Raw genomic sequence first — 144,179 nt, 5'->3', positions numbered from 1 at the left:
CTGGAGGTGAGCATAAGGTTCCGTCACAGTTATTCAAACTTAACAGTATTTTCAAAGCAAAGGTTAGGCACTTAAGATCAGGAGATCTTGCTTATAAAATAGAAGTTTTTGTACAAATCCAGAGAACTCTTTATTAAAATATTTCTGGCAACAGAATTACATTCACCTGGGTTGCCTCCCTTTGACTTAAGATAACAGGCAAGTTTCCTCCCTTGCCTACCTGGCCACCTTCACCCCCACCTTCATTCTCACCCTGACACTCACACACTCAAGTCCACTGCATTCCAGTCACAGGATATGACTTGTGTTTTCTGAAATACAGAGTCACACTCTCAGTTGCATACCTTTGCACATGTGATCCTCAGAATGGATAATTTCTACCTGACCAACTGCTTAAAACTCAGCACAAGTGCAGCTTCCTTGAGGAAGCCTCTCCATCGTCCCTCCTCTCCATCTGGGTGGGTGCTACTCTTATGCGCTCCTATATATAGACCCCAGTGACTATCTCTTCTATAGCTTTTCGTGCCATTTACTTATCTTCTCCCACAAAACTGTTAACTCTCAGTGGACGAAGTTGTTGTTTTTTTTAAATTTCTGTATCTGCAACACCTACTCAGGTGCTCAATAAGTGATTTATAGATGAATAAATGAAAACAATCAAAAAAATCATATTGCCATTAGAACAGAATGATTCAGTTTAGAAAATTATATGTTACAGATAACTTAAATACCAAAGGTAGAGTTGGGGCTTGTCAAAAAAATTTCTAAACAGAGTAATGTATGGTAAAGGAAATAAAGGGTTGTGCCTAACTAAACAAGAGGCAGATTTTGGCTTAAGGGAGAACTTGCCAATACCTAAGGCTGTCCCATAAAAGAATGGTCTATCAGAGTAGGTAAATTATGCCTTTGGGCCAAATTCAGCCCATGGTCTGCTTCTGTAAATAAAAGTTTATTGTAACATGTCCACAACCATTTGTTTAAATATTGTCCACAGCTGCTTTCACAGGCAGAGTCAAGTAGATGCAACAAAACCCTAGGGGCTGCAAAGTCTAAAATACTATCTGGGTCTTTATAGAAAATTTTACTGACCCCTGGTCTGGTAATGAGGTTGTGAGATTTCCATTGTAGGATATACAAGCAAGACTGGGTCTCCCCAGGATGTGGGAGGAATATATTTCTTCAAAGAGAGAATGGCAGTCTTTAAATTTCCTCACCTCTGGGCAGGTCTATGATTATAGGCCTACTTTTCTATGACAAAAATGCATCAGACATTAATTTGTCTTTGAGAGTCCTATAATGAGCGGTATTGCCAGTTGTAGAAAAGGAAATCCGTCACCTACACAGCCTTGTTTTAGGTAATGCACCTGACTTTCTAAACACTGTGTATACTCTGAATAATGAGGGTAATACAGTTCTGACTTCAAGCACCACCAGGATGCCCTCACAGGGAGAAGTAAGGAAAGATTCAAAGGTAGCCAAGGGGACAGTAACCTGACCTGCTGCTGACTCTGCATTTCCCAACAGACTTAAAATGAGGCTCTCACTCTGGACCACAGGTATTAATCAGGGGGCAGCCCTTCAGCCTTTGCTGTTCTTTATGAGGCTATGTGGTCACAGTGGGAAGGGAGTCACCTATGAGATTACCTCTTCTGCTTGCTTTATTGACTCCCCTCAACATTGCTGGAGGTCAAGTCTCCAAGGCTGCTTTTTCATCCTTTAGCAGGTTTATTTACTAGGGATGAAAAATTTTCCAACTGAAGCCTTCTGGGTGAAAAAGAATTCCTTCTAGAAATGATCCAATTTCACATATTAAAACGACACCCGTGAAATGTTTTTGATGTTAAAGTAAAGCCACGTGCGTACCCCCACGGGGTGTTTATTAGGAGGGTTGAAATGTCTGTGTGCTTCCATACTTTCATTTCCAGAGGATGTACCTTTGGGTATATGAAGGAGGGAGCTGCTGCAGGAGGACAGAAGGCATTCCCTCGTCCTGCTACACTGCCAAAGGTGCTGCTGCAGGAAACTGGCCAAGGAAAGCAGGTCTGGGGGCAGGCATGCACTTGCTCCTGCCATCCCAGTCAAGCTCAGCTGTCAGTTCAGCCCATCTCTGGCATTACCAGGTTTATTGTTCTACAAATAAAGGAGGGACAGGAGCAAGTTCTAAAAACCCTCATTTTGTAATGGTTATTCAGGTTATCCCCAAAGACGCTTATCTTCAATAATCTCTCCACCAAGTCCAGCAAAACCCAAAGATGTTCAAAGATGAAGTCAGCTGAAAAGACCCCAACACATTCATAATGGAAATTACTTATAGCTGCTGCTTACTTTCCAGTGGTCACATTTACAGGTTTCTAGTAAATCCTCCACCTTTCCCGCTTGTCTCTTCATGAAATGATTCTCAGCTTGTTTATCATGGCTGCTGCGCCAGGGAGCTGTACTCCTGCTCTCAGATTTCTGCCGACTCTGGTTATCAGCCTGAATTGGCTGCTCTAGGAGGAAAATCTCTCCAGCATTATGTGGCATAAGGGAAGGGTCATTTAGGTTATAGCTGTCTGGGGCCAACTTGTACAGATACTTGGTCTTTGTTCTTTCCTTCCTTCTCCCTCTGCCCCCCTCCCTGCCCCCATGCTGGAGGGTATGTGCTATAATACAAAAAAGACAGAGAAAGAGAGAGAATTTGCTCCATAAAGCCTTACTGAAAAGCTCCACTGGAAGGAGTGACTGCAGGTCTGGAGGGGAAGCATTCGGTCAATGGAATTCAGAGTGACATTCCCTCCTCTGAACTCCTGTGGCACCAATTGACTGAACCAGTTGTTGGCATTTATGAAATCCTGTTCTGTTCTGTGTGTGTCTGCCCCATCCAGTCAAAGAGGGTATAAAAATTCCTAAAAAGGCAGTATAATCTCATATGCTCTCCTTTGGGCCTCCAATAACTCCTAGCAAAGGGTTTTTTTGTTGTTTGTTTGTTTAATGACCCTGAAGTTACTTGAAAAAAAATTTTTTATGGCAACACTCACAGCATATGGAAGGTCCCAGGCCAGGGACTGAATTCAAGCCACAGCTACAGCTGTGACCTACTCCAGATCCTTTAATCCACTACACCGAGCTGGGGATTGAACCCACATCTCCACAGACACCCCAGCCGCTGCAGTTGGATTTTTCTTTTTTTCTTTTTAGGACCATACCCACAGCATATGGAGGTTCCCAGGGTAGGGGTGGAATTGGAGCTGTAGCCACTGGCCTGCACCACAACCACAACCAATGCAGATCCGAGCCATGTCTGCAACCTACACCACAGCTCACAGAAATGCCAGATCCTTAACCCACTGAGCGAGGCGAGGGATCAAACCTGCATCCTCATGGATACCAGCCAGATTCATTTCCAATGAGCCACAATAACTCCTTCAGTTGGGTTCTTAACCCACAGTGCCACAATATGAACTCTTGAGAAAAAATTTTAATGTGCTACTTTTAATCCCAATGAACTAGCCTGAATACATTTTACAAATTTAAAAAAGTTTTAAGAGTAACTAGTATACATGGATGTGTAACTGGGTCACCATGCTGTATAGTAGAAAACTGATAGAACACTGTAAACCAGCTATAATGGAAAAAAATAAAAATCATTATATATTAAAAAAAAAAAAAGGATAACTAGGAACACAGAAGAGAAGGGGACAGACCTTTAAATCCTTTCCCACTGAGATAGAAGAATGATATTACTCTCAAAGATGACCAAGTCCTAATCCTCAGTGTCTGACAAACATGTTACATTACATGGCAATGGGGAGTTAAAGTTGCAGATGAAATTAAGGTTGCTAACTAGCTGACCTTAAAACAGGGAGCTCTTCCTGGATTATCTGGGTGGATTCAGTAGAATCAGGAAGGTCCTTAAAAATGAAAAGTGGTAAACAGAAGAGTTAGTGTTGAGTAATACTGTGTGAGAAAGACTCTGATAGCTTTTGCGGGCTTAGAAGACAGGAGACACAAGCCAAGTAAAGTGGGTAGCTGGTACAAGCTGGACTAGACAAGAAAACCAATATTCTCCAGGGCCTCCAGAAATAAATGCAGCCCTGCTGACTCCTTGCTTTGAGCTCAGTTCTAACTTCCAGAACCAAAAGATATTAAGTTGGTAGGGGTGTGTGTTTTTTGTTTTTTGTTTTGTTTTTTGGGTTTTGTTTTTTGTTTGTTTTAAGGCTGCACCTGCAGCATATGGAAGTTCCCAGGCCAGGGATCTTTTTGGGTTTTTTTGTTTTGTTTTTTGTTTTGTTTTTTGGGTTTTTTTGTTTTGTTTTTTGTTTGTTTTAAGGCTGCACCTGCAGTATATGGTAGTTCCCAGGCCAGGGATCGAATCAGAGCCACAGCTGCCAGGCTGCACCACAGGTACAGCAATGCCAGATCTGAGCCATGTCTGCGACCTACACCACAGCTCATGCTGGATCCTTAACCCACTGAACAGGGCCAGAGATTGAACCTTCGTCCTCATGGATACTAGTTAGGTTTGTTACTGCTGAGCCACAACAGGAACTCCTTGTCTATGTTGTTTTTAAGCCACCAAATTTATGAACAATTTGTTATAGAAAAGCATTAAAAAAAAATTGATACTCAACTACCCTAGACTTATGCAAAAGGAAGGAAAGTTGAAGGCATTTTCTCCCTGAGAGTTTCTGCCTCAAGGAGGATCTTCAGTCCTATTTGACCAGAAAGTTTCTAAGTCACATGGACTAAGAAGGAGACTATAAGGCAAAATCTTTGAGCTCCAAGTCCCTCGCATGTTTCTAGATAAAACATATTGTAGAAGGCAGCGCTGATCCTGCTCTTATATGAAAATGAGCAGTGTTATTCTGTAGTGTTATTTCACGAGGAATGATAATGCTTCCCAACCTACTTCCCCAAAAAAGTCCTTCCTGATTCCCCACTGGGCCCTGAGAACAGCCGCTTGAATAGGGTGCCATCCCTTGGCTTTTCTGTAAGGAAATTTTATATCTATGGATATCAAGGGTTTAGTTTTCACAATGGAAAACCACTTGCTATAGTGCCTGCACAACAAAATGTCACTTGAAAATGGTGTCCCCAGCCCTGATAAGCAGTGGATGCTGCCAACTGAGATAGGCTAAGAGCCAACGGAACTGGCTGGAAACACAAGGGGATGCGTGGGGACACAGGTATTTTCCAAGTCAGGAAGGAAAATAGAGATAATTGGGTTCCAAGATGATCTTTGCTAACATCTCAATTTCGCTTCCAACACTTAAAGGGGCAGGCTCCCCAATTTGGTCTTTATCAAGTTGATTAGCCTGGAAGGGCTACAAAGGCTGCCTCTATACATCCTCTGAGTGAAATAAGAACCTCCAGCGTTCTTGTAATTGTTCAGTACTGAGGTTCGAGTTGAACACATTTATGGGAGTTGGCCTCTAGCCCACTTCTTATGAATACACATAAACACACCTTTTATTGCTCAATAATGTTTTCCCTTTTGCAACTTTTGATGAAACACTAAAAAAAATGGGGCTTGTATTTTAATTATTTTAAGAGAAGAAACCACAGAAAAACCAAATCTTCCAAATGGGAACTTTTCTTGCCTGCTGCCCCAATCAAAAATTATTTGTCAAGGGAGTGTTGAAGCTTCAACATCAACAACTCAAGATATTAATTTGGTCCAAATCCAACTGAATTGCTCTGCAGACTGAGTTTCTGCATTCCTCTTTACGAGCCCAACCTCCTTCTCTGGGGTTTTTAAGGTGCAATGCAGCAGAATTCACTAGCTCTATATGCCTATGGGATATGCTCCCCATCGTCTCTGTTGCAAATCAGCATTCTCTCATCTTGGCTCCTGTCCAGAACAGGAAGCTCGTATACATCCATCTTTGCATTGCCACCTCGACACCATGAATCTAGGCCTTTGTGACCCCCTACCTGGCCCATTTCAAGAACTTCCTAACTAGTCACCCTGCCTCCAAATCCACATTCCCCAATTTATGTAACTACATTGCTGTCATATTAATCTTAAGGAGAGAATACTACTGTACTGCCCAGCTTAAATATTCCAATAGTTTTCCATTTTTCATCAGGTGAAGCTCAATTCTCTTCAACCTGGCATTCAACTTCATTCAGCCTGTGTCCGAATTCCCTTTCCAGAGGTATTCATCTCTACTCTCATGCATTCTGCACTGCTGAGCATCTGGAAAGTCTGGCATTCTGCAACATAAACCACAGCTGCCTTGTCATTTTGAGTTCCTTATTACAAGCCAGAAAAATTGACTTTGAGAACAAAGGGATGGGATGGCCTAGATATTTATCATGTTAGGTAAGTCAGAAAGAGAAAGATAAATACCATATAACATCACTTATATGTGAAATCTAAAAATACAATACAAATGAAACTATCTATGAAACAAAAACAGACTTGCAGACATAGAGAACAGACTTATGGTTGCCAAGGAGGCAAAGGTGGTAGGGAGGACTAGGAGTTCAGGATTAGCAGATGCAAATGAGTATATACAGGAAGGATAAACAATAAGGCCCTACTGTATAGTACAGGAAATTATATTTGATATCCTCTGATAAACCATATGGAAAAGAATATGAAGAAGAATATATCCATGTATAACTGAGTCACTTTGCTGTATAGTAGTAATTAACACAACATTGTAAATCAACTATACTTCAATAAAAATTTTTTAAATAAGCAAATGTAGATATTAAAAAGGGGGGGTGTGCTGAAAGGATGTGTAGAAATTCTCAGACTCTAGAAAACAAGGTACAGAAAGGACAGGACCAGATTTGTTCAGGAGTGTGCTCAGGGAAAGGAACTGTGAGACAATCTCTTCAGGGCACAGCCAAAGGAAATAAATGAGCCCCAGATTTTTTAGTGTTTTGTTTTGCCACTCTGATCACATTCTAGTTCCAGAGATCATCAAATCAACCTGGCTTTGGCTGGAGGCAATCAGAGTATCAAGATGGAGAATTTTATAAATACTATCCAATGAGAGAAGAGAATTCTTCAAGAGTAAATTAGAGCATTAGTACCAAAAGAACAAATAATAGAGGATGAGCAGCCAAACCCTTTCTTCTATCCACTGGGAATACTCCTTGTCTACCCAGCATTCTTTGCCCATCCTTTTATGACCCAGTTCAGCCATCATTTTGAAGCCAGAGCTCATCCCTCTTGTGGTGAACTTCTGGTTTAGAATGAGCTCCTCTCTTAGTCCTACTTACTTTCCTCCTTCTTTTGTAGTTTTTATGTTATATCTCTCTCCTCACTAGCTTTGTAATGAGGAAGTCACATCCTCTTTCTATGCTCCAGTTTCTGGATCTACAAAAAGGAGATAATAACAACCATTTCACATAATCATTGTGAGCAGGATGTGGGATTAACATCCATATGTAATGGAATTAGTTTCATGTCTGACACACAATAAGCCCTCCGTGTATGTGGTTTTTATTTTTTATTAATCTGTCATCATCATTATCAGTATTAACTCTTTTTTTTTTTTTTGGCCTTTTTAGGGCTGTTCCCACAGCCTATGGAAGTTCCCAGACTAGGGTCGAGTTGGCGTTGTAGCCACTGGTTTATGCCACAGCCACAGTAATGCAGGATCCAGGCCACATCTGTGACCTATGCCCCAACTCATGGCAAAACCAGATCCTTAACCCACTGAGTGAGGCTAGGGTCAAACCCACATCCTCATGGATAGTAGTTGGGTCTGTTAACACTGAGCCACAACAGGAACTCCCAGGATTAACTCTTTTAAACTGGGGACCATGATTTCTTCATCTTTATGGACCTAGTGAAATATTTTATCCACAAAACTATTTGCTACTTCTGGTGAATGAGCGACTTAATAAAGCAATCCATCAATGAAGGAAGAAAAATACAGAAGCTGAAATTGAAACTGGGATTTCAAGAGCTCTGCCCTTTCTATTTTTCCACCCAATAAGGAGACTCCACCATAGGTGCAAGGATTATCAAAATGTTAGAAGAAATAGACAGGAGAAGAGCTTTCCCTTGAACATTCTATGGTCCTGAGGCAGCTGGAGATACAGCCCCAGTTCTGTTCTTTTGCAGTAATAGCCTGTGTCTGCAGGAGATTTCAAATTGGATAATGAAAGGAAAGAAAGGAGGGAAAGAAGGAAGGCAGTGAGCAAGCATTAATAAGAAACTGAGGGTAACTCATGTGATAGGAAACAGATACTTTGCCAACTTTCTTGGTGGTCCCCTTAGGAGCCATTCTTGGTGATGGTGCTCTGTGCAATACTTAGGGATGCTCCTCAGCTCTCCTTATGTCTCCTGGTTACCATTATGGGTCTGTTATCTATGAATTTATCTAAATCTTCTTTAAAACTATGTCAATGTTTAGTCTTTGCCACCTTCCACTTGTATTAGGGTTCTGCTTTAAATCACACCTAGATGGGTAGGAGAAAACTAGAAAAAGTTCATCCTCCCAACAAAGAACTAGAAAAAGTTCCACTTAAATTTCACCTGTGCCACCCACTCAACAGCCTGGGCCAGGCATTTGCCCTCCCTGCTTCACTTTGATCCATTTAAAATTGATAGAATAATCTTCAGATTAGTGCATCAAAAGTTAATTAGATTTTAACTTTTTCATGCCACTCAGAAGAGGAAGGAGATTATATAAATGTGACATTTTATTATAGATTCTAGATAAGAATCCTTTCTTAATTTGACTAAATTTGTATCCTTCCTACATTTGTATCCTTTGATCACTCCTTTGTTCTCCACAGCATCATATTTTTCCCACACACTTTAGATAATCCCTGTTATTACCACAATGTGCAAGTATGTAGATAATGCCTGCGCTACTCTAGGAGGTGACATTCATATCCTGTTTATCATATATGTCAATTCATTATGAAAATTTCCAGACAAATATCAGTAAAGTGTCTTGAGGAAGGGGTACCTTTTTGTACTTCACACAAAAGATATTAAGACATTATGGCTGGATTTGAGACATCACTATGTCTTTCTTGACTTTATCCTTGAGTCTTTTAATAAACTTCCATTTATATTAGGAGGATTCAAAAGAGCTCAGTGGTATTTCAAATGTAATACATAGGTAGTCATTACCTCCTGCATCAGACTTCCCACTCAAAGCATACAGCCCTTTGATCTGAGCTGTTCATCATGAAGCTGGCTTTTGAGGCCCAGCATGTCCTCTTCTACCTCTGGTTCAGGGTCCATTAAGATGCACACTTTAATGTGGCCTATAAATTAATAAGGCTTAAATATCTTCACTCCATATTCCCCATTCTGGCATAGAAATCTGTTTTAGGTTGAGTAAGATGATGCTGGGAAAATCCCCAAAGTAGCATTAAATGTTCCAATTAACAGCATCCTTTATTTTCTCCTCAAAAGGAGATCACTCCCTGGATTTGGCTCCTTTGGGAGCACTGAAGAGTACATTCTTAACCTTCAAAGTAGAGTCAAGAAAAACATCTCTTGTTCCGTTTCTGAATTTAATATTTCAGGTGGATTTAAGAAAACAACAATTATTTTGCTCCGGGTGTGTGTGCATGCACCCATTTTGACAAGAATTGGTGTTATTTCACAGATTGGGGAGTCAGAATTCTCAGGATGATGCAAGAAATCATGAAGTATTTAAAAGCTCTTAAAACACTGCTTTTGTTGAAAACACAGGGAAAACAAAATCCCTGCCCCAGGATCAGAATGCAAAGATGTGCTAAGTTACTCTACTAAGCTTCATTTTTCTAATCTTTAAAATGATAAAAAAATATTGCCTACCCTACAGACCATTAATTAACTAAAATAGCAAATCTTCTAAGTTGCTAACATTCAACAAATGCTTATGGAAAACCTATTGCATGAATTAAAGAGAGAAGCAATGCTCCTGCCTTCATGGAGTTTTATTCTTTATAGAGTCTTTTTTTTTTTTTTTTTTAACTTCAAGAGGCTTTTGAGCAAGGGAGCAACCAGTGGTGTACCAGAGGCAGTGTGCACTGGCTCCCAAGAGCCAATTGTTAAACATTCAGAACTAGTTGCTAAACTATTGGTAGTTCGCAATGTGAACTGGTTGTTAAACTATTGGCTGCTTGAAATATGGAAGTATTTACATGGCAGAAATTGCCAAGCATTATAAATCAGCCTTCTCCCCCACAGTATGTCAGTTTTCTAACACATCTTTGAAAAATATGAAAGCATAAGTAGTAGGCATAGTGGTTAAGAACAAGGATCTGGAACTGGGGAGAGATGGATTAAAATCCTAATTCTACAAGCTGTAAGACCTTTAGCCACTCTAAGCCTCATTATGCTCATTTATAAAATAGAATAATACTGTAATCTACCTATGGTAGTATGCTCAGGCAGCCATAATAAATATAGACTGGGTGGCTTAAACAATAGCTCAGCTTTCTCACAATTCTAGAGGCTAGAATTCAAGATCAACTTGCCAGCATAGGCAGTTTATGGGGAGGGCTCTTTTTCTGGTTTGTAGATGGCTATGTTCTCACTGTGTTTCCTCATCAACTTTCCTCGATGTCTGCATGAAGAGAGTATATCTAACGGCTCTTCTTATAAGGACACTAACGCTTTCAGATCAAAGTCCCACCCTTAAGACTTCATTTAACCTTCATTACCTCCTTCCAGGTCTTTTCTCTAAATAAAGTCACATTGGAGATAGGACATATGAATTTTGAGGGGACATAAAAATTGTATCCATAACACTATCTCATAGGTTTATTGGGAAAATGAGATGGGAGAATGTACATGCCACGCCTAGTGCTTCTCAAATGCTTGATAAGTATTAGCTATTATTACTATTACTTGTTAGATGAGTAAGTCTGACTTTGTGAGATGGTGGGAAGGGAGGCTAGAGAAGGAAAGCCTATAGTCGAGAGGATCATTAAAGAGACTGTTGGAAAATATCAGACAATTAGGGTCTAGATGAAGACAAATCCCACTAAATGAAAAATTAACAAGATGTAGAAACTGCCTAGATATGGAGGTGATAAGAAGAAACGGTCAGAGTTTTCTCCAAGGAGCCTAGGTGAAAAGGAATTGATGGGGAAAGATACCATAAGATGAGAATCATTTTAGGAGATGAAATGAATCAACTGAGAATTTAAGATAAATGACCAAAATTATCTAAAATCCTCAATTTCAGATTCTGAGAGTATTTATGTATTGGCCAAGTATTTCTTGAGTTTTTACTATATGCAAGATGCTGTAAAGGATACAAAATGGCCAGGGTATGGTCCCTGTCTTTTATATGTCTATGGTCCCTTATGGAAGAGGACATAAAAAGAAAATTGTCACACAAGCTTGAAAGAGATTCAAATTAGGTGCAATAAATTTTCAAAAGAAAGTGAGATGACTTCCTGGGGATAGATTAGGATTTCATGGAGGCAGAGGGATATATTTGATTTAGATAAATAGAAAGATGTAGATGAGGTTAGAGAAAGGCTTCCTCATAGAAAGGTGTTCCTCAAGCATAAGAAAAATCACTGAGCCAAGAAAATATATTCAGGGGTAGTTCAGCTCAGTCACAGCATTGACAGTCAATTAGAGAACTGTAGAAAATCAAGCTAGAGAGGTCATCAAAGACCAAACTACAGAAGACCTTAAAATCTAAATTGAAGAATCTGAACTTGATAAAACATTGATGAGGAAAATTAAAGAAGACACAGATAAGTGAAAAGACATCCCATGTCACTGGACTGGAAGGATTAATATTGCTAAAAATTGTCCATATTACCCAAAGTGATCCACAGAGTCAATGCAATCCCTATTAAAATTCCAATCTCACACATACAGATAGCCAATAGGCACATGAAAAGATACACAACATTGATAATTAGAGAAATGCAAATCAAAACAACAATGAGGTATCACCCCACACCAGTGAGAATGGCTATTATCAGAAAGTCACAGATAGTAAGTGCTGGAGTGGGTGCAGAGAAAAAGGAACGCTCCTACTCTGTTGGTGGGCATGTAAATTGGTGAAGCCACTGTGGAGAACAGTATGGAGGTTTCTTAAAAAACTAAAATTAGAACTACCATAAGATCCTGCAATCCTACTCCTGGGCATATAAAACCATAATTCAAAAAGATCCATGCAACCCAGTGTCCACTGCAGCACTATTTACAAGATCCAAGATATGGAAGCAATCTAAATTGTCCATTGATAGATGAATGGATAAAGAAGATGTGGTTAAACATACAATGGAATACTGCCCAGCCATTTTAAAAAAGAATGAAATAATGCCATTTGCAGCAGTGTAGAGGGGTCCTAAAGATTATCATACTAAGTGAAGCAAATCTGACAGAGAAAGACAAACATTATATGCTATCACTTATACACAGAATCTAAAATATGATACAAATGAACTTAATTAGCAGATACACACTACTATACACAAAATAAACAACAAGGTCTTGCTATGTAGCACTGGGAACTATAGGAACTATATTATCTTGTAATAAACCATAATGGAAAACATGAATATACATATGTATAACTGAATCACTTTGCTGTACTGCACAAGCACAACACTGAATCTATAGTACACAACACTAGTATAGTGTACAATTATAGTACACAACACTAGTATAGTGTACAATTATAGTACACAACACTATACTTCAATAAAAACAAATAAATAAAATCCCAATCTCATTTTCTACAAAAATAGAAAAAATATCCTAAAATTCATACAGAACCTTAAAAGACCCCAAACAGTGAAAGCATCTCAAACAAGAAAACTAAGCTGGAGGCATCACAGTTCCCTATTTCAAAATATATTGCAAAGCTATAAAAATCATCAAAAGTGTATGATTCTGGCAAACATACATGTAAACCAATGGAATAGAAGAGAGAGCTCAGAAATAAACCTACAGTCAACTGCTCATCGTCAAGGGTAGCAAGGACACACAGTGGGGAAAGGATAGTCTCTTCAAAAACTAGTGCTTGGAAAACCAGGTATCCACATGCAAAAGAATGAAATTAGACCTTTACCTTACATCACGTTTTTTAAAAATCAACTTAAAATGCATTACAGACTTTAAGGTAAGACATAAAACTCCTGGAAGAAAACAGGGAAAACATTTTTGACATTGATACAGGCAATAATTTTTTGGAAATGACACCAAAAGCACAGGCAACAAAAAGCATAAATAGATAGATGGAATTGCATCAAACTAAAAAGCTTCTGCACAGCAAAGGAAACAACCAAGAGAGTGAAAAGGAAAATAACAAAATGGAAGGAAATATTTGTAAGCCTTCTATCTAATAAGGCATTGATATCCAACATATTAGAAACACATACAATTCAATAGCCAAAAATAGTAATAACCCAATTTAAAAATGGACAAATTATTAAGTTATTAGTTACAAGGCTACATTGTACAACATGGGGAATATAGCCATTATTTTGTAATAACTATAAATGGAATATAGCCTTAAAAATGTGAATTATTTGTATATATGTAACTTATACAATATTGTACAGCAATTATACTTCAATTTTTTAATAGACAAAGAACCAGAATAGATATTTCTCAAAAGAAAACATACATATGACCAAGGGGTATATGAAAAGGTACTCGACTTCACTAATCACCAAAGAAATTCAAATCAAAACCACATTTAGAGATCATCTCAAACCTGTCAGAATAATTATTATTAGAAAGATAAAGCATAACAGGAGTTAGTGAGCATATGGAAAAAGAAAAACTTTAGCACCGTTGGTGAGAATGTAAATTGAAATATCCTTTATGGAAAATGGAATGGAGTTTCCTCAAAAAATTAAAAATAGAACTACCATATATGATCCAGCAAGCCCACTCCTGGATATATATCCAAATTAATGAAATCAGTATGTTGAAAAAATATCTGCACTTTCATGTTCATTGCATTATTCATAATAGTCAAACTGTGGAAATAACCTAAGTATCCATTAACAGATAAGTGGATAAAAAAAAAATGTGGCCTTACATTCCATACAATGGAATGTTATTCAGCCATATAAAAGAAGGCAATCCTGACACTTGCAACACATGGATGAACCTGGGGGACATGATGTTAAATGAAATAGGCTGGACACAGAAAGACATATACTGTATGATCTCACTTACATGTGCAATATAAAATACTCACCAAACTCACAGGAGCAGATTATAAAATGGTGGAAATGGGGTAAGCGGGGAATGAGGAAATGTTAGTCGGGTTACAAAGTTTCAGTTATGCACTGTGATTAAGATCTGGAGATCTAACAATCTAACTGTAGTTAATAATTCTGTATTGAGTAAGTGAAATTTGCTAAGAGGGTAGATCTTCAGTGCTCTCACTACAAAAAAAAAATAGTAACTGAACTTATGTGATGTGATGGATATGTGCATTAGCTTGATTGTGGTGATTCTTTCACAATATAAATGTGTATCACATCAAGTTGTACACCTTCAAATATATCAAATTTTATGCTATTTTATTCTTTTGCTTTTTAGGGCTGCACCTGCAGCATATGGAGGTTCCCAGGCTAGGGGTCAAATTGGAGCTATAGCTGCCAGCCTACACCACAGCCACAGCAACGCAGAATCCAAGGCACGTCTGCGACCTACATCCCAGCCCATGACAATGCCAGATCCTTAACCCACTGAGCGAGGCCAGGGATGGAAACCAAAACCTCATGGTTCCTAGTTGGATTCATTTCCACTGTGCCGCAACAGGAACTCCATAAATACATCAAATTTTAATTGTCAATTATACCTCAATAAAGCTGGACAAAATTTTAAATAAAAACTGCCCCCCAAAAAAGAACTTAATTTAGTAGGAAGTGGTGAGTCACTACTACGTTGTTCAAATATAAACATCTTTCACCCCATCTACAATCGATATACTTATACCCTTACATTCTCCAAATCTCTAAATAACCTATCAGTTGTGCCAACTTTTCGGGTGCCTGACACCTAGCATTAACCCTCTTGTAATTCCTTCAACAACCAGGCTGTCCAAGATCCCAGAACTCTTCTTTATCTCTGGAAAATTAAACCATCTCCAGCTTTTAAGTACTTCTGCTTTCCTCATTTTTTTTTCCTCAGAATTTTGTCAAACTAATTAAGTACATGTCCTCAATTCTGCATGTTTTCCTATATGCAGTGTCCTCTCTGACAGAGCTCCATACACAGTCCTGGTCCTTAATAGTTATTAAGCAGAAGAAAGAGAAGCTACAACATCCAGGTGACTCATCAAGAACCTTTAGAAGGTCTCCTCTGAGTTCCTACTCTTTCTCCTCCCTGAGATTATCAGGGAAGAGGAATCAGAGGAAGAGTATGGAAGCCTACATTTGTGAGGTTCCGGACCACACACAGGTACACACTTACTGTCTCCCTCACAAGCATTTGTACTCAGCCTCTTGCGGCCACGAATCTCTGCAGAGCAAGTCCAATTCCCTATTTGTCTGCACCCTATGCAGGCGGAGGTTATCGGGAGGGCGCCACAGCTGGTCAGCTGGTTGCTGTGTCAGCAACCAGAGGCTCCTCTCCGCTCCCTGACCTTGGATTGTACAGTCCGCCCACTTTCCAGGTTTAAGGAAATTTACATAGGAGGCTTGTCTTGGGCTCCCACAGCTGGAGCCATGTTTCAAGGATGTAGGCTTGAGAGAGAACTGTGGTGTTGAGACTATCTGAACTGCTATTTCTGACTGAACCCAGTTACGGCTCTACAAAAAACTTAAAAAACTTGGCAGCGGGTTTAGAGATCTTCTTGTCCTGTGGCCGCCCAAGACAAGCCTCCTATGTAAGTTTCCTTAAATCTGCCTCCTACCAAACTGGAATGGTCTCCTCTCCTTAAGTCTCTCCGGGCCCCTCCATGTTGGCACACAGGTGAGGGCAGGAGGGCAGTTTCAAATTTCACTTGAGAAATTCTGAGGTTGTGAACCAACAATTGGTAAACTGAAGAAATGCCTTGGGAAAGAGGCAATCTTGGGGAGAAAGCTGAGTTGGCCATTAACCTCTCTGTGGGGAAGGGTGGCCTGTATGTTCGATGCCAAGTCCGGAAACGCCAAGAAAAAGCCAGCTGTTTTCTTGCATTTGTTTGAGGAACCATGAAGCCTGAGCTACAGCAAAGAAGGGGAAAGAACTGTTGCACGCAGTAGGCTGGACACTACCGCCCAACTAGAGGATGAAGCTTAGGTTAGCAAATTGGAAGAAAAGCTGAGGCTTGAGAAGGACGGGCAGCGTGCACTGCCTTGCTAGCTTCAGGGCTGGAGAACGAGGTGGAAGAGTCAGCTAATAACTCGGAGACTTTAGCAAGCCATCCTTAGAAGTTAGGAGAGCCCAAGCTGCAGGGAATTAAGGTCAAAGCGCTTGTAATAAAACCCAGTTGGGACGCTAAGAGGTAGAATCCCTGGGAACGTGAGAAGAACAAAAAGGATTCTGTGATGATTGACAATGAAACAGACAAAACGCCTTGGGCTGTCCAACCTCTGCAACAAAGGAAACCAGGAGCACAGGAACAAAACCCCAGCCAGCAGCCCCAACTCAGGAAATGTTCATGAAAAAGAATATACTCCCACTGAGTTTATTGATATAACTACCAAGTTCCAGCAGAAGGCCAGGGCAAATACCCAGGCATTGTTAGTGTGGCATGTGGTATACAGAGCACAGTGCGTTTCTGACCAGGCATGCAGAGAAAATGAGTGAAAGCACCACACACCCTGCCCTCTGGCAGCACCCCACCACCACCACCACCTCCGTGCTGAGGGGAAGGGGGATGGAGGGTTCAAAGGACTTTGACTTTTACAGGTTGGATTATGCTTGCCTTCAGGGAGGTTTGGCCCAATGAGGGGGAATTCCCTGGGCCTGTGTGACCCTGGAAATCAAGAGATGGTACAACAAATGCTTAAGGGTTTTGAAATGAGACAGGCCATCTATGCCTCTGTCTCTGAAGGCCCTGACAGGGCCACATTCATGCCAGGAATGAAAGTTAAGATCCTCCCATCCACCCCCCTCATCCCCCCCACCGCACCCCCATACCTGGTATGCGACCCTGCTATCCATGCTGGGTTCAGTCCTGGGAGAAGACGTTTATGGTGTTGGACAATCCGTGGCTGGTTTGGGAGAAGCTGGCAAATTCCCGGAACAGCTCCAGGCTGTGGGAAAGACCCAAGACAGAACGGGAACTCAAAAAGCCCAAAGACTGTCCGAATCACCTATAAAGGTTTCCGTAAAAGTAACCCGGAAGCATATGTGCTTTGACCTCATGGCTGAAGGGGCCCCACCTGAAAAGATAGACAGTGAACTCAACTCTGTGTTGATTAGCCTGTGGAAAGCCTTAAAACAAAAACAACTCAGATCTGTCTCACCTGCCCTTATACACTCTGATGCCCACCCTGCTCCCTCACAGGATTCAAGGATTCAGGCCCCAGGTATAGAATGTGAGCCAAGACTGCCTCCAGCTGAGGGTCATTGGAGCATATCAGAGGGAGGCCTCATTTTGAGTTCCTATTCACTGATCCCCCAGAAATAAAAGGTGACAGTTACAGTTGACGCTGGAAATGTCAAATGTCAATTACTAGAGTTACCTAATATCTTGGTAAGCAGCCATCAGTGGTTATGGAGGGCAAATGGCTATGGTCAGAAAGGTCCCTCTCACACTGCAAATTGGGTGTTCTCCTGCACTAGAATGTGAGGTTTTTAATCTCTTTGACACCAGATAATTGGGGATTGACGTCCTCCAAGGTCAAACTTTGCAAACCTCTGTCAGTGAATTCCCCCTCAAGGTTAAGGTAAGCAAACCAGTGTTAAGGGGAAACCAACTGAAACCAGTTAATCTACTACCCCCTTGGAAAATGGTAATAGTTAAACCATATAAATTGCCAAGGACATAGTAGGAAAAACTATCCAAGAACTGCACCGAGTAGGTATTGTATGCCCTGCCCACAGTGCTTTCAACAGCCCTGTATGGCCAGTGAAAAAGCCAAATGGTTCATGGAGGCTGACCATGGATTACCAAGGAATGAACAAAGAAGTGCCCCTCATCCATGCATCTATGTCCAACATTGCCACCATCTTAGATACTTTGGCCATCGCCTTAGCAGTGGACGATGCTGTACGGGACTTAGCAAATGCATTTTTCAGTGTAACCCTGGCTGCTGAGTCACAAGGTCAATCTGTCTTCACATAGGAGAGGCAACAACGGCCCTTTAAGGAGCTATCCCAAGATGAACATCGCAGCCCCACCAAATGTCAGGGGAAGGTTGCTTGACATTGGCCCCTGTCCTCTTTCCCCACATGAGTGAAATGGGCCCATTACATTGATGATACAATGCTACCATGTGAAGACTTGCCTCTGCTGCTGGGCCCTCTGCAGACCTCATAGGAGAAGTTTCCCTCCTGCGAGGGAGAGGGTACGCAGTGAACTCACAGCAAATTCAAGGCTGTGACACTATATTAAAGTTTAGAGGAATCATTTGGTTGTGTCTTGTCTCAAGAAGCTGTAATTGATAAGGTGCAAGCCTATCCAGCCCCTAAGAACAGAATTGCAATCTTTTGTATGGATTTAAGGGTTTGGACAGGCTTTTATCTCCCAACTGGCACAGTGCTTCTGTCCCTTAAACTGCCTGCTAAAGAAAGGGCACATGTGAAATTGAGGATCCGAGCAGGAAGCTGCCTGTGAGAAGGCAAAAGTACTAGTGACACAGATTAAAGCTCTGGGCATCACCTCCCAAACAGGGCCACCATTTGTTAAATGCGTCTGTGACTCTGGAAGGTATGGGTTGAGAATTATGGCAGAGAGAGCAAAAGGAGAGGGTACCCCCAAGGTTTTGGTCCCAGCTCTGGAAGGAAGTAGAAACCTGATATACCCCCATAAAACACCAGCTCCTAGCAGTGTACACAGCCCTCCTCCAGGCAGAGCCTCTCACAAAGGAACAGTTATCATGGTAAGAACTTTCCTTCCTATCCAGAAGTGGGATGAGAATATGTTCCATTGGCCCACCTCTGCCGTGGTTCAGACTCCCAGCCTGACCAAGAGACATGCCCATTTACAGGAGAGGAACATCCTGTCCACCCGCCCACTATCTCTAGAAATGTGGGTGCTACTAAGCCCTGAAGAGTATGTAGATCCTCCGAATGCCCCCACCCCTATTCTGGGGATAATACTTGCAGCTTGTTGGAGGGAATGGGGGAAATTCCCTCTGATGCCTGGTATACAGATAGGTCTGGTAGGAGCAAACAGCTGCGCATGTACTGTAGTCACTCTTCAGCCCAACACTGACACCATCTGGATGAAAACAGGAATAAATTGCAGGAGCCAGTGAGCTGAACTCAGAGTTCTTTGGCTGGTGACCCACTCAGGAGTCCTGACTTAACTCTTTGCACTGACGGTTGGGTTGTTCCAAAAGGATTAACTATGGGAAGCTGAAGGGTGGATAACCACGAATAAGCCCTTGTGGGGTCAAAATAAGTGGGAAGACATTTAGGTTTGCCTCCAAGAACCTAAGCTGTCCTCACTGCCTTCCACATCTCTGCTCACAAGGTGCTGACACCCCCTGGCAATCAGGAAGCTGATGTCTTAGCTCTAGCAACTGATCCTTCTGTAGATACAGCAGATTGGGTGGAATGGCATATTGCCAAGGATGCCGTATTGCCCTTGAAATACAGTGAGTTGATTAATGCAGTAACAGCATGTCCCATGTGTTCTAAACAATGCCCAAGGCAACTGCCAAAGGAGTCTGGAGCTATCCACTGGAGTCCCCAGCTGGTGAGGGATTAGCACATTGATTATATTGGCCCCTTCCCTCCAAGTGATGGTTCTAAATATGCCTTGGATCTACATGGACACTGTGTCTGGTCTAACTCAAGCTTTCTCCTGCTGCTGGAAACCAGGCTGCCGCTATCTCTATTAGGGGATTAGAGATATTGAGTACATGTCTGGATACCATCATCGAGTATACAGTTAATGGGGGGTCGGGAGTTTATACTGTGGCTCAGCGGAAATGAATCTGACTAGTATCCATGAGGATGCAGTTTCGATCCCTGGCCTCGCTCAGTAGGTTAAGGATCCGGAGTTGCCATGAGCTGTGGTGTAGGTCACAGGTGCAGCTTGGATCTGGTATTGCTGTGGCTGTGGTATAAGCCAGCAGCTACAGCTCTGATTCAACCCCAAGCCTTGGAACCTCCATATGCTGTGAGTGCAGCCCTAAAAATACACACACAAAAAAAGATTGGGGGGGTCACATTTCTTTGGTCATGGCTTCCACCTGTGGGGTGGGACTGTTGCACTCTGGGTTTTCCCTGGGCACAGGGGAGAATCCACCCCATGCTAACAAAAATTGCCAGCCGCCCTCTCCTCAGGGCCAGATGGGCATGTCCTGTTTTCCACCGTTACAGTCATTTGGCCACCATTTTGCCCCCTCCATTGGCCTGGAGGACATTATATTGCACATAGAAGCTCTTCCTAAATTCACCCAGCAAGACTTAAATGATAGCCAGCAAAGCTGTCCTCGCTGAACACTGAAATGTCTCTAATGAGAAACGCTTTCCTCCAAAACACAATGGCCTTGGACATTATCACTACCTCACAAGGAAGCCCTCGTGCCACCTCCCGAGCAGAATGTTGGGTGATCATGCCTGATGAGTCGGCTAAGGTATCATATTTATCAAACCACACGTGGACATGAGTGAAGCCCTGAGTGATCCGATCCCCAGTCTAGGAGACTTATTAAATCAGTGGTTCTTATCATGGGGCTCCTGGTGGGAAAAATTGCTATTGATCTGGGTGTCACTGTCTTAATCTGTGTTTTTCTTTGCATGTGCCTCCTCTAATGTTACTGTTGTATCTGTCTCCAATGCAGCCAGACAGTCACCAGACTAACCACCTCCATGGTAGTGAAACCCCTTGCTGATCACTCAGAGTATATCACAGAAGAAGAGGCATATGTGGTTGTAAAAGCTGGACAGAAGGAGTAGGTGAGGATGTGACTGCCGGTTGACCTGTGAGCTGAACCCATGCCATCAAAGGCTCCCTTGTCCTAGGGATGCACGTTCTGCCCACTGTTTTTCACAGCTAGAGCCATCTTCAAGGATGTAGCTTTGAAAGAGCAATGTGGTGTTGAAGCGGTCTGGATGGTACACATTACTAAACCTAGGTGAGGCTTCTATATAAACTTTAAAGATTCTCGCAGGTGGGTGTGGAGATCTATGCGTCTTGAAGCTGCCCAAGATTGCATATTAAACCTGCTGCCCACCAATCTGGAGTGGCTTGCCTCCTTCTTCAGCCTCTCGGTGCCCTCCTTTAAAGGGGCCAGTTTCAGATTTCACTTGGGGAAGTTCCCTAGATCACAAACCAACACCCCAGCACCTGGCCTTAGCTCTGACACAAAATAGGCACTTAAAGAATGGCAGCTGAAGGAAGGAATGGAGAGAGGGATGGAGGAAAGGGAAGCAGGAGAGGGGCAGCAGGACAGTCAGGCACTGAGATTTTCAGGGCTCTATTACTTGGGTGTAAGCTTGCCGCCACTTCTAGTTTTGAGCTTAATAACAAAGATCCTAATCTAGAGTCATTTTTATACTCTTCCAGCCCAAATGCCCAGCATAGTATCAAACACATACTGACCATTCAATAAAGGTTCACTAAATTGAGCTACCTCAGTGAAGTGAGTCTGCTTTCTTCCTTCACTTTTAGGGAGGCTGATGGTTAGACATAGTTTTAAAATCCACAGATTTTTGTAGATAGGGAATTTTTATTTATTTTTTTATTTTATTTATTTTATTTTTTTTTTTTTTTACTTTTTTTGGTCTTTTCTAGGGCCGCTCCCACGGCATATGGAGGATCCCAGGCTAGGGGTCGAATCGGAGCTGTAGCCGGCCTACGCCAGAGCCACAGCAACGCGGGATCCAAGCCGCGTCTGCAACCTACACCATAGCTCACGGCAACGCCGGATCGTTAACCCACTGAGCAAGGGCAGGGATCGAACCCGCAACCTCATGGTTCCTAGTCGGATTTGTTAACCACTGCGCCACGACGGGAACTCCAGGATAGGGAACTTCTAAATTCAAAATTATAATGGGTTTAACAGTAGTAATAGTAGTAGTAGTACTATTATTTTTACTATTATTGTTACTGTTACTACTGCTGCTATTCCTACCTCTTATGCCCAGGAGTACTTAAAGATTCTTGTAGGTAAAGGACACCAGCATCTTTTAAAGACTCAAAACTAAAGCAACCAGCCTTCACTCTCTCTCTAGCACACCAGCAAGAATTAATTACCTACCTGAGGGGAAGGAACAGAAGCATTATCCCACCTAGAATGGGAAAACCAGCCCTCCAGGACTCAGAGGGATTCAAAGCTGAGCCTGCTAAACTGCTTCAATTTAAGGAAGATGTAAATGCTTTACCCAGTTTTCTCTCTGTCAGAGATGAATCACATTGAGATGAGAAGGCAGCCTAGCAATGACAGCAAGCATCTGGCATGAGGTCGGTAAGCATAGTCTCTCCTAGATACATGAAGTGTGAAGGTGGCAAGTGGGTCTCTGGAGTTAGCCCACCTTTGAGTTATTAACAGAGATTAGAGATTAGAAAGAAACCTTGCATTTAAAAATAAGTGGGTTTCTCTTCATTTCTAGGGAAATTAGGGATGCCCAGACGCTACTGCTGATAGAATTGATTTCTAAGCGTAATGCAAGGTTGATGCCGGGTCATTTGTGCTTTACAAAAAAATCCCAAAGCCTTAAGTGCTCTGATCAGTAACAGCCGACTGGAGCTGAAGAAGCTCCTTTGTCCACATATCTTACCATCTTCCACTTCCCTTCTTCTGCTCTGCACTGAGCACTCTCTGATAAAACAGCAGTCACCAGTTAAAAAACGTGCAGAAACCCAACACAGGAAATGTGTTCTTTCCCTTTGCAAAATAAATGGAATCTCAAGCTGTTCCCCAATCTAGCAGCAACCAGTTGTAAAGATCTTCAGCAAGCTTCCCAGGTGGTAATTAGTACAAAATAATTCACTGATTAATTCAACAAACTTTTCTTGAGCATCTATGATATGCCAGGGATTGAGTCCACCACCAAGAGTTTATAACAAAAGGCCATGGGCCCCCAAACTCACATGCACCTAAGGCCAGTGTAGTCCAGACAAATGTGGGCTGTATCTCCCCAAGGTTACACTGGTCAGATTGAAAGATGTTCTTCGTGGTGCCTGTAGTGGACTTTGACCCATGTTTTTTTTGTTTTTTTTTTTTTTAATCTTGTGACAATCATGTGAAAGGCCTGTTTATATTGCACTTCTTTTTTGTTTTAAAAGAATTTTTTGATCATAGATAGATACATATTTTTAATATTCTACAATTTTAACCCTATTCTAGCATTTCTCCATTTGTAAATATACTGGGTGCCTCAAAATGGGGAAGTGGCTCAGCATCTCTGAGAGTGTAAAATAATAAAGATAGCATGAAACTGTAGAAATGACTAGCACTTAAATCATCCCAGAGTAACAACCCTTTTCTTTTAAATCTCCACTAAAGGTTTCTTATTGACTCTCTTTATAATGGCATGATGGCATTTCACTGTGGTTTGAAATTGTGTTCTGCTGCACTTTAATCTAAATCTCTCCCTACATCAATTTCACTCCATTCTTTCTTGACCTATTGGTGTAAACAGAAAAAAAAAAAAAAAAAAAAAGAGTCATTGACTGTCCTTTATACTGGCTTTGCCTTACCTTTTTGCAGTGTATGTGAATAGAGTGCTTTGCTTATCATAGATGCTGAGCAAATGTTACTCAAATTTAACCATTTAAGTGGATTTATACACCAAAAAACACATATATTGGCTATTGAGCCAACTACTTCTTTCAAAACAATTTACAAACATTATTTTACAACATTCTTGTAAAGTTATTTTTATTATCCCTGATTACACAGCTGAGGAAACTAAGTGTCAGAGAGGCTAAGTAGCTTGCCCTAGGTCACACAGCTAATGAATTTTAGAGTTGGGACTTTATGCCTAGGTCTAGCTGACCTCAAAGCCCTGATTTTGGGCCAGACTAGTAGGCAGTGTCTCATCTTTGATCCCAGGGCTAGATTTGGCTGATTTTAATTGCCAGTAGACGCCACGTGCACTTTCTAATGAAAACAATTCTTAACTATAAACAACTCTTCAGAGAATTTCAAAAAATGGAGAGGAAATTTGGAGAGGTCAGAGTTTTGCAATTTTTTTCCATCATATTTCTTGAAAGTAATTGCTCAGAAAGATAAGGTGGTACTTAATTCCAGTAAAACTAGGACAGTCCCAGAAATGCTGACTCATTTGTAATGGAACATCATTCCTGGAACCATGTCCCATATTAAGTGGCCTGTCAGAGCTCTAGCAGACACGAAAGGGCCTCTGTGATCATGGTATCTCCCCTTCACTGCAGCAGAGTGTTCACAGGACACCTTCTGTCTGCTTGAAGCTCACGTGATAGATTTGTGTTAGAGAACCCAGCGCTTCTCAGGTTGTATCCTAAAATATTTAACTACCAGGACATTTGTTTTCTACAAAATGAACAAAGTTTGAAATTAATAACTTATTTTGTCTCCTTTACTATTTCAGCATTTCATTTTTAGAATTATTTTACCCTACTTCATTTCCATGCAAGTTGTTTTTATACAATTCTGTCCTATATCAGACAGAGCAGGAAACCAAGCTCTGGTTCATTTTCTTTCTCCAAAACCCCCTGCCCAATAATTTCTAATTTCCCTCTCTGGCCAAGTTTTTAAGAGACTAAGTTCCAGGAATTAAAGATCCAGTGTCATCACTGCAACAGCTTGTATTGCTGCTGTCGCACATTCCATCTCTGGCTTGAGAACTTCCGCATGCCAATGTCACAACCAAAAAAAAAAAAATTTCATTTCTGCTCTATCACTTCTCATTCTCTCCTCAGTACTCAGCCCTTAACCCACTGTTCCCCTCACTACAGGAAAGCGGTCTCATTCATATCCGTCCAAAGAGTCACGTTGCATGGATGTTTCCATTCCTCATGTATTTGAGCTCTGCAATATGGGATACCATTCACCATTCCCCCCTTAGAACTTTTATCTCTCTTGACTTCCCTGGTATAACTTTCTTCTCTTCTCGTTTTCCTCTTGTTTGGCCAATCTTCCTCATTTTCACACATACACAATCTTTCCTATCATTCATCCTTCTTCCTCTTGCATCTTAAATGTTCATCATTCCTGGGATTCTTCCTCTGTACTTTTTTTCATTTTTCTTTCTTTTTTTTTCTTTTTTTTTTTTTTGGCATATAGAGTTCCTGGGCCAGGAATCAGATCGAAGCCACAGTCAAAGCCTAAGCTTCAGCTGCAGCAATGCTGGATCCTTACCCTACTGTGCCAGGCCAGGGATCGAACCTTCAACCCAGTGCTCCCAAGACACTGCTGATCCCTTTGTGCCACAGCAGGAACTCCTGCCTCTGTAGTTTTAACTACACTCTTCCTAGGTGACCTCATCCTCAAGACTTCAAATAGGGCCACTTCAAATAAGTGTCTGCCAAATACCATAATCATAATGAGGACAAGGGTCCCACCAACCTTGGCCTGGAGTACAGAAGATAATTAATAGATGTTTGTTGTATATGTATATGTGTATTATATATTCTATGTCTACCTCTTAGACTATTCTACCTGAATGTCCTATAGGCATCTCACACTTATCTTATTCAAAAATAGCTTATTCTCAGCTGGCCCCCAACCTCTTCCTTACCTCTGGTTCTCTGTTTTAGCAAATGGCGCCATGCAAATCAGACAACTGGAGGTTGTCTTCATGACCCCCCTCCTTCACGCACATGCCCTCTCCCCAGATCCAATCATTCATCAGACCCATTTATTTTTCTCTTATAAATCTTTCAAGTCTATTTTCTCTGTTCCATCCACTCACACAGTACAACCTTAGTTTAGGCCTTCATCATTGTGCAACTACCATGGCCTCCCTCTTGCTTTCTCTCCAGCCCCTGAGTACCCCAATGCAGCCTCTACACTGCTGCCAGAATGTTTTTTCTGAAAGCCAATCCAACCATGTACAGTTATATATCCAGTGTTAAAAGTCCGTGAAGTTCCCCCTTTCTCTGTCCTTAAAAGCACTTCAATAGGCACCTTTCATGAAAGATTCACCCAGGGCAAATGCAACCATACCCTGTAAGAGGATTCAGCCAAACTTCTCTAATGGTAATTGGAGCCCTGGGTCAAGAGCACCCTAAATTCTCATGCTTTGTACACTAAAGGGCAGCAGTGCCTGTGCCACATTCCTAGCCAATATATTTATCTCATATATAGCACTTATTTCTCTGCTTTAAAATTATTGCTAGCATCCCTCAAGCTAATTAACAAACCCTCGAGTGCTAATTGAAATGGTGGAGAGTTAAACACTTATAGTAGCTACCTGAGTAGAGTCTTTCAAATGCTAACTAACCTCTCCTGGAGTGTGTATTTCTGATTAAGTTACTTCAAATATTAGAAATCTGCCCCTAGAGTTAGATTAAACTAACTCAACACACACATATGCATTACACTTTCTGTGTTGAATAATTTTGAACTAAATTACACACAATGCAACGCCCTATTTTGCGAGGCCTTACATGCTTGCCTAATTTGCCTACTGGGCAATTAAGCAGAGCCAGTATGTGTACCCAACCCTTGGCAATCTTGTCTTAATGCTCAAGACAAGAAATCATATGTAGCAAAGGTTTTTTAATGAATAAATGTGTTACTTTACTAATCCATTAGTTATAAGGACAAAAGCTCTGCTTGGGAACTCAGAATCATTTCAACTATCTGGCTTCAATCTTCCATATCTCTGACAGAAGCTAATACTAAGCCAAACCATATGAAAATGCCATCCTCAAAGTTGAAAAGACACAAACAAATGGCAATTTTAGATGGTTCAGTCTCCCCTGATTCTTTCTAGCCACCTTCAGAGAAACAGAGAGCAACTAGTTTAAAGCACTTGTAAGAATCAAGTTCTAGTCAAATGCTTAATGATGAGGTCCCAGGAGGAGAAGCAGAGCCTTACCTCTCAATGTTGCCAGTGCGGCCAACCTCCTTAATATTCTTAATCATTCAGTGGGAGGCTGTGGTTGCCATGAAGTCGTCACAGATCAATTAAATCCTAGGCGCTTCTGTGGTGACATTCAGATTAGTGGGAGGGTGAAAGGAAATCAATTCTTACCTTTCAGCCTGCAGGTGCCCAAAGACTTCCTGGTGTGAATAGTGAACTCTCGTTTCAAACACAAAGGCAAAGATAGCCTCTTCTTTCAGGGCCACTAGCTGATTGCTGAGGTGATGTACAGAAGAATAGAAACCCCAGGGGTCTTGCCTTGCCATTAAGGGCACTGACACAAAAAGACCTCTTTATACCAGGAGTTAGAAAGAGGAGAGGACAAAATTCCTATTTCACCAATCCTTGAAGTAAAATTACCTTGAGAATTTGGGCTTCAAACAGGGATAAGAGCACCAGCCTTCATTATCTAGCCTACATGTGAAGGGAAGAAATGCTTTTTAAGGAAGAGTGTCACTACAGAGCGGGGAGAAAGACGAGTCAAGGTGAGGCAAAGTGAATTCCACTATTTAATTAGCAATCACCCCTGACCTGCTAGATGCAGCTAGTGTTATTCCTGAATGGTTGAGTTAAAGCCAAAGAGCAGGTAATTAGACAGCATGCACTAAAGCAATGAGAAGCATCACATTTCCAGGGTTTGCAGAGAGCAAACCGGATATATGTGCTATGCTTTAATATATTTCTGCTTTCTAATTAGCAATCAGGGCTGATTTGTCAGTCATTCCACCTATAATGCATAAAGCACTGGAACACAGAGGGGGGAAAAAAGCAAGTTCGGAAAATCAATTATGCTTATATTTATATTCCCTCAAGGCTGAGGCGTTGTGAAAACTGCCGAAATATTATCTTTCTCTTTACAAAGGAACAGAAAGGAAGGGTGAGATTGCAATTCAATATAATGAATAAATCTCTGACTGTTTGGGGAAAGGTGCAATAGCTGAATATTTATGAGACTGATGATGGGAAATGCATTTCACACGGTCACCAATTGTGGAAATATTCTGCTACAAAGAACATAGGAACAAGTACATGTTCAAGAAATATGGAGTATCTTTTATATGTAAAGAGTTAACAGAAAATGTTTTAAAATTCAAACTTTTTATTGGATGCTGGTTGGCAGGATGGGAATTTCTCATATCTCAAATAGTCACCTGAGTGTAACACGCTCACCTAAGAGGTAAAACTAAGCCCTTGCAAAACTTAACCCCCATAAAACTAAGTTCCCCTACTGAGTTTATAGTTAACATCTCTGTCCCACACTTCATTCCCTTTCTTGCCCCGCCCCTGTTCCCCTCAGAATTAAGAAGCACCAAAGAAAAGGAGAGGTTGGGGACCCTGCAGGGAACTCATGGGTACAACCTCACAGTATCCAGCCAAAACATTATTTTCCAAAGCTATTTAGGTTAGCGCTTTCTATCCATTCACTTCAGTGACATAATGCCATCCATTTGTAATAGTTAGGCTCATTTGTTACTGATTATGTCCCATTTTGGATATCCCCCACTTCCTGGTTGATTTTAATTATGGCTTGGGTAGAAGGTATGCATGTGAAACATCACTGTGGTTCTAAAAGTCAAACCTATTTTTAAAAAATACTCAGAAGAGTGTTTCTCCCTTTACATCCCTATTAACTTGTCCCTCTTCATTCCTAGAAACCTCTATTAGGTAACCAATCCCTTTAGCTTCTCTTTGATCTTTCCTGTATTTCTTTTGCATATATGTGCAGATCCGTGTGTATTTTCTTTCTCACAGAAAGGATAGCATGCTATATATATATAGATCCTTTTGTGCTTCTCCTTTTCACTTACTAGTGAATATGTCCTGGAAATCACTCCATATCAGTTCATGGAGGTTTTCTTCATTCTTTTTTTACAGTAGCAGAGTATTCTATTGTCTGTGGCGAGTATAATGTATACAATCACTCCTCTATGTGTTGGAATTTAGTTGTTTTCAATATTTTGTAATTACAAAAAATGTTATTTTAAATTACCTTGGCATATGTATTTTGTATATATTGGAGGTATATCTTCAGGGTAGATTCCTAGAATTGGTATTTCTGAGTCAAAAACCAAGTGCGTATGTAGTTTTGTTAGGTATTACCAACTTTCCCTCTGGAAATGCTGTGCTGGTGCACATTCTCACCTGGGACTTTTCAGGGAGTGTCTGTGTCCTCACAACCTCACCAACAAAGCATGCCGACATGCTTTTTTATTTTTGCCAGTCTGATTGTGAGAAATTATACTTCAGTATGGTATTTTAAAGAACACTTTTGTAATTATAAGTGAATCTGAATATCTTTTCATATATTTGAGTGCTACTTATATATTTTGTGTCTATCATGATTTTTTCCCCAATTTTCTAATAGTTTTTGGTCCTTTGTCTCTCAATTTCTATAAGCTCTGTAGATATATATATATATGTAGATAGATAGATAGATATAGATATATATATAGAGAGAGATAGATAGATATAGATATATAGATATCTTTGTCTGTGATATATATTACAGATAGTTTCTCCTAGTTTGTCTTTTGGTTTTGCTTATGACTTGTATTTTTTTGTCATGAAGTTTTTCTTTTTAAAAATTTTTATGTAATCAGATTTCTTAATTTTTACTTTTTTATCTTTTTCTTTTCTTTTTTTCGTTTAGGGTCACACCTGCGGAATATGGAAGTTTCAGGCTAGAGGTTGGATTGGAGCTGCCACAGCTCACAATATCGGATCCCTAACCCATTGAGTGAGGCCAGGAATCGAACCCGAACCCCTATGGCTACTAGTGGGTTGTTAACCCACTGAGGCACAATAAGAACTCCTTTACTTTTATTAACCCTGCATTTTGAGTCACAGTTAGAGAGTCTTTCCTTGCACCTTTAATAATGCAAAGAGGAATTTATTCATTTTTTTTCACATGCTTTTGTTTGTGTTTTTTACATTTAGATCCCTAAGTCCTTTGAAGTTTATTCTTGTGTGTAATGTGCGATGTGAATCTAATTTTACCTTCTTTCAAATGGTTACCCAATTGTCCAGAACCATTAAAAAGTCCAGCTTTACCCCAATGATTGGAGATGCCATCTAATAATTTCTAAATCTACAACAATGAAGAGATTAGGAAAACCATCAATAGATAAGCCATTTCAAAAACATATTTATTACATAAAGCATATAGAAGAGTGCTGGCAGATGAAGTTGAGCTGCGGAAGTTCACACAGGAGAAGGATATTATATAATTTTTAAAAAGCCAATTCATCAAGAATACATAACGATCTTAAATGTGTGTAATTATAGTGTGTCTCTTGACTGATTTTCTAATCTAACAAATTGCTATGGCTCTCATTTAACAGAAAAGCTGGGTTGGAAAATCATTCCTTTATTTGTTCTTCTGAACTTGTTTTCCGTGTCACCCCATGGAGGCAGAGACATAATGAGGAAATTCCAACCACATCTACGATAACATCTTGACATTCCTGACATACTTTAGGTCCTTGGAGAACAGCTGGGTATAGTATTCATTCAGTTCCTCCAGCTGTGAGTTTTTATCTTTTGCTTTCGGCTTTTTAAATTTTACCAATGCATTTCCACTTTCCTAGAAAAGCTTCAGATAATAAAAAACATCAATTTGTTTTAAAGGGAGTGGTTCTGGGATAGCACTTTTTATTCAAAGAGACCATGAAAAGCCAAGCAAAGCAGCTTTGGCTGCATTACATAGGCCTTCCAACTCCATGTTAGACTTGAGTACCGATCTGCTTTTCTCACCTGCAAAGGCACTGAGAGATGAATCATTTAATTTCACAAATACTTGGTGTTAATTACAAACTGGATGATGAATTTTGTTGTAAGTAGGATCAGTGTGACATTTTGGAAACTCTCCAGAACCCAGGTTTAAGGTGTGTGTGAGGTGGGGAGACTAGCAGTTACGATTCATACCAAAAGATTTATCCAAATCTCTGAGCTAGTACAATCTATGAGTCAGCCAAACTCTTCACTTCATGTTTATGAAATGTCTTTCCTCCAGGGAGTTCTCCTCATATTCATTATCTATTTAATCATCCACCTATTCCCTTGGAGAAAGCAAAGTAGGGAAACATGGGTTACATTAGCTCTTTCACTCCCAGGAGGGACTACTGAGGTTGAGAGAGAACATATCATTTAGTAATTCAAATCTAGGAAATTAAAAAAAAAAAAAATACTGTCCTAAGAAATGTGTGGAATAATCATGCAAATTTTGTATTTTTTAATCCTTGAAATGCATACTGAGAATAAGGGGTGAACTCTACCTAATGAGTGTCATTACTGTTATTTCATAATTTAATGTGAAAAAATCCTTAGAGCACTGTAGCAATAACGTTGGTCAGATTCTCACCTGGCCAGGCTGCTGAAAGTCCAGTTCTCTTGACTGTGTTGCAAGGATTTATGAGATCTGTCTCAGGAATAAATCACTGCATTTCCTCATCTGTAAAATAAGACCTCTGGCCTTGCCCATGCCTTGTGCCCTAGGTACTTGGTGAGAATGAAAGATTTGAAAAGTTCCTTACTCCTTGGGAAAAAAAATTGCATCTGGATAGTCAGGCAAATTATTACAGGTCAAATGTCCCATGACTTTAAGAGAAACAAGGACTTTATGACACCAGGATCTGAGTGAGAATATTAATAAAAATGAAACTATAAAGTTCCTGTTACTGTTTTGTAGTTCCTGATACTGATTTCTGGTGGATCAAGGTTATGATCTTAACTAATAAGGCTTTTATAGGTTGGTCACAATTTGAAGGTATTGATATGTTTAATACACATAAAAGGGAACAGAATTAATTAAAATTTTGAGGATATTGTCTTTGCTGCATAATTTTAATTATGCCTGACAACAACCAAAAGAAGAAAGCATTATTATCCTCATTTTACAAATGAAATGAGGATACAGATAAAATTAAGCAAGAAACTCACTCAGGATATCATAGCAGTAGGTGGTAGAACTGAGATTTGTGGGTTGTGCTTTTTTTTTCCCCCACATCCACCACATATGGAAATTCCTGGGCTAGGGATTAAGTTCAAGCCACAACTGCAACCTATGCCATGGCTTCGGCAATGCTAGATCCTTAACCCACTGCAGCACAGTGGGAAATCCCAGAGCTGAGATTTGAATTTAGGTCTTTTGATTTAAATACATGGTCTTTCCAAGACATGGAACATTTACCAGCAATGATATGTTTCATCTTAATTTGAATTATTCCAAGATTTTAAATTATGTAAATCACAAAATGGACATGTATCTGTATCTATTACTTTGGAAACACCAGAATTCTGACAAAATGGGAGCTAACTCAACTCTCATAAGTAGAAGAGGGTAAATAGTGTCCATCTCGGGAAGAGGCATCCTTGGGCACCGTGCAGCACAGAGGGACTCTCTAAAGGATGCTCATTGATTGTTCTATGACGTGGTGTGTCTGGGGAAGGAGTGATTGATACTATTTTTTAAATATCTGAAAAAGAACAATGTCCAAAAGATGAAAATTATTACTGCCATACACGACAGCATTAGTTTTCAACTTGTATTTTGTCCCAACATCTGTATGGGATGCAATTCACTCTAATAGTGGTGTGATTCTCTGTTCACCAAATTCACAGCCAGGTGGGCACCCTGTCTGACTACCTTAGGGTAGGGTGTAAGGCTCCTATAGAAAGCTGGAAAAGGCACTTTCTCAGAAGTTTCAGCTATGGGAGTTGGGGGAGGTACTCCCACCGCTAAATAAATCCAATCCTCATTAGAACAAAACATGCCTTTAAACAAATCATTAGAAATATAGCCTAAAAAATTCCAAACAAGTTCCTCTTCCTCCATCCTGATTCAGTTCCATGCCAGGACATGTGCCTTGACAAGTACAACGCTGTTCTTCAGTACTGACTCTCAGGATCAATTGGAACATAATCTCCACAGCCATCAGCAGTGACCCTTCTCAGGGACCATGAAAGTACAAGTCTTCCATTTCATAAGAAACACAGAATGGCTCTAAGTACTTAGACAAGTTCAACCTCAATCTCTTCAGCCTAATTATCAATGGTTCACTTTATTTACTAAAAAAAAGAAAAGAAAAAAAAAAAAACACCAATGGGACCTCAAAATCTTTTGCAAAGCAAAGGAAACCCATTTAAAAAAATGAAAGAAAAAACCCACAGAATGGGAGACAATTTTTGCAAATGACTCCACTGACAAAAGTTTAATCTCCAAGATACACAAACAACTCATACAACTCAACAACAATAACAAAAAACAACCCAACTGAAAAATGGGCAGAAGACCTAAATAGACATTTCTCCAAGGAAGACATACAGATGGACAGCAGGCACATGAAAAAATGCTCAATATCACTAACTATTAGAGAAAGGCAAATTAAAATAACAGCAAGGTACCACCTCACACCAGTTATACTGGCCATCATTAACAACAACAAATGCTAAAAAGGATGTAGAGAAAAGGGAATCCTCCTACACTGTTGGTGGGAATGTAAATTGGTATAGCTACTACAGAAAACAGTATGGAAATACCTCAGAAAACTAAATATAGAACTACCATATGGCCCAGCAATCCCACTCCTGGGCACATATCCAGACAAAACTGTCATTGAAAAAGATACATGCACCCATATGTTCATTGCAGCATTATTCATAATAGCCAAGACATGGAGACAACCTAAATGTCATTGACAGATGAATGGATTAAGAAAATACGGTACATTTATACAATGGAATACCACACAGCCATAAAAAGGACAAAATAATGCCATTTGCATTAACATGGATGGAACCAGAGACTCTCATACTGAGTGAACTAAGTCAGAAAGAGAAAGACATCACATGACACCATTTATATGTGAAGTCTAAATAAAATATGGCACAAATGATCTAGCTATAAAACAGAAACAGATTATGGACATGGAGGATGGACTTGTGTTTGCCAGAGGGGAGGGGAGGGAGTTGGATGGATTGGGATTCTGGGGTTAATAGATGCGAACTGTTGCATTTGGAGTGGATGGGCAATGGGATCCTGCTGTACAGCACAGGAAACCATATCCAATCACTTGTGATGGATCAGGATGGAGGATAATGTGAGAAAAAGAATGTATATATATATATATATGTGTGTGTGTGTGTGTGTGTGTGTGTGTATATCTGGGTCACTTTTCTGTATAGCAGAAATGGCAGAACATTGGAAATCAACTATAATAAAAAAATAAAAATACCTTTTAAAAAATAAAAAAAGAAAAGAAAAAGAAAAAAGACATACCAAAAAGAGTTTAGCCGAACTAGAAATTAAAGAAATGCAAAATGGAGTTCCTGTTGTGGCACAGTGGGTTAAGAATCTGATTTTGTTGTTATGGGTCACTTTGGAGGTGCAGATTTGATCCCTGGCCCAGTGTGGTGGGTTAAACGATCTGGTGTAGGTTGCAGCTGTGGCTTGGATTCAATCCTTGTCCTGCGAACTTCCATATGCCATGGGTGAGGCCATAAAATTTTTTCTTAAATGAAAATTAAAATCATTTTTCACTTTGGGAAGTTGCATAGGAATTTTAGCTTTTCTTGAAAATCTAAAAAATAAAAAAATAAGGAATCCATTCAAAATATGGTGAGAAGATCTAAATAAACATTTCTCCAAAGAAGACAAACAAATGGCCAAAAGACACATGAAAAAATCCTCAACATGACTAATTATTAAAGAAATGCAAGTCACAACCCTAATGAGGTATCACCTCACATGGATCAGAATGGCTGTCATCAAAACATCTACAAATAATAAATTCTGGAGAGGGTGTGGAGAAAAAGGAACCCTCCTATACTGATGGTAGGAATGTAAATTGGTGCAGCCACCATGGAGAATGGCATGGAGGTTCCTCAAAAAACAAAAAATAGAGCTACCATATGATCCTTAATCCTACTCTAGGGCATATATCCAGAGAAAATCATAACTCAAAAAGATACATGCACACCAATGTTCATTGCAGCAATATATACAACAGCCAAGACATGGAAACAACCTAAATGTCCATCAACAGATGAATGGATAAAGAAGATGTGGTACATATATACAATGGAATATTACTCAGCCATAAAAAATGAAATAATGCCATTTACAGCAACATGAATGGACCTAGAGATTATCATACAAAGTGAAGTAAGTCAGACAAAGACAAATATCATATGATATTGCTTATATATGAAATCTAAAAAAAGATGAAAAAAACTTAATATAAAACAGAAATAGACCCACAGACATAGAAAACAAACTTATGGTTACCCAAGGGGAAGAGAGGAATAGGGGTAAATTAGGAGGATGTGATTAACATATACACACTACTGTATATAAAATCGATAACCAACAAGGACCTACAGTAGAGCATAGGGAACTATACGCAAAATTTTGTAATAAGGGAAAAGAATCTGAAATATAATTTAGTATATATATATATATATATATATATATAAACTGAATCACTTTACTTCTGAAACTAACACAACATTATAAATCAATTATACTTCAAAGAAAGAGAGAAGAAGGAAGGAAGGAAAATCCAAAGAGCTGGGCTATCCCTAGTTTTCATTCCTGGACGACAATGGTTGGCAACAGCTGAGTATCAACCTCCACGTGAAGATGGGCATGCTGTCTTGCTGTCTCCAGTTCTTTTCTGTTACCAACAAACTCCCTATTTTCTCACTTATCTACTGGCTCACTTGACTGCCTCTATTGGCTTTTGAGTTTGAAAACCCTCTTCTTCAATCATTTGTGATCAGAGAGGTGGAGTCAAGTGACAAGAAATACCTTCCTCTTTGAAAGAAATGATATGGTTCTGCTCCCTCAGCAGGAGGCCATGGATATAGAAAATCTTCAGAGGGGAGCTATGGGTGTAGCAGACATTCTGAGGCTTGGCTTAATTGACTTATCCCTTACAAAAACAGGGCAAATCTTAGATTTTTAAATTTTAAATACCAGCATATATCATTTAATTACATAGAGATTTGGTTACAACATAGCATGAAAAGGTTCAAATCAAAAGATAGTATCCCACTTTTCACAATAAGTGAATAAATTTATATAAGGCATTGCTTGTTACTGTTATTTGAAATCTAATCCTTTCTTGGTTTGTTATGTTGGATATCAGATTTGGAAGTAGTGAGAGAATGGGCTATATAACTTTTTTCAAGTGAATCTAATGTCCCCAACTAATTTTCCAATATTTAACTAAATACTCTTATACACCTATATAATAATAACCCCAAGGATGTCTAAATAAATGTCAACCACATATTATTTAATGGGCTGTTTAGTGGATATGTTTTCACGTAATATAGAACTATACAGTAGAAATTAGATCTTCTTCTGTACTATGACAAGCATATGTTATAAACTAAAAACTACTATATATTTTTAAGTTGTGAAATGAACACTGATAGCACTTAGTTAAACATGAAAAAAAAACTTTAAAATGATTACTTGCCAAATAAGGAGTGATTTATGGAGAGGAAGATGGAACCTCAGTTAGGTAGACATTGATTGCCTCTCAAGGGGTCGGTGTAGGTGTTGGGGTGAGCTAGCAGAGAGCAAGTGAAACAGCAAATACCTGAAGTGCACGTATGCTCAAGTCCAAGGATCTTGTAGACAGTCACCTTTTTTTGGCATTTGAGTCTCTAGAAAGGGATGACTATGAAACATTATCTGAAATGGCAGATAACCAAAGACCAAAACCAACAAAAAACTTGCAAAAACAAACATTTTGTCAGTGTAATTCCTAGTTTTCTAAAGATCCAGTAACAGGTATTTATGGCTCCCCTTCTTTCTCTTCCTTTGACCTAGAATGAACATCAGGTTGAACAAGTGGCTTTGGTTTTAAGTTCTCTGTATCATCCACTTCACTAAATCTAGCTTCCTTCACAAGATTTAGGACTTTTTTTTTGTGTTAATCACTTCCTTGAAAACTTGGAAGTCAGCAACAATTGTGGGACCAATTTTTTTTTATATTCCATTTGTTGTTTGTTATGATACATGCCAAAGCCAGTTGATAAATTTGGAGACCTTCTGAATGTCAAAACTCTTCCATAAATCTTTGAAACATTGTTGCCTGCATCACCAGACTATATATCAGCATATATGGGCCACATAACACATCACCATCTGTAAACAATATGTTTTGAAGGCTGCAAGACTCTTAGGGGCTACAATGAGACATAATGCTGGGAGGCATTAAAGATCACTGTGATATTATCTCCATAATTTCAACACTAGAAGGACATCTGGGAGCATTGTCTATTATCAAAAAAGCATTGTTTTCAACCTCACGGTTCCTAGTCGGATTTGTTTCCACTTCGCCATGACGGGAACTCCCAATTTTTTTTTTTTCTTTTTATCAATGCTTCTAATCCATTAACAATGAATATGTATTAATTTCACCCTTAAATGGGGAAAATAGATAATAGAATAAAATACCATCTACCTGGACTAGCAAAGAACTTCACACCTGAAACACGTTGTTTTGGTCCTTGAGGCAGAAAGGCACTTTAGCAATATTTCCCATCCACTTATACAGCAGAATTTTATTAAGAATGTAACAAGATATTAAAATGGGACTCTGTTTTGAATTAGTTTCAGCAGAGCCCACCAAGAAGCTGAGAGCCAAACAAGAAATGACAAAAGAGACTCACAAAATAGGAGTCAGAAAACCAACCGGTTGGTTATTCAATATTTAGTTGAAGATCTAAAAAGGTTTTGTAGAAGAGGTGGGAAAGAAAACTTGCAGTGCTGTAACATCGTCCCTTGCCCCTCAGTTGAGAGGAAGAAGGATGTTTCCTTCAACTTTACCTCAGCTTGGAGAAAGAGGCTTTAAGGAGAACATCTTGGGAACTTAGTACACGTGTCCAGGAATGTGGAGGCACAGGAGGCTGGTGTCTGGCACACCCTAAAGGATCCACCACCTGAAGCAGAAGTACCTGGAAAGAGCGGGCAGCAGGGGGTGCGAGCTACACTTGCACCACTGGTCCGGGTACAGCCTGACCAAGAAGTAAGCTGTTTCATGACACTGGTTTCTTCCATCTTCCCCAAAGCTAAGGAACCTGGGACAATTTAGTCATGGTGGTAGGAAGGGAGGGTGTGGTAGGGGAGGAAAGAAAGAAAATTTCAAAACCTGAAAAGAAGCAAGACCTTGTCCTCCCACATCACCACAGACATCCAATTCAGTCTGGAAGGAGGAGAAAAGTTCAACTTCAAAAGAAGTTCAGGGTATTGATTATTTTCATGGACTGAACATAATAAAAACTAAAAGGAAACTATTCTGGTGACTAAAAGTGAGTGGAAACATTTCATGTGAGAATGATAAGAAAACCTAGGGACTTGTCCTAAATTTCACAAAAGGAGTGGGGAAAATCAACAGGCATTAAATGATGGTAGCGTGGGAGCAGAAGAATAAAGTTGCTTATAATTGTACCCTACAGAGTTCTGTTTGTTCGTATTACTAAAACTCCCCTATGTCCTACTGCTACTGTTACTGTGAAGAAATTATGGGTACATCACATTCTATACTGAAGATATCTTCTTCCTCGAGCCCACAGGAAGTAATTTGCCCCAGCCCTTGTTCTAGCAGTAGCTCTCTTTCACACAGCAAAATGCTTTTTTTTGTTATATGCACTGGAAATCAAGGAACTGGTCCAACTGACAATAGAACTGGTTTTGGTTCATCTGTTCGAGTGTTCAGAATAACCATGGGCCAGACACTGCAGTCACTTTGAGCACCAACCACAATCCTAGCTTCAACCCACCTTTCCTACTCTCCTCCATGTTTTTTTTTTTAATCTTTTGTGTAGCATGCTTTTATGCAAGCCACCTCAAATTCTTTCTATAATATGATAGAGCAATAAATATATTTATCACAAATGTCTATAGATCTAGCTTAAAATAATTTCCACTAAAATTAATTTTCAATATAATTTAACTTTGTTCTGCTAATTATGAAGGTGCCTTGACACCTTGTATCGCCTTAAGGACATCAATATGAACATCAATTATTATTGTGCTATAAGTGTGATTAAGCTGATAGGGAATCTAATTAATTGTGGATGCAATAACGAAGTTTTCTCTGTATTACTAGCCTGGGGTAGGTAGGAGGTGGAGAATAATATTCTGAAATCATCATCTTTACTTTTTAGGTATTTCTAAGTAAATGTTCATTAAAGACATTTATGTTTAAGGGAAAAAAATGCTATTGTTGCCTAACAATGCTCTTTGTCAGATACATTTATAATGCAGACCAAATATAATTTCTAGTTCAAAGTGAAGCTTAAGCACAAATGATTACTCAACAAACACTTCTATTAAGACTGAAGAAATAATATAATAAAAGTGGACAGACAGAAGGGAAAATATTAGTATGGTACCTTTTTAAAAGTATCATTTAAAAGGGTGGAATTTGTATTTGTTTGTTTCGGTAAGAAAGAGAGGAAGAAAAGAAGGAAGGGAGAAAGGGAGGGAGGGAGGAAGAAAAGTATGTAAACTAAAATGTGGCATGATTTTGAACATCTAGAAGAGGGCTCACTAATGAGAGATGGAAAAACATTTGAGCTGGTTACATGGATCATTTGGCTTTGATTGGTACCACGTTTGAAACATTGAGTTTTTAATCCTAATACATGTCTCTACACTAGACAGTATTCACTAAGTCAACATAATGTAAATGCTGCTTATTAATGTTCAACCTTTGGATTAACCTAGAAATCAAATCCACAAAATTTTAAATGTTACCCAGCAGCATATAAATGTTATATCCATTTTGAGGATATAAAATTTAAACATTTTTCTCAGTGCAGATAGTTCAAGGTACTCCACCCACATCACTATCCCACACTGGCTTCCACTAGGCCCCCTGCCTGAGAGTGCCCCTCACACTGGACCCTAGACAGTACACACAAAAGCACTCCCACCACCAGCATCACCTTTCTCACCCCCCATGGCCAAGACTCAAGAGATGCTGCCTTCCATTTCAGGGACCTACAGGCAGAGAGAAGAGAGGGCTTCCTCTGAGGAAGAGCCAGAGAACGAAAGAGGTAAGAATGATCCCCCCGCCTCTTGGGAGTTCCCGTCGTGGCTCAGTGGTTAACGAACTCCACTAGGAACCATGAGGTTGCGGGTTCGGTCCCTGCCCTTGCTCAGTGGGTTGACGATCCGGCGTTGCCGTGAGCTATGGTGTAGTTTGCAGACACGGCTCGGATCCAGCGTGGCTGTGGCGTAGGCTGGTGGCTACAGCTCTGATTCGACCCCTAGCCTGGGAACCTCCATAGGCGGTGGGTGCAGCCCAAGAAATAGCAAAAAGACTTAAAAAAAAAAAAAAAAGAATGATAACCCCGCTCTAGAAGGTGAACAGGATGTTTGTGGGGAGTGAAAGAGAAAAAGAGCTTTTACATGCAGGGGCTTGGTAGGCCCATGGTTTCTAGTAGCTTTTTCTAAGGAAAACTGTAGAGAGAGCATAATAATTACTAGCACAGATAATGCAGCTATCCCAGCTCTACCACTAATTAACTGGTAACCTTGTACTGGTAACCATTTCTGTGTCTGAAAAATGGGAATAATAATCTCTATTTCATAGGTCCAACATTAGGGTAATTGAATAAATATAAAAAGTGTTTAGGAGTTCCCTTGTGGCACTGAATGTTAAGGACAAAGCATTGTCACTGCAGCAGCTCAGGTCGTTGCTGTGGCAAGGGTTCAATCCCTGGCCCAGGAACTTCCATATGCCACGGGCATAGCAAAACAAAAAATAAAAATAAATAAAAAAGAGAGAGAGAGAGAAAGAAAACAAAAACCAAAGTGTTTAGAACAGTTCCTAGCATGGAATAAGCACTAAATAAATGTTTAATGTTACCTAACATCATTGGGAGTTATGAGATGCTGTCTCGGTAAAATAAAAAATAAAACAAAAATAACAATTGTTTTAAATTGGAGGTAGAAGAAGAGGAAAGTATAGCTTAAGTAGACACGATATTTTTCAGCTTCTCAGAAGTTCAGCTAATAAATCATGCCTGAAGTTGACAGTTGAAGAAAGAGTACCATTTTGTATTATTTAAAGTTAGAAAGGCAACCATTAGAATCACTAAAGCCAGAAATAGTTATAAGCATTTATTTAGTTGATTAACTAAAGAATTATACAATTATTCATTTAAAAAATAAAGTTATATTTGGAACAAATTAATTATTTGAAAGCTGAACCACAAAAGCCAAACAAATCAAGTTGAATCTATTCTTTTCCAAATGAATTCAGCCTGGTAGATTTATTTGGAAGAGAAAAATAGCCTGTCAGCCTACAGTATTTTTCTGAGTTTTTGCCACATTTTCAGGGTTACAGCAATGCCACACCTCTTGGCGGCAAGACTCAGTCCTTAGGGAGCTACCATGTTAGTGGCTTATGTAACATTTTGAAATGTTATAAAAATTATCCTGGCACACAGCCCAATTTCATCCAGACTCACATGGCAGCGTTGCCAGCTCCAGTGTGTGGGTGCTACGTATCTGGAGGGCTGAAACACTTCCTCTAGCAGACTGTTACACCGGTTATCCATTTTCACACTTCTTGCCGGCAGCAGCAGGTGATCTGCGAAGCGGTGTTCCCATCAGTAATGACAAGACTGCTCCTTGGACCATTCTAGCATATCAGAGCTCCCACCTCTCTCATCTCTTCACCTAACACTCCTTCATGCAATGCTTAAAATCGGCGTTCTTCCTCAGGCGCATTGAGGAATAACACATTCTGAGAGAAACTAAAACATCAACGGTATTTAGACAAATGATGAATGTGGTTATTGTTTCTGTGATATAGTTGGCTCACCTTCCCTGATATACAGCTTTTCTGTAGGTTTTGGAACAATTTCAACTGTTATTGAGCACTTATTATGCACTAAGAATTGATAACTTAGATAAATTAGAACCCCCCTCACATGTAAGAGAATAAAGTAAGTTCTAGGATGAAGGTAAACAGCGAGTTGCTGGACCATAAAGGCAGGGGGCACTTACCCAGTCTGGGAAGAAGAGTAGAGTGTCAAGTAAGGTTTCTGGAAGAATATTTGAGCAAAAAGAGAGGAAGGGCATTCTGAGGAGAGAGTACAGGATAGATAAGGAACTGGAATGAGAGCTGGGTGTGTTCTGGGAAGGGTTTATATAGGGAGGTGGTGAATGATAGCTCTAGGAGGTAAGAAGGAGCCAGATGATAAAGGTGGACTTTTATGATATGTTACAGAGCATATATTTTTCTTTAATTCTCTAGGAGAGACATTGAAATGTTTTAAGCAGGAAATAAACATAATTATTTTGTTTTAGGAAGATTATTCTGGCTCTAAAGTATGGATTTCAGAAGGAGGACAGGATTTTCAGTTAGAATATAAATCAGATACTTCCTATGGGCCACTTCAAATCTTCTCAGCCCCACCTTTTCGTACAGAAACCATTGCTGGAGTGTGTGCTACCTACTTCTTACTTCCTACACCAGGGATTTCTGAGGTTTGGGAGTGCCAAGTGCGGCCTGGAATTGCCAGGGACTTGATGACCATGAGAGCACCCTCTGTCCACTGCACCACCCTTGAACAACTGGAATGGAAGCTGAGCAATTAACGCTTCCTCCTTTCACAAAACAGATGGAAAATTTCCACAGGACTGAGCAAGAGTGTTTTGAGGTGGTGGCCAGCTTGGCAAAGCAGATTGTGTTGGCTTTTCTTCCTTCTGTTTCTTCATTCCTACTCCCCTAGATAAAGTACCCAAATAAACCTGAACACCAGCCTTTGTCCCAGATTCTGCTTTGGTGGAACCCAGGCTAAGACTAAAGACTGCCACATAAATCCAGGAGAAAGTCATGCATGCCTGAAATAAAGCCTGGCAGCGGTGATGGAAATGAGGAAATGGACTCATCCACAAGATTTTAAGGATGTGGAATCAGCAGCCTGACCAAGAGGAGTGAGGAAAAGAGACAAGCCCGGGCCTACGTATGATGATTCCTAGATGTCTGGTTCAGGTAGTAGAGTAGATGGTAATGCCATTCACTGAAAGCTGTAGAGAAAAAAGAGAAACGGAACTAGAGGAGTGAAGGAAGAAGAGACTCCAGGTTTGAATATACGAAATGTGAGATGGTCTTAAATCATCAAGAGGATGTTGTCCTGTGGGCAGTTTTATAAATAGATATAGAAATAGATATACATATATGCATAAAATAGCATAAGTACATAAAATACAAAGAAATGAGGAACAAAAATGAACATTTGGGGAACATCTACATAGAAAGTGTGGGTAATGATTCACTATATATTCAATGAAATAGGTTCAATAGTAAGAAAAAAAGTGACATAGAATCCAAAGGAGAAAAGTTTTTAAAAGAAAGGAATGACGTACACAAACAGAACCAGAGATCCAACTGATAAGAAATGAAAAGTATATATTCCTTTTGACAAACAGGAAGTCAGGTGTGACCCTGACAAAACACTATTTAGCTTTTGTACTTACCTCACCTGGAGAGGTAAGTACAAAAGCTAAATAGCATCAGGTTACAGGGTGGCCAGGAGAGCAATAAGAGTCAGAAAAAATAACAACATAAAATTTTCTCCTCCCCCCACCAAAGATATACATAGATAGATGATAGGTGGTTAGTTGAATGGATGGATGGATGAATGGATGTATAGATCTGTTCTATTTATATGATAAATAGACCATCTGTTCATCATTTTAAAATTCACACAACAGAGCTTCTGCTGTGTTGAGGATGGCATTCTCAGAGGTAGAGAGGGTTTGATCCCTGGCCTGGTAATTGCCATATGCCGCCACTACCGCTGGGCATGGCCGGGGAAAAAAAAAAAAAAATCAGACAACAGAGGAAAAGAAATCACTTTTAGTTCCATTCATAAATAATAACTACTATTACTTTGGTGTGTTTCAATCTAGACTTTTTCCTATTCATACCTAATACTTTTAGCAAAAATGTGGTATTTTATATACCATTTTATAATCTATTTTCTTCACATAACAAGAGGTAATGAACATCTTTCCATGTCCATAAATCTGTGTCCAAAACATTATCTTTAATGACTGTGTAGTATTCCATTACATGAATATATCACAATTTGCATAACCAATTCTCTGTGAAAGGACAAAAAACATTTTTGTACTGACAATCCTGTAATGCAGCTATATATACTCGCCTATTTGCTTATAAATTTCTGGAAGAAGCTTGAGTCTATCAAAAGATGTTTGTTTTCTTTAAAGATTCTGATAGAACTATGCACCAAAATTTATATCTCAAGCGCTCCGTAAAAGCACTGTTTCCACATACCCTTAACAATTTTGCAGTATTCCTTTTAATACAGGCCTACCTTGTTTTATTACACTTGGCTTTATTGCACGTTGAGACACTGCATTTTTTACAAAGGGTTGTTCCAAATCCATTGCCACCATTTTTCTAATAGCATTTGTTCACTTTGTGTCTCTGGGTCACCATTTTGGTAATTCTCAAGAAACATTTCAAATTTTCTTGCCATTAAATTTACTATGATGGTCTGTGATCAGAGATCTTGGATGCTACTGTTGTAATTGTTTTGGGGAACCAAAAGAAGAGTGTCAGTGGCCTCTAAGTATATGAGTGAAAGGAAGAGTTAATAACCCCACAATGGCCTCTAAGTATTGGAGTGAAAGCCAGATATGATTAAGCTTAGTGAGGAAGGCATACCAAAAGCCGATAGGCCAAAAGTTAGGCCTTTTGAGACAAACAGTAAAATTGTGAATGCAAAGGAAAAGTTCTTGAAATTTAAAGTGCTACTCCAGTAAAAATGATAGAAAAGTGAAGCAACCTTACTGCTGATACAGAAAAAGGTTTAGTGGTCTGGATAGAAGATCAAACGAGCCACAATCATTCCCTTAAGTCAAAGCCTAATGCAGAGTAAGGCCCTAACTCCCTTCATTTTTATCAAGGCTGAGAGAGGTGAGAAAACTACAGAATTAAAGCCTGAGACTAGCAGTGTTTTGTTAATGAGATTTAAGAAAAGCCATCTCCATGACAAAAGTGCAAGGTGAAGTAGCAAGTACTGATATAGGAGCTGCAGCAAGTTGTTCAGAAGATCTGGATAATTAATGATGTAGCTCCATTAAACAGCAGATGTTTACTGTAGATAAAAACAGTCTTGTATTGGAAGAGGATACCATCTAGGACTTCCAGAGTTAGAGAGAAGAGGTCAATGCCTGGCTTCCAAGTGTCAAAGGACAGGCTGACTCTCTTGTTGTGGGCTAATACAGTTGATGACTTTAAGTTGAAACCAATGCTCATTTACCATCCCTCAAATCCTAAGGCCCTTGTGATAAATCTATTCCGCCTATACTTCTAAATGAAACAACAGAGCCTAGATGATAGCACATCTGTTTACAACATGGTTTACTGAACCACTGTTGAGAGCTGCTCCTCAGAAAAAAAAAAAAAATTTTTCAAAAACTACTGTTCATTGACAATGTGTCTAGTCACCCAAGAGCTCTGACAAAGATATAAAATGAGGTTAGTGTTGTTTTCCTGTCTGCTAACACAACATCCATTCTGTAGCCTAGGGAGTAATTTTGACTTTCAAGTTTTATTACTTAAGAAATACATTTTGTACTATAGTTGCCCTATATAGAGAGCGATTTCTCTGATGGAACTGGGCATAGTTAGTTGAAAATTTTTGGGAAAGGATTCACCACCCTAGATGCCATTAAAATCCCATTCATGACTCACTGGAGTTTCCGATGTGGTGCAACGGGATCAGTGGCGTCTCTGCAGTGCCAGGATGCAGGTTCGATCTCTAGCCTGGCACAGTAGCTTAAAGGATCCATTGTTGCCAAAGTTGCGGCATAGGTTGCAACCGTGACTCAGGTCTGATCCTTGGCCCAGAAACTCCATCTGCAGGGAAGCCAAAAATGAAAAGAGAAAGAACAACTCATGAAAAAAGGACAAAATATCAACATTAACAGGAGTGTGGATTCCAACTCTCATGGATGACTTTAAGATTTCAGTGGAGAAAGATGTGGTAGAAATAGCAAAAGAAATGGAATTAGAAAGGAAGCCTTAAGATGTGATTGAATTGCTGCAATCTCATGATAAAATGTTAATGGATGAATAGCTGCTGTTTATGGATGAGCAGGGGTTTTTTTTGTTTTGTTTTTTGTTTTTTGTTTTTTGTTTTTTTTTTTTTGAAGAAATCTACTCCTGGTAAAGATGCTATGAAGATTTTTGAAATGACAAGGATTTACATAAACTTAGTTGATAAAGCACACAGGGTTTGAGAGGATTGACTCCAATTTTGAAAGTTCTGTGGGTAAAATGCTATCAAATAGCATTGCATGCTGCAGAGAAACTGTTCCTGAAAGGAAGAGTCAATCAACATGGCAAACTTCATTGTTGTCTTATTTTAAGAAATTGCCACAGCCACCTCAAGCTTCAGCAACCACCACCCAGATCAGTTAGCAGTCATCAACTTGAGGCAAGACACTCCAACAGCAAAAAGATTATGACTCACTAAAGGCTCAGATGATAGCATTTTTTAGCAATAAAGTATTATTTAATTAAGGTATATGCACTGGTTTTCTTAGACATAATGTATTGAACACTTAATAGACTATGGTATAAATGCAACTTTTACATGCACTGAGAAACAAAAAAATTTATGTAACTTGCCTTATTTCAATATTCACTTTATTGTAGTGGTCTGAAACTGAACTTATTATCTCCAAGGTACACCTGTACATGAAATCTTTTTACGATATTCAACTTATCTTTATGATGTAAAACATATCTATTTTGATGTCTTTGGTTTGTTGTTTTTTTTTTAACCTACCAAGATTATGGAAATATTTTCCTAAATTTTATTGTTTCTTTTATATTTTAAAATTGAACTTACTTTCACAATGATACAAGCTATGAATATAACTTTGTTTTCTTCCAGAGGGAGAGCCCATTATGCCAGCATATTCATAAATAAACCATCCTTTAGCATTCAAACTGAAATAACACTCGTCATTTCTTAGTTTCTCATATGTACTCTGATCTTTTTTTCTGGATATTCTATATTGTTTACTTATTTAGCTATTACCGTTCTAGGACTAAGTGGGTTTAATTACAGCATCTCGGAGGTTAAACAAGCCAAGTCCTCCCTCACTAACTTGCAAAAGAATTTTGGCTAGTCTCAGATGCCCAGTCTCCTCTACAGAGTATCAGAATCATTTTATCAGAATGAGTATCAGAATCATTTTATCTTATTCCAAAAAGAACACAAAAACCTACTTAAAAAAAAAAAAAGAAAGAACAAGTGACACTATATCAATTTCGAAAGCTTTTACACAGCAAAAGAAACTACGACAGGAGTTCCCATCGTGGCGCAATGGTTAACAAATCTAACTAGGAACCATGAGGTTGCAGGTTCAATCCCTGGCCCTGCTCAGTGGGTTAAGGATCCGGCATTGCTGTGAGCTGTGGTGTAGGTTGAGACGTGGCTTGGATCCCGAGTTGCTGTGGCTCTGGCCTAGGCCAGAGGCTACAGCTCCGATTAGACCCCTAGCCTGGGAACCTCCATATGCCATGGGAGCAGCCCTGGGGGAAAAAAAAGGCAAAAAGACCAAAAAGAAAAAAAAAAAAAAAGAAACTACCAACAAAATAAAAAGGTAATATTGAATGGGAGAAAATATTTGCAAATGCTATATCTGATAAGGGGCTAATATCCAAAATATATAAGGAACTTATTCAACTCCACAGCAAAAAAAAAAAAAAAAAAAAAAAAAAAATTTAAATGGGCAGAAGATCTGAATGGACATTTTTCCAAAGAAGATATGCAGATGGTCTACAGGCATATGAAAATGTACTTGATATCACTAATCATCAGGGAAATGCAAATCAAAACCACAATGAAATATCACTTCTTACCTGCTAGAATAGCTATGAACAGAGTGGTAAAAGAAGAGTTGGTGAGGCTGTAGAAAAAAGGGAACAGTTGTGCACTGTGGTTAAGAACGTAAATTGTGGAAAACAGAATGAGCGTTCCTCAAAAAATTACACATAGAACTACCACACAATCCACAATTCCATCCAAAGACACAGAAAACACTAACTTCAAAAGATACATGACCCTATGTTCATTACAGCATTATTCATAGTCAAGACATGGAAACATGCTGTCCATTGATTGGACGAATGGATAAAGAAAATCAAACACACAAACACACATAGAGGAATACACACACGGAGGAATATTATTCAGCAATTTTATTAAAAAAAAAAAAAGAAAATCTTGCCATTTCTGACAACATGGTGGGAACATGAGGGCATAATGCTAAGCGAAATAGAGAAAGACAAATACTTTATGGCCTCACTTTGATGTGGAATCTAAAAAAAAACAAAACAAGAAACATGAGTTCATGTATTTAGAGAACAGATTGGCGGTTGCCAGAGGTAGGGAGTGTGGTGGCGATTAGCAAAATGAGTCAAAAGGCATAAACTTCCAGTGTTAAATAGGTCATGGGGGTGTAAGGTACAGCATGGTGACTATAATACTATACTGTATATTTGCAAGCTGCTAAGAGTCTAAGTCTTAAAAGCTGTTATAAGAAAAAAATTGTAAAATTAACATTATATGCCAATTATATGTCAATAACTTTTTATAAATAAAATAAGATTCTAAATGGAAACAGTGAATTTAGACATGTAGTTGAAGTTATTTTTCAATACTACGTATTCCCATTAGGAAAAACTCTAAGCTCATTCAAGATTGATTTATATGCTTTATGTAATAAGGGTTTGTATTCCCACAGGGTCTGTTTCCTTCTTTCTTTTTTTTTTTCCCCCCCAGGTCTTCACTCTTGGCATAGGGAAGTTCCCAGGCTAGGCGCCGAATCAGAACTGCAGCTGCCAGATCCAAGCCCCATCTGCGACCTACACCACAGCTCATGGCAATGCTGGATCCTTAACCCACTGAGCGGGGCCAGGGATCAAACCAGAATGCTTGTGGATACTAGTCAGTCTCATTACCACTGAGCTACAACAGGAACTCCCCATTCCTTTCTGATTAAATTTATTTCAAGGGGTTTTATAAACTGTCACTATTGTAAGGAGAATTTTTTATTTGTTGCTTCAAACGTTAACTAGATATTGTCAACTTGAAGAAAAACTTTTGATTTTTGTATTATATATCATGTAACTAGCCAAATATTAATTCTAAGATTTTTAGGGAAGTCTTTGGACAATACAGCCACATTATTAATAATTTGTCTATTCTTTTAAGAAAAGGTATACCAATTACTTAATTATTTGGTATTACTAACTTCATTAAAACTTTAAAAACCAAATAAATAGTTGTGGTGATGGAGGGTAAATCTATCTTTTCCTAATTTAATACAACAGTGTTAGTATTCCACTATGAACCATGATATTCGCTGGCAGCTGTTACAAAGTATTGTGTTCAGCTGACTTTATGCTATTACTATTTTGAGGATTTTTTTTCCCTCTTTAAAAAATTTTATGGTGAAATACATAATACAACTTAAAATGAATATTATGAGAATAACAAAATAAACATCCATGTACATATATCATCCTGTATTAAGTTACCAGTACTTTAGATGCTCCTCCCCCTGACCACCTGTGACCACATCGCTCCCTAAACCTACCCTTCTGAGAATTGTTTATCCAGAATTTTGTACTAATCATGCCCTTGCTTTTCTTCAAAATGTTACCAGTTATCTATTCCTAAATAACTGTTTTTCTTGTTCTGAACTTTATGTAGAATAATGCTGTATGTACTTTTCTGACTTGAGTTTCACTCAGTATGCACCTGAAATTAATGTTATTATAAGTAGATAAAATGCATTCATCCCTGGTGCAAAAATATCTCATTTTACATTTTTCTGCATTATGAATAAGGAACTTGCCTTTTTTTTTTTTTTTTTTTTTTTTTTTTTGGCCATGTTCATGGCATGTGGAAGTAAGTTCCTGGGCCAGGGAATGAACTCACACCACAGCAGTGACCTGAGCTGCTGCAGTGACAATGCTGGATCCTTAACCCAGCGCGCCACAAGGGAACTCTAAAGAACATTTACTTTTTCTTTTTCTTTTAGGGCCACACTCATGGCATACGGAGGTTCCCAAGCTAGGGGTTGAATCGGAGCTACAGCTGCTGGCTTACGAGACAGTTACAGTAACACCAGATTTGAGCCTCGTCTGAGACCTACACCACGGCTCACAGCAAAGCTGGATCCTTGACCAACTGAGGCCGGGGATCGAGCCCACAACCTCATGATTCCTAGTCGGATTCGTTTCCACAGCACCACAACGTGAACCCCCTCTAAGGAACATTTTTTTTTAAATAAGCTCATTAGCTATTTGGTTTTCCTCACTTGTAAAATGTGTTTTTTTCTATAGAGATGTCTGATTTTTCAGATTTTTTGTTATTTATATATTTTGGATGTGAGCCGGTTGTCAGTTATATAAATATCACAAACATATATGCTACTTTCACTCTCTTAATAATGTCTTTTCATGACTAGAAGTTCTTAATTTTAATGTAGCTCTTTCCCACTACAATTATTTTAAGAAAATATTTTAAGCAATCTTTTCCAACTCAATAGATTAAGATACTCTCCTATATCATCAAGTAAAATCTTTATAGTTTTATCTTTCATATTTAGGTCTGTAATTACCTCCAAATTCATTTTTTAGAGCATGTGAAGATATTAATTTCCTTCTCTTTTCTTTGTATTTTGATTGGATTTGTTTGAACTTATAGTTTAATTTGGGGAAACGGTTATTCTTCAAAACTGAAGTAACCAACCCATGGCCATCGTAAAATATCTCTATTAAGGTCTTTAATTAATATAAAGTCCCACCGTCTTCTCTGTAGGATCTTGTACATCTTTCATTAGTCTCAAGAATATCAGTAGTTTTATGCCATTTTAACAGGTACCTTTTCTTTCTTTCTTTTTTTTTTTTCGCTTTTTTATTTTTAGAGCTGCACTCGAGGCATATGGAAGTTCCCAGGATAGGAGCTGAATTGGAGCTGCAGTTGCTGGCCTATGCCACAGCAACAGGAACGCAGGATCTGAGCCGCATCTTTGACCTACACCACAGCTCATGGCAGTGCCAGATCCCTGACTCACCCAGCGAGGCCAGAGATTTCGCATCCTCATAGATAGTAGTCAGATTCATTTCCACTACACCACAATGGAACTCCCCTAACAGGTATGTTTTAAGAAAAAGCATTTTTAACCTTTTTGTGGCTGGTGTTAAGAAATATGACTGATACACATACATACACACACACATTCTTTTTTGACTGCCCTGGAGTTTCTGGGCTAGGAATCAGATCTCAGCCACAATTGCGACCTACACCACAGCTGTGGCAATGCAGGGCCCTTTAACCTCTGTGCCTGGCTCAGGGTTGAACTTGCATCCTGGCACAGCAGAGATGCTGCCAATCCCAATGCACCACAGTGGGAACTCCTGATATTTGTATATTGATTTTTGTATCAGAATTTAATCTAGGAACATATCTGTAGATTCTTTAGGATTTCCTACCTATACAAGCATACCTGTGAATAATAACAGCATTGGTTTTTCTTTTCTAATTTTTTGTACCATTTTTTCTTACAATAGTGCAGTGGAAGGGAAGATAGTAAAACGTTGATTAAAGGTAGGGAAGTGGACACCCCTCTCCTTTCTGACCACTAAGATGATGTTGCCAAGGTTTCATCACTAAGTGTAATGTTTGTTATAGTTCTTTGGTAGATAATCTTTATCAGTTTAAGGATGTTCCATTCCACTCCCAAACTGAAAAAGTCTGACCATAGCAGACAAATTTATCAGATTTTTTCTGCAACTACAAAGATAACAATTTTCTCCCTAAACCTATTAAAGCAGGAAAATATACTGATAAATTATCTAAAATTAAAACAAATTTTTTGTGCCAGGCATAAACCCAACTTGGTTATGATACATAAATCTTCTTATATATTACAATTTTTTTTGGGGGGGGGGTCTTTTTGCTATTTCTTTGGGCCGCTCCCACGGCATATGGAGGTTCCCAGGCTAGGGGTCGAATCGGAGCTGTAGCCATTGGCCTATGCCAGAGCCACAGCAACGTGGGATCCGAGCCGCGTCTGCAACCTACACCACAGCTCACAGCAACATCAGATCGTTAACCCACTGAGCAAGGGCAGGGACCGAACCCACAACCTGATGGTTCCTAGTCGGATTCGTTAACCACTGTGCCACGACGGGAACTCCTACAATTATTATTTAAACTTCATTTGTTAATATTTCATTTTGAAATCTTGCATGTATTTTTGCAAATAAGATTAATCTATCTTAAAATGTTCAAGGTTATCCAGAACTCATAAAACAAGTTGGAAAGTTTCCTTCCTCTATTCTCAAGAATTTGTATAAGACTGGTATTAACTCTTCATTAAATATTGAACATTACTATCCACTGAAGCCATCTGGGCCTGGTGATTTTTTTTTTAGGAATTTGCTTAAATGTGGATTCCACTTTTTTAGTTTATAGGAATACTTACCTTTTCTATTTCTTCCTATATCAGAATTAATACATTATGTTTTTCTAGAAATATGTCTACGAGAATTGTGGTGTTTTGTTGCAGTAATGAATTCCAATTTGCTCATAACTTCCTGTATGCAAACTCATAGCACCCTCCCAGATTGACTTTGAAAACCTCCCTTTAAAATTAACTACCTGCTGGAGTTCCCATTGTGGCTCAACAGAAACAAATCTGACTAGTATTCATGAGGATGTAGGTTCGATCCCTGGCCTTCCTCAGTGGGTTAAGGATCTGGTGTTGCCATGAGCTGTGGTATAGGCCAGAGACCACAGCTCTGATTCGACCCCTAGACTGGGAACTTCCATATGCCATGGGTGCAGCCCTAAAAAAAGACAAAAAATAAATAAATAAATAAATAAATAACCTGTTAACTAAATTAACTACCCGCTAAATTTTGCCAATGAATACTCAATACATTCCCAACTCAATGGCTCATATTATTTTCTCACCCTGGAAAACCTACACCCTTGGAAGGAATCATAGCTCCATCCCAATAAAATGCTAAAAGATGTGTATTTTCTGCCAGGAAAAAACGCATATGTGCACATAAACACATTTTATGTAAAATATCACAGGATTCATTGCCTCCATTCTACAAAGTAGATTCCAAATTAAAGACTCCCAACCTACATATGACCCAGTATACATAATGCTTAAAAATATTAATGGAGGAAGGCATAAGCAAATAAATGTATGCAAGTATATACACAACAGAGCTGAGACTGATATAAGCATGCATGGTGGCCTATGAAAATCTGTCTAAAAGAACTGTTTGAAACATGAAACATAAACCACATATGAGTTTTAAGTATTTATTTACAAAGTTCTTCCTAATACAACTGCTTTACAAATATAGCAAAAAAAAAGTCATTTACTATTTAAAAGTGGCACATATGTGGCATAGGAAAAATCTATATAGTCAGTTAAAGTACTGTAACAGATAACTGAAAATTGTTAAATGACAAACATTTGCAGTACTCCCTAAACAAGTAAGAAATAAAAATGCATTTATTCGTATGAACTTGATTATTTTGTATTACTATTCAAAAAGAGACTATTGTGAAAGATACCAAGAGTTTGAAAAATATTCTACAAAGCAAATAAATGTATTTCGATTTTACATTTATTCATGAAGCCACAATAAAAAACTGACCATACACATATCTATGTATTTTACAGCAGATTACTGAAATTGATGCCAACTTTAGAATTACTTCATAAAGAGCATAAACAATCTTTACCACAATTTCCCATCCTTCAAAACAAAATTATATACACTATCAAACTAAATCAAGATTTGGTAGTGGCTAAAATCACTGTAAGTATATTGTCTCTGAAATAGCTACATGTATATACTAATATCATGTTTATTCAAAATATACATTATTTTTTAATCTTTCTGTCCCTATCTCAATTTCTAAACGAACATTGAAACCATCTCCTTTAACTGTTATGCTTGTTAACAGGGGCAAATCTTTTTAAATACACATGTTATATCTTTATAAAATAAACTACATACAAGAGAAGCAGTCAAATAACTACTTCAAATAGCACATGTGAAACAATACCCTGCTATTCAGAGATCTATGGAGGTTTTTAGCCTGTAAGTACTGTGATTTCACTTAATTTCTGCACAAATTGAGATACACAAATATTTATTTCCAAAAATTCATTCAGGGACACTGTACAAAGAGATTCACAGCAGTATTTGGCATCCACCAATTAGATTTATTTACTGAATCACGTTGCAAAGTTACTAATATCATGAATAACTTATATTATTGGTCTTCAATTGGATTCAACAAAGAGAAAAATTACATCAAAATCAATATAATTTTTACATAAATTAACTTGAAAAATGTAAGAGGTCAACCTTACTCTTTCAAGAAGAAAACAAAATGGTATAGTTTAGTGTTACCTTCTTTCCAGCTTTAACCAAGTGCTAACGGCAAGTACCATTTAAGTCAGTTTCTTATTGAGTATGAAGTGTTTATAAATTCTACAAATTAAGATTTTTTTAAGCTTCATATCAAATGAGTTGTAGATCTACTTAAAGTATGACTTCTCCTTTCAAAGAAGGAAGGAAGGCTGACAAGGGAGGGAGATGGGATACCCTGTAAAGACAAATATTTTATACTTAAAATAGTTCTTTTAAAAAAAACTACTGTAATATACAGTTTAGTAACATGTATCATTTTTTACATTTTACAAATTAACAAGACATCTGAAAAATCTAAACTCTTTAAATAAATAAAAACTTAAAATTAGGGTGAGGGCTTGGGAGAACACATAATTAAAACTATTCCAGCATTCTAAAAACACGAAAACAAATGAATAGACTAGATTACTACATATTAACTCAACTGAAATAGATACTGGCTTACTGATAGTAGTGGTACTTCTGTGAGATATTAATGATTTAGTGTTTCAGGTTATTTTAAAACTATAAATAAACAAGTTTTTGAATTAAAAAAGACAAATTCTAATGGTTTCTTCTTAATCATTAAGCAGAATTAAGAGGAATAAAATTACTTCATGGGAAATAATTTTCTAAATTAAAAGTCATAAACTCTGAAAAGTTTTTGTATTATGTGTACAAACTAAATGTATTTATGTGTATGTGTTTGTATATGTATAGTTTTGCTCCATATAAGAACTGAGAAAAATAGCAGCACTTCTGATAGTAGAGAGTACTAATATACTATGCTTGTCTAAACTTATTGTTTCAGAGTATCAAAGTTAAATGTCATCAGAATTTTTAATAACAAAGAGATATGCACAAGAATACCAAAAACTCAAGAGGGGTATAAATGAAAACAAATTATAAAAATAGTTTCTGTTTTAACAAACATGAATGGCTCTAAATTTTGAGCCAGCACTGTAGCAAGATATGTAAGTCCTCATCAACAAGGTAGTAAATAAAATGAAGTGTTTAAAGAGCTAGGTTGGTAAAGAATTAGCATTCAAGTGATAGCAAAGCAATGTTTTACATAGATAGTATAAAAGTTTACATTTTCCTCAGGTAAAACCTTTATAATTTGCCATATTAAAAGCATAAATCTTATATAAATGCTGTAAATCTGAGAATCAGATTTGGAATATAAATCTACTTCACATGATGATTATTAGTATTTTTTAAGCAATCATTTTAATAGGAAAACTTCTAATGGGACTGATTTTTTCTGGACTTATGAGCAAATTGTTTTGTAAAAATATTTTTATGTGCCAATATGCAAAGAAACTCTATTATAAAGTCTATGTTGTTGTGAATTCAAAGCAGTTATAAAGTTGTGAATTCAAAATCCCCACCCACCTAATAAGTGATTCAGTGGAGAAAAATATTTTCTTTTTTCACAAATACAAATTTCAAATAGCTAATAAGCTCACATTAAACTTCACAAGGCTTGTTTCCATCTCCTAATTCTTCGCAAATGTCAAAGATGACTTGGATAGAACTTTTTTTGAAATTTGAAAAATCAGTATTTCCTTCTAGCATCTCTGAAAAACTAACTCGTGAGGCAGAATGACGTATAGATCGAAACCAGGAGTTTTGGGAGCGCCCACCAGTAGAGTTTGAGCGCTGAACATAACCATGCTTAGTAAATCCAATTATATTGCTTGTGGAAACAGAAGGGGTAATCTGTTAGAACAGAAATGGGCAATTGAGAAGAGGACATGAATGTCTTAAAGATATTTTAGCTACATCTTATTTATATATCATCTACATGAAATTGATGAAACCATAAATGATATATGTAAATCTTCCAAAAATTTTCTATAAAATCCAATTATCTCCATTTTAAAAGCAGTAGTATTTGTAATAGTTACTACAGAGGCAGGAAATAAACAAAGGATAGTTCTTTGGCCCTCAGAAAGCTTACAATCTGATTTTAACAAATGAATGTTTACTAGGTTTTGTTAGTTTCAATACATTTTTCATTGGTCAAATTTCTTCGCATAAATTCATATTATTCACTAAGTACAACTTCTTTCCCACTGGAAGATTAATCTTGATTAAAAATCTATATAAACATACTCATAGATTTAGCTGTAACTCTTTAATGCATATCAACTAGCTTTTAAAAAAATAACATTTATTGAGCATTATGTGACTTTTCTGTATACATTTTCTATAAAAAGGTAACCATTTATAAAATACCAGAGCACTCCCCCTGCGCCAAGTACTGCTCAAAGCACTTTGTGTATGTTATTTAATCCTGACGATTACTACTTTAGATTCATTTTACAGGCAGTGAAAATGAAACAGAAAGATCTTAAATAACCTGCCAAAAAAAGCCATACAGCTAGTAAATAACAGAACTAGGACTTGAACATGTGAGTTCCAGAGTTCACGCTCTTAACTACTAGTCAAACTGCCTCTGAGTACATAACCACATCATGTATGTGAGAGTATGTGTCTGTATTTATTCCTTACAACATTATAAGGTAAGAACTATTAATCTCTTTTCTCTCATCTGAGAAAATGGGGATAAGAGAGAATAAGAAACTTGTTGAAGGACAAACAGCTAAGAAGTTGACAGTCATTTGCTTTTCTTAACCTTAGTAGTGATAATAATTTTTACGAAGAAACAGATACATCACTATTTAGTGACAGAAATGTTAGAAATGCCCTTAACATTAATTAAACATCTAATAATACTGACACCATCGAGAATTTGGATTGCTCAGGAAACATTTAAAAATACACACATGAATTTAGAACCCATATCATCCTATGATATTCACAGCTTCGAAGATGACATATTCATCACAGAAATAATAAAAAAAATAAAACTCAGTCCTCTGCTATATTAATCAAATAAACTAAACTTTAAGTTTACTAAATGAGATTTTCTAAATTACCTTTACACAATGAAGAGTTTAGAAGTATAGATATATCCAAAAACTTGATGGAAATATTAAGATTTCAATCTTTAAAAGTTAATAAATTCCATATCAACTCCATAAATGTGGAAAAGTCATTTAGCCCATTAAATCAAAATCACTTACTGCTAATGATGATGTGCTAGACAGACGACTCATTACATGCTTCTCATTGCTAGAGGGACTTCTCCCCTCCACTGAACTTTGGGACGTCATAAGAGCCCTTCGTAGAGCTCTTTTTGGAGTTTTGGAGAAAGAAAATGCTCTTGTAACCTAGAGTTAAAACAAGTTACAATTAATTAATAAGCCTGGACAACTCTAATATAAATGACAAGAATTATTATCCATAAACAAAGCTAAATACACATCAAAAAACTTGCCATAAAAAGTATATGGCAGGAGTTCCCGTCGTGGCGCAGCAGTTAACGAATCTGACTAGGAACCATGAGGTTGGGGGTTTGATCCCTGGCCGTGCTCAGTGGGTTAAGGATCCAGCGTTGCCGTGAGCTGTGGTGTAGGTCTCAGACGCAGCTCAGATCCCTGTTGCTGTGGCTCTGGAGTAGGCTGGTGGCTACAGCTCCGATGAGACCCTTAGCCTGGGAACCTCCATATGCCGTGGGAGCAGCCCTAGAAAAGCCAAAAAAAAAAAAAAAAAAAAAAAAGTATATGGCAGAAATAGAATCTCTTTGGACAAATAATTGAGAAAATGTAGTGCATTATACATTTGCAAAAATATGGATGAAACTATAGAGATTATACTTAGTGAAGAAAGAAAGAGAAAGACAAATACCATATGATATATATCACTTATATATGGAATCTAAAATATGGCACAAATGAACCTATCTACAAAACAGAAAGACTCAGAGACATAGAGAACAGACTTGTCGTTGACAAGGGGGAGATGGAAGGAATGGGACAGACTGGGAGTTTGGGCTTAGTAGATGCAAACTATTGTATTTAGAATGGATAAATAATGAGCTCCTACTGTACAGCACAGGGAACCATATCCAATCTTTTGGAATAGACCATGATGGATGACAATATAAGGAAAGGAGTATTTCTTATATTCCTTTTTTTATATAGGAAAAGGTCACTTATACAGCAGAAACTGGCACGACACTGTAAATCAACTATACTTTAATTTAAAAAATACCGCCAAAAATGTAGTGCATTATAGACTATTTATTCCATCTTGCATGTGAAGAGCACTGTAGTCTAATGGGGAAAAATGAGAGGGAAAATTTGGTGTAAGTGAAGAAACCTGGGTGTTGTCTAATTCTGCTACAATTTAGTAGGAGGTCTTTGATCCAAAGCTCACTTGAACTTCAATTTCTTTAACTGAAAAAGTGAAGGGGTTTATTTGAATCATCCTTTTTAACATGTTTATCTACTATACATCATACATGTTAAATGCAAAGATATAATACAGAGCCTCCCTTCAGAGGCAAAGAAAACAACAACCAAAAAACTTGTAAACCTAGCAGTAGACTTACGGTTGCAAATTTTACCTGTAATATTAAAATTCTGGTTATATATTTTAAAAGCCCTATTATAACATTCTTGTGTAGTACTCAACAACTCAAGACTGAAACATACTTATGGTAAGGAATAGATCTCAGGTCTCCTGACTCCGTCATGTGCCCTTTGCTGAAAAATATCTGAGGCAATTTTTAAGATGAAATGCCCATTTATCTACATCTAAAATACCATCAGAAATATCACTGTAACAAGAATGAGAAAGATAACAAGTTTTTATAATTACTAATGGCAAAGAATTCACTAAGCTAAACTATTATCTTGGTAGGCCACTTCCTGGAACTAAAAAAACAGCTTTAGGGAGTTATCATCATAGCTCGGCAGAAACAAATCTGACTAGTGTCCATAAGAACGCAAGTTTGATCCCTGACCTCACTCAGTGGGTAAAGGATCCGGTGTTGCCGTGAGCTATGGTGTAGGTCGCAGACACAGCTCAAATCTGGCGTTGCTGTGGCTGTGGCGTGGCCAGCAGCTACAGCTCCAATTCGACCCCTAGCCTGGGAACCTCCATATGCCGTGGGTGTGGCCCTAAAAAAACAAACAAACAAACAAACAAAAGGTTGTTTTATACACTACCTTTACATATTACATATATTATACACTACTTTTACATATACATTATATATATTTACATTATATATTACATATATTTACATATATTGATGAAAATATTATTTTAATATACTCTGAAAAATACATTTTGGAGATATGCTGTATAATAATTTCACTAAGACTTACCTTTTTTGAAGTCTTTTTTATTGCTCTAGATGCTCTACTCAATGTACTATCCATATCTTTTGTATTTACTTCAAATGATTCTGGATCAGCTGTGTAAATAAGATTCTCCTGTTGAAAATTAATATTTCATTATTTAAAAAAAATCAAAATAAAATTACACAACTGTTCCTAAAACCAAACCTTTAAGAACTTAATAGTTAGTCTTACTATCAACACTAAAACTAACAATTTAGAAATCCAGTAGACATAATACTTAAGTATAGTCTGCTGTAAAACCAATATCACAAAACACTTTCCCTGAGAAAAATCTCAAAACTTAAGATTTTTCTTACTCTTCTTTTCTTCCTCAATTAATATCTAGACAGATTTTAAGTTGGAATTCTAAACCTGTGATCAAGTACTCCTGGAAGTGGCAAAGGATAGAAATCAGGAGGTACACAAACCCCTGAAATCATACACAAAATTCTGCAAGTATATATATGCAAAGCACATTTTTCTGAAGAGGGGATTCAGAGCTTATTATCACATTCTGAAAGGAGTCAAAGATTTCATGTTGGCCAAGAACCACTGACCAAAATTAACCTTAAGTGAGACAACTAATCTCCAAGTAATTCAAAATATTACATGCTCAAATTACAAATGGGTTTTAGAAGAAAACAAGTTAGACAAAATGTTTCTGCATAATTCTATAATCAATTTTTCATTTGAATTTATAAATCTAGGCCATGAATTGGCAAGTTGCCTCACTACTCTAGCACTGCAAGTCTATCCTCCAGCACTATCATTCTGTGGCTAAAGAAACAAGGTATTCAAAATTATACTCTACAGTTATAAATTCTTCCTTTAGCTCTTCACCACTGACATATACACAGACGGTCTTGGTTTTGCTAAAATTTCTCTAATTTCATTAGAAAAACTAAATCCATGCTGCGTGCAAGACACCCTCTCTTTCCACTTGATCCATGTGCTAAATGACTCACAGTTGCTTATGTAAGTCCAACCAGTAAACTGTCCTTGTAATCAACAGTATCTTTTAAAAATAATGTAGGGAGTTCCCGTTGTGGCTCAGAGGTAACAAATCCAACTAGCCATGAGGATTCAGGTTTGATTCCTGGCTTTGCTCAGTAAGTTAAGGATCCAGCGTTGCTGTGAACTGTGGTGAAGGTCACAGATACGGCCTGGATCTGGCATTCTGTGGCTGTGGTGTAGGCCAGCAGCTGCAGCTCTGATTTGACCCCTAGCCTGGGAACTTCCATATGCCGCAGGTGCAGCCCTAAAAAGCAATAATAATAATAATAATAATAATAATAATAATAATAATGTAACACATGTTTTCTGAGTTAAAACCAAACCATTTAATACTATTTAACTAAATGAGTTAATACTCATTTAGTATTTATATTTTGGTATATACTACTCAAAGTAATCTATAGATTCAATAAAACCCCTACTAAATCCCAACAATTTTGTTTTGCAGAAAAAAGAAAAATTTCATTATAAAATTCCTATAGCATCTCAAGCCCCAAACAGCCAAAACAATCTTGAAAAAGAAGAATAAATTTGGAAGTCTCAAACGTCATGACTTCAAAATTGTAAGCGAATGTAATCAGAACAATGCACTACTGGCATAAAAGAATAGAATAAAATGGAATGGAAGAGATTAAGGAACCCAGAAGTAAACCCTCCCATAACATGGTCAAACGATTTGACCAGGGTGTCAAGATTATTCAATGGGAAAAGGATAGTCTTTCCAACAAGTGGTGCTAAGAAAACTAGATATCCATAATTAAAAGAATAAAGTTGAACCCTTAAACAGTATATAAAAGTTGACCCAAATTGATCAAAAATGTAAATATAAGAGCTAAAATTATAAAAGTCTTAGAAGAAAACTCTAGATTTAGCAATGATTCCTTGGATATGATACCAAACACATAGGTATAAAAGAAAGATACACATATTTGGACATCATTTCCAATTTTTAAATATTGTGTAAAAGACACTATCATTAGAGTAAGAAGGCAACTCAGACTGGAAGAAAATATTTGCAAATCATCTATCTGCTAAGAGATTAATACCTAGAACTTACAGAGAATTCCTAAAACTCAGTAACAACAGAAAAACAAACAGACTGGACATTCGCCATACTTTTCTTATGGGTTTTTGAAATGATTTTTTTCACTTTTAATTCTTGAACCTATCACTCATTACGTAAATATAAGGTTAGGATATACACCTAATTTTTTTCTAAGTACTTTACCAACTATCTTGGCACCATGAACTATCTTGGCACCATGTACTAAATAATAATCTTATTAAATGGTTAAGGCTCTACATTTGTCATACAAAAGTCTTTATTTCAAGGCCAAATATCTTTTCCATTGACCCACCCACAATTTTTTTGTCACTGAAATAGTGTTCTGATCATTATAACTTAGAAAGTAGGATTTTATATCTCATAAAGTGCTGTCTTCTAAATTTTGCATTGTTGCTTTTTCTTTAAAAGCTATCTTTGGACTCATTCTGTCAAATTCCACAAATTCTACATAGGATTTTATATTGACAAGGGAAATGACATCTCTATGCTAGTCAGCATTCTTATTCAGGAACATCATGTCTCCTCGTAAAACACTGTTTTCTTAAAACACTGTTCCTTATAAGGCTATACCTAGATTTAAACTAAAATTGCCTAAATATAAAACAAAATTTATTGCAAATGGGATCTTCATTTCCTGCACTTTCTTATTGGTTACTAGTAGCATAGAGGAAAAGTATATGATATATATGTATTTATATTTTATTTTACTATGTAACTGAACTGTTAATAAGTTCTAATAGTTCTCAATTGCTTCTTTTCAATTATCTAGACAATCACTTACAAAATGTCTCTTGCCAATCTATAAGAGACAAAGCAGTCAGGATTATAACTCAAGCTCTGCCTATGCCTGAGTCTCCATTGCATTCCTAGTCAAACAGAATGCAAGGTTTTACATTAAGATTTCTTACATTTCATGGGAGAGGAATGAAGTTTCCTACATTGCTATACATATGATATCAAAAACCAAGCACGACTTAATTTTATGAACTGTGTTTTTATTTCCTTTTCAATTTTAATTCTATTAAATTTCATTTCAATTTGGACTTCATTAAATAAACAGTATCTTTTGAAAGCCTAGCATTTGACAGTTTTTCATGTTCCTAGGTATAGAGGCAAATTCAGAAAAAGGATGTCTTGACACTTAAATATATTTTCCTTCATTATGTTTTGTTTTTAAACTACAAATCAATGCTCATTCTGAGTTGGTCAACTTACGACTTTTTAAAAAAGGAAAAAAATCATCAATCATATCTGGAATCTAATATATGGCACAAATGAAACTTTCCACAGATAAGAAAATCATGGACATGAAGAATAGCCTTGTGGTTGCCATGGGGGAGGGGGAGGGAGCAGGATGGATTGGGAATTTGGGGTTAATAGATGCAGACTACTGCCTTTGGAATGGATAAGCAATGAGATCCTGCTGTATAGCACTGGGAACTCTATCTAGTCAGTTATGATGGAGCATAATAATGTGAGAAAAAAGAATGCATACATGTATGTGTGACTGGGTCACCTTGCTGTACAGTAGAAAACTGACAGAACACTGTAAACCAGTTGTAATGGAAAAAATAAAAATCATTATTAAAAAAAAGAAAATCTGAAAAAATCCAACAGAATTTGGTGGAAAACAATTAGAAACATTAAGAAAACAAATTTACTAAAAGTGACTGGTTACAAAGTTAACACACAAAAATCAAGGTTCGGGAGTTCCCGTCATGGCTCAGTGCTTAACAAATCCGACTAGCATCCATGAAGATGCAGGTTCAATCCCTGGCCTCGCTCAGTGGGTTGGGGATTCGGTGTTGCCGTGAGCTGTAGTGTGGGTCACAGACACGGCTCACATTTCGCATTGCTATGGCTGTGGTGTAGGCCAGTGGCTCCAATTCGACCCCTGGCCTGGGATTCGACCCCATGTGCCACTGATGCAGCCCTAAAAAGACAAAAAAAAAAATCAAGGTTCACCTATACACAAAACAACTAGGAAACAACTAAAACAGCCAAAATATCTCATTTATGATAGTATAATATAGAGAAAATTACCTAGCAATAAATCTTAACAAGAAATGCACATGTCTACACTTACATTTCTGGACAGATACCTAGGAAAGTATCAAAAGTTACACTAGTGAAAAAACTAGTGGGACAGATGCATAACATTTTCCTTTATTGTACTTTGATTTTTTTTTTTTTTTTTTTTTTGCTTTTTAGGGCCACACCCATGGCATATGAACGTTCCCAGGCTAGGGGTCGAATTGGAGCTACAGCTGCTGGCCTACACCACAGCCACAGCAACACCAGATCCAAGCTGCATCTGTGACCTACACTGTATCTCATGCCAATGCCAGATCCTTAACCCACTGAGCAAGGCGAGGGATCGAACCCACAACCTCATGGAGTCTATCAGGTTTGTTAACCACTGAGCCACGACGGGAACTCCTGATTTTTTTACATACAAATATTATTTTTCAATTTAAAATAGAGAAAATTAAAAATCACAGCATGGAATACAAAACTAAATATTGTATAACTTAAATTTACTCCTTAAATAAAATATTTAAAAGCAAAATATATTAATGTATATACAGTGAAACTAAATTCCAAGTGTGTTCAATTTTGGTGAAATGTTTTTATATTAAAGGCCCCTGAAATTTAAATCCCTAAGCAGTTGTTAATAAAGCAGAGAGATTCTCAGTCATTCCTATTGCTACCTTAACTATTACTAAGGACATAATAACCACCTACAAACTAAAGAGGGACCAGATGGCTTTGTGTTTTCTCTCAACAAACAAATTACCTCTGATTTGGTGGAGGGAGATAGCTATGAGGTCTTTTACATTTCAAGAGGATAAGCAATGAGATCCCACTGTATAGCACTGGGAACTATGTCTAGTCACTTACGATGGAACATAATAATGTAAGAAAAAAGAATGTATACATTTATGTGTAACTGGGTCACCTTGCTGTACAGTAGAAAACTGACAGAACACTGTAAACCAGCTAAAATGGAAAAAATTAAAATCATTACATATAAAAAAGAAGGTTCTGGATTCAAAATAACTGAAAGGGTAAATAAGTAGTTCACTAGTGGCTGAGTGAACTACTTAGATATTAGCTAGGTTATAAAGATGAGATACTTCCTTTAGTTCTCTCTGCATGGAGGAAGGTTAACAGGAAAAATCACAGGCAAAAGGGTAAAGTAGGGGAAACTTAGCTTCAGTAATCCTAGGCTTTTCTCCATCACTCATTTTTCTCATTAAGAGTTACCATTCTCAGAGTTCCCATCATGGCTCAGTGGTTAACGAATCTGACTAGGAACCATGAGGTTACAGGTTTGATCCCTGGCCTTGCTCAGTGAGTTAAGGATCCGGCATTGCCATGAGCTGTGGTGTAGGTCGCAGACGCGGCTTGAATTTCGCGTGGCTGTGGTGTAGGCAGGCGGATACAGCTCTGATTAGGCCCCTAGCCTGGGAACCTCCATATGCCATGGAATCGGCCCTAGAAAAGGCAAAAAAAGACAAAAAAAAAAAAAAAATAGTTACCATTCTCTTGGGAATCAAACAAAAAACACTGCTTTATTTTACTCCTCTAGATTTCTTAAATAAAAACAAAATTTATATATAACCAAATTCATTTTTAATAACATTAATTCAATACACTAAAAAACATTTTATGACTTATTCAGTGTATCTCAAGCATTAAAGAAGCTTGGGAGGGAAAGGAGTTCTTCAATCAGCCCCAAATTCACATATCTTAAGACTAGTTCTCAAGACACATCCGCTGAGTTTAAAATTAGAAATTAGTAATTAATTTCTCCCATTGAGATACATAATATTTATTTCAGAAGAAACTGAGCCTCAGCTACAGATTTTAGCAACTTATTCATGGCTCTTGATTCACAGGAAATTTTATAACATCAAGTCATCTCAAAGCCAATGAACCTATCCACATATGAGTTATCAGGCCCTTCTTTCCCTAAGTTCCCCTCTCCTCTCCTATCCCAATAGTCCTCAAACTCACAGATATGAAAGACGTGGCTCAGATCCGGCATCACTGTAGCTGTGGTGTAGGCCCGTGGCTACAGCTCTGATTACACTCCTAGCCTGGGAACCTCCATATGCTGCAGGAGCAGCCCTAGAAAAGGCAAAAAGACAAATACATAAATAAATAAATAAATCAGATGTGAAAGAAAAAATATCTAGATCATTATGTCTTTTTCCTTAGCCTGTGCGTCTCAGCAATTTCCTCAAACTCTATAATCATATTTATAGTTCAGAGCTTCTGATTTAGCCAAATTAAAGTAGCACCAATAATAGACATGTATATTAACAATAACTAGCAGAATAATTATAACCACAAATCATATTAACTCCACTATAAACACTATCAGCTCTGGAGTTCCCGTCGTGGCTCAGTGGTTAACGAATCCAACTGGGAACCATGAAGTTGCAGGTTCGATCCCTGGCCTCGCTCAGTGGGTTAGGGATCCGGCGTTGCTGTGAGTTGTGGTGTAGGTCGCAGACGCGGCTCGGATCCTGCGTTGCTGTGGCTCTGGCGTAGGCTGGCAGCTACAGCTCTGATTAGACCCCTAGCCTGGGAACCTCCATATGCCGTGGGAGCAGCCCTAGAAAAGAACAAAAAAAGTCAAAAATAAATAAATAAATAAAAATAAATAAATACTATCAGCTCATAAGCATAAACTCTTCTCATATACATAGTATCCTCAGCCTAATCTTGATGTAGTTAGAAATTCTAAATTTAAATTATTATAAATTATTATTACAAATTTAAAACATATGAATGAATATTGCTACTCATAACTGGCCAGTGGTGATTTCATCAAAATGTGAGGTGTGTTTGATTTTTAAAAGAAATATAAAAAAGTTAAGTAGTAAAAGTACTAAACTGTAGCAGAGGCATTTAATTACCAAGTTATTTCCTCTGAACTACTCAAAGTGGGGAGCAGAGTGGTAACACTGCTTAAATATAGTTGTTAGTAAAACTATACTTTTGGAAGTTCCCATCATGGCTCAGTGGTTAGTGAATACAACTAGCATCCATTATGACGAGGGTTCGATTCCTGGCCTTGCTCAATGGGTTAAGGATCTGGTGTTGCCGTTAGCTGTGGTGTAGGTCATAGACACAGCTTGGATCCCGTGTTGCTGTGGCTGTGGCACAGGCTGGCAGCTGCAGCTCCTATTGGACCCCTAGCCTGGGAACCTCCACATGCCACACATTCGGCCCTAAAGAAAGAAAAAAGAAAAAAAAATTTACACTTTTGTTATTACAAGTCAGAAATCTATAACAAAGCCACCATCTGACCTCAGGCACTATAAGAACCTTAAGATTATGGACCATGCAATTAACGGTTACATGTTAGCAAGAGATCAAAAAATACACACCTAAGCATTCTAAGATAAAATTTACAACAGATTAAAAATGTAATCTCCAAATTCTGAAATAACAAAATATGGGACATCATATCCATGGGGGAAAAAACTATCAAAAGGGATTAACCAAAAATATGGATACCTGGATTTATCAAGGTGTTTTTTTGTCTCTTTTTTTTTAGGGCCATGCCTGCAGCATTTGGAAGTTCCCAGGCTAGGGGTCGAACTGGATCCCTATGCTGCTGGCCTATGCCACAGCCACAGCCACAGCCATGCCACGCCAGATCCGAGCTACATCTGAGATCTACACAACAGCTCATGGTAATGCCAGATCCCAAACCCACTGAGCAGGGCCAGGGATAGAGCCCGCATCCTCATGGATACTGGTCTGATTTGTTTCCGCTGTGCCACAATGGGAACTCTCTGGATTCACTGTTCATTTTAATGTTCTTAGACTTAGTTTCACTTGTAAAACATCCACTTACTTAAATCTTAAGTTACAATTATTTAAGGACTCAAAAATCACATATAATAGAAGGACAGAAATTGATTCAAAGAATCAAGAGATTTTTGCATGTTTTATTGTGTGTGTGTATAGAAACACTTTCCCTTTAACATGGCAAAAGTTTAAATGATGAGACACCAACTTGGGTCTTTAAAAAATTCATTATGCATAATATTTGAAATGTAGGAAAGAGCTCAACTGAAGCTGTTGAATATCTGAATTTACAAACATTTCTTGGTAAGAAAATGTCACAACTGGGAAGAATTTTTTGGGTTAAGATATATAATCAAGACATAGTTAAGTGCTGCCATCTTGTGGTTAATTTTATTTTATGAAATATTTTCATTAATTGTATATATTTCTATTCTAGAATTATTAGCTATCTTCTAGCTGGTAATGCAACAGACCTTCTTTTAAGGAAGTTTTTCCATTAGCTGTTCATACCTCAGAAACATGGTTATAAATTCAGAAAGGAATGCATAAGCCATCTAGTCTGATATCATGATAGACGCAGGAATAATGTCTATACTAGGGAATTACTATACTGTAGAGATCGGTTTTATTTATTTATAATTTTTTTGCTTTTTAGGGCTGCACCCGCAGCATGTGGAAGTTCCCAGGCTAGGGGCTGAATCAGAGCTACAGCTGCCAGCTTACACCACAGCCACAGAAACCCAGGATCCAAGCCACATCTATGACCTACACCACAGCTCACGGCAATGCTGGATCCTTAACCCACTGAGCGAGGCCAGGGATCAAACCCACATCCTCATGGTTCCTAGTCAGGTTCAAGTTAACCACTGAGCCATGAAGGGAACTCCAGAGGTCAGTTTTATATATGGATACTTAAAACTTAAAAAAAAAATTCTTCCTTGGGGTACCTGTTGTGGGTCAGCTGTTAACAAACACGACTGGCATCCATGAGTGTTGCTGTGAGCTGTGGTGTAGGCCGGGGGTTACAGCTCCGATTTGACCCCTAAACTGGGAACCTCCATATGCTGCCGGTGCGGCCCTAGAAAGACAAAAAGACAAAAAAAAAAAAAAAAAAAAAAAAAAAAATTCATCCTTATAATAAGCAGTTTTTTGCCTTTACAAAAAGCTCCCTCCATCATTTTCTAGCCAGCATTCTGTTGTATGCACTAGCATTGCGTGTCACTCCATGAACCTTTTTGTAGAACAATCCTTTATTTATAACGATATATTCTTTGCCCAAAGAAATTTAAAAACACAATCAAAAAGTGTGTTAATTTTTCTAAACAGGTAGATTTAGTACTTTTAATCAAATATTTACTTCTATAAGGAATAATAACTATACTCAATGTCTCTGAAGATGAGATTTATCTATAATAAAGTAAATGTTTTATTCCCAAAGGAATGTCCAAGGCAATCTCAGTTACAGCACTACCACACTGCAAACAGTCATCTATCGATACATTCTCCTCATATGTGCAGACATGAAGGGATCTTTATCTGTCTATCACATGTTTCTCCCATATATGATGAAGAAATCAAATTATACTTTTTGGGGGGGTGGTGGGCAGCACCCATGGCATATGGAAGTTCCCAGGCTAGGAGTCAAATAAGAGCTGCAGCTGCCAGCCTATGCCACAGCAACTCCAGATCCAAGGTGCCTCTGCAACCTACACCACAGCTCATGACAATGCCAGATCCTTAACTCACTGAGCGAGGCCAGGAATCAAACCACATCTTCATGGATACTAGTCGGGTTCATTACTGCTGAGCCACAACATGAACTCCCAAAATCAAATTATCTTTTTTTTAAGAGATCTAGATTTCATCTAAGACCTACTACAAGCTATCTGATTTCTCGTGTGTTATTCAACTTCAATAATTTGACTTTCTCATATATCTTCACTTTAATCTGTATGGGATAAAAGTGATTACATATTAATAATGGCATCTGATTTTAAGAGACAGGACTGAGAAAACTGGATTAGCAACCTGACTGACAGGAAAAGCAACTTGCTACAACTCATGAATTGTTTTCAATAAGATAAAAGAACAAGAAAAAAAAAAAAAAAAAAAAAAAACCCTCTCTAGTTTATAGTCAAGTCAAAGAGCACCAATCAAAATACATTACAACAAGTCCTAAAAGTTTCACTAAATCAGAGCCACAAGAGCTATAAGGCTGTGAGGGCCTATCTGTAAACTAGGGACTCAGAGAAAAGTTTCACTCATCTGTACTTCTAAAAATCTTTTCCATAACAAGGTTTAAATCAGTTTTCCCCAATACACACAAAACTAAAACGCTCCTGCATTCATAATTAACAAGTCATTAGAAGTGTGCAGGTTTAGTCTGAATGCATTACCATGGACTTTAAAATTTTCATTTTAACAGTGGTTTAAGAACTTACAGCATCTGCTTTACAAATAGTATTGGCTACATGTCGACACAGCATCTTTAGCCAGTTTTCTTTTGGAAGTTCCTCTGACGTCATCTGGAAACTGAGCAGAACATTTGCCTGCTCTGTTGGTGGTCTCACAAGCAAGGCAAAAGCATTATGGCAATCTAGGGTTCAAGAATAATCACAAACATTAAGTGTTACTCCTTGGAAAATGACAGATGTAATGCAAGTTTAGTTCCCTCAGAGCAATAATATTATAATGAAATTATCTCTTCTCTACTTTTCCTGTTTTTTCTGTTTTTAACTGGACAAAGAACATCACCCTAGGAGTACCTGCTATGGCCCAGTGGGTTAAGAACCTGACTAGTATCCAAGAGGACGCAGGTTTGATCCCTGGCCTTGCTCAGTGGGTTAAGGATCTGGCATTGCCATGAGTTGTGGTGTAGGTCACAGATGTGGCTCAGATCTAGCATTGCTGTGGCTGTGGTATAGGCTGGTATCTGCAGCTCAAATCTGACCTGTAGCCTAGGAACTTCCATATGCCTCGGGGGCAGCCCTAAAAAGTAAAAAAAAAAAAAAAAAAAAAGAAAAAAAAGAAAAAAATTGTTATAAAATGTTTTGTGACCAAGATGCTAAAAAACAGAACCTATTTTACTTATTAATTGACTTATTTTCTCTTTTCTTTTTTGACCACAGCTATGGCATAAAGAAGTTCCCAGGCCAGATATCAAATCCAAGTACATCTGCAACCTATGTCACAGCTGCAGCAACACTAAATCCTTAATAACCCACTGCACAGGGTAAGGGATGGAACCCATGCAATTGCAGAGACAACGCCAGATCCTTAACCTGCTGGGCCACAGTGGGAACTCCCAGTACCTATTTTATTTTATTTTTTATTTTTTTCTTTTCTGGCCTCCCCTGTAGCATATGGAGTTCCCGGGCCAGGGATCAGATCCAAGACGCAGCTATAGCAACATGGGATCCTTTAACCCACTGTGCTGGGTGGAAGATCAAACCTGCATCCTGGCACTATAGAAATGTGTCACAGTGGGATCTTCCAAGCACCTATTTTAAATAATGAAGTACCCCATAATTATAACTCAAAAGTATAGAGATGATTTAAATAAATGCTGATTTAAATAAATTTTCTATGTAACTGTTAATAACTCCAGAATTTGACAACAAAGACAGCAATCTTAAGTTGCTATTCAAGTTTTCTTTGTTTCTCATAAACTAAAAGCTTTCCATCATTAAAAGATAGGCTCAGTAATGGAACCAGCTTACACTGTAAATACAGTGTGCCTAAGAAGCCAAATCTTGCCAGGCACATGCATTACTAGGTACTAATTAAACAAATAATTCCGCTTTTGGTGGGTATAAACTTTTGCCAATTTCAGGCCTTCAAAGAACCCTCTTGAACATTCCCAAAGTTTAGAATAAAGCTTTCCTTAACACATTTGAGCCCATGTTGAGTCTACCAGTTACTTTGGGTGTATTAACTCACAAACACCTATTCCTGGCCATATCCTAAAATGTATCCCTAATAATGCACCCACTGGCAACAGGGAAGTTACATACATGTGGAGCACAGGTAATAGAAAATTGCTTTTGGAATATGAAGGAATAAAAATAAATTTTGCTGTGGGAATAGGCTAAGTTGGGCATTATTTTGACATGTAACCATTTAAAAGTCCTTTGTCCCTTAAGAGATGAAAATACTGTACATGTTGAGATAGTATTTTCATATGAAAAAAATAAAAAATCAAGTCAGTTTCTAGAGATAGAAGTATAAGAACAATTACTTTGCCAGAACTAATCAATGATATTTAAAGATAATTTACTAGTTTAAAAAAATTACATATAGAGTGGATTAAACTTTTGATTAAATATTAGCTATTTTTCTTTAGCCAATAGTTTATCCAATGACCATACCTTCCGTCTCTCTTATGTCTAGCACCTTCTTAATCTGAGAAAGAGGCATTAGATGAATGTGCTTAAGAGAAGCTGGGGGTCGGGTCTGGCCATGAGGACTCCTAAAAGTGCCAATAACCTTGTGTCGTTTTCTTGCTATCTGATTAGAGGGGGAAAAAAAGTCATTGTCAGTAACATAAAAACAAAGACTAGATGCTTAAAAATAAAATGGCACCAATCACACATATCTATATGGAATCACTTAGCTATCAGTTATTCCAGAATTACAATGTGATAACAAGCAGTTACCATGTGACAAATTCAAACATGTAATGGAGTAGCAGAAATGCTCATGTTTATATGAGAAGAGCTCTGAAGTCAGGAAAACAGGATGGATCTATGGAAAATTGCTAAAAGGTGCGAAAGAACTTAGAAGCATTGTGAGAAGTAATGGGATCAAAGGATGAAGGAATCCTCAATAAAAGGCCTTGAATTCAGAAAGGGAAATAGTTGTTCTGGAATCACTGCCTTAGGTTCAAAAGATAATTGATTTCCGTTTAAGAGCAGAATTCCCAATTATCTCAGATCCTGTGCAAGGCACTGAAGATAAAGGAGTGAATAATACAGCAATGCATCTGGCTCTAATGACATTTACATACTACTGAGAAAATACTACTGAGAAATAGAAAGATTAAAGTAACTAAGCAGTATACTCAAAACTGATACAAATTATAAATTCAATGTGCTGTGTTAAGTTATAACTTTTCCTAAACTGGCAATTCACGCAAAAAGAAGAGATAGGTAAAATAACACTGAAGACAGGAACAAAATCAAAATATTCTGTGATTCATGATGTATATTTGAGCTCTGTGAATTCTATAAGGTCTTTAAACTTTTTGTTTTCATTTCCATGAAAGCCTAGTGTATTCTTTTGCTTTTTTAAAAGAACATCTCTTTCAGGGTTATAATCATCCACTGAAAGACATTAAGACAAGATGATTCATATTAACTTACTTTATGAATTGAGAATGACTGGTCGTCATCATGAATATGACAAAGTAAGGCTGAAAAATGTACTACCTCATTTTGGTTAATGAGAAAAGATCAAAAAGGGAGTTCCTGTTGTGCTCAGTGGAAATGAACCCAACTAGTATCCATAAGGAAGCAGGTTTGAACTCTAGCCCCGCTCAGTGGGTTAAGGATCTGGCGGTATAGGCTGCTACGGTATAGGCTGCAGATGTGGCTCCAATCTGGTGTGCCTGCGGCTGTCATGTAGGCTGGTAGCTGCAGCTCTGATTCAACCCCTAGCCGGGGAACTTCCATATGCCGTGGGTACAGCCCTAAAAAGACAAAAGAAATGATTAAAAGACAGTACCGTATCTACATTGAAGCAGAAATATGACACAGATCTATATTACATATCATATATTAAAAGTTCATTTACATTAATATAGTTAAAATAAGCAACAGACTCTAAATAATTATCTCCACTGTAATATTTTTTGACTAAGCAAAACAAAAAATTTTAAGGTTCATTTTTTTAAAAATGTTAGTATATCAAGGTAAAAACTCAAAATAGATAAAACATAAAAAGGAAAGTATATCCTTAAATCCTAAATTAGTTTATTAGCTTCAGTAAAGCATCACCTATTATGTTTAAGAGAGGTCAATAAAGATTTTATCAATTTTAAATATTTCTAACTTTTACCATATTCTTTCATTCCAAATTTGCTCAGGATTTTGTTTTATTTTTTTTTTTTAAACAAACAAGCTAAAGAGTGAGAGTTTATTTAAAAGTCTAAATTTATTAATTTGGCCTCCAAGTTTAATGTCAGAAATAGAGAGCTGTTACAGTTAATGTGGTTCTGACATGGATACTAAGAGAATAACAGGAAGGTAAACTCAGGAAGGTAAAGGAAGTGAAAAGCCAAGGTATCAGATAATGGATTTGGAAGCTAAAGGAATGATCAATGGCAGGAATTAAAGTAGAACATAAGTCAATGAGCCAGTTATAGAAAACTTTACGGAATTTGAAGGGGACACAAGATAAAAAAAAATTTTAAATAAGCCACAAGCCTCTGAGGATTAAGAAGATAAAGACCAGAATGAATTGGCAAAGGAAATACAGATAACCTAACCTATCAAATGAATGAAGCCAGCTTACCTACAGATTTCAACAGGAAAAACCTTAACGTAAGTAAATAAATAGAGGTAGAGGTACTCAACATCTATGTGGTACCCAGTATAACATGATAAATGCAGAATCAGATAAAACATGATAAAAAATTGATTCCACCTAGCCCTTATTCTCAAAAGCAGAGTAAGCTAGAGCTCTCATTATAGGGGAGACAAGTAGTTCAAAATTATATTTGATTATGATTATTATGATTCTTTTCCTTTTTTTTTTTTTTTTTTTTTTTTGGTCATCCCCATAGCACACAGAAATTCCTGGGCCAGAAATAGAATCCAAGCCACAGAAGTGAGCTAACAATGACAGCAAGGACAATGCCAGATCCTTAAGCCACCAGGGAACTCCATGCCTCATTTTTACAACTTTCTCAGTTCAGGGTACGGTCAATTGTGTATGATAGTTTCACTGTCTTTACTTTTGTGTTTTCTAACAGTCTTGATCAAATGAAAATACTTTTTTTCACTAATCTCACAGAAAAACTTTGCATCTAAAACGAGTGAATTTTTGGTGAAATTTTATTGTATCTGTAACTGAGCTTGGCTTGCTCTCTAAGATTCCCTTATATTTTATATTTTAAGTACTAATATACATGATATAAGAGGACAACATTGGAAGTAGGAAAAAATAAAAGTATAGATTTTAAGAAAAAGGCAACGCATCAAATCACTTTAATGAAAGCCAACAGAAAGTTCCCCAAAAACAGAAATGTCAAATGAGTCTTCTATTTAATGACTATATTATCAAAATCAGTAAGTTTTATCTTCTAAGATGAAGGAAAATACACTTCTTTATAACCCACAATTAGGCTGTTGAATTTTAAAATGAGAATCATTGCACTGCATCTGATAAAATAGTGAACACTCACTCCCTCTGAAACCTACAGACTTAAGGAAGAAATTAGAGGATTATAATTCATAATATTTAATAAGTTATCTTCCTCTTTAAAAAAAATACTTATTTTTTCTTTTCTGGAAAAATCCGCTTAAATTTCAAAAAGAACTCAAAATTATTTTGTAAATCTTGAAGATATATATAGACAGATACAAGAAGTTCTTAAAATTCTTCTCAGAATTTATTTGCAAGGAAATATAAGAAATTTTCATTTGGACTTGGATTTGAAGTCATGAAAAATTATTACACTTCCTTTTTTTTTACAGGTCACACCTGCAGCATATGGAAGTTCCCAGGCTAAGTGTCGAATTGGAGCTGCAGCTGCTGGCCTACATCACAGCCACAGCAACGTGGGACCTGAGCTGCATCTGTGCCACCACAGCTCACAGCAATGCCAGATCCTTAACCCACTGAGCAAGGCCAGGGATTAAACCTGTGTCCTTATGGATACTGGGCCAGGATAGGAACTCCCTATACTTCTTAATATTAGACCTCCTCTAAAAGCATTCTATTAATAGCATTAAATCAACAATTGGTCTCATCAAAAAAATGAGGACTAAAATTATTTTAGGTAACTTTAAACTCATTTACTTTAATCATTTAATTACTTTAAACTTATTGTACCTCAATCAAAGCTTGGTTTTAAACAAAATTCAATGAAGTCACATAAAACAGCAGTGTTATTATAGTATATTAAAGACAACTTTACCTCCAGGCAATCATTGAAGAGAAAGAGAGTTACTTGTTCTCCTCTGTCACAGGGATGCTCACCTAGTGAAATTGTTTCAACTCGTTGGACTAAACTTCGGTGAGAAGATAAAAGATTAGCCTGTATAGATTCAAAATATTAATAAAAGAGATTACAGCCAAGTAATTTTTTAAAGTTACAATTTACAAGAAAGTTGTGCCAAGATTGTTTATATTAAAACTGCATAATATAAGTACAGTTAACCCTTGAACAACACAGGTTTGAAACATGCTGATCTAATTATACAGGGTTTTTTTTTTTCTTCAGTAAATAAGTACTATAGTATTACATGATCCACAGTTGGTTGAATCTATGAATGTGGAACCACAAATAAGAGGGAAGACTGATTATAAATTTATACGCAGATTTTTTTTTTACTGTGCTAGAGGAGTTGGTGCTCCTAACCCCAGTCGTTTAAGGGTCAATTGCAAAAAGAAAGAGAAAATAAATTGACAATCATCCAAAACAAATACTTACTGGGCATCCATCCACCTCATAAACAACATCAAAAATTTGCTTTTGCGCTTCAGTTTTTCTCTTATCCTCATTAATATGACTGAAAAATTAATAAGGTTACTTTAAATTTTTTAACTTTTAAAACAATAGACTATAAAAATTGCATACTCATACATCTTTTGTCACAAAAAAAGTCCTTCCATGTGAATTTTTTTTTTTTTTTTTTTGCTTTTTAGGCTCTCACCTGTGGCACATGGAGGTTCCCAGGCTAGGGGTCGAACTATAGCTGCCAGTCTATGCCACAGCCACGGCAACACAGGATCTGAGCTGTGTTGTGACCTACAGCACAGCTCATGGCAATGCCAGATCCTTAACCCACTGAGCAAGCCCAGGGATCCAAGCCACAACCTCATGGTTCCTAGTCAGATTCATTTCCACCGTGCCCCAATGGGAACTCCCTCCCATGTGAGTCTATCTTAATTTTGATAACTGTATTAGTTAAAATATTCCCTAAAAGTCGGAGCCCCCATCGTGGCTCTGTGGGTCAAGGACCCGACATAGTCTCCATGAGGATGTGGGTTTGATCCCTGGCCTTGCTCAGCAGCTTAAGGAGGTTAAGGATCTGGCGTTGCCACAAGCCACAGCATAGGTCACAGATGTGGCTCTGATCTGGTGCTGCTGTGGCTGTGGTGTAGGCCTTAGCTGCAGCTCTGGTTCGACCTCTAGCCTGGGAACTTTCCATATGCCATAGGTGCAGCCATAAAAAGAAAAGATTAAAAAAAACCCTAAAAGTGTCCTACTACATTAAAAAAAAATTTCATAGAATCCTTCAGGAAACTATGTTATACTTTACCCTTTACTATACACTTTTTTCTTTTTTGTCTTTTGTCTTTTGTCTAGTTCCCAGACTAGGGGTTGAATCAGAGCTGTTGCTGCCAGCCTACACCAGAGCCACAGCAACAGCAGATCTGAGGGGCATCTTCAACCTACACCACAGCTCACCACAAACCCAGATCCCCAGCACACTGAGAGAGGCCAGGGATTGAACCTGCAACCTCATGGTTCCTAGTCAGATTTGTTTCTGCTGTGTCACGAAGGGAACTCCTACTATACTTTCTTTAAAAAAACTATATAGTCTCTATACACTTCCTAAAATGCATTACACTGGTATAAACTAAAGGTTAACATAAATTCTAACTGTGAGTACAATTAAAGTTTTATGCAAGTTATTTCCAAGTCATATGCTAATCATTTCACTGAAATAAAAACTAAGACTGCTGCTTCCAGACAAAATGAAATATAGAGGAAAAAAATATACTGTGCCTGAGACAACTAATAAAACCATCAAATTGTTAAACAAGAGTCCTCAAAAGTCACTAGAAGCCAATTCCTGTGAGACAGGAAACAATTTAAGCCAACTATATACTATCTATAGAAGATATATTTTACATACAATGACATAAACAAGCTGAAAATAAAATGATGAAAGTAATCCACCCAACACAAACAAAATATATTCTTCTCAAGTGTACATGGAACATTCTCAAGGTGAAGCCATAAAATAAGCTTCAAAAAGTTTGAAAGGATTGAAACACTAGAGTATATTTACCAAAAACAATAAAGTGAAGGTAGAAATTGCTAACAAAAGGAAACCTTGAAAATTCATAAATATTGGGAATTAAACAACACACTCCTAAATAACCAATGGGTCAAGAAATAATCACAAAGGAAATTAGAAAATACTTTGAGAAAAACAAAAAACAAAATTTATGGGATACAACTAAAGCGGTGGTTAAAGAGAAATTTATAGCTATGAAAGTATATAATTTAAAAAAATCATCTCAAGTCAATATCCTAACATCCCCCCTTAAGACACATGGGGGTGAGGGAGCAAACTAAATAAGCAGGAGAAAGGAAATCATAAAGATTAGAGTGAGGAGTTCCCATCGAGGCACAGTGGAATAGGAACTGTGAGGTTGCAGGTTTGATCCTTGGCCTCGCTCAGTGGGTTAAGGATCCAGCATTGCCGTGAGCTGTGCTGTAGGGCGAAGACATGGCTCGGATCTGGCATTGCTGTTGCTGTGGCTGTGGTTGTGGTGTAGGCTGGCAGCTGTAGCTTTGATTAGACCCCTAGCCTGGGAACCTCCATATGCCGCGGATGAGGCCCTAAAAGAAAAAAAAAAAAAAAAAGATTAGAGTGAAAATGAAATGACAGAGAGACTACAAAAATAGTAAGAGAAAAATCAATAAAACTAAAAGCTTTTCTCTTTTGTGAAAGTATGTTAACACTGACTGCCTACTTCACAGCAGTTTGTGGAAAGGATCAAGGTAAATAATGTGTGTCCAAGTATGTTAAACCATGAAGTATTTAAAAAAAACTATTATCCTGACCCAAAACAAACCAAAAGCATGAAAGCTGGCTGATTAACATATAAAATATAATCATAAGCAAAACACAAACATGCTTAACACTTCCAGTAGCAACAGAAGCTGTTATTTATTAATATGAAGATTATTCTATTGATGGACCTCTCTCTAGAAAAAGCCATTAAATTTTCTCTCTAGGAGCAACTTTAAAAGTATTTTAAGAAACTCTATTTCATATAGCAGCATCTCATGGAATCTCAGAAATCATTTAATTAAATCTATGAAACATGTTGATAAATAAAGCTTAAAGAGGTATAAAGCCCTGGTCCTTTATGAGGCAAAACAATAGCAAGAAAGTTTTCAATTCTAAACACAATAGGCAAAAAAATCATTTCTGATCAGAGCTATGTCTCCAAGTTAGACCATACAATAAACAGCTTAAGTTTAACAAACAAGCTTCCCTAGTAAATTTCATTGAGTTTATACTTTTAACATATCTCCAACCAATGCCATCAATTTAATTCCATAGAATTCAAAAAAACAAAAAGTCAAAGCTAATACGGAAAAAGTATTATAAACCTTTTCTTTTTATTTCATCATGGTTAAATTCCCAAGTTACATTTAAGCAGTTTACATGAAAATGAAGATAAAAACGAGATATGATAGGAGGTACATGAAGAAAATATCTACTAGTCCATTTATAACATTTGCAAACTTCTAAATCATTGTTACCCTCTGTACATAATAGTTTAATACCTTCAGAATTAAATATGCTTTTGATTAATCAATGTACTCTTATGTCTATTACTTTAATATGTAACTATACTACTAAAAACAATTCAGCTATTACTTTATAGAATTCTGCTACTGATATTTTTCTCCCTATTTATGATTCTAATTGTTCTACCAATCCCATTCTAAATCTAAGGAAAAACTGAAAAATTGAAACAATGAACTTACGTCATTACTTCCTTTAGTGATCCAATAGCTTTTTCTAGAGTGCTTTTGTCAGGATTTTCTTCAGATGTATGCTTCTTAAGATCTGTAACGATACAGTGTTTTCTCCAGGATTAAAAAAATTCATGACTTAAAAAGGCTGTCCACTTTGATAAATATAGGATGATCAATTTTTAAAAAATATCTAACTTCTACTTTAAATAAAACTTTCACGTAATGTTCCCTTAAGAGCTCTCTTCTTAAAAATGTATTAAAGTTTCCACATTTCTCTAATCAACTAAATTTTTAGAATATATAACACATATTTTCTTACACAGCTATTTCAGTTTCCTTCTAGTAAAACTCGGGGACCCTAGATTCTCTAGACTCTCTCCATAGTGCTGAATGAAACCACGATCTTTAATTAGCTAAGAAATCATTATAAATGCTGTATTTCAAATTGGGGCCCATAACTCCATCACAGGGAGCAGCTGGTATCCTCAAGAGAATGTTTCATTTAGTGTACAGATTCATGAGATGCTTATAGAAGAGTTGTTTATATATTTCACATGATGGTTCCCTATTACCATAGCTACCTAATCTTTTAAGTGGAATGATAGGAGAACAGCTTGGAAATCAAGTTGATTTAGTCATGACAACACTGGATGGATTCATACAAGTACTTTTTTTTCATATAATTACTTAATGAAATAATAAAAAAGATATGAAAAAAACTATACTGCTTTGTAAAGTTAAAAGTCTGATTGCTCATATATTCTTCTTATAATCTATAAAATAAGAGGTTTTAAAGACTGGGAAAATAATTTTATACACTAAAAATTCTAAACTATATTAGATAATCTCAAGGAGAACAAAAATTATCAATTTTTGCAGTTACTACCATAACTCATAATTTAACCAATATATTTTAAAGACAATAATAGATTAAACAGTGACCCAAAAAGCTTCCTTGTCTGCTACCCATACTAATGTACTTAGGATTTGGGCCCCCAATTTTTTTTTGTTATACTTATTTCTGTTTGTAATTTATTTTTCACACTTAAATTTAAAAAAATATAAAAACTGACACTGTCCTAAAAATATTCATAGTCAGGTACATGTAAAAGCCTATAAATATGCTTTTCATGCTGGCAGATTTTATCCATAAAAATTCCTTTCATTGATATCTGCAGTTTTAGCTTTAGAATGAATGTATGTATGCTTCAAGAGTGTTTTGCACAATGCAAAAAAAAAAAAAAGTAAGAAATATAAAGAACACTACTAAGATTCAGAAAAAGACTAACTTGAGGAGTTCCCATCATGGCACATCGGAAACGAATCAGACTAGGAACCAGGAGGTTGCGGGTTGGATCCCTAGCCTAGCTCAGTTGGTTATAAGGATCCAGCATTGCGGTGAGCTGTGGTATAGGTCACAGATTCGGCTCGAATCCCATGTTGCTGTGGCATAGGCTGGCAGCTACAGCTCTGATTCAACCCCTAGACTGGGAATCTCCATATGCCACAGGTTCAGCCTTAAAAAGACAAAAGACAAAAAAAAAAAAAAAAAAAAAAAAGACTAACTTGAGACATATTAATCACCCTTATCTTATGACTTGGTGGGTGAATTTTGTGTTTACATGGATATAAAATCATTTTGAATTAGTGACACATCATGAAACTTAAGACTTTTAGTAGAGACCAAAAATACAGTACTAGTGAATACAATTGACATTGGAATGAACGATTTTAGCCCAGAATGAATTTTTGTAGCACCAGTGATTATTAAGATTATCTACAAACATACTATGTAAAATACAGAAGCTTTAAAGCTGACATCTAAAAGCACTTTGAAAATAAGAATTCTTTCAAATTTTTTAGAAAAATGCAATTCCATGAAAACATCCAAAATTGTCTGAAAAGAGATCAGATAAGTACCATTTAAAAGTAATGCAACACTGGGTAACCTCTGTACTGGTCGGATGAGAAGTTCAACAAGGCTTTGTCGTCCACATTCTGGTTTAGCTTGGTTTATCTGAAAGGAATTTATTTAAAACATATTAAAAAGTTTTCTGCAAAAAAATAGCACCCTACATTTATTAGATTATATGCTGTCCTTTGGGCCCTAATAAGAACTAATAGGAGAGGTAGGGTTGGAATTGTTCTCTGGCAGAATGCTGTGGTTGAATAATCTCCCAAAGCCTGAAATAGCCTCCTGGCAAGCTAAGGATTAACATCTTAAACAGAAAGTGAGTTCTTCTAAGCACTCCTATATATTCCATCTTCAGTTTCTCTTAAGTCTACATCATTCAAAAAGAAATTTTTTTAAATACTAATTATGCTGACATCATTGGATAAACAAAAAAGGCACTGGTAACACTGGAATATTTTTAGTGGTGTTTGAGAACTAAAAAATCCATAACCATATTCTTAGGTGAGTCTCCCAAGGCAATATAAATAAAAACAAAATAAGCAAATGCGCCGTAATCAAACTTACAAGCTTTTGCATAACAAAGAAAACCATAAACAAAACTAAAAGACAATCTACAGAATGGGAGAAAATAATTGCAAATGATGCAACCAACAAGGGCTTAATCTCCAAAATAAACAAACAATTCATACAACTCAACAACAACAAAAAAACAACCCAATTGGAAATGGGGGAGTTCCCATCGTAGCTCAGTGGTTAACAAATCTAACTAGGAACCATGAGGTTTCGGGTTCGATCCCTGGCCTCTCTCAATGGGCTAAGGATCAGGCATTGCCATGAGCTGTGCCGTAGGCTGCAGACGCGGCTCGGATCCCCCGTTGCTGTGGCTGTTGTGAAGCCAGCAGCAACAGCTTCGATTAGACCCCTAGCCTGGGAACCTCCATACGCCGCAGGTGCGGCCCTAGAAAAGGCAAAAGACAAAAAAGAAAAAAAAAAAGAAAAGGGGGCAGAATGCCTAAATAGACATCTCTTCAAAGAAGACAAACAGACGGCCAATAGGCAGATGAAAACATGCTTAACATCATTAATTACTAGAGACATGCAAATCAAAACTACAATAAGGTAGCACCTCACGCCAGTCAGAATGACCATCATTAGGAAGTCAACAAATAACAAATGCTGAAGAAGGTGTGGAGAAAGGATACTCTCCTACACTGCTGGCAGGAATGTAAATTAGTACAACCACTATGGAAAACAGTATGGAGGTTCCTCAGAAAACTAAATATAGAACTACCATATGATCCAGCAATTCCACTCCTAGGCATATATCCTAGGAGCTTTTATTCAAAATGATACATGCACATACATGTATGCTCACTGCAGCACTATTCACAATAGCTAAGACATGAAAACAACATAAATGTCCATCAAGAGATGAATGGGTTAAGAATATGTGGTACATGTATACAATGGAATACTACTGAGCCATTAAAAAGAACAAAATATCATTTGTAGCAAAATGAATGCAACTAGAGATTCTCATACTAAGTGAAAGTCAGAAAGAGAAAGACAAATACCATATGATGTCACTTATATGTGGCATCTAAAATATGGCACAAATGAACCTATCTACAAAACAGAAATAGACTCACAAACATAGAGAAAGACTTGTGGCTTTCTCTTCTCATAGAGAAGAATGGGATAGGAGTTTGGGGTTAGTAGATGCAAACTATTATATTTTGAATAGATAAGCAATGATATCTACCATATAGCACAGGAAACTATATCCAGTCTCTTGGGATAGACCATGATGGAAGATAATATAAGAGAAGTAATTATATGTATGTGTGACTGGGTCACTTTCCTACATAGCAGAAGTTGGCAAAACATTGTAAATCAACTATATGTTAATTAAAAATAAAATAACCCACAAAAAAATAAGGTCCTACTATATAGCACAGGGAACTACATTCAATATCCTGTGATAAAGTATAATGGAAAAGAATGAAAAATATGAAAAAATACATATATGCATAACTGAGTGACTTCACGATAAGCAGAAATTAACACATCATTGTGAATCAATTATACTTCAATAAAATTTAAAATTAAAAGCCACAGACACCTTATTCTTATTCACTCAGCCACCTCTTGGACCCTGCTACCTAGCATGTCAAAACTTTTGAAGCTAACCACCACTGCTACTCTCAGGTAAAGTTAAAGTTAATAGGTAACAGAATACCATGTAAAGTGTTCTCACATGGATATATTTTTACTAAAAGATAATTTTAATGAACTCCTCCAGAAAATTATTCTCAGATTTTTATATAAAAGAAATGTATATTACCTTCAGAAAAGCATGAAATCTTGGTTTCTGTTTTTCACATTTAATAATTGTTTCCTTGCTCATTTCAAAGAAGTTCACAAAGGGAGGGTAGGTTTTTACCAAATCTTTTGACTGGAAACAAGAAAAAAAAAAAAAAACCAACATTAATTTGTAATATATGTTACCCATCATCAATCAAACTTAAAGTCAAATAATCTATAGTCAAAACTTGCATACTTGATGAAAAAGGAAAGTTTAAAATAAGTTTCTTCTCAAGTAAAATAAGAAATTTATTTTATAAACTTCTCGCTAGATACAAACATAAAGTTTTAAAACTTCCATAAATTCAAAATATAGTAATTATAGTTGATTAATGCAGAACCCAAGAACATGCTACTATTTATTAAAGGATCCAAACAACTATTATTACCCAAAAATGAAAACAAAATAAGGAACATGTCTTGACTAACTGAAGAGACTAACAAGTATCAAAAAGCTATGGAACAATGATTTTTGTCTTTGGCATTCTCAAGCAACCAGAAAAAAAATCTAAGGACCATGTAGTAGGCAGGAAAGTTAGGAGGCCTCAGAAAATAAAAGTAAATATGCAAGAACCCAAGACAGTGAAACTTATGAATCATATACCAAGAGACTGAAAGAAATCTATAGATCCTATTCACAGCACCTCATTCAAAATTAATATACCTTATTTGATAAACTTAAAGTATGCTATTCTTATCCCATGGAAGAAACAGTCCATTAGAAGCTTTATGCAAAGCAGGAGTTCCCGTCGTGGCGCAGTGGTTAACGAATCTGACTAGGAACCATGAGGTTGCGGGTTCGGTCCCTGCCCTTGCTCAGTGGGTTAAGGATCCGGCGTTGCCGTGAGCTGTGGTGTAGGTTGCAGACGCGGCTGGGATCCCGAGTTGCTGTGGCTCTGGCATAGGCCGGTGGCTACAGCTCCGATTGGACCCCTAGCCTGGGAACCTCCATATGCCGTGGGAGCGGCCCAAGAAATAGCAACAACAACAACAACAAAAAAAAAAAAATTTAAAAAAAAAAAAAAAAAAAAAAGAAGCTTTATGCAAAGCAAACACAAAGACAGCAAAAAATGTTATCAACTAAGGAAAGAGAAAAATAAAATCTCGATTATAGAAAATATGAAAAAGAATCATTTATCTGTGCCTTTTTATGAAGGGCAAGTAACATGATACATGATAAAATGTAGCACAATACATAAATTGGTGTTCCCGATGATGACCCTGAGCTGTAAACCAAGTGTTAGACTGTATACAGAGAGTATGTTTCAGAAAAACACATCTAATAGTTTAAAAACACAGCCATGTTAAAGTTTTAAAAGCTCTCCCATTTAAACAAGTGACTTTTATTCCTGTCAGCCCTTGATGACATTTTAATTTGAAAACTTAAAGACATAAAATACTTACATATTTAAGAAAGATATCACCAATGCTTTTGCTCTCATCCCAATTAACAATAAGGTCTTCCAGATCATCCTGAAAAAACACAAAATGAAACATTTAAGTTTGAATCTGACAATCTCTTAAAAATCTTTTAACATCTGAGATATTCATTTGAAATAAGCACTTTACAAAGTACCTTAATTCGATGTGCAAAACAATTAATAACATTCTTCCTCCTCAACCAAAAATTAACTTTCTGACTATACGGAAGATATCTTTCAAAAAATAATTTTAAAAAATATATAAAGAGGAGTTCCCATTGTGGCACAGCAGAAACGAATCCAACTAGGAACCATGAGGTTGCAGGTTCAATCCCTGGCCTCACTCAGTGGGTTAAGAATCTGGCATTGCCGTGAGCTGTGGCATAGGTCTTAGATGCAGCTCGGATCCTGTATTGCTGTGGCTGTGGCGTAGGTTGGCACTTGTAGCTGGGAACCTAGCCTGGGAACCTCCATGTGCTGCACGTGCAGCCCTAAAAAAAGAAACAATATATATAGAGAGAGAAAGTCAATAAATAAGACTATGCCTAACTTTCCAGTATAATATGATAGTTCTATATCTCCACATTAACTATAAAGCTGATTGGTAGGATCAATTATAGAAAACTATACTTTTGATCCAGCAGCTAAAGCATTTTACTTAATATCAGCCATCAGAAGCTGTACTCCATAGTAGGGGTCAGTAAACTATACTTAAAGGGTCGGATGGAATCTATTTTAAGGTTTAGAGGCCATATGGTTTCTGTCCCAAGTACTCAACTCTGTCCTTGTAGAGTGGAAGCAGCCATAGATAATATATGTGATTAAATGCGGCTGTGTATCAATAATAAAACTTTATCAAAAACAAGCAAAACTTCAGCAAAATCATAAAATGGCTGAATTTGATCCATTGACCAGTTTGATAATCTCTGATCTATAAAATCTCTCAATCATCTTAAGATACTACATATTTATAAATATTTAGAAGACATTTAAAAGCTTCATAAATAATAAAACACAAATCAGATAAAATGAGGTGCCAAGAAATGATATGCCCTAAGAGAAATTCTAAAAGTGATTTCAAAGTAGAAATAAATCAATAAACTTCTACCAGAGGCTCTCAAAGTATTATATGAAGACCCCTCACAACATACCTTTTTAGTGGGATCCATGATATTAAATATATTCATTTTGACACTAAGGGAATATTTGATTTTTTTTTTTTTTTTTTATCTTTTCTAGGGCTGCACCCATGGCATATGGAGGTTCCCAGGCTAGGGGTCTAATCAGAGCTATAGCCACCAGCCTACGCCAGAACCACAGCAACTCAGGATGTGAGCTGTGTTTGTGACCTACACCACAGCTCACGGCAATGATGGATCCTTAACCCACTGAGCAAGGCCAGGATTGAACCCACACCTCGTGGTTCCTAGTCGGATTCATTAACCACTGAGCCAAGATGGGAACTCTGACTTTTTTATTCTAATTCTCTCATAAGTATACAGCAGAGTTTTCTAGAGGCTACATGATGTGCGATACCACAGTAGAGTAAATTATGAAGCAGACATGAGAAAGAGTCTGCTATTAAGCCAGGCAGAAAAAAACATAAATGAACATCACACTTCTCACTATTTCTGTTTTGGAAATCACTTATTTTTCATAAAGAGTACATATTCCTGCTATTATATAATAAGTCATTATTATTTTAAGTGTATTAATCTATGTTTTTAAAACAGGGTATCTACATACAAAAAGATGAACTTAAATCCTCACCTCAGCCAAAAATGAACTCAATATTGTTTATAGACCTAGCTGTAAGAGCTAAACCAATACAACTTTTCCAAAGAAAACATAAGAGAAAATCTTTAAAACCTTGTGTTAGGCAAAAATTTCTTAGATATGACACCAAGAGCACATTACATTTTAAAAAATGGATTAATTGGACTTCATCAAAATTAAAAATTTGGGTACCTCAAAAGACACCATTAAAAAAATTAAATGACAACAACAGACTGGGAGAAAATATCTGCAAAACATACAGCTGATAAAGAACTTGTATCCAGAATTTATAGAGAACTCTCACAACTCGGTAAAATAACAAACAATTCAACCAAATAAAATGGGCCCCAGATTTAAGAACACATTTTACAAAGGAACATACAAATGGCTAATAACCACATGAAAAGAAGATAAACATCATTAATCATTAGGGAAATGCAAATCAAAACCACTTGACATCCTACACTATTTTTTTAAAAAAGTATTAAGTATTGGCAAAAATGTGGAGAAGGAAGTTCCCTGGTGGCCTAGAGGTTAAGGATTCAGCATTGTCACTGCTGTGTCTCAGGTTCAATCCCTGGCCCAGAAACTTCTGCATACCACAGGCATAGCCGAAAAAAAAAAAAAAAAAAAAAAAAGAATGTGGAGAAATTTGAACCCTCATTCATCATTACTGATGAAAATATAAAATGAGGTAAAAACCTGGCAGTTTCTCAAAAAAAAAAAAAAAAAAAAAAAAAAAAAATCTTTTTTTTTTTTTTTTTTTTTTGGTCTTTTTAGGGCTGTACACACGGCATATGGAGGTTCTGAGGCTAGGGGTCCAATCAGAGCTGTAGCCGCCAGCCTATGCCAAAGCCACAGTAATGTGTGATCAGAGCCGCGTCTGCCACCTACACCACAGCTCATGGCAACACCAGATCCTTAACCCATGGAGCGAGGTCAGGGATTGAACCCGCATCCTCATGGGTGGCAGTCGGGTCGCTAACCACTGAACTGCCACGGGAACTCCAGTTTCTCAAAAATTTTAAATGCAAGATTACCAATATGACCCAGGAATTCTACTCCTAAATATCTATGGAAGAGAATGAAAGCAGGACCACACAAAGATCTGTAAACAATGTTCAGAGCAGCATTATCCATAAGAGCCAAAAATCAGAAACAACCTCAATTACCATCAGTGGAGAATGTATAAAGAAATATGTCATAGTCATATAATGGACTATTATCTGGCCATATAAAACAAGTTACTAACATGCTACATCATAAATGAAATTTGAAAATATGCTAATTGAAATAAGCCAGATATAAGATACCACATATTGTACATTTACATTTATATGAAATACCCAGAAAAGACAAATACATAAGACAGAAAGTAGATTAGTGTTAGCATGGACCTGAGGGTAGGAGTGGGGATTAACTACAAATGGGCAAGAAGTATATCATTGGGGAAGGTGAAAATGTTCTAAAATGGACTTCTGGTGGCAGCTGCATTGTTTGGTAAAGTTATTAAAACCACTGAATCATATATTTTAAAAAGGTGAATTTAAAGACATAAAATATACCTCAAAAAAGCTGTTAAAAAAAAAACTGATGCATGTTAAAAAATATCTTTAAATTTCTGCTTTAATTTCAAGTACAGTTAATACCAATAGAAAAAACCCACACAAACCTAAGTTCCTCAATAACTTTTAAGAATGAAAAGGGTTCCTGAGACCAAATAATTTAAGAACCACTATCCTATACTCTGCAGATTCAGAAAAGTCAAAAGGGGAAAAAGTTACTTCTAATAGCATAAAAGTGAACTAAAACAAGAATAATTTAACAGCCCAGAGTCAAGTGAAAAGATTTAACTTAAAAATTGCACCGAAAAGAAAAAGGAAGACATAAAGGATTATAAATAAGACTAACCTTAGAACAAAATAATACAGTGAATTCTGGCAATGACTGACTAGTTTTAAATACCGGCTCTACAGTTTGTTAGTTCTGAGCCCTTGGGCAAGTTACTTAACCTCTGAGTGCCTCAATTTTCTATTCTGAAAAATGAGGATAGTAAGGACTTCAATCCCATAAAGGATTAAATTAGTTAAAATTTGTATAAAAGAATCTCCAACAGATAGAGGTACTCAAACTATTATTTTCCTATATATTTAATACAAAATAGGGGAGATATTTGGAAAATTATGATGCAAAAGAAAAAACCAGGAGTACCCATTGTGGCTCAGTGGTTAACGAATCCAACTAGGAACCATGAGGTTGCGGGTTTGATCCCTGGCCTCGCTCAGTGGGTTAAGGATCTGGCATTGCCATGAACTGTGGTGTGGGTCGCAGACGCGGCTCGGATCCCGCGTTGCTGTGGCTCTGGTGTAGGCCAGCGGCTGCAGCTCCGACTGGACCCCTGGCCTGGGAACCTCCACATGCCGTGGGAGCGGCCCTAGAAAAGGCAAAAAGACAAAAAAAAAAAAAGAAAAAAAAATACAGATCTGCCGATATAATCTACTGACACATTTTTAAAGTGTAAAAAACTATAGGATGGCTATATTATATTTACATAAGAATATTGTTATCAGAAAGCAAAATAATCTCCAGGCACTCTGAAAAGCAGTCTGCTTGGTTTCTGGTTAACTTTTAAGTCCTGGTGCCTAAATAAAGATTTCTGCCTTAACCAGGTGTTAGCTCAGGGACTAATTAATAAAGAAACTAAGGCTTAGAGAGATTAAGTTGCCCCAAATCACACAATTATGAACTAGTATTTACACTCAGGCTTATCTAACTTCAGATTCCTCCCCATTACAAGTTCCTCCCTATTACAAGCGAGGACTCAGGTTGGCAGGCAAGCCCAAGTGCATTACTCAACTATTTCTTACAATGTTTAGTGGGAATATGCTTGACCCAGTTTAGGACAGACACTGCGATATTCCTTCTCCTTGTCCATACACATTTCCCATAGGATGTTCCCAACTTTACCTCCTGGTCATAAGAAAGAACTCTATTGTTCTAAGACACAGAGCATAGCTCCTAAATCCTATTAGAAAAGTAGAAGGCATAGTAAACAGATGGGACTAAAAAAGCTAAGTTCCTTCCTTCTCTTCTTCCTTGTTAAGATTTCTACTGCACTATGCTTAGTGACTTTATATATATATATTTTGTTTGTTTGTTTGTCTTTTTGCCTTTTCTAGGGCCGCTTCCTGTGCGGCATATGGAGGTTCCCAGGCTAGGGGTCTAATCAGAGCTGTATCCACTGGCCTACACCAGAGCCAGAGTAATGTGGGATCCGAGCCGTGTGTGTGACCTATACCACAGCTCACACCAATGCCAGATCCTTAACCCACTAAGCAAGACTAGGGTTCAAACTTGCAACCTTATGGTTCCTAGTCAGATTCGTTAACCACTGCGCCATGACGAGAACTCCCTTAGTGACTTATAAATAAATGTAAAAATTGAGAATAAAAATTTTACGACCACCCATGAATCAGATGCTACTATTCCCATTTTACAAATATGAAAACTGAAGCCCTTACTTTACCTCAAACCCAAATCTACTTTATTCCAGTCCCTACCTGTAACCACCATGCACTGCTACAAAAATAGATATCAGTGCTTCTCAGAACACCGTATTAATGAGATGATGTGAAAAACTACAAACTTAAGCCACATTTACATGATTCATTTACGTACTAAAAGAATACATTCACAGCATAATAATCAAAAAGATAGCATTAGTAATAGCCAAGACATGGAAACAACTTAAGTGTCCATGAATGGATAGATGGATAAAGAAAATGTGGTATATACAATGAAATATTATTCAGCTATAAATATTTGTGAAAACACGGATGGACTTTGAGGGCATTAGGCCGACTGAGATAAGTCGGAGAAAGATCTGACCTATACATGATGTCTGATTATGAGTTACTGTATGATTTCATATATGTGGAATCTAAAAAAATCCCAAATTCATAGATACAGAGAACAGACTGGTAATTGCCAGAGGCAGAGGGTGGGTGAAACGGGTGGTGGTCAAAGGAGCAAAGGGATAATGATTCAAAAGAATAAATGAGGGAGTAAGAAATTTTACTTTTTTTATAATGATTTAGAAATTTTAAGTACAACACTAATTTAGCTAATCAGAAGTACCTGAAAAACCACAATATACACAATCTAAAAAGGATTACTACCAACCTAACATACACAAATTTACCTTTATCTTAGTGTGTACATCAAGGATATCTGGAATACTACCAAAAATAGTCTTAATCTCTTCTGGCGCAAGGATAGGCCCACCACGTTGTCCTTCCTCTTCCAATGGTACTTGAAATAACTAAAAGGTTAAAAAAGGACTAGTTTAGGTGCATTGTGGGGAAAAGAAAAAAAAATTAAATCTAACATACAGTGATTAAAGAAGCGATAACATGTTAGAAAAGAAAAAATTTAAAAACTACTTCTTTCTAAATTTGAGACCTTTCCTCATAACATTCTCTAATCTATTTTATCCTACTTACTTATACATCTTGTGTATGTGTGTATATATAACCTTGCAATAAAATGCTATGTTAGAATCTAATAAAAGTTTATCACAGTTCTACAAATCATTAAAATTATTAGTACAATAGATTAATTTCTACTTTTTTATTCAAGTTACTAAGGAAGAAAGCAATAAGCAGTCAGTTATTTCCTGGCAGCAAAAATACTTGGTTTAGAGAGACTGGATTGGAAATTAGAAGACCTGTTTGCATCCGTGTTGCTGCTTCTGTCAAATCTTAAAAAATAAAAGGAAAAAGAACCTCTAGAACTAGTAAGTGAATTTAGCAAGGTCCCAGGATACACGGTCAGTACACACATACATGCATGCACACAATCATGCATGCACACTGCAAAAATCATATTTCTATATACCAATAATGTACAAATTGAAACCAATATTTTAAAAGTAGTATCATTTATGATAAAAATTAAGTATAAATATAATAAATCACATACATGATGCTGAGAACTACAGAATGTTGATGAAAGAACTCAAAGAAGACCTAAATAAATGAAGATATATGGTCATGGACTGAAAGAGTCAACAGAGTAAAAATGTCAATTCTTCCCCCAAAGTGATTTATGGATTTACCTCAATGCCTAACAAAAATGCCAAGATTTTTTTTGTAGATAAAGAAAATGTGATTTTAAAAACTTATATTTTTTTTTTTTAGTTTTTTTTTTAGGGCTGCACCCACAGCATATGGAAGTTCACAGGCTAGGGGTCAAATTAGAGCTGCAACTGCCGGCCTACACCACAGCTCACAGCAATACTGGATCCTTAACCCACTGAACAAGACCAGGTATCAAAACTTTGTCCTCATGGATTCTAGCCGGATTCATTACCACTGAGCCACGATGGGAACGCCTCTAAAAAGTTATTATATGCAAGGGCAAGAACTTCTTACTGTAAAACTGCAGTATTCAAGATAGTGCAGGATTGGTGAAGGGAGAAACATTCAAGATCAACAAAACAGAACAGAGTCTAGAAACAAACCCACGCAAATATGGCCAAGTAATTTTTTGACAAAAGTACAAAAGTAATTCTGTGGAGGAAGGGTAGTTCTCCAACAAATGGCACTCTAACTTAAAAACTTCTTAGAAAAAGATTTAGAATAAGACATTCTCACAGGAACATTTCATAGGAAAAAAATATTTGTGAATCACACATTGACAAAGTACTTGTATTCAAAATACATTAAAAAATTTTCAAAACTCAGGAAGGAAATAAGCTAAGTAAAAGTGGGCCAGACCTTTAAACAGTTATTTCAATTTAAAAAAAAAAAAAACGGATGTCAAATAAAGACAAGAATAGATGCTCGGTACACTAGTCATTTTGGAAATGTAAATTAAAGTCATGGTGAGATATCACTACACACCTATTTGAATGGCTAAATAAAAAAATACCAATAACACGAAGCAATGGTAAAGATGTGAGCAACTGGAACTCTAACACATTGCTGGCGGAACTGCAAAATTATGTATCTCCCCTTGAAAAATGTTTGACTGTTTCTTTTAAAGTCAAACAACACTTACCATATGATCCAGCTATTCTCATTCCTAGGTGTTTACCCAAGAGAAATGAAAATTTATGTTCACATAAAACTTGCACACAAATGTTGATAAAGGCTCTATTTATAGCCATTCAAAACTGGAAACACTTAAATGTTCTTTAATAAGTCAACAGATAAATTGTAGTACAACCATACTATTCAGCAATAAAAAGGATCAAACATTTTATTTTTTTATTTTGGAGGACACACCCATAGCATATGGAAATCCCCAGGCTATGGGTCAAATCCAGCCTATACCACAGCCACGGCAATCCCAGATCCGAGCTATGTCTGTGACCTATACTGCAGCTCATGCCAGATCCTTAACCCACTGAGCAGAGGTGGGGCCAGGGATAAAACCTGCATTCTCAATACTAGTCAAGTTTGTTTCTGCTAAGCCACAATAGAAACTCCAGGATCAAACTATTGATACACAGAAGTTAGATGAAACTCAAAGGCTAAAAGAAGCTAAGCCTAACAGAGTATATACTACATGATTCCATTTTTATGGTGTTTTCAGAAAAGACAAAATTACAGTGATGGAGAAGAGATCAGTGTTTACCAGGAGCTGGAATGAGAAAAGAGTATGACAAAAGGAATAGTACCAGGAATTTTGGGAGGATGGAAATATTCTGTATCCGAATTGTAGTGGTACTTCCACAAATTTTCATGTGTTAAAATTTTTAGAAATGCACATCAAAGAAAAAGTCGATCTTACTGTACAATTTAAAATAAAATTTTACTTAAATTTTAAAAAGTTAATTGACTATTCAAAGTAAAAATAATAATGTATTATTGGGTTCTTAACACATGCAGAAGTAAAATGAATGGTAATAGCACAAAGGCCCAGAGCGGATGAATGGGAAATTTTAAAAAAGGAAAGAAAAAGAAAAAAAGAAAGTACACTGTAAATAGTAAGAAACTACATTACTATTATGAATTGTTGGAGTTTCCGTTGTGGCTCAGTAGTGATGAACCCTACTAGTGTCCATGAGGATGCAGGTTCAATCCCCAGCCCCGCTCAGTGGGTTAAGGATCTGGTGTTACCTTAAGCTGTGGTGTAGGTCACAGACATGGCTCAGATCCTGAAGTGCTACGACTGTGGTGTAGGCTGGCGTCTGCAGCTCTGATTAGACCCCTAGCCTGGGAACTTCCATATGTCATGGGTACAGCCCTAAAGACATTAAAAAAAAAAAAAAAAATTTTTATTTTTAAGAATTACTACAACGTTACACAGTGGCTGCAGTGTAGGCCAGCAGCACCAGCGCTAATTTGACCCCTAGCCTAGGAACCTCCATATGCCCTAAAAAGACAAAAGACAAAAAAAAAAAAAAAAAAAATTCACATCAGTATTACTAGCACTAGTAAAAGAAACAAATAGCAACAAAATAAAACAAATTAATTCCAATGTCTATTAAAAGTTAAATAATCTTTTATATTTACACAGGAAAATGAATTACTGCTACATGCAATGACACAGATGTGTCTCAAAAACATTCCTATCTAGTGAAAAAAGCAAGGCACTAAAAAAAATATATGAGTATTGTTACATTTCTAAGTTTGATTTCCGACACATATGTGATAGATCTTTAAGGAAAATAAGTACAAAATTCTAGATGGTGATTATCTCTAAGAGAGGGTAAAGGAATGAGATTGGGGAAAAAAGCAAAATAGATAACACAAAAAAATTAGAAAGAAAGAAATCTGTATGTTTATAAGCATTCCTTTATCTAGTCAACATTTAATTTAAAATCTTAAACAAAAATATTCAGACAACCAAAATACATATTCATTAAAACCTCAGAGTAGGCTTGGAATTCCCACTGCGGCACAGTGGAAACAAATCCAACTAGTAACCATGAGGTTGCCGGTTCAGATCCCTGGCCTTGCTCAGTGGGTTAAGGATCTGGCAATGCCATGAGTTGTGGTGTAGGTCACGGATGTGGCTTGGATCCTGTGTTGCTGTGGCAGTGGCGTAGGCTGGCAGCTGTAGCTCCCATTCATCCCCTAGCCTGAGAACTTCCATATGCCACAGGTGTGGCCCTAAAAAGCAAAACAAAAACAAACAAACAAAAAAACCTCACAGTAGTCTTAAAACAGTTCTACTGTGTTGATTTTAATTTAGTTAGCCAAAAAAAACCATCGATTCTATCTTTCTAATATTTCTCAAATCTATCCTCTTTTTAGTTTTACTGATACTATCCTAAGTTTAGGTTCTCAAAATCTCTAAAAAACTGCTGAAATAACCTCCAAATTTATCTCTTCTCCACAATTTCCCCCTTTTCAATACCTCTTTCAAAGTGAACCAAGTGACTTTCTAAAATACCAGTCAGATGATATCATCGTCCCCTTCCCATTAAAAATTCCTCTGTACTTACAGATGACACAGCATTCTGTACAAATGCCTTTTCCATTTAGGCCTGGGAGTATGGGTATTTCTCTGTACCCATACTCCCAGACCCTACCCAGGTGCCCTTAACCCACCCTAAACCCTCTGTATTACCTTGAATGATAGCATCTTCGATTGTTTATATTGTTAGAACAACTGCAAATATACTTCCCACCCATACTCTGCATGAACCAGTCATGCTTCAATTTCTATTTTATGATACTTTTTGCAATGTTCAACCTACTGAAAAATCCAGCCCAATACCTTCCTTAAGCTGAAAGAGGAATAAAATTCTCACAGTACAAATCTCCAAGTACCTTAACTAAACCTCCCTCATGATGCTCATAACCTTCCACTCGGTATTATAATTAGCTATATTTTCTCTCCTCTTTCAGTCTAAACTCCTTTAAAAGAAGAATCCACATTAACCCCTGGCATAATACTTTATGAGAAAATACTTAGGCACCTAAGTATTATATGGAATAAACAAGGAAGTTTTCAGATAATCATTTAATTTAGGGGCTAAATTAAGTTTTATTTCAAATCCAAATTTAAAAAACAAAGCCTAAAATAAAGCTTAAAGAGAACACAATCATGAATTTAGGCCACAATCTTTTACGTAAACTTAGGTGAGTTTACACTAAGCACAGTGGTATGAAACTCTGTCTACAGTGTAATTTACAAGTGCTTTTCAAAAAGAAGGTTTAGTGAATTTAATTGATATGCAAATTAAAATTATGAAACACCAGTGCATTTACCATGGCCTGAAAGGATTTACTTTTCCAGGTAATAAATTTCCAGGAAAGTACATGAATAGTTTATGCCAAAGAGATTTTCTGCTACTCAACCACACTTTGGCTGACTATAAAAACTTCAACAACTCATCCGGGATAACTTCTCTTGAGGAAGAAGTACAGAACTGACTTAAAACAAGTAAAGTTTAATACAAGAGAGGACCTCATAAAACCATGACTACTGTTAAACAAATTAACAGTGAAGAATAACTTCTCTATGATACCAAAAAAGAAGACTTTTCATTTCTTATTCACGCATTTTATCAATGATACAAACAAGTAAACACCATTATAATGGACCCTAATGAGTTATATTAAGAATTAAAAGAGGTCAGCTAAAAATTAAGCCCAAACTCCCTATCATTTTTCTATTCAAAGACAACTTGGTGGTATCAACTGTATTTTCCTGACAAACTATCTCCTTTAGAACCACAAACAAATTTATTCCTTCTTTCTACAGATTCCAAAATCATGTCCTATTACTGAGTCTTTCAGAACATTGAATTTTTATTACTTTATATCTTCTTCAATCTCATCCTACAAGGATTCATTAGAATTGTTTTTCTTCAGAAATAACTTCATAGTTCATCTTAATAACAGTAAGCAACAAGTTAACATTTACTTGACTACTGCCTCATTTAAGAAGAACAAGACACATGAAAGGATTACTAAAAAAAAATTACTGGAGTTCCCATCATGGCGCAGCAGAAATGAATTCCACTAGGAACCAAGAGGTTGCATGTTGCATCTCTGGCCTCGCTCAGTGGGTTAAGGATCCAGCGTTGCCATGAGCTGTGGTGTAGGTCACAGACTTGGCTCGGTTCCCGTGTTGCTGTGGCTGTGGCGTAGGCCAGCAACAACAGCTCTGATTAGACCCCTAGCTTAGGAACCTCCATATGCCGCAGGTACGGGCCTCAAAAGACAAAAGCCAAAAAAAAATCACTGACATCCATAATCTTATGCTTCACTGCTAACTGCTTTTTCATACACATACAGTACTAAATAAAGCAATGACTCTAGAATATATACTATCAGAAGAAGCTATCTAAATATAAATGCAGGAGTTCCCGTTGTGGTTCAGCGGAACAAATCTTAACTAGTATCCATGAGGATGCAGGTTCAATCACTGGTCTCATTCAGTGGGTTAAGGAACCGGAGTTGCCATGAGCTGTGGTGTAGGTTGCAGACATGGCTCAGATCTAGCATTGTTGTGGCTGTGGCATAGGCTGGCAGCTATAGCTCCGATTCAACCCCTAGCCTGGGAACTTCCATATGTTGAGGGTGCAGCCCTAAAAAGCAAAATATCAAAAAATATATATAAATGCAGTAACTGGACATGGAACCTGCAAACTTCTGAACTAAACTCAGTCCCCTCTAAGATCGTCTATTGAGAATCCTTCTCCTCAATATCACTATTTTAAAAAAAGAGGTGCTATTTCTGCACAAATAAAAGCTTCTATTACAGTTATGGCATTTCCCTAATGGCAGTTTTTAGCATACATTTTCATTTTTAATATCTATGTTCAAATTCTATACTTATATAATTTTCTTTTAAAAGGTAATACATCTTAGATTCTTTTCCTTATGAACACAGAAACAGAAATCATTTTTCCAAACTCTTACCTGAATAATTGTGGCCAATATATTTACATAATTACTTTCAGTCTGATAGAGCTCTTTTGCAACTTGCCACCGGGCTGACTGCTTTGAAGGAACTGGAGTGGAATTTTTAGAAGATTTCGTACAAGACTTTGGTGTTTCTAAAGGGTAAAAGGAAGAAAGGCTTAAAATAAAAGCCAGCTATAAGTACCAAACACTAAACAGATTTAACAGATAAAAAGGGAAGCATATCTCCTCTTATAAATATATCACCATACACATTTTCAGTAAAACAGAATTTCCTCCTAGAATAAGGCCAGAAAAAAATAATGGTCAAGTAACCTTCAAAAATGTCAAGATCATTAAAAACAAAGATTTTAAAAAGAACTGTTCCATGTAAGAGACTACCCAAAGAGATAACATAACAACCTGTGATCCTGGACTGGATCCTAGACCAGAAAAAAAGAACTGTTTCCTTTGCTAAAAAGCACTTTACATAAAAACTGAAAGTCTATGGAGTTCCCTGGTGGCTTAGCAGGTTAAGGATCCAGCACTGCCACTGCTACGGCTCAGGTCACCACTATGGTGTGGGTTTCATCCCTGGCCTGGGATCTTCCACAAGCCAAAATTTGTGGGCACAGCCAAAAATAAATAAATAAATGAAAATATAAAACCAAAAAAAAAAAAAAATCAGAAGGTCTACAGAGTAGATCATAGTAAGAAATGCTAATTTCCTAACTGTACTGCATTTATATAAGAAATGCTCCTATATTCTGGGAAATACACAATTAAGTATATAGAGGTAAAGGTACATCATATCTGCAACTCACTCTCCAACAATGCAGATATAAAATATACGTGTGTAGAAAAACAGGGAGAGAAAATGAATGAATACTAAAGCAAATATGGCAGAATATTTCTACTTAAAAAAACTTAGAGGGCAGGAATCTTTAGAGCAACACACAAAAATATTTAAGTTAAAAAAAGGAGCAAGGAATTCCTGCAGTGGATCAACAGGATCAGTGGCATCTCTGAGTGCTGGGACGCAGGTTTATTCCCTGTCCCCATATAGTGGGTTAAGAATTAGGTTTTGCTGCAGCTGCAGCTCAGATCTGATCCTTGGCCCAGGAACTCCATATGCCATGGGGCAGCCAAAAAAGAAAAAAAAAGAGAGGAAATGGTTGTTATGATTACACAATTATGATAATGGAAAACGCTTATCATACATATAAAGAAAGTCTCTTAAAAAAAACTCAACACTAACTGTAAATTTTGTGTTAGTTCAAAGTATCTTAACATATACTAAAACATAAATATTTTAAAATTTGTTTAGAAGCACAAAAGACCCAGAATAGCCAAAGACATCCTGAAAAAGAAAAATGGAACTGGAGGAATCAGGCTCCCGGACTTCAGACTATACTACAAAGCAACAGTCATCAAAACCGTATGGTACTAGCACAAAGACAGAAATACAGATCAGTGGAACAGGATAGAAAGCCCAGAATTAAACCCACGCACCTACAGCCAACTCATCTATGACAAAGGAGGCAAGAATATACAATGGAGAAAGGACAGCTTGTTCAATAAGTGGTGCTGGGAAAACTGGACAGCCACATGGAAAAGAATGAAATTAGAACACTCCCTAACACCATACACAAAAATAAACTCCAAATGGATTAAAGACCTAGATATAAGACGAGACACTATAAAACTCTTAGAGGAAAACATAGGCCAAACACTCTCTGACATAAACGACAGCAACATCTTCACAGATCCACCTCTTAAGAGTACTGACAATAAAAACAAAGATAAACAAATGGGACCTAATCAAACTTCAAAGTTTCTGCACAGCAATGGAAACGCTAAACAACATGAAAAGGCAACCCACAGAATGGGAGAAAATCTTTGCAAGTGAATCAACTGACAAGGGATTAATCTCCAAAATTTATAAACACCTTCTGCAGCTCCATACCAAAAAAAACAAACAACCCCATCCAAAAATGGGCAGAAGATCTAAACAGACAGTTCTCCAAAGACATACAAATGGCCGAGAAACACATGAAAAGATGTTCAACATCACTCATTATTAGAGAAATGCAAATCAAATCCACTCTGAGGTACTACCTTACACCAGCCAGAATGGCCATCATCCAAAAGTCTACAAACAAGAAGTGCTGGAGAAGGTGTGGAGAAAAAGGAACACTAGTACACCGCTGGTGGGATTGTAAATTGATGCAACCACTGTGGAAAGCAGTATGGAGATTCCTCAGAAAACTAAACATGGAACTACCATTTGATCCAGCAATCCCACTCCTGGGCATCTATCCAGAGAAAACCACGACTCACAAAGACACATGGACTCCAATGTTCATTGCAGCACTATTTTCAATAGCCAAAACATGGAAACAACCTAAATGTCCATCAACAGAGGAGTGGATCCAGAAGATGTGGTACATATACACAATAGAATATCACTCAGCCATTAAAAAGAACAAAATACCAGCATTTTTAGCAACATGGATGGACCTAGAAACTATCATGTCAGTGAAGTCAGCCATACAATGAGACACCAACATCAAATGCTTTCACCGACATGTGGAATCTGAAAAAAGGACAGACTGAACTTCTTTGCAGAACAGATGCTGACTCACAGACATTGAAAAACTTACAGTCTCCGGAGGAGACAGTTTGGGGGGTGGGGGGATGTGCTTGGGCTGTGAAATTGGTTTGTTATGATCATTATACAACTACAGATGTGATAAATTCATTTGAGTAATTAAAAAAAAAATCTCAACATTAACTGTAAATTTTTTGTTAGTTCAAAGTATCTTAACATATATTAAAGCATAAATTCTAACCCAAAGTGGACAAAGAATGCATTAGCATATTTGATATGTATTTCAAGAAAATAAAATTTAATGAAATTTCATAAAAGCTTAAAATATATTTTCTTATTATCAATATGGTTAGAATACATCAACATTATATACAGAATGTCCTAATAGCAAGTTTCTCAACAGGAAAAGAAACATAAAATATAATAGAATGACATGAAAAAGACTATATAGTCTCAGCATATCAATTTTATTTAATTACTCAATGATAAATCATCTTAAGCATTAATAAAACTATCATGCATATTGCGGAGTTTTGAATGTTAAAAGGAAAAAACATACAAACCAAAAAAGCAGACTTCAAAGCAATTCCCACTTGCCATGCACTAGTTTAGGCTACTCTCACTAGACCTAGGAGCCTCTGCCACTACAGCATACTTTATGGGGAAAAAATTGATGCACACTGATCTAATTTAATGATTAGGTCTAGGCAGTGATCTCCAAAGTGGGGATTCTATTATAGAGAATATCTAATAAATTAGTATAATTGTCATGTCTGATTTCTTTAGTGGTTGATTTTCTCCCATCCCCTCAACTTCACATTCCAACTTCAGTCCTTTATGATCATCTCTCACCATCTCATGCCCATTATGTCCATTACAATTGTGGAACCAGTAAATTCCCAGTAGATGTAATCATAATCCCCTGCCCAAGCACATGTTCCAACTTTCCCGAATGCCTATATTAGATGCTTCTCTAAAACTGTTCTATCTTCCTTCAAAATATAAACTTTCTATTTTTGCTGAAGCACCATTTTTTCCATTTAATACCCTGTCGTCATCTCTTATTTCCTTCCTATCACTCCATCCCATCAATATTTCCCCAGTCCTTACTTTTCTTTCCAAAAATCATCAATCCTGGTTTCGGACCTTATCACCTTGTAGGCCAAGCCACTAGAGGTTACTTCACCATCAGGCTATCTCTAAAGTGCCTTATTTCTAATCATTCTTAAGAATAATCCACTACAAACCTTTACTTACTCAGTGAATTACACTGCTGCTCAAGTTTCTAAAGTTCCTTGCTAATGGCAATATACAGATGAGACATGCCAGTCTGATTTCGAAGTCCTCTAATATTAAGATTCAATTAACGTTTCTAATTTTCTTACTCTTCTATACTCTAAACAAACTGACTTACTATTCCCTAAAAACTCAATTTGTATACCATTGTCTGTACTCCTGCTCCTCGTATAATTTCAAATTCACCTCAGTCTTCTGTGTCTACCTTAAATTGACTTTAAATTCCTTCCATGAATATTTAGTGCCTACCTACTCTATACCAGACACTGGGAATAAAACAAAGAATAAGATAGACAAGGTTCTTGTTCCCTTCAAGCTTACATTCTGGTGAAGCAAATAAAATAATAAAGGAGTAAACAAATGATTTCTAACAGTGGTAACTACTATTGAAGACAGCAGTTAGGTAATAGGTTGGTAGGAAGGAGTAGTGGGATAGGAATTTAACTTTACAAAGTAAGATTTCTATAAGACAGAACAAGTATAAAGTTCCTGAGGTCTGGCTGTAGTAGTAAAATCTGAAGATTATTAAGATATTGTGATTGGAGAGACTTACACAATATTACTGGAGGAAGTTACCACATGAGGTTAGAAGTAGTTGAGGAAGGATTACGTAGGTACCTGGAAGCTATAGTAATACACCACTGAATGATTTCAAGCAGAGGAATGGTATGAACTCAATTATATTCTTCTAGAGACCTAAGCGCTGCATGTATAAAGGCAAAAACAAACATAGGAGGAAAAATGAATACATGGAGACAATTTAGGGGACCACTGAAATCGTCCAAGAGACCCTTTTTATAAAAAGGCCGATAAAGGAAAGGTAGCAAAAGAATAGAGTTGGAAGTGGTAGAGAAAAGGAAGAGTCCTAACCTGATTATGTTAAGGATATATATTAGACATGAACAAGGAAGTGTCAAGTACACAGCTGGACAGGGAAGACCTCAAACCTGGGAGTCATCGGCATATAGAAAAGCCAAGGAGTTTTATGAGATCATTTACAAATAATTCAATAGAAAAGATGCAACTCAGGAAAAACATTACACATTTAGAGTTGGAGAAAGAAGTTAGTTCAAGGAGAATAATGAGTGATGTACAAAAGCCAAAATTTAAAAATGTGATCAAGAAGGAGTAGCTGTTCATGTGCTGAATGCTGTTGATTACACAAAAGCTGTCAGTCTCTCCAAGACAAATTTCATGCAGAAAGAATGAAGTTCTATTGGAATGGATTGAAAAGACATGGCAAGGAAATGAGACAATGGATCAAGGTAATTCTTTGAAGGGCACTTATGGAAAAGGGAAGGGAGAAAAGGGATAGTAAGTGGAGAGTATTTTGGGCTCAAGGAAGGTTTTGACTGTTTTGTAAACTAAAAAACACAACATTATTTGTGTGCAAACTTAAAAAACAAAAAACGGGAAAATTGAAGATCAAGGGAATAGTTAATTGTAGGTGCTGTATTAGCTGAGCACAAAGTAAATTCACCTTCCTTGGACTTCATTGAACCTATTTTCTTTTTAATTCATGTGACATTTTCTTTAATTCCTGTGCAATAAGAATTTGCTCTTTGAACAGTTCTATCACTTCCTAGCTGTGTGATCCTTAAAAAAGGTTTACTTCTCTAACCCCAGTCTAGTGATCTGTTAAACAGGAACAATAAAACTTATAAATACTCAAAATAGATAAATATTTAGCATATATCAAGCAATCATAAAGGAGAGAATTTTCATGTGCCTTTTCTCCTCAGCTAGAATAAGTCATTACAAGCAGAGCCTTTCATATTCACTGTAGAAGACATTTATCTATATTCTAATAATTATTCCACTAAATTTAAAGATCAATTTTTTTAAATGTGAATTACCTGCATAGTTAATGCTAGATTCTGGTGTGTTGGAGATATCTAGGAGTGACCCTATAGAAAGGGAATGTTCTGCTGATGGGCGCTTACGGGGAGGGAAGGGTGACATGTCTGTCTCTCTTGAAAGCTGAGCAAGTGTCTCTTTTAAACGACGTCTTTTCCGATTGCTGCTTGGGGTATTTAGAGAGAGCAATGACACTGACTTCTTGAGCTCAGGTGTATTAGCCTGCAATCAAAAGCACAAAAAGCTCAATTTTACTTTTGTACTTCTTTACTGAGTCAGGAACAAAAGAAAAATAATCTACAAGTCTGACAAAGTCTGAATTTTGCACAACAATTTTACAACTATATATTCTTCCTGGTAATTCAGAAGCTTCAAAAAACATAATAGGAGTTTCCATTGTGGCTCAGCGGGAACAAATCTGACTAGCATCCATGAGGGTGCAGGTTTGATTCCTGGCCTTGCTCAGTGGTTAGGTATCAGGGGTTGCCATGAGCTGTGGTGTTAGGTCACTGACATGGCATGGATCCTGAGTTGCTGTGGCTGTGGTGTCAGCTGGAGGTTACAGCTCCAATTTGACCCCTAGCCTGGGAACCTCCATATGCCATGAGTGCAGCCCAAAAAAGCAATCAATCAATCAATAAAAATACTAGTTAGAGGACCACTGCAATTATCTAACCCCTAAAGAACCATTTTTTTTCCCATGGCACTATTACCATTACATATTCATCTGTAAGTTTGTTTACTGTCTCCTGCCTGCTAGGTCATAAACTCTACAATAGGGACCATGCATATTTTATTCACCGTATTCCTGGCATTTAAGCACAATGCTTGGACATCATGCTCTCCAATATCTGTCGAATATCACTAGCTTTTAAGAGGCCTCCCCGAAATCTAAGGCATATTTTTTAAACATTAAGAACCTGACATTGAGAATGGAAGAGTCCAAAGAGAAAACAACAGAGTATATATTTAGATTTGATAGAAACACAATAAATATATATCTTCAATATTCCATTCAAAAGTATTAAATCCCACACTGAAGTAAATTTTCCCTTAAGGCCTGCTTCTTTTCCTTTATGTCACATTTTGGTGGATGATACTACTCTTCATCGAGATCCAGCATGAAAGCTGGATTTTCCTTGCCTATCTTCCTTCTACTATGTAGAGTCCTTTTTTAAAATGACATCTCTCTCCTAATATTCTTCAATGGCTTCCAATATTTATAGGATAAATTTAAACTCTCAAAACTTCATTGTGCCTCCCTAGTCAGCCTTATCTGCTGGCCTTCTTTCCCACACTCTTCCCTAAAGTCCTACTAAACAACTTGCTACTTTAACATACTTTCAAGCTTTCATTCCCTCTCCCACTTACTGTCTAACTTGGATGTCCTTATCAGGTTAGCCTAAGAAGCTGGCTCAACATTTATTTGCCCTATTCAATCCTGCCTGAGTCTCTCAGAGTGAAGCTAGTTAGATAACATAGATTACTCAATTATAGCATATTTCATTCTGCACTGGTACTATCTGCATATCTTTAAGTTTTTAAGTTTTTGAAGATAGGACTATTATTGTTCATAATAGTATTAAAGAATTAGTACAGAATGACAATATTAAATTAAAATAACATCTAATACATTAAAACTACATAGACTATTACTCATTATCCAATTATTCTGAAACTTCTAAACATGGCATAAAAAATGATCTGTATGCTAATTATACTATGCTCTTTTGGGATAGGAAAGTATCATCTTTATATAATCACAGTCACAGGACAAATGACTAAGAGACAAAAAGCATACCTTTTCATACAAATACATAGTTTCTCCAGCTCGTGCATCCATTTGAATGCTTCCCCAGAACCACTAAGAGAAAGAACATTTTAATTAGGAATTTACCTCATTAAAGACATTACCAATATTTTTTAAATACCAATCTCATTATAGAATTACTTGCCTCTTGCTTGACAACATAAAGTTTCTTAGAAGGTTCAAATGGAAGTTCTTTTACTATATTCTCTTCAACTATAAGGTGAGTGCATCTTTCATCTCCAACTGGTAAATAGTTACCTCCTAAAGAAGAAAGCATACAAGCATACATAAGCCCAACTATTTATCTCCAGGTCCAAATTTTAAAGAGGCATATTCACCAGGAAGTGATTAGCAGGAATGGGGGATAAAGTATATATAACTTGTAAATTGTGCTAAATTCTACCTTGCATTTCAGTCATTTCTTCCATATTGGTTTTCTCTTCATCTGAAAATCCCAAGAAACTTAAAATGCAATCTTGAAATGGAGGAACTTTAAATTCATTTCTAAAGTCATCAGCTGATGCACAGAAATCCCTAAAAACAAAATATACTCTTCTAAAACCAACTTAAATTCAATAAGTTAGGTATATCAAATTATAAATCTACAGTACTCAAGGTTTTAGTATAACCCATTTATCGAAAATATTTTACATATGGTCTTGTAATGTTCACAAAAACTTCAGTTAAAAAAAAATTGGAATTCCCATTGTGGAGCAGCAGAAATGAACCCAACTAGAATCCATGAGGATGTGAGTTCCATTCCTGGCCTCACTCAGTGGGTCAGGAATAGGCATTGTCCTGAGCTGGGGTATAGGTTGCAGAAGTGGCTCGGATCCTGCTTTGCTATGGCTGTGGTGGAGGCTGGCAGCTGTACTCCAATCCGACCCCTAGCCCAGGAATTTCCATATGCCATGGGTGCAGCCCGAAAAAGCAAAAAAAAAAAATTGACATGTCCTCAGTCATCCCAGAAGTAACTTCTGACAAAATTTTATCACAAGTAATCTTTACAAGATCCAAATCCCTGCTCTATACATAAAATTTTATATGTATTACAGAGGTTCTATAGTTTCATGAAATCTCGAGTGATAATGAAGTATAATAGCAAGAAATTATGAGATTGGAAAGCTTAATAAGGTTATAAAATGCAATCACCACATAAAATGTAACCAGATGGACATAAAATAAGAAAAAATACAGCATAACTCTACCATCCAGATGCATTAAACTATTACTTAATAAACTATTTTATAATAGTTATTATAACATAAGTAATAATCGCTATTACTTAAGAATGTTTTTAAAGATTATTAAATTATTTTACAAAGTAAAGTCCAAAGATACCATAGACGTCTTTCCATTTTCAATAACTTTTCGTAACTTTGCTCCTGGTAGATTTTATTCCCTAAGCTATACAAAAAGTGAATTAATTTTTTTATATACTAATCAATGAATTTTGGGTGCATGGGTTTATCTCCATGATACAATATGATTAATTTACATAATAAACAACTGAATTTCTAAACACTTACTGTTCATTTCGCTTTTCCCAAGCTTTATAAATCCATTCTGGCTTCATAATTGGAGTACCCAAGCTCACAGCTATCTAAAAATATAAACATTAATTATGATGTTTTTACTTTAAATAACTGCATTCATGGAAGCGATATGCAATTGCATATATATTTCTTTTATGTAGTCTTAGATCACTATTCATCTGCTTTATTATATAAAAAAGTAACAGAAAAAACTGTCTTTCCATCATACAATTTAGGTTAAAATAACTTTTGAAACAAGTTCCATGATACCCAGTTTTACTTTATTTTAAATAAATATATCTCTGAAGTTAATTTCATCTTTATTACATTTATATTTCTTTGTGTTTACTTCCTTGGAAGTACTAACCCCCAAAACAGCATTAAAAGTAAGAGAAAACATCTGATTAAGTCACTAAAACCTTAGATATGAACTGTAAGTATACCTCCCGTCAACAGCCCTCTAAAATTACCATCTGCTACATAAAAATACCAATGAAGGGTGGGAACAAAGTGATAAATTCTTCCTAACATATTCAAGTGCAATCTTTTTTTTTTTTTTTTTTTTTTTTTTTTTGTCTTTTTAGGCCCGCACCCACGGCATATGGAGGTTCCCATGTGAGGGGATGAACTGGAGCTACAGCTGCCGGCCTACACCACAGCCACAGCAATGCCAGATCTAAGCCATGTCTGCAACCTACACCACAGGTCATGGCAATGCCAGATTTTAACCCACTGAGCAAGGCCAGGGATCGAACCCATGTCCTCATGGATACTAATCGGGTTTGTTAACCACTGAGCCATGATAGCAACTCTTCAGGTGCAATCTTAAACTAAGATTTTAACCCCAGTGAAAGTACTTTCTCTTGTTCTAATTTTCGCAAGTTAAATCTTAGAGCCATTTCATAAGAACATAGTTCTGCTCTTATAAGGACCATTTAGATAAGAGAGAAGTAGTTCTCATCTCCTTTGACTTTGACTCCTTTACTTACCAATGCTCGTGATAACTTTTGCTAGTATCACTCATCTGCCTAAAATGTTATCTACCTACCAACCTCCATAATCCTACTTATCTTTCAAGTTACACTGCACCTCCTTAAAACCTAACAGATTTTAGAGGCCACCCCTATGATTTAAAATTTTTACTATATGTATGTATAGAAAATACCGAATGTCTGATCCTGAAAAAATTATGGGAGAAAGATAGGCCGATAGTGCTTTTATTAAATCCATCCCCAAATAATACTTCATTGAAATACACAAAAATATCAAAGTTGACATACCCTGAATTTTTCTCCTTGTGTACAATTTGCCACCAAGTGTGTAACTTTCGAATTAAAGTCTTTTCGAATAACTCCACCCATGTGATGAACCAATGTTACCAATCTGACCTCAAAAGAAAAAGTAAACATTGACTTTATAATTTGAACAAAAATTTAAACTATGTTTATAATTCATTTAGTATTTACTGAATACTTACTATTTATAAGGTATATAAAATAATTTTTATAATGATATAAATTTTATGTCAAAAAATGAAAGATTCATTTGCCTTACTGGTACAAGCAAAATTATTACAGAGGTAAGCTAGTAAAGATGATCACACAAAACTAAGTTATTTAACAATTGGTTTTCATACAGCCTAAATATACTTTTTTAACACCAGGCTACATCACATCAAGATTCTTCCAACAAAACTAGAGTAATACCCAATTAGCTCCACTATAAAAAATTTTACAAATCAAAGAAAGAAGTTTATGAATTCTAGAGCAGTAAGAATACTTTAAGCCTGGACTTGAATAACAAAAAATCTGTGTGTAAACAATAACTTCAAATAATGTGGTTGATATGATACTTAACAAAAGGATAGTTTAAGCAGATTAAACAGTCATGAAATTTTTCTAATTCACATACCAGCCAACGTAGACAAAAATATATGTTTCTTTACAAGGCTCTCTAGAGTGTGTCTTCACAAAATTTAAGACCTAGTGTATTCATAGTAATTTCTCCTTCAATATTTGTATTTTATTTTATTTTGCCTTTTTGTCTTTTTAGGGCCGCACCCACAGCATATGGAGGTTCCCAGGCTAGGGGTCCAATCAGAGCTGTAGCCACTGGCCTACGCCACAGCCACACCAACTTGGGATCCAAGCCATGCCTGGGACCTACACCACTGCTCACAGCAACGCCAGATCCTTAACCCACTGAGCAAGGCCAGGGATCGAACCTGCATCCTCCTGGATGCTAGTCGGATTCATTAACCATTGAGCCACGACAAGAACTCCTCCTTCAATATTTTTAAAATAAAACCATGATATAACCACCAAAAAAGGGGGGCTAATTCAAATTTATATTGCAAGAAAAAAATACCCTTTGAATAGAATTTTTAAAAATACTTACTAGTTCTTCTTTCTTCCTAAATCCAGTAAAACATAGTACTAGATTCATCATGCTTGTACAATAGAGTGGACGACATGAAAATGGCAAAGGCTGAAGGATACAATAATGTTAAATCTGTGAGCATCTTTATAGTAAAAATAGAACATGTCTCTCTCATGCTAAATATATGCCCTACACCCTGGCCAACTGACTTTCCCAATACAAAGATATATTTGTATATTTCAATGTACAATAAAAAAAATAGCAAAAAAAAAAGTTTCACGATGATTCCCAAATCATTTTTGATACACATAATCTAAATACACTTTACTACTGGCAAATGAAACACAAATATTCACAATCCAAACCTTCAGTTTCAAAATTTACTTTTGACACATATGAAGTACTGTCTATTAGAAAAGATTTCCAAACACTATTGTAAATATTTCAGATTAAAGTTAAGAGGTCAAAGATATTTTCTAATAAACGCTAAGTAAATATATATACTTGAAACAAACATGATTCTAATTTTTGGTCTATAAAAAAAATGGAGAAGATAATTTAACAAATGTTTTTATCTGTCTATATATATACGAAAGAGAATGGTTAAAAATATAATAAATATATATTTAATTCCTACTATTACTCAGGAATATTCTTTTTCATAATTTTGGCTTTTACAAGGTTTATTTGGGGAGTTCCTGCTGTGGCCCAATAGGATTGGAGGTGTCTTGGGAACACTGGGATGCAGGTTAGATTCCCCAGCCTGGCACAGTGGTTTAAGGATCTGGCACTGCCACAGCTGTGCCTTGGGTCGAAACTGTAGCTCATAACTGATCCCTGGCCCAGGAACTCCATATGCTGTTGGGCAGATAAAAAAGAAAAAGTTTATTTGGGCTTCTCTCACCTGGGGTGGCTCACACTCTGTCTATGGAGTGTGTCTCTCCCAAAATAAACTTGCTTTCACTTTAAAAAATATCTTTTCTAAAATAAAAAGTTTATTTGGTTTTTGAAAGAGACACTTCTGAATCAAAACAGAGAATTATCATGTGCTCCTTACTAGCATCTATAATAAAAGAAGCACAAAGACCCGAGCCATTTTTAGTAAGGCAAGCTTAAGCATGCCAAAACAGAGCAAAAAAAATCAAAGAATAGGTATTAACTCTACTACACCTTTTACACTGAAATGCTATTTAAAAACAAAAGGCTATAGTAATTTCCATAATATTAAACCATGCGGTAACTGATAAAAATAAAATTGTAGTATGTGTTCTGTGTGGAGGAAAATTAAAGTTTATGTATGTGTATATATTTCTGGAATCCAAGTTTAAGCAAATTATTTCTTCCTAAGTCACTATAGGTATTAAGACATATATACAAATATATATATGTACATATGAATGATATTGTTCAGAATTAAAGGAGTATAAGAGTAGCCACTAATATCCCTATTCTAAATATTTTATACTCTCAACAATTTTTGTGATTTTTCTGCATAAAAATTTAACCTTGAAAAATCATAATAAGCATATACTTTTTCTTACCTCTCCTTTGTGTGCACAGTTTAATACAACTGGTGGTCCAATAACTCTGCAATCAGTCTTGTATAACTCATTAAAGACAGAATCCTGGAAGTCCATGACTACAAATACATTTTCAAATTCTGGAGAATCCAAACTTTTAAATTCTTCAACTGATTCCATCTTTACAAACGGCACTTTAATTTCCTTGATTTTGTTTTTCATGTAGTTATTAGAAATAAAATTTATATATTATAAAATTAATTCACATCACTCTAAATAAGACCTAGATATCAATTCAATACCAATATTTTTATTTTTACATTTGTAGAAACTTAAGTTTTAAATTATCCAGTGGGCATTATACTTAATAGTGAGCAGTCATATTTCTTTACTTACATTTTTATATAAACATAAGATCTTAAATTTTGAAAATTTATTATTATAAAGACATAAGTTTCTGACATGACTTGGTCATCATTATCAACCAGAGTATGCATATAAAATAAAGGTGATTAGGATGCATTAGAAAGATATCCACGATTGCCTTTTATTCTAACCAAGAAAATGATGTCATGCATATAGTTCTTCAGAAAAAATAGAAAAAATACTATGATACATAACACCTACAAAAAGGATGGAGTTAATCTAATCATTTTAGTATATAGGAGGGAAATGAGAAAGACGTGAAATATGTAAGCATCTGTAGCATGGCAAACAGGATGTAAAAAGGCAAGATAGTGTTTAATACTTATACCGTACATCTATGAAAAAGAATGAAGACATCTAAGACTTGGATAAAAAGAACAGAACCATTTAGAAGAAATTCAAATGGGTCGGTAAATAGGACTTTCTCTGCTAGACTGTGCATCCCCAAAATTCATGTTGAAGTCCTAATTCTCCTGTGCCTCAGAATGTGTATATTTGGAAATAGGGTATCTCCAGAAGTAAAGGTTTAATGGAGTCTCAAGGGCGGACCCTAGTCAGACTGGATTACTGGTAGATTGGTATCCTTATAAGAGAAGGAAATTTGGACCCACAAAAGAGATACCAGAGATGTGCATGCACAGAAGAAAGATCATGTGAGGATACAGCAAGAGGGTGGTAGCCACCCACACACAAGCCAAGGAGAGAGGCCTCAAGAGAAATCAAACCTACTGACACCTTGATCTTGGACTTTTAATTTCCAGCAAAGTACAGAAATCTATTCCGTTGTTTAAGCCACCTAGTCTGTGGTACTTTATTATGGCAGCTCCCAAACACTAGTATGGCTGGTATAGAAAATCAGGTATATTTTATACACTGAAGCAATTTTCCGGATGACTGTCAATTATTTTGATTTGTAATTTTGGAAATAAAGAATTCAGAATAAATATAAAATTGAGGAAAGAGAAGCCTAAGAGTTTAAAGGACAGTATCAGATCTTCATAAATACATGGAATGTCGTTTAAATTTAACAATGCCACATCACTTCTTAAAGATTTCATTATTTACAATACATTATAGTTTGGGGTTTCAGAAACTCTAAAATTTTAAAAAATAAACATAATAGTTTCTATGAATCTAGTTTTAGAGTGCTCAGAGTGTACCTGTGCCTAATTTAGGTCCCTTCACCATAAGTGGACTATATGAATACAATCAAAGTAAGTGCAGCATGCCACATGCAATGAAATGCTTGACCTACCATATTAACAACACTTTTTATTAATTTTTCATCCGATTTTCCAGGACAACTTTCTTTTATCTTTATAACAGGGACTTCCATTATTTTAATAGTCTGTGGAAAGAGACTTAAGTATGAGACTTAAAAAACTATAAATTTATTTACACACTGATGGAAGAAAAATAGCCCTTTTTTAAAAAAAGCAAACTACAAACTAAAACTCCATACCTTTAAGGCTTTTATAAGTTCTTCTTGTTTTCCAGCTTCTTGAACCAGTATCACTCTTGTTTCAACCTGAGGCATTTCTTCTATTAAAATTAAAAATGTTTAAATAAAATGTTTTTAATATGCACTAACATCAAAATCAGTAGTTGCTAACCCTTTTTTGGCTATATCTGGAATAGTTTCCATCTTTTGAGATCATAACATTTCCTGAAACTAAAATGACTTAATTCCCAACTTCCCTAAAAAAATGACCATGTATCAATTTTCTCTTTTAGAAGAGAAAACATATTGTATTGTAGCAAAGTATACAAATATCAGCACCCCATGTAACCAAGGAAAGTATTCACCATTCTGCCAGTCATCCTCCTCAACAGTACATATGCAATGTTAGCAAAGATCCACTTACAAAGCAGAAAGGGAAGAAGTGGCTCTTCACCTGAGCAGATGTAACTGAACATACTCTGGCTAACAATGTTGCAGCTAGACTGCCATCACATATCCAACAAGATGCCTTCCCTTCAATGTTGGGAAGCATTCATCCAAACAGTAAAAAAAAAACTAGTGTAAAGAGTTTCTGTTAACAAATTTTTACTGAATACCTCTACCTTAGCTTAACAGTTAGTATGACAGTTAAATCATAAGAAAAGTCTCTAGTCAGTAAGTTTAGGACTAAAACAGTGATTTGATATTTTAAAGCATATGATATGTTTACCTTCAACATATGAAGTAGATCCAATAAATAAGTTTTCCTTAGATGTTTCAGTAACTTTAGAATCAAAAATGGAAGAGTCTGCCAAGCTTGTGCTCCCAGCAGTAGATGTTAACGCACTATCATCAGCCATTGTTTGTACTCTTCTATGATGGCTGAAAAAATTAAATTTTAATAAAAATTCATGAAGCAAAAAAACAATCATTATACCTAGAGTTTATAAAAAGTACTACTACCAGTCTTTCTTAATACTAAACCAAAGTTATTCAACTTCTCCAAGTCTCAGTTTCCTCTTCTGTAAAATATACTAATAGCTGACTCACAGGGATATAGTAAAAATAACAATGTATAAAAAGTACTCAGAATATTACCTGACACTTAAAAAGTTCTCATAGATTCTATTCTACTCTATTCTACCTCTCTCCTCTACACCTCTGCCCTCAATCTGTTTCCTATTTTCATGTCAAATACACTACCATACCCAAATAATCCCAGTCAAAAATTCTATCCATCCTTACTCTTTCCTCCACTTCATTGCCCTCCCCAAAATTCCTATTAATCCCTCAAGCATCTCTGTATCTCTGGGGACATGGCCCGCCTTTTTGTGGCCAATGCCACAATGGCCACTTGGTCAAATACACAGCTCCAAACAACTTTTTCTATCACCAGTTTCTTCAGAGGTCATTCTCAACGTGGTTTTCCGGCTATGGTCCTAAAAACAATGTGACCATATTACTTCCTTGATTATAACTTCCATGAGCACTGTTCCCTATACAAATTCAAATTCACCATCCTGTTTACACTCTAGTCCTAGCCTACCTCTTCATCCTTATCTCCTATAATTCCCCCAGTCAACATATACTGTGTGCTCCAGACACAATACATTTCCCAGCATTTTTCAAACACAAGTCACAATTTACTCCACACCTTACATTTAACAGTGCTCAATTTTCCACCTATCTTGTCTTCCAATTCCTGACCCCCCACTCCACTTATCCTCTGTGGATGTCTCTAAATCGCCCATGTATAACTGGACTGCTCCTGTATATGTATTTTCATATTACTTAACAAATGTTTCTCCTCTAAAAGATTTCATGAGACAAATGACAAGTGTCAATATGACTCTGCACTATGAAAGAAAATCTTTTTTTCATCTATTCAAACAGGTGTTTTTATGTGTTTTTATTATCTTGAAGTAAAGTTCCAGAATATCAGGCAAATATTTGAGGAGGACCCATCTTACCTAGAGGTACATGCCTGATCTAATTTACATTTTCCTACCTTTTTAGATTAATAAAATATACAAATAACTTTCACCCGATTTTTATCAAACTAATAGTTTAAGGTATCTTAGCCTCATTCCTGTATGGTGATACCAAATAGTGTGAAGACGTACACACTAATAATAGACCTAAGCCTAATTGGGTACACACTTCAAAGTCAAGAAACTCAGCTACCTGTCTCAACTCTGCAATTAGTAGGTTAAGCCTCAGAGCCTTAGTTGCTACATTCAGTAAGAGAGATAACAGAATAACTCAAATACAAATCTGATAAACACTGAAGAGATGATGTTTTCATTTTATTTTATTTTTATTGTTAGGGCCACACCTGCAACATAGTTAGTTAGCAGGCTAGGGGTTGAATAGGAGCTGCAGCTACTGGCCTATGCCACAGCAATGCCATATCCAAGCTCCATCTGTGACCTACACCACAGCTAACAGCAAAGGCAGATCTTTAACCCACTAAGCGAGGCCAGGGATGGAACCCGCATTCTCATAGATACTAGTCGGGTTCGTTACCACTGAGTCACAAGAGGAACTCCCTAGATGTTTTTAAATGAGTGACAATTATCATTCTCATATACTATTGTAAGTGTGGACATCATTTATTGTCTTACTGTACATCCATGTCTATCATTACTCTAAGGCTCTCCAAAGGAGTGCACCAATAGTTGTTAACAAGAGTCTTTACTTAGAATCAATGATAAATTCTTTACAGCCCTTATTTTTTTTGTTAACTCTCTTACACTTAAATGTTTCCAATGAAAAAGAAAGGCTTTAAATAGGCTTTCATTTAAAATTCCCCCAAAAGAATGTTAAAAAGAAAATGAAATGAACTAGCCGGAGTTCCCCTGTGGCTCAGTGGTAACGAACCCAACTAGCATCCATCCCTGGCCTCGCTCAGTGGGTTAAAGGATCCAGCACTACCTTGAGCTGTGGCGTAGATCACAGACAAGGCTTGGATCTGGCATTGCTATGGCTGTGGAGTAGGCCAGCAGGTTTCTATCCTTAGCCAGAGAACTTCCATATGCTGTATGCAGCAAGCACAGCCCTAAAAAGAAAAAAAAAAAAAAGAAAGAAAGAAAGAAAAGAATTAGCCTGCTTTAAGGAATGGAGGAGGGAGACCTTAATAAATCAAAAACACCCTGAGTTTATATTTTTCACCTATGCTTCTCTGTTTAACAGGTGGGCGGTTATAAATTAAAATTGTTGAGCCCGTCCTGGCTCAGCGGAAACAAATCTGACTAGTATCCACGAGGACACAGGGTCCATTACTGGCCTTGCTCTGTTGGTTAAGGATCCAGCGCTGCCGGTGTAGGTCACAGACCTACTGGGATCCTGTGTTGCTATGGCTATGGTGTAGGCCAGCAACTACAACTCTGATTCCACCCCTAGCCTGGGAAGCTCCATATGCCACAGGAGTGGCCATAAAGAGAAAAAAAAAAATTTGAAATTGTCTGTGATGATAACTGTACATGACCAATTTATTGCCAAAACAGCTTTAAAATTTAGAAAGAGCTGTATAGTAAACTGATGACACAACAACCAACAGTCTGATTACAGACTGAAATACACTAATGGCATTTTCACATTCATGTATTCTGTAAGTTTTTAAATAAACACAAAAGAATTAGTGTTTATAAACTCATACAGATTATTTCTCAACTGAGCACATACTCAAGGAGCTTCTGATAAATACATACTACAACACATGCCTCTTTTCATCACGAAGATAAAAGCTGTCATTTAAATATTCACTTTGTTTTCTTTTACTTTTTTTTTTTAGGCAATCATCTGTCAGGGTGGAGGAGCTAAATGCCCTACTGGTTTTATTGGTGGTGTTACTGACAATAACGTGATTGCTAACATATATGACACTTGATTAACAAGTAACTTAATATGCGGCATTGTTCTAAATCTTAAGACAGTGTCCTTAAACATCTAACTTGCGTTTAATCTTTGCGACAATTCTAAGAGGCAGGTTCTATTACCATATCCATTTTTTAGATCAAGAAACCTAAAGCAGAGAGACCAACACCCCCCAGGTCAAACTGTTAGTAGCAAAACAAGGATTCAAATCCCGGCTGAGTCCCGAGGCTGCACTTTTTGAACCACTAAACCATACTTATCTGTACCCAGCGTGGGGCGCCAAATGGGCGGGCGTTTTACAGAAATACTAGAAACTAAACTTCCCACAGAGAAGACGCCGGAGAAGAATCCAAAAGGGAAACCACTAAGTAATCTGAGATAAGCTCCCAAAGGCCGCAGCTGCCGGCCCCTAGAACCACAGCGGCCAGTGCGGCTCTCCAAGACCCTCCTCCCAACAGCTGCCCCCTTCGCCTAGAACCTCTTTAACAGAAAGCATCCAATTCGGTGACCGGTGAAGCTTAGCAGCCAGGTGGACTTCGGGCTCCCACTCCTCCTCCCGGCCCCCGCTGTTGGCAACCCGGCCGAAAGTTTCCCAAAGCCGAGAAACCTGGGCTGGGAGCTCCGGAATTCGCGGTCACCGGGGCGGGGCCCTGGGACACGAACTGAGCGGCCCGCTGCTCCGGGATCGCCAACCCATTCCCACCTCCGCCTCCCACACCTACAGAGCCCTCACCACGCTCTAAAGACGCCCTGAAAGTTCCACCACTTCAAACACCAAGCCTTCTCACCGTTACCGCCATTCCTCGCCGGCGGCCACTGCCAATTCAAAAAAGCAAACCGCTCTCTCCAAAAGCCATGCCGATTGGCGCGTGATGTCAACCTCCCTCCCATAGGCTGGAGCCTCTAGGGGGAGGTGATTGGCCGCTGTTCTCCGCCCACCTCCCCGCAAGCGCCGACTGATTGGTTGTGCGTGTGTTTCAAATAAACCCAACGGCTCCGACGTCGGAACGTCGGGAATGGGTAAAGAAGTGCCCGGATGTGACCAGAAGATGGCGGTAGTGGCTACTGGGCTTCTGTGGGAGTAGCAGGTGTGTCTATGGCTACCGCTTGTTTTTTCAGTAAACATCCTATTTCGTAAGGAAGGTTTAAGTTCCTCAAAAAAAACTTTTTCACCAAATCCTTTAAACTTAATCAGTGCCTTGATAGATGAATTTTCCCCCATTGCTTCTTGTGAGCTCTTTAAGAGTTTTCTGCTTGTAAACTTTTTGCTTTAAATTTTTAGTTTGGTTGTGGAGTTTGGGGTTTGGTTACTGTGTTGGCCTGGCAGGGCTGAGGACAAGGGAACTCGCCGGCACTCCAGGTGGACTTCAAATCAGCAGCCGCTTATTTAAATCCTGATTTATGCAAAGCAAGTGTGTCTGGATTAAGGAATTTCACCGGTGATTAGAAAAATAAATTCTTAGTGTTTCCAGGACTTCCTCCCTCCCTCTCTCCCTTCCTCCCTCCCTCTCTCCCTTCTTGCACTTGAACAGTTGTAAAAATATATTACGAGATTCTAGAATCTCCTGGAGTTAAAGTAAATTGCTTCCAGTTGCCCCCCTCCCCCTACACACACACCCTGAGATTTGCTCCTTTCCTCTGAGGTCTAGCCAAGAATTTGTTTTTCCAGTAATTACTATTGCTATAATGAAAATATTTTATTTTCTTCATTTCTAAATATAATGCCCTGTAATACAACCTCTTAAAAATTTGCTTCCCAAAGATCAGTTTTGCATAGTCCCTACCTAATCCTTGGTTTAAATAAAGGAAGAAAGGACAATCTATTGCTGGAAGCTTAAATTTTCATAAGAGGAGGAAAACGTGTATTTTGGAATGTAACACTTCTGCACAACTGAAAGGGTCGTCAGGATTTAGAATTTTTCCTAATTTTGTCAGGTCACTTAGAAAGCCTAAGAAGTTTATAACACATTCCACAAAATGAAAGAAACAGTCTGGTAATTATTTGTTTCCCTTTATAATTGAAGAATACTTACAGTCTGCCCCTCATTTAATGTCATGATAACTGTTAGGGCAAAAGAAAAGAAAACCAGTAATTGAAATTTCACTTTGGAATGTGCTTGCATACTTCAACTAGGGTGTGCCCCAGCATTCCAAAAAGCCTCATCACTGAAAATGTATTAAGCTAGTGAAGAAAGCAACCTGTGCATTGATCCCTTTTAGGGTTTGCGCCCAAATCTAATAATTGCCCATAAGATATCACCATGCAAATTGTGTACTAGCTTAACAAAAGCTGTGCTTGATTTCCTTTTCAGGGTTATATGGCAGTTTGACTAGCAAATAAACAAGTAATACAGTCTTCTAACATTTCCTAACTATGTTACATCCTTTTCCATTTTCTAGGCATGTAACCTCAAGCAAGTTATTTAACCTCCCTATGCCTTGGTTTGAGTTTATATAAAAAAGTTTATATAAAAGTTTACATAAAAAAGTTAATATATGTAATTAAAACATATTCTGGCATATAAGAAACATTGAATAGATGTTAGCTGTTAGTAATTCTACTACTTTTACTGGTACTGTGGATGCTGCTAGTACCATTACTGTTATCTCAGCTGAGGCCCTTTAATTTCCAGATGTAATGGATGGTTCTCTATACTGCCTTCTTACACCTCACCACAGAAGCCATGGCACCTGTTTCTGTTCCCCTTGCCCTACCCTTCCCCAAATCCCACCCGACCCCCAACCCCCAACAGACAAAGCTTGATCCAACAAAGACCTCCATTGTATTCTTTTCCTGCTAGAGACAGGACAGTCCCTCTGAACCAAACTTAATCTCTCTCTTCTAAGGGAAAGCCTGTTGTGCTTGTCTAGAAGATACAGCCCTCTTGCTACTGCCCACGGCCAGGGTTCTGTTCTCTTCTAAGGCAAGTCTCAGCCAAGATTCTTTATGATAAATGTTAGCCTCTGCCTTCATTGAATTCATTGTCAAGGGGACAAAACTGTTTATAGGATAGATAGGTAGATCAAAATAAGAAGTTCCTTGAAAGAATAAACCATTTAAAATTGTTATGTTGGAGTTCCCGTCGTGGTGCAGTGGTTAACGAATCCGACTAGGAACCATGAGGTTGCGGGTTCGATCCCTGGCCTTGCTCAGTGGATTAAGGATCCCGAGTTCCTGTGGCTCTGGCGTAGGCTGGTGGCTACAGCTCTGATTAGACCCCTGGCGTGGGAACCTCCATATGCCACAGGAGTGGCCCTAGAAAAGACAAAAAGACAAAAAAAAAAAAAAAATTGTTACGTCATCCACAATTTCTAAGATGCTGAATAAGCAGGTTTCAAACAAAAAAATACTAAACTTATTGAGTATATTAAAGTATGTGACATATTTTCCTCAAGCAATGAAATGATTCTGAGGGGGAGGGGAGGAAATGTGGAAGACAGAGCAACTGAGATTTTGCCTTTGGAGGATCAGCTTCTCCATCTACACCTCTGAATTGAGTGACATGCTGAACCATCTTTCATGACTCCCATCTTACATTTGTTCCTCTTCCAGTTTATCCCCTCCTCTTTATTTATAGTTCCTTTCTTTCCTCCCCACCTCCTCCTTCTGTCTCTATCTTATTTTTCATCTGTACTCAGATGAAAGTAGTCCTTCAGGGCAGCAGAGAATGGAGAGTCAAGAAGTTAGTTTGGAGTTATGGAATATCTTTCTCCACCCTTTGCCTACCCACAAGTGTGAACACTACTCATGCTGTCACTCCTCAAATCAGAATGAACAAGATTTCTCACATCTTTGTAGTTTGTTCTCATCTACTGATGAGAACTAGTATATCTGCAAAAATTATTAAATTTGTTGCAATAAATGGGTCACATTCGTTGTGGTGGACATTTTATAACCTAACATTGTGGTGAAATATATTACAATTTCTCAGTTTTGTCTCAAGTATGAAATGTTATATTATCGATTAATAATACTATAATTTTTAGTAAATTTAAATATTTCATCATAGTATTAAATATTTTACTGTAACTAAATATTAACATTGTAATCTCACATAGAACACATGTCGTTGTTTTTCTCCTCTACCACTATCCTTACCCCCTCAAAGCATTTATGAAATACATAGCTATAAAGAAAGCTACACTAGGTACAGTTACAAAGATTCAGTTCCTCCATGAATTTACACTTAAGATTTTTATTTCAAAATCTTTAATGAGTAGCCATGGAATTCTGTCCTTTCTTAGAATTATTAACATTTTCCAATTAAAATGTCCTATTTCCAAGTTGGTTATAATACAGCATCATCTAATCTGTCATCTCTGCCTATGAAACAAGCTTTAGAAATTAAAATCACTGTGCGCTAGATGAAGCTATTTTACACACTTCAATAGTTAGTAATTAGGATATGAATCATTGCTTTATTCATATGAATCATTAGGCTATAAATCTCTTGTCACAGATTTGCAAGACTATACAAATTTACCACTTAAACTTTCACTTGGACAAATAGAATTAGCTTTCCTTGATGAATCAAGAGGTTTCCAAATATGAGGCCATTTTTCAAATTATATAATTTGATTAGTAAAATTTTAGATGTGAAAAAAAATCTCAGCTCATTGGTCTCATTCTTTATTTTACAAATGAATATGTACTCAGATGAAAGTACTCCTTCAGGGCAATAGAGATGGAGAGTCAAGAAAGTTAGTTTGGGGCTATGGAATATCTTTCTCCACCCTTTGCCCACCCGCAAATGTGAACACTACTCATGTCGTCACTCCTCAAATCAGAAGGAACAAGAGTTCTCACATCTTTGTAGTTTGTTCTAATCTACTGATAAAAACTAGTAGAGTTTATATTTCTTCACTGAGGTCAGGTAACTAATTAATGGCAAAACCAAGATTAAAAATTTTATTACTAGGTGTTCCCATGTGGCTCAGTGGGTCCAGCATTTGCTGCAGCTCTAGTGCAGGCCACTACCGCAGCATGGGTTCATTCCCTGGCCCAGGAACTTTCACATGCAGCAGTTGCAGCCAAAAAAAAGTATTAATCTTTTTTGTCTTTGTATTAAAGATATATACTTTTTACATTATACTTCTAAAAGTACCAATATCTTTATTCGTATGCTGTTTATATATTTTGCTTTTGAAGACATTAAGACACTTTCAGTTCCATAAGAGCCTTGTTTGTCTTGTTTACCAGCATGTCTATCTGTAGCACCTAACAACAGTTCCTGCCATATAAATGGTCTTAAAACTTGTTGCATGAATAGCATTGTAATTTATTTCAAAAATCCATATTCTAATTCATCCTCCAATCTGCATTCAGAGTAACATTATGCAAATCCAATCTCACCGTATCACTACCTCCTTAAAATCCTTCAGTCCTAGTAGCCTTGCGTGGCCTGACCTCTGCTGCATTTCTAGCTTCATCTTACACCATGTACCACTTTCTTTTTCTTAAGTTCCATACCTTCTTTCCTTCTCAAGGATTTTTGCACCTATTCTTCTCTTTACCAGTTTCTTCAATCCCCATTATTTTAACCTACTGTAAGCAACTTCTACTCATCTTTTTAGCATTTGCCCACTTAGTACTCCTTAGAAGCTCTTTCCTAACTACCCATGCTGTCAGAACCTTCACTATCCAGCCCTCAGCATCATAAGTATCTCTAGTGGTATTTGTCAAAGATGTGATTATTGGATTAATGTCCTCTCTTCCACTGTCTAAGCTACCGGAAAGGGGAAATGTCTTTTTGTTCACTATTTTATCTACAATGCCTAGTACATAGAAGGCATTAATTAATTATTTGTTGAAATAACAAGCAAATGAATTAATGATTGAATGAACTTATTTTTATTATAATATCAGTGATGCCTTTTCCAAAAATAAAAGTTTTCAATTATTTTTACTTTTACCTAACCCATTATTTATGACAATTTTTCAGGAAAAAATTAAGTGAAATATTTTCAAAATTAATAAATTTACATCAAGGATAAAACAATTCACATCTTTAATTGACAATTGAGTTAATTACCTAAGAATTGAGTGCTTTTTATACCACACCTACTTCACCTATGAGTGGAATAGAGTTAATGTTTAATGGTACTAAACCGATTAGATAAAACATCCCATGTTTATGAACAGAGGCAATTATCCATATCAAAAACTGAATTTCCCTACAACCTACACATTTTCACATTATACACAGATACTCAAATTACCTCTTCCACACTGTCCGTTGACTTGTAAACATCCCAAGTATCCCACAGTGATTCCGTCTTCCAGTTTAGTTTTGCCAGTAGCTGTGTTTATAGAGTAGTTTTTACAGTGACAGTAATTTGAATGCCTTGATTGTACTTAGCAATATTTTTTTTGCTGCTGTTCAAATGAATGAGAAGATGGAATTGCTTATGCGGCTGAAATAAAAATGGAACCCCAGGAGTTCCTGTTGCAGTGCAGCAGAAACAAATCTGACTAGTATCCATGAGGATGCAGGTTTGATCCCTGGCCTCACTCAATGGGTCAGGGATCTGGAGTTTACGTGAACTGTGGTGTAGGTTGCAGATGCATCTCGGATCTGGCGTTGCTGTGACTATGTCATAGGCTGGCAGTTGTGGCTCCGATTTGACCCCTAGCCTGGGAACTTCCATATGCCATGGGTGCGGCTCTAAAAAGCAAAAATAAATAAATACATAAAACAAACAAAAAAATTTAAATAATGCTCAGCCAATCATATGCTCTCTCAGAGGACTTTGAATTTTTAGCATGTGCTAAAGATAAGGAAAAGGTCAAGAATCATATACATCCTAATAGTATCAACAGTGTGCAGACCTGATTATCAAATAATCTTTGCTTGTATTCCATTGCCTAGGCCTCTGAAGCTCTCCAGCTCCTGCTCGTTTCCCAAGGCTGACCTTCATACTGATTCTATGAATTTGCAAATAGATTAAATCCTTTTTTCCTTCAAGATAGTTAGAATTGTTTTCTATTGTTTGTGACCAAGAATGCTGAGATGTGTTGCCTTTACAGATCCAAATCTTGTTGGCTCTTTGTTCAAAATAAGTCCATAACTAGGCTAGTTCTTATCCCTCCTTGATCTTTTTCAAAGCTACCATCCACCTGAATCATTGCACTACCCTCCTAACTCACCTCCTAACTCATCTCCTCAGTTTTACCCGTAAACTTCATGTCTATCCAAAAAGGCAACTGGAATATTCCCATTAAAACATAAGTCAGATCATGTTACTGTGCTCATAACCCTTTACTGACTCCCCATTTCTTTCATACTAAAGCCAATGTACTCACACCAGTCTTCATGGCCCTACACAATCCTCACTGACATCATCACCTATTACTCTCGCCTAAAACCTCTGCTTACCTCTAGCCACTAGGGCCTCTTACTCTTCCTCAGAGACACCAGGCACACTCATAACTATGGCTGTGTGCTCTGCTTTCATGTCCTTCCCTCACCTGCACATGACTTACTTTCTCTTCTTCAATTCTCGCTCAGATTCATCTTATCAGCTAGTAGCTACCTTTCCCAAAATTGCAGCCCCCATCAAGCTCTCTTGCTGTCCTTTTCCTTACTCTTTTAATTTCATAGCCAAAATCAACTGCAAACATATGTAAATAAACATATGTTATTATTTATCATTTGTCTTCCCATACTGGAATGTGAACTCCATGAAGGCCAGAAGTTTGGTCTGTTTTGTTTCCCTGGTATATTTTCAGTGACCAGGTCAGCACCTACTACATGATATATACTAAGAAATATTTTGAAAAAAAGAATAAAAAAAAATGAAGAAAATAATAAGTGAGAGAAGAAAGGAAGGAATGAAAAGAAGGAAGAAAGGTAGTCTGTATTTCTAAATAGTACCTACATAATATAATGAAAATTTAGTTCATAGTTTATCCACTGTTTTCAAGCTTTCTGAATATTTCTTCAAATGAAATATCACAGTGAACTCCAATACATAAAACAGGTAAATGCCAAACTGAATTGACATAGAAAAGAGGTCGTGACTTATCTTTATAGAGATGGAGAAATTTTAATTCTTCCAGAACATAAAATTTGGAAGCCACTGACATTGACCACTGGCACAGAATTTGGAAACCACTGACCATTGCATTTGAAGAACCACATCATTCATTTACAAAAGAAGATGAGATTTGCTCTGAAAGATAGTCACACCTGTCTATGAAGTTATCAAGCAAAAAATTTCTTTCTGAATTTGAATCTAATTAATCTCTAGAACTGATTTTTTTAGGAAATACAGAGAACAGAGAAACATGATAAATCATAGCATAGGAATACAATCAGCGAGATCTAGATTGTAGAAATTCTAAAAGAATACCTGATTTCAACAAATGATTGCAATAGGATAATGAGCAATAAAGGAGTAATCAATGGATTAGACTTAATAGACATAAAACCAAATACAACATAGATTTTTATTTAGATCATGATTCAAACTTTTTTAAAATTATGACAACAGAATTTCTATTTCTCCTATGACAGAGTAAACTGCCAAATGACAAACTCTTTGTCCCCAACTCTTTAGGGGACAAAATGCAGAAAAACAATTACCTAAAGGCTTTGAGCAGTGAACAGAAGCAGTAGATTCTGCAGAGAAGTTAAAACTTGGACTAACATGGGGTGTTTCACAATTTTTTGGCTTTTAGAATAAGAAAACTCTGCAGTTATTTTTATACAGAGGCTAAAACCAAGAGAAAATCAGTCTTCCTGTCACAAAGAGCAGAGGACAAAGTTTGGGACAACAGCTACCAGAAAGTAAGGAGGTAGGGGGAGTTCTACAGAGAGCCCAAGAGAAGCATGCTAAATTCTGCATATAAAATGAAACCATCTCTAGCTGAATCTTTAACCATCCATATACAAGAAGGACTGCAAATAGCCCAGCCAAGGAAAAATGAACGGAACTGAGGTTTGAGCTGCTGCTCAAAAGACGGAGTTTTCAGTTTGGGTTCAAACAAGTTAATTTCCTGACAATACAAAAATATCAACAATTTTTTGAGGAATAAAATAGAATTCATAATCTCCAAGATATAACCATTACCTCTAGGTTCTGTGCCACACTAAAGAATAAATAAGAAAGAAAGAAAGAAAGAAAGAAAGAAAAAGAAAGAAAGAAAGAAAGAAAGAAAGAAAGAAAAAGAAAGACACATTCCAAGAGAAAAATAAACCAATAGAGACTAATGCTGAGGTAGACCAGATGTTGGAGATTAGGATACAAGAGCATAAAAGCAGTTACTATAACTATACTGAATTAGATAAAGGAAAATATCCTTGTGATTAATGAAAACAGAAAAAATCTGAGCAGAGAAGTTGTTTTAAAAAGAATCAAATGGAGCACAAAAAGCAAGAACCATAAAATAAAAATTTTCTAACTTATATTTCATAAAATTAAAAATTTCAACACCTCAAACGGCACTATTAAGAAATATTAACGGTTAAGAAAGTGAAAAGCAAAATAATTAAATTTTTAAACATAAATTTTAAAGAAAAACTGAAAAGATAAGTCACAGACTAAAAAAAAATTAATTTCAAAATACCTGTATGATTAAAGACTCATATTCAGAATATTTAAAGAAATTTCATGACTTAATAATAATAATGGAAGCAACCCCTTCCCCTTTCTTTTTGGCCATAGCTGCAGCATGTGGAAGTTCCCAGGCCAAGGCCAAGGATGAACCCATGCTGCAATAGCAGCCTGCACCACAGCGGTGGCAATGTTGGATCATTAACTTGCTGTGCTCCATGGGAACTGCAGTCCCTTTTTTTTTTTTTTTAACAGAAAAGGATAGATTTGACAACTATCCCACCAAAAAAAGATACTAATGGAAAATATGCTTGTGAAAAGATTCTCAACATCAGTATTCATCAGGGAAATATAGGTTAAAATCACATTAAGATACTATTACGCACCTATTAGACTGTTTAAAATATAAAATAAAAATGGTTAGTACCGTGAGTTCCTTGGTAGCCTAGCAATTAAGGATCTACATTGTCACTGATATGGCTTGGGTCACTGCTGTGCCTCAGGTTAGTTAGTTCCCTGGCCTGGGAACTTCCGCATGCTATGGGTGCAGTTAAAAAAAATCAATGCCAAGTTCTCTTGAGGATGTGGAGCAACATGACCTCTCATACATTGCTGGTTTGGGTGTTTCTTACATAGTTGAACACAATTACTAAGAGACCCAATTATCTCATTCCTGTGTATGAAAAACTTTGAGGAAATTTTATTCTTAATTGCTAAAAACTGGAAAGATCCTAAGTGTATATTGTCAGTGAAGGCATAAAAAAGTAAATGGAAAACTATGTAGCAGTTTGTATGCAACAAAATAAAAACAAAAAAAGCATTAAGTGAAAAAAAAAAAAAACACAGAAAAACTACATGATTTACATCAGTGTGCCCAATGGTGTAAAATTCTGAAAATGATAATAATAATATAAGGCCAAAAAAAAGATCAATTTTTGTCAGAGGTGGCGGTTTACTACAAAATTGTGCAAGAGAACTTTTGGGGCTAATGGAAGTACTCATGTGATTGATTGTAGTTAGTAGTTACACAAATGTATATCTTTGCCATGAATCTTTTGTCTTGAATTTTACAGTATTAAATAATATCTCAGTAAACATAACTTTAAAAAAGAACCAATGGAAATTCTAAAATAGAAAATAAGATAGAAAATTAACTAGATGGGTTTAATAGTTGAATAGAAGAAGTCACTCAGCATGAAAATAGATCAGTAAAAATTACCCAGTCTTCAGAACAATTTGGAAAATTCCCATCATGGCACAGCAGAAAGCAATCCAAGTAGCATCCATGAGGATGCGGGTTCAATCCCTGGCTTTGTTCAGTGGGTCAGGGATCCAGCATTTCCCTGAGCTGTGGTGTAGGTCACAGACTTGGCTCAGATCCTGCCTTGCTGTGGCTGTGCCATAGCTCCGATTCAGCCTCTAGCCTGGGAATTTCCATATGCTGCATGTGCAGCCCTAAAAAGCAAAAAAAAAAAAAAAAAAAAAAAAAAAAAAAAAAGCACTTTAGGAACCTATGGGAAATTATCACAAGTTAATGGGATTCCAGAGGGAGAGAGAGAAAAAGGAAAAAATAATTTTAAGAAACAATGTCCAAAAATTTCTCAAACTTGGCAGAAGGCATAGCTTTTGCCAGAAGAAAAAGTTCCAGGAGTTCCCATCATGGCTCAGCAGTTAACCAATCCAACTAGTATCCCTGAGGACATGGGTTCAATCCCTGGTCTTGCTTAGTGGGTTAAGGATCCAGCCTTGCTATGAGCTGTGGTGGAGGTCACAGATGCAGCTTGGATCCCACGTTGCTGTGGCTATGGTGTAGGCCAGCAGCGGTAACTCCGACTCAACCCCTAGCCTGGGAACCTTCATATGCCATGGGTATGGCCCTAAAAAACACACAAAAAAAGTTTCTATTTCCATAAGCTCAGCAAACCCAAATTAAGAGAAATACAAATCATGTCTTGCACATCATAGTCAAATTGCTGAAATCCATTGATAAAGGCAGAATCTTAAAAAAAACAGCCATGGGAAAAAAAGATGCATTACAAAAAAAAAAAAAAAGCCAACAACCCAATTGAAAAATCAGCAAAAGATCTGAATAGACATTTCTCCAAAGAAGATATATGGATAGCCAATGAGCACATGAAAAAATGCTCAACATCACTGATTATTAGAGAAATGAAAATCAAAACTACTGTGAGATAGGATGGGATTAAGACAGCAGAAGGACTGGAGCTCAACTTCTCTCCTAAAACCAACAAAATTAACAACTAAAGGCTGAGCAGTCTTCAAGAAAATGGACTGGAAACCTTCAAAAAGATATCCTACTCCAAAAGACAAAGAGGAGGCCACATCAAGAGGTAGGAGGCACGATTTTGCGATATAAACCACCCCATACCTCCCGGGTGGGAAGCCCCACAGACTGGAAAGTAACTGGTTCACAGAGGCTCACCTGCAGGAGTGAGAGTTCTGAGCCCCACATCAAACTCCCACATGTGGGGATCTGGCACTGGGAAAAAGAGCCCCTGGAGCATCTGGCATTGAAGGCCAGTGGGGCTTGTGCACAAGAGTTCTATGGGACTGGGGGAAACAGAGACCCCAATCTTAAAAGGCACACACAGACTTTCACATGCACTGGGTCCCAGGGCAAAGCAAAGTCTCCATAGGAATCTGGGTCAAACCTGACTGCAGTTCTTAGAGGACCTCCTGGGAAAACAGGGGTAAATGTGGCTTTTTGTGGGGAAAGGACATTGGAAGCAAAGCTCTCAGAAGTATTCAGCAGCGTGCCTTTCTCTGGAGGTGGACATTTTGGGAAAATCTGGCCCCACCCATCAGCACTGAGAAGCCCCAGGCCAAGCAACAATCCAGGTGGGATCACAGCCCCACCCCTCAGTAAACAGGCTGCCTAAAGACCTCTGGTCACACAGCTCCTCTAAGCCCATCCAGAGACAAAGCCCCACCCACCAGAGGGATAGGAATCAGCTCCACTTACCAGTGGGCAGGCATCTCTCCTTCCCATTAGGAAGCCTACAGCAAGCCCCCATACCAACTTCAGCCACAAGGCAGGCAGCCACCAGAAGTAAGAGAGGCTAGAACTCGATTATCTGTAATAAGGTCACCACACCAAAAACCTGTAAAAATGAAAAGACAGAGAACTATAACTCAGATGAGGGAGAAAGAAAAAAACCCCAGAAAAACAGCTAAGTGATCAGGAGATTCTCAGCCTCCAGGAAAAAGACTTTAGACTGTTGATGCTGAAGATGATGCAAGACATTGGAAATAAACTGGAGGCAAAGATGGATAACTCCCAGGAAACACTGAGCAAAGATATACAAGATATAAACCTTAAACAAGAAGAGATGCAAAGTACAATAACAAAAAATTCACTAGAAGCAGCTAACAGCAGAATATAGCAGGCAGAAGAATGAATAAGCGAGGTGGAGGACAGATTAGTGGAAATTATGGATGCACAACAGAAAAGAGAAAAAAAGATTGAAAATAAATGAAGAGAGTCTCAGAGAACTCTGGGACAACGTTAAATGCACCGACATCCATATTATAGGAGTGCCAGAAGGAGAAGAGAGAGAGAAGGGGACAGAAAAAATTATTCCGAGAGATAATAGCCGAAAACTTCCCTAACATGGGGAAGGAACCACTCATTCAAATCCAGGAAGAGCAGCGAGTAGCATATAAAAACTACTGTGAGGTACCACCTCACACCAATCAGAATGGCCATCTAATAAGTCCACAAATAGCAAATGCTGGAGAGGGTGTGGAGAAAAGGGAACACTCCTGCACTGCTGGTAGGAATGTAAATAGGTACAACCACTATGGAAAAGAGTATGGAGGTGCCTTAGAAAACTATATATAGAACCACAATATGATCCAGCAATCCTACTCTTGGGCATATATCCAGACAAAACTTTCCTTTAAAAAGACACACGCACCCACATGTTCATTTCAGCACTATTCACAATAGCAAGACATGGAAACCACCTAAATGTCCAACAACAGATGATTGGATTAAGAAGATGTGGTATATGTACACAATGGAATACTACTCAGCCATAAAAAAGAACAAAATAGGAGTTCCCATCGTGGCGCAGCAGAAACGAATCTGACTAGGAACCATGAGGTTGTGGGTTTGATCCCTGGCCTTGCTCAGTGGGTTAAGGATCCAGTGTTGCAGTGAGCTGTGGTATAGGCCAGTGGCTACAGCTCTGACTGGACCCCCCAGCCTGGAACCTCCATATGCCACAGGTGTGGCCCTCAAAAAGAACAAAATAATGCCATTTGCAGCAACATGGATGGAACTAGAGACTCTCATACTAAGTAAGTCAGAAATAGAAAGACAAATGCCGTATGATTTCACTTATACCTGGAATCTAATATATGGCACAAATGAATCTTTCTACATAAAAGAAAATCATGGACATGGAGAACAGACTTGTGGTGGCCAAGAGGGAGGGGGAGGGAGTGGGATGGACTGGGAATTTGGGGTTAATAGATGTAAACTATTGCCTTTGGAATGGATAAGCAATGGGATCCTGCTGTATACCACTGGGAACTATGTCTGGTCACTTGTGATGGAGCATGATAATGTGAGAAAAAAGAATGTATACATGTATGTGTGACTGGTCACCTTGCTATGCAGTATAAAGTTGGCAGAACACTGTAAATCAACTATAATGGAAAAAGTAAAAATCATAAAAAAAAAATATAGGAGAACAACAGTTGACAAATAGATTGACTTCTCCTTAGAAACTATGGAGACCAGGAGATAGTGGTAAAGCATCTTTCAAATACTGAAAGAAAGACAATTAACCCCAAATTCTATATCCAGTGAAAATATCTTTCCAGAATGAAGGCCAAATAAAGACATTTTCAGATAAAGGATAACTGAGAATTAATTGCTAGCATACGAGTATTAGAAGAAACACTAAAGAAAGTTTTTCAGGCTGATATAAGATAATTCCTGTTGGAAACTTTAATCCTTATGAAGGAATGAAGGACTTTAAGAAACGGTAAATAACTGAGTAAATGTAAAAGATAATATTTCTATTAATTTCTTTGAAATACATGTAATTGCTTAAAACAAAAATTATAGCTTTTTTATGGGGTTTATTATGTAAGTAGATGTAATACATATGACAAGTATAGCATAAAGAAAGGCAGAGGAGTTCCCTTGTGGGTTAGTGGGTTAGGGATCCAGAATTGTCACTGCAGCAACTTGGGTCACTGCTGTGGCATGGGTTCAAACCCTGGCCCAGGAATTTCTGCATGCCATAGGCATGGCCAAAAAAAAAAGGGCAGGAGATGGTAAATGAACCCACATGGTCACAAAGTTTGCACTTGTTGTCTTAATCTATTTTGGCTGCTACAACAAAAATGACATAGACTGAGTGGTTTATAAACACTGGTAATTTATTGCTCACAATTCTATAAGCTGAAAGTCAAAAATCAGGATAAAGGCATAGCGAAGTTCTGGTGAAAACCCTCTTCCATGTTGCAGATTTCTGACTCCTTAGTGTGTCATCACATGGTGGAAGGCAAGACGGATGTCTGTGCAGTTCTTTTATGGGAACAGTAATCCTATTTATGGGATTATGATTGAGCTACTGAAATTCTAGCAAGCATTAGCGATCAAGTAGTATGTAAGAAGCTATGAACCAGAGAGACACAGACAGGAAAAAAGAAATCCTGTATTTCAGACAACAGAAGTGAATCAGAGGAAATCTAAAATTCAGGCAATTGCATGATTCTAGAAATTCTTAACCTTTACCCTATAGTGAATAAACTAAGGGATATCTATGAAGTATTCTGTGAGTATTTGCATGACAATTGTATAAAATGATGTTAGTGCTTAGAATAATGACACATAGAAAGCACTCAGTGTTAGCTATTACTATTATCATGTATTTGACAGATATTTATTATACACCAGTTATTATACACCACTGTGCTAGACACTAGGGATAAAACTATGAAAAAATTGGTTCAGCCTTTGCCACCCTAGAGTTTGGAGTAGAGTGAGCTCTATTTAGACAATCCCTGGTCCATCATAATACTGCTTTTCCTTTTTTACAACAGGACTTCACAAGGCCATATAGCATCCTAACCGTCATAATAGAGAGGTAATTTTGTATAATATGTATAAAATTTTGTTAATATGTATAAAATAGAAAAAGTTTTCCCTAATGCACACTGACATGAAAGTTGTGATGCTTGATATAGTCACAGATGTGAAAAAAAAACTAATATTTTATCTCTCATTATTTTTACCTTCTCTTTCACACACAGTTTAACTTATTTTATAGAAGCAATTAAAATATTAGGCTATTTTCTCCTTCATTAAGCATAATTTCCTTTCATTTTTATTAACATTTTACATGCTTCTCTTTGAAGATTAAATGGAACTGTTATGTATAATATCATAGAGTTGAGATGTTTATCAGTATTTTCAAATTACGTTTTATTTTCCTAATTAAAATGTTTTCTTTGTTTTCTTTTTTTGCATGAATGTGACTGACCAATTCGATGCATATTAAGTCACTGCTCTTGAGAACCAATGTGAAATTAAAAGCCAGTATCTTATCATATAGTAGATATCTTTATAGAGTACTTCTATACTGTTGATTTTTTAAATTGTAAACATGGATTACTTTTCTAGTTTAAAACTTGGAAAGGATTTCCCGTCATGGCGCAGTGGTTAACGAATCCAACTAGGAACCACCAGGTTGTGGGTTTGGTCCCTGGCCTTGCTCAGTGGGTTAAGGAAGTGGCATTGCCATGAGCTGTGGTGTAGGTTGCAGACGCCGCTCAGATGCCGCATTGCTGTGGCTCTGGCGTAGGCCGGTGGCTACACCTCCGATTCGACCCCTAGCCTGGGAACCTCCATATGCCGCGGGATCGGCTCAAGAAATGTCAAAAAGTCAAAAACAGGAGTTCCCGTCGTGGCGCAGTGGTTAATGAATCCGACTAGGAGCCATGAGGTTTCCGGTTCAGTCCCTGCCCTTGCTCAGTGGGTTAACGATCCGGCATTGCCGTGAGCTGTGGTGTAGGTTGCAGACGCGGCTCGGATCCCGCGTTGCTGTGGCTCTGGCGTAGGCTGGGGGCTACAGCTCCGATTCGACCCCTGGCCTGGGAGCCTCCATATGCCGCGGGAGCGGCCCAAAGAAATAGCAAAAAAAAAAAAAAGACAAAAAACAAACAAACAAACAAACAAAAAACCTTAGGAAAGCAAAATAGCACTAATTGTGCCATTTTCCTTATCAGACCTTTGACTTCCTGTTCCCTATAGCATACATCCAAGCACTTTCCTATGACCATCCAAAGTCTTTTCGTAACCCTTCCCCAAGTAGAAATTACAAATACGTTTTCATGCTTTGAAAATAAGGAACATAGGTTAGAAGACCTATTTCCTGGAAACTCTTGGAATACCTTAAGGTAGAAACCACAATTGATATATTTGTCTGAAGTTTTAATAATATCTAATTAGATATTAAATCATCTACCCATAAACTTTATAAGTAATAATGTAAATCACAAAAAACAAAACAAAACAAAACAAAGCTTGAGTTTCCAATTTATTAGTTTGTTTCATTATCTTGTTAGAATTGTAGTGAATATACTTACTGTCTTACTATCTTATGTTCCTAAAGAAAAATTAAATATATGTTTAATTACCACATGATTGTCATAGGGAAAAGAATTTTTAATAAAACAGACTCTGTACTGTCTTATGCAAGATCTGGCTTGATTTCTTGAGTTTACTTTAGAATTCAAGACAGAAAAAATTTTATTATTGTGCCACAGTTCCTCTTCTTGAAATAGAAGGAGCTTTAAGCATAGGTTTTGTTTCCTAGGCCATAGAAGTGAAGGGCTGAATTCTAGTTCACCATCTGTGACTTCCACCACATTACTGGTCTTCACTTCCACCTGCTTCACTTGTTAGTCTTTTTTAAATCTCCTCTCCAATGTGGATACATTCTGCCAGAAACCAGGAGTCTCACAGTGGTCTCCCTTTTGTGTAGGTCCTAACTAGCTCAGGGTGAGTCAAAGTGCACTGGGCTCCACTTGATTTGTACAGAATGTGAATCTACTCCACAATCCTGCCCCCCTCCAAAAAAAATCATCTTCTTTATTGTTCTAAATCAGATATACCTGCCTAAGCTTGCTACTCATCAAAATCGGTGGGAAATGTAATCTATCTTATTTAGCTGATTATGTAGAAGAATGTGAATAAGGCAGACAGGCTCCACCCTCTCTCTTAGGATCATAAACAATCTGGGTCATTGTATTTAATCCAGACAATTGGGGGGAAAGGATTCTGGGCTTCAGTCCATTTTGATCACCTCTGAGATGTTAATTATTGATGCCTACATAAATTTTTTCAGGCAGCCACTTCTGCTCCTTTCATACCATGCTCAAAAGAGTATCTTTTTTGCCCAAATCATGATATTTGGTTTTCAGTCACCAGGCATTCTCAAATTGCCCCTACTCAGCAGCTTCCTTCTTCTGTAGAGGTGTGTAGGAAAAGTGCTGAGATTTTCATCACTCTCAGAACTGCTTCCATGATGTTGTAGGAAAAATGCCTTGAAAGTCAGAATCCATCTTCACCTCAAGGAAGTGATCTCTGTCTTCTCCCTCTCCTTCTTCCCTCCAATCTTCTGAAACACAAAATGGCCTACTTCCTTGAGGTTAAAGGCGGGGGAGTGTACAGGAGAGGGAAGTGCTGATGGGTTCTTGTCATGGAGCTTTTCATGAAAAGGAACTGTCCTATATGTACTTCCTTTAATGATAATTTACTACACTAATTACTTAAACATGAGTTGTTATGAGATACTAAATCAAAACAAATTAAACATTAAAGTAAAAATTAAACATTGAAGCATATAATCAAAGTTTCATATTTTAGTTAAAATCATGTCTGATATATCAGCTCTTAAATAATATATACACATTTATCATACTAAAAAACAGATTATATTGATTATAAAACATTACTTTTATACTTCAAGTAATTAAAAAGTATTAATACTGTGGGTTACAGTTTATGTTTTTCATTATTTCTATATACTATTCTCATTATTATTTCTCATAGGGGTTGCCTTCCTAGGGTTACAGAAATATTAATTACCCTGAGGATTATAGTACCAAATTAAAAAGCAGAAAACATCGATGCAGGGTAGCCAAATTAGAGTTTTTGGATTGTCAGTATATTGGGCCTGGTTATGTCTTTCAAATCTCAATTGCTGATCTCCAGGCTGTACTCCCTTTTCATAAATTTTTTGTATCAACAACTCTAATGTGAAATTTAGGATAAGGTATTTTTGGCAGAGTTGAGTCAGAATCAATAAGAACAGCAGGGGATAAGTCATGGAATTTTAGCTAGAAAACACCTTAAAATCTGTCTCTGTTCATTTTTTAAATAAGGAAAAACAGAAAAGATGCTGGCGGCAAGGAGATGATTAAGATGGGCTTTTTAATAGTCCTGAAATTGTGATTCTGTGGTCTTAAAGAAGGACAATGGCAATTTTTTTAAAAAAGGCATATGTCAGAGGCAGAGTAAACAAAATTGAAGACTTGCTGATTGAATGTAACAGAATAGTATAAAGCTGAAATGCAAGTTTCTATCATTGGTAAAATGCTCGGGGTAGTTGATTTTACAACAAAAGTGTAGTATATTTACAGCAGAACTTGCCTTGTTTCTTTCTTTCTGCCTTTCTTTCTTTTTCCCCTGTTTGTTTTTTTTGTTTGTTTCTTTGTTTTTTTAGGGCTGCACTTGCAGCATATGAACGTGCCCAGGTAGAATCAGAGCTACAGCTGCCAACCTACACCACAGCCACAGCAAGGCCAGATCTGAGTCCCCGCGTCTGCAACCTACACCACAGCTCTAAGCAATGCCGGATCATTAACCCACTGAGCAGAGTCAGAGATCAAACCCCAGTCTTAATGGAAACTAGTCAGGTTCGTTTCCTCTGAGCCGCAGCAGGAACTCCCACCTTGTTTCTCAAGCAGTAAAATTAGTAGAGCCACTGAGTGGAATGATTGCTATTGAATAATGCTATCTTATATCCCCAACAGAGTTGATTATCAAATGGGTTTTTCTTTATACTATGCAGTAATTTTAGATGTTTTAAAACAGTGCTTCCTAAAGTGTCATCTGTAGATCAGAACCAGTCTAAAAACTGTTATCAATTAACCATGAGATAAATATAGATATTATAAGCATTTAGAAACACCAGTATTGCTGTAACATTAATGTTACAGTGTTAAACTTAACATTGCTATAACATTTAAGTGCATAATCAGAGTAACTTAACAAAATACTGGTCTGAGAGGATTGAAAAAACCCTGGTCCTTCACAGACAGTGAGAAGCTGTTTTCAGAAACAACGGAAGGTATTCACAGTAGATGAAATTACAAAGCCGATGACAAAAACCTAATATTGTATGAGACTACTTTTATAAATGTATGCATTTATTTATTGTAAATTTGGAAATATATTAACCAAAAAAAGATTATTATAAAATCATGTATATAAAATACTTAGAACATTGCCTGGTTCATAGAAAGAAACACTCCGTAGGTGTTTCTGATAATGACAATGACAATGCTGGGATGTCTTTGCAGATGCCAGTCCTATTCTTGCTGTTTCATAACCATCATGGGTTTTAGTTTTACACCTTAGCTGCTGCTGCTGCCACCACTGTTGTTACTGGTCCCTTACTCTTGGTACAGACCCTGCCCCACGGCCTCTGCCTTATCATTGTGCCATTCCAAACACATGTTCACCGTTAATCATGGATTCTTCCCTTGGCAGCCAAGTCTCATGGCTCTTTCTCTTTCTGGGTCAGTTTCAACAGGAGTTAACAGATACTAAGCCTACACAGAAGCCTAACAATACCTTAGGCTACTTTAAAATCAAAATGTATAGTGTTGCCGGTGAAAGTTGGTGTACATCTTTCTTGCAGTTTTTATCTAGATTTACCAAAGAATACAAATTTATTTAGAGGGATATAGCTGAAAAAAAACACAAGAGATCACCTAATGAAGGTTAAGGAGTGAAGCTTTGGTAGCAATATGCCTGAATCCATAGTCCAGCTCCACCATAGCTTAATTGTGTGATTTTGGGCAAATTATTTAACCTCTCCTATCTCCTCTCTTAGCCTGAGGTAGTAATAATAATACTTATCACCCTTTCAGCAGTGACTAGCAAAGTATGAAAGTATGTGCTTAATAAATAATAGCTAGTATTATTAACACAATTCTACCATTTACAGAGGAGAAATATAAGTCAAGGAGGCCCAAGATCACATGTTTGGTTCATAATTGAACTAGGACTAGATGCCAGTGCTCTTTCTCATACCCCTTGCTGCTTTTCACGACTCTATTCTGCAGTTCTATATGAGATGCCTCCGCATTGTATTTTTTTGCATCTTCTTTGAAAACATGGGCAAAAAATATGTATATCAGGTTCAGCATTTTTTTGCATTCATTAATTTACTTCTTGAAATGTGGTAGTAGAGACTTGTAGATGGATAGAAAGGGGAAGAAAGAACAAATGCCAAGTTGAAATTTCTCTGTATCCTACAGCTGTGCTACCACTGGCTAGCCTCGGCCTTCAGGAATTCACATATATCAATGAGCTGAGTTTATAAAATATCAAAAATCATCATAATTGTGTATTTATTCTGTTAACAGTTATATCTGGGCTTTCACGGCAGACATTTTATATATCTTTGAATGAACAACAGAGCCAACTCAGTCTGTGTAGTTTTAACAGAAGGGGGCCAATTATTCTCAGAGGCTAAAGCTTCTTGGAGCAATGCCCAAAGTCATGATACTGTCATCCACAGTGCCTCTGGGAACAATGAGAACAGGTGCTGCCACCAATCTTCACCTCCGAAGCCACTGAGAGCTCTCTGTCTCTCAACCAGACTCTTCATGATGCCCTTTTGAGTCAAAGGCATTCCCTGAGTGTTGCTAATGGAAGAATCTAGGGTCCTTGCTGGGTGGCTGAGATGTGAAGGAGACTTTGAAGGTGACATGTATAGCTTTCAGCTTGCAGAACTTGGATTCACAGTATGGGAAGTTATCAACATTTAGAGTGTTCAAAATAGTCCAAGAGGGCACAGATATACAAAATGTCCACCATGATGCCCGTGCAAGTTTTCTTTGGAATCACGCTCCATTCATACGTCCCCAAACATACTCACTGTAAGGTATATGAAGAGTCAGATGATTCACCTTTTTTTTTGGCCACACCTGAAGCGTGTGGAAGTTCCCAGAGCAGGATTCGAACTCATGCTGCAATTGCAGCCTGCACCACAGCTGAGGCAGTGCCAGATCCTAACCCACTGTGCCACAGGGAACTTCCAATTCACCTTTTGTTTGTTTGTTTGTTTGTTTGGCTTCTTAGGGCCATACCCTTGGAATATGGAGGTTCCTAGGCTAGGGGTCAAATCGAAGCTGCAGCTGCTGGCCTACACCACAGCCACGCCAGATCCTTAACCCACTGAGCGAGGCCAGGGATCAAACCTGCAACCTCATGGTTCCTAGTCAGATTTGTTTATGCTGCTCCAAGATGGGGATTCCCCAATTCACCTTTTTAACATAGATTAGAATGACTATTTTGGGGGAGTTAATTAGTTTAAAATTATTCTTTTCATTCTCTTTTCCCTCCATGCTTTCCTTCCTATTCTCCCGCCTTTTTCCCCTTGTCTTTTTTATCTGTGCTTTCTCTAAATATATTTATCAATAATCTATATAGGTGACAATTGTTATTAAATTTTAAGAAAATATTGAGTAAATTACCAATGCTTTTTATACTATTAATATTGTAAATATTCAAATCTACGTTCCAGCTAAGATTTCTACTGAAATCCACACCTATATGTTGAATTACCTACCAAAATCTCCCTTTGGAAGTCTTGCAATTAGTCAGTCTTCAGTAAGTTCAAAATCCAACTCAATATTATCTTACACAAACCTTCTGCTATATTTTTTAAGTGAATGATGGCACCTACCCACTTGCCCTTGACTCTAGAAGCTTTGAAGCCATTTTCCACTCCTCCCTTTTTCTTTTTTGGTCTTTTTAGGCCTGCACCTGCAGCATATGGAGGTTCCCAGGCTAGGCATTGTTGAATCAGAGCAGAAGCCCTCGGCCTACACCACAGCCTCAGCAACATCAGGTCTGAGCTGCGTCTGCAACCTATACCATAGCTCACGGCAATGCCAGGGATTGAACCTGCATCCTAGTCAAATTTGTTTCCCCTGAGCCATGACAGGACCTCTGACTCCTCCCTTTTTCCAAGTTATAATAACCAGCAATCCTGTGTGTTATATCCCTCTAAAATTTGTCCAGTTATTTCCACTCCTTCTGCTGCTGTCTTATTCAGGGTTTCATTTTTTCTCACAAAGACTCTAGAAGCAAAGTTTCCAGGCTAACATCCTGTTTTCATCTTGCCTTGCCTAGCATAGGAGACATATGTTGTCAGAATGATCTTTCAAAAAACATTGATGTGATTATGTTATTTACCTTCCATTTGACTTTTTTTTCTTTTTTTTTTTTAATGGCTGGACTCGCGTCATATGGAGGTTCCCAGGCCAGGGGTCTAATCAGAGCTACAGCTGCCAGCCTACACCACAGCCACAACAACGCACATCTGCGACCTACACCACAGCTCATGGCAACACTGGATCCTTAACCCACTGAGTGAGGCCAGGGATCAAACCTGCAACCTCATCGTTCCTAGTCGGATTTGTTTCCACTGCGCCATGATGGGAACTCCCATTTGACTATTTAAAATAGCTTCTTAGCCTCAGGTCAGTATAAAGCTTAAGCTATACCTGACAATCAAATTCCTTCATGGTATATTTACTGCCACTTTCTCTTGCCAAGGGGAAAGTCTTGCCCTGAGTTGTGCATTGAAGTCCCAGGGCCCAACTGGGTCAGGGTACTCTACCATGAGGAAAGCATGTTTACACATTTTAGACAAAGGATAGCTTTGTAGCACCTCAGGTTACCTTCCTCAAGTTTATGAAAGGTTGCATTTAGAAAGTGAATGATATTTATTTAATATCTGAGACCATACAAGATTGAACATTTGTACCAACAAAATTAAACTTCTTCAACAGAGATTTTTGAGAGAGATAAGAGTTTTCCTGTTAGATTGATTAATCCTGAAAGCAAGTGGTCAAGTCTCTAGAGGTGTTTAAAAATATTATCTAATTTTGAGTAATTAGATATTAATCTACCAGGAGGCATGCAATTGTTGGAAAGAATTTTTTTTTTTTTGCTTTTTTAGGGCTGCACCCGCAGCATATGGAGGTTCCCATGCTAGAGGTCAAATCAGAGCTGCAGCCACCAGCCTATGCCACAGCCATAGCAACTCAGAATCCAAGCCCCATCTTCAACCTACACCACAGCTTTTGGCAACACCGGATCCTTAACCCACTGAGGGAGGCCAGGGATCGAACCCACAACCTCATGATTACTAGTTGGATTTGTTTCAGCTAAGCCACAATGGGAACTCCAAGATTTTTTTTTTTTTTTTTTTTTTTTTGCCTTTTTAGGAACGCTCATACAGCATATAGAAGCTCCCAGGCTAGGGGTTGAACTGGAGCTGTAGCCACCCGCCACACCACAGCCAGGGCAACGTCAGCTCCAAGCCTTGTCTGTTACCTACACCACAGCTCATGGCAACAGCAAATCTTTAGCCCATTGAATAAGGCCAGGGATTAAAACCACATCCTTATGGATACTAGTTAGATTCATTACCCCAGAGCCACAACAGGAACTCCCAAAAAGAATTTTTTTTTTTTTTCTTCTTAGGGCCACACCTGTGGCATATGGAGGTTTCCAGTCTAGGGGGCAAATCAGAGCTACAGCTGCCAGCCTATGCCACAGGCACAGCAGCGCAGGATCCAAGCTGCATCTGCGACCTACAGCATAGCTCATGGCAATGCCAGATCCTTAACCCATTGAGCAAGGCCATGGATCAAACCTGAAACCTCATGATTCCTAGTCAGATTCATTTCCACTATGCCACAACGGGAACTCCCCAAAAAGAATTTTTTAAAGCAAAATATTTTGTTTAACAAAGTAATGGATTTAATATACACAAAATATTCTATCTTATCACAAAAAAAACCATGGTCCACTCTACATACTAAGGAGATAAGACAAAAGGTTAAACTTTTGTGGGGAACATCATCTCCATGAGTCCTGTTGCAGTAACTCTTTACTCATTCATTGACTTCATTTGGAAATAACAATTCAAAGTTCGTCTTTGAGGTTATTTGTGGATGGCACTTCAGCACCAAATGGCCCTGTGCACCTAGCCCTCCCTCCAGTGTCTAGTTATGATTTTTATTTAAAAAATCCAAGTAGTTAGCATTACTAAGATAAATAGATAAATGAATAAATAAATAAATAAAATAAAGCTTCACAGTTTCAGGCAGTGCCTTTCAGAAGAATCTTTAACTGTTCATTGATTCATCAAAGGCAGATTTTTCTCACATCCTCTTTGGAGTAGCTTTAACTTGCTGCAGGAGTCCTGGGCAAACATAGTATATGATGATTCCCTCCTCTGCACCTGGGCTGCAAAAAAAAAGGGCCAGGATGGGGCAAGAGCAACACAGATTTTAGAGCTAAGCCCCAGCAGAAACTTACTTAGAGTTTGTGTCACTGCTGAGTATATGTGTCCACAGTGCATTCACTGTTCCCTAGGGAAGGGTCCTGTCATCTCAGCACTGAGATATGAATGGGGTCTCAGTCAGACCAGTGATCACTGTCATAAAACTGCTTTGCCCACAGTGCCAGTCATACTGTCATTCTTGTTGACCTAAAGCAAATAGACTGCCAGTTATCTCTCCAGCAAAAATGAAATGAGTTTATTCAGGATGGACAGAGAATGGCAATTTGGCTTTTGCAACCATAGTGAGCTATGGGCTAGTCCTCGCATGGAAAAAGAAAGTCTTTTATAGATGGGAAAAGTTGAGAGGACTGAAGGGTGTGAGAGCTCTCTCTGGCTTCCCATCTCTTAATTTTTTACTTGAAATAATTTAATTATTGGGTCAATACCTTCTAATGTATATTTCTCTTTACAATTTACAACATACTTTCACTTGTATCCTCTCAGATTGTTCTTCCAACCATCTTATGATGTGCCATTATTATATTCCTGTGTGTCAAATGAAGAGATTGAGGTATAGAGAGATTTTTCTCACAGCTAAGTCTGGCAGAGCTGTAATTTGAGTTGAGAGCCCCTGATCTTAACTCCTCCTCTCCAACCACCTCAGTCAGAGCCACTCCATTCCCAAAGCTGGTGCCAACCAGACCCTATTTATTGAAGTAATCTGGTTTAGTGGCTCAGCAGTCAGTGAAGGGGAGTGAAACTGAGCATGGCTACACAGTTAGATGGAGTTCAAATCCCAGCTCAGCCATGTATTAGCTGAGTGACCTTGGGCAAGTTACTGTGTCATTCTCAGCCTCAGCTTTCCATCTGTGAAATGAGGGTATTGAAGGTATGCCTCAGGGAATTGCCATGTGTGATGGTGGAACTTTGAATTGTTATTTCCAAATGAAGTTAGTGAATGAGTAAAGAGTTACTGCAACAGGGACTCAGGGAGATGATGTTCCCCACAAAAGTTTAACCTTGTGTCTTATCTCCTTAGTATGTAGAGTGGACCATGGTTTTTTTTTGTGATAAGATAGAATATTTTGTGTATATTAAATCCATTACTTTGTTAAACAAAATATTTTGCTTTAAAAAATTCTTTTTGGGGAGTTCCCGTTGTGGCATAGTGGAAATGAATCTGACTAGGAATCATGAGGTTTCAGGTTTGATCATAGCACATGCAATATGGTATACATTCAATATTTTTGTTGGATTTAACTGAATTACAAGTTAGTGTCTTTAATGCACTAAGCCTTGACATGTTTGAGTTTTTTACTTGTTATTGCTGAATGCATGAATGTGGCTTGTGAAATTAATAGTATGGCTTTATAGTCACATCTCTGTATAACTAGGACTTCTTAACATAGAGCATGAGCTAAATTTAATATTTTTCCAAAGTCAAGTATTTCTAATTTTTTTAAAATGTTATGCTGATAAAAACTGTGGTAAGGGAGTTTCCGTTGTGGCTCAATGGGTTAAGAACATGACTGATATCCATGAGGATGTGGGTTTCAATCCCTGGCCCTGCTCAGTGGGTTAAGGATCTGGCATTGCCGTGAACTGCAGTGTAGGTTGCAGACACAGCTTGGATCTGGCATTGCTGTAGCTGTGGAGTAGGCTGGCAGCTGCAGCTCCAATTTGACCCCTACCTGGGAACTTCCATATGCTGCAAGTGTGGCCCTAGAAAGCAAACAAAAACAAAAACATAAACAAAAAAAAAACCTCTTGGAGTTCCCGTCGTGGCTCAGTGGTTAATGAATCCGACTAGGAACCATGAGGTTGCGGGTTCGGTCCCTGCCCTTGCTCAGTGGGTTAACGATCCAGCGTTGCCATGAGCTGTGGTGTAGGTTGCAGACACGGCTCAGATCCCGCCTTGCTGTGGCTCTGACGTAGGCCAGTGGCTACAGCTCCAATTTGACCCCTAGCCTGGGAACCTCCATATGCCACGAGAGTGGCCCAAAGAATAGCAAAAAGACAAAAAAAAAAAAAAAAACAAACCCTCTGGTGAATACCAATAGAATTTTTAAGTATTTATAAAATGCTTTTAGTCATCAGCATCTAAATGAACATATGTATAATAATGCATTCATATTTGGTATAATTCTGTTTTAGTGAGTAAATATTTGAACGTAGTGTCTCATAAA

The 144,179-nt window shown here is 37.3% G+C and overlaps 1 protein-coding gene across 1 annotated transcript; it reads right to left on the bottom strand.

Moving 5' to 3' along the window:
• Positions 55,155 to 117,686, bottom strand: ECT2 (epithelial cell transforming 2). The gene is given in 26 exon segments (XM_021069804.1): positions 55,155 to 56,138; positions 56,140 to 56,316; positions 57,687 to 57,833; positions 59,838 to 59,945; positions 70,203 to 70,357; positions 72,129 to 72,267; positions 75,899 to 76,018; positions 76,415 to 76,493; positions 79,721 to 79,802; positions 81,632 to 81,728; positions 83,971 to 84,081; positions 85,395 to 85,463; positions 91,389 to 91,508; positions 98,071 to 98,207; positions 103,816 to 104,038; positions 105,618 to 105,680; positions 105,772 to 105,887; positions 106,030 to 106,160; positions 107,156 to 107,229; positions 108,442 to 108,549; positions 109,559 to 109,648; positions 111,082 to 111,264; positions 112,742 to 112,834; positions 112,949 to 113,028; positions 113,658 to 113,809; positions 117,537 to 117,686. Coding segments are annotated over 25 exon segments (2,877 nt in total). The 5' UTR covers positions 113,788 to 113,809; positions 117,537 to 117,686; the 3' UTR covers positions 55,155 to 56,093.

The sequence above is a fragment of the Sus scrofa genome, chromosome 13 (genome assembly GCF_000003025.6).
Source record: "Sus scrofa isolate TJ Tabasco breed Duroc chromosome 13, Sscrofa11.1, whole genome shotgun sequence".
NCBI classification, from domain to species: Eukaryota; Metazoa; Chordata; class Mammalia; order Artiodactyla; family Suidae; genus Sus; species Sus scrofa.
The sequence above is the reverse complement of the archived record's forward strand: the minus strand, read 5'-3'. Positions and strand labels throughout refer to the sequence as shown.